The sequence below is a fragment of the Bufo gargarizans genome, chromosome 1 (assembly GCF_014858855.1).
Source record: "Bufo gargarizans isolate SCDJY-AF-19 chromosome 1, ASM1485885v1, whole genome shotgun sequence".
In the NCBI taxonomy this organism is placed as follows: Eukaryota; Metazoa; Chordata; class Amphibia; order Anura; family Bufonidae; genus Bufo; species Bufo gargarizans.
Window position 1 is genome coordinate 256,590,274 of NC_058080.1, and position 144,179 is coordinate 256,734,452.

The 144,179-nt window shown below is 41.5% G+C and overlaps 1 protein-coding gene across 1 annotated transcript; it reads left to right on the forward strand.

Annotated features, from left to right (window-relative positions):
• Positions 1-19,149: 19,149 nt before the first annotated feature.
• On the forward strand, positions 19,150-110,904 carry TET2 (tet methylcytosine dioxygenase 2). Its single transcript, XM_044302514.1, is given in 11 exon segments — positions 19,150-20,002; positions 73,764-74,354; positions 74,356-76,774; positions 77,692-77,782; positions 79,974-80,067; positions 82,560-82,768; positions 82,882-83,032; positions 87,328-87,417; positions 87,562-87,699; positions 104,262-104,616; positions 107,533-110,904. Coding segments are annotated over 10 exon segments (5,451 nt in total). The 5' UTR covers positions 19,150-20,002; positions 73,764-73,808; the 3' UTR covers positions 108,891-110,904.
• Positions 110,905-144,179: the final 33,275 nt, after the last annotated feature.

Here is a 144,179-nt window from a genome sequence, read left to right on the forward strand (position 1 = left end):
CCCAGCCTGCAGGACATCAGAGAGCCCTGGGGGCCACATTACAGCACCACTACATTTACTTATTATCAAAAAGCATCATACATAACTAAAAAAACAACAACTATTTTTTACTGTCCCTTTTAGCAAAAGCCAGAATATAATAAAAGACAAAAAATAAAAATTTACTTACAAAAGAAGATGTTCAGTCGTCTGCTGTGCCGTCCTCTGCTTGCTTCCGCGGATTCTTTGCCCACTTTTCTGTCTCTCCTCAGTGCGCAGGCGCAGTGTTATGGGGGACCTGTGGATGACACACTGTTATGGGGGACCTGTGGAAGGCACACTGTTATGGGGGATCTGTGGATGACGCACTGTTATGGGGGATCTGTGGATGACACACTGTTATGGAGGATCTGTGGATGACACACTGTTATGGGGGATCTGTGGATGACACACTGTTATGGAGGATCTGTGGATGACACACTGTTATGGGGGATCTGTGGATGACACACTGTTATGGGGGATCTGTGGATGATGCACTGTTATGGGGGATCTGTGGATGACGCACTGTTATGGGGGATCTGTGGATGACGCACTGTTATGGGGGATCTGTGGATGACGCACTGTTATGGGCATAAGTGGATGACACTGTTATGGGGGATCTGTGGATGACGCACTGTTATGGGCATCAGTGGATGACACTGTTATGCGCATCAGTGGATGACGCACTGTTATTAACAGTGCGTCATCCACAGACCCCCCCCCCCCCCCCATAACAGTGTCCTCCACAGATATCCCCTTAATAGACTGTTAGACCTTAATAGACTGGCACTGTTATGGGGGCATCTGTGTGGAATCTGACACAGATGCGGGGGGATTTGTGAATGACACTGTTATGGGGGGCCGGGGGGATCTGTTAATGACACTATTATGGAGGGCCGGGGGGATCTGTTGATGACACATATATATAGCAGCATCTTGTGCGATATATGTGTCATCATCCACAGATATCTCCCCCCACCCCCCATAACAGTGTCCCTGACAGTGACTGACCCCCAATAGGGGATGGAAGCCGGCAACTATTGTACGACCCCACGGTTCCTCATGTAGGTGAGCTTGTAATTAAACTTGTGCCAAGTTGTGCTGCTATCTAATAATCTACCACAGTACCACTGACGTACTGGCACAGTCAGGACTGCCGATAGTATTCACATCAGTTTATCTTTTTCACAGTGCACAAAAGACCTGACCTTCACCATCCATTCACTGGGCACTGGGCGGGCTCCCGCTCTTCAAACATTCATACTAGGCGGCCGGCAGCAGCATAGCGTGACGTCACTCACTCCGTCACGCCGCTCGCGCATGCTCCTCCCACTTAACGTGACGTCGGAGTGAGTGACATCACGCGGCCGGCCGCCGGGAGACGGAGTCACGGAGCACAGGAGCAGTGGATACACTACAGTATTATACTCGTCGTCAGTCGATGTATGTCATATTGAAGCTGTGCGGACAGTGCGGGGCTGGCAGCTGGGGCTCAAGCGGCACTGCGACAGGCAGCAGCGCAGGAGGCGGAGCACAGGGGTGTGATTAGGGTGTGCCCAGGCACACCCGGCACACCCCGTGCGCACGCCTATGGTAAAATGTACGCATTGTACATTGCCATCTGTACAATGTATACAGCTTTTTGTACCCCACCTTTTTACGCATGGTAGGGCTTCAGAACTTGATCGGACAGATCAACCCCTCCCATGTGCCTAGTGTAATCAATGATGCAGTCTGGCTTCTTAACAGGGGTAGTGGTACATCTCACTTGGGCAGGAGAACTGGTGTTGGTGTGAATGGTGGTTAGTACAAAGACATCCCTCTAGTCCTTGTACTTAACCGCCAGCATGTTCTCATGGCAGAGAGCCTTACTGTCGCCTTCTCGGAGTAGTTGCCCTACCAGGGATCTAGGGAGCCCTCTCTAAATTTTTCGCACTGGGCCGCAAGCCACAGTACCTCGGGCTTTTAGGGACATAAATAGGGGGATGCTGGTGTAATAGTTATCTACATAGAGGTGATAAGTTGATAACCATTATCCAGCAGTGGGTGCAGTAAGTCCCACACAATCTTGCCAGTAACTCCTAGGACGGAGGGGCATTCAGGCGGTTGTGTACGGGAATCTCTCCCCTCATAAACCCAGAACCTATAGGCATACCCGGAGGTACTTTCGTACAGCTTGTAGGTGAGGTGCTCCAGGAGGAGGACAGTCAAAATGTGGGTCATTTTTTTTTTGGGGGGGGGTGGGGGGCACTGTGCGTTATCATTATAATGTAGGAATTTCAAAATGGATGATAGCTATGACTGGGCAGTTAATGTACAGGGTTACCGTCTGTTTAGAAAGGATCGTCAAAACCGGAGAGGGGGAGGGGTCTGCCTTTATGTAAAGTCCTGTCTAAAACCCACAGTCCGTGAAGATATAAGTGAGGGACATGAACATGTGGAGTCACTGTGGGTAGAGATACATGGCGCTAAAAACAATAATAAATTACTAATAGGAGTTTATTATAAACCACCTAATATACCAGAGTCAACAGAAAATCTACTACTAAACGAGATAGACGAGGCGGCAAATCATAATGAGGTGGTTATTATGGGGGACTTCAACTACCCAGAAATAGACTGGGAAACTGAAACTTGTATATCTCATAAAGGAAACAGGTTCTTGGCAATAACCAAAGACAATTACCTCTCCCAACTGGTTCAGGACCCAACTAGAGGGACGGCCATACTGGACTTAGTATTAACCAATAGGCCTGACAGAACAACAGATGTGCAGGTTGGGGGACACCTGGGAAATAGTGACCACAAAGTAATAACCTTCCAATTATCATTCAAAAGAGCGTTTCTACAGGGAGGAACAAAAATACCAAACTTCAAAAAAGCTAAATTTAGCCAACTAAGAGAGGCCATAGGCCTAACTAAATGGGATAAAGTCCTCACAAATAAAAATACAGCCACAAAATGGGATATCTTTAAAAGCATCCTAAAATCTCATTGTGAGAGGTACCTACCGTATGGGAATAAAAGGTTAAGGAACAAAAAGAAACCAATGTGGATAAACAGAACTGTAAAGAAAGCAGTAAATGACAAAAAGAAAGCATATAAAACACTAAAACAGGAAGGTAGCACGGAAGCACTGAAAAACTATAAGGAAAAAAATAGAACATGTAAAAAACAAATAAAAGCGGCCAAACTAGAGACCGAGAGATTAATTGCCAAAGAGAGTAAAACTAACCCTAAAATGTTCTTCAATTATATAAATGTTAAAAAGTATAAATCTGAAGGTGTCAGCCCGTTAAAGAGTAATGAGGGGGGAGTCGCAGAGAGCGACGAGGAGAAAGCAAAGCTGTTAAATATTTTTTTCTCCAATGTATTCACTGAGGAAAATAAACTGTCAGATGACATGCCGAATGTTGAAATAAATTCCCCATTAAAAGTGTCCTGTCTGACCCAGGAAGAAGTACAACAGCGACTTAAAAAGATTAAAATAGATAAATCGCCAGGACCGGATGGCATACACCCCCGTATCCTAAGGGAATTAAGTAATGTCATAGCCAGACCCTTATTTCTAATATTTGCAGATTCTATATTGACAGGGAATGTCCCACAGGATTGGCGCATGGCAAATGTGGTGCCAATATTCAAAAAGGGTCCAAAAACAGAGCCTGGAAACTATAGGCCGGTAAGTTTAACATCTGTTGTGAGTAAACTGTTTGAAGGTTTTCTGAGAGATGCTATGTTAGAGCATCTTAACGGAACTAAGCAAATAACGCCATATCAGCATGGCTTCGTGAGAGATCGATCATGTCAAACAAATTTAATCAGTTTCTATGAGGAGGTAAGTTCTAGACTTGACAGCGGCGAATCAATGGATGTCGTGTATCTGGACTTCTCCAAAGCATTTGACACTGTACCACATAAAAGGTTAGTATATAAAATGAGAATGCTCGGACTGGGAGAAAACGTCTGTAAGTGGGTAAGTAACTGGCTCAATGATAGAAAACAGAGGGTGGTTATTAATGGTAAATACTCAGATTGGGTCACTGTCACTAGTGGAGTACCTCAGGGGTCAGTATTGGGCCCTATTCTCTTCAATATATTTATTAATGATCTTGTAGAAGGCTTGCATAGTAAAATATCAATTTTCGCAGATGACACTAAACTGTGTGAAAGTAATTAACACTGATGAGGACAGTATACTACTACAGAGGGATCTGGATAGATTGGAGGCTTGGGCAGATAAGTGGCAGATGAGGTTTAACACTGACAAATGTAAAGTTATGCACATGGGAAGGAATAATGCAAGTCACCCGTACTTATTAAATGGTAAAACACTCGGTAACACTGACATGGAAAAAGATCTAGGAATTTTAATAAACAGCAAACTAAGCTGCAAAAAACAGTGTCAGGCAGCTGCTGCCAAGGCCAATAAGATAATGGGTTGCATCAAAAGGGGCATAGATGCCCGTGATGAGAACATAGTCCTACCACTTTACAAATCATTAGTCAGACCACACATGGAGTACTGTGTACAGTTCTGGACCCCAGTGAACAAAGCAGACATAGCAGAGCTGGAGAGGGTCCAGAGGAGGGCAACTAAAGTAATAACTGGAATGGGGCAACTACAGTACCCTGAAAGATTATCAAAATTAGGGTTATTCACTTTAGAAAAAGGACGACTGAGAGGAGATGTAATTAATATGTATAAATATATCAGGGGTCAGTACAGAGATCTATCCCATCATCTATTCATTCCCAGGACGGTGACTGTGACGAGGGGACATCCTCTGCGTCTGGAGGAAAGAAGGTTTGTACACAAACATAGAAGAGGATTCTTTACGGTAAGAGCAGTGAGACTATGGAACTCTCTGCCTGAGGAGGTGGTGATGGTGAGTACAATAAAGGAATTTAAGAGGGGCCTGGATGTATTTCTGGAGCGTAATAATATTACAGGCTATAGCTACTAGAGAGAGATCGTTGATCAAGGGATTTATTCTGATTGCCTGATTGGAGTCGGGAAGGAATTTTTATTCCCCTAAAGTGAGGAAAATTGGCTTCTACCTCACAGGGTTTTTTTGCCTTCCTCTGGATCAACTTGCAGGATGACAGGCCGAACTGGATGGACAAATGTCTTTTTTCGGCCTTATGTACTATGTTACTATGTATGTTACTATGATTAAAATCTTGTACGGGACATGGCCATATTGTAAATTGGAGTGTGGTACAAGACATCTAAACTCCAATATTGTCTCATTTTGTTGTTTTTTTACCAGGCCCATATGGAGCAACAGCCCACAAAACTTCATAATGTCTGCTGCATTTACAGGGGTCCAACCTAGGGGTCTAGCATATGAGGATGTCGGGTTTTGAGCATTAAACTGCTCGGCATACAAATTTGTTTGGGTCACAATCAAATTTATGAGATCGTCAGAGAAATAAATTTTGAAAAAATCTATTTCTGTGAAGCCCGTGTAGTCAATCTGAACAGAGTTTCCCACAAACTCTGGAATTCGGGGCTTATAATCATCAGGCGGTGTGGTCCATAGGGGATCACTTGGGGGGGGCTACTTCCTCTCTCCTGGGGCATCTCCTTGAGGGTCCCTCATCACCGGATGATGATGATGAAGGAGTAGAGGAGTAGAGGAATGTGGCATCCTCTTCTCCCTCGCTTGCAGACTCTGTTTCAGAGGCAAGGATGGCGTATGCCTCTTCAGTGGAGTACATTCTCTGGGATGAATGGGACATTTTTATTGGTGAATGTAAAGTGAAAAGTGTCAGGGGGGTGTATGTAGTGATTTAACACTTGAGGGGGCTTGTAATGAATTAAAAAAAAAATATATGATAAAGAAAAAAAGAGAAAGAAAGAAAAGCGAAAAAGATAAGTAAAGAAATAAGATAAAAATTTTGAAAAAAGCCTAAAAATAAATTTAAAAAAGGCACTAAACCTGAGTTCAAAAATCTAAACTAGTACTAACTAAAATTGATATATATATATATATATATATATATATATATATACAGACCAAAAGTTTGGACACACCTTCTCATTCAAAGAGCTTTCTTTATTTTCATGACTATAAAAATTGTAGATTTACACTGAAGGCATCAAAACTATGAATTAACACATGTGGAATTATATACATAACAACAAAGTAGGAAACAACTGAAAATATGTCATATTCTAGGTTCTTCAAAGTAGCCACCTTTTGCTTTGCACACTCTTGGCATTCTGTTGATGAACTTCAAGAGGTAGTCACCTGAAATGGTTTTCACTTCACAGGTGTGCCCTGTCAGGTTTAATAAGTGGGATTTCATGCCTTATAAATGGGGTTGGGACCATCAGTTGCGTTGTAGAGAAATCAGGTGGATACACAGCTGATAGTCCTACTGAATAGACTGTTAGAATTAGTGTTATGGCAAGAAAAAAGCAGCTAAGTAAAGAAAAACGAGTGGCCATCATTACTTTAAGAAATGAAGGTCAGTCAGTCCGAAAAATTGGGAAAACTTTGAAAGTGTCCCCAAGTGCAGTCACAAAAACCATCAAGTGCTACAAAGAAACTGGCTCACATGCGGACCGCCCCAGGAAAGGAAGACCAAGAGTCACCTCTGTTGCGGAGGATAAGTTCCTCTGAGTCACCAGCCTCAGAAATTGCAGGTTAACAGCAGCTCAGATTAGAGACCAGGTCAATGCCACACAGAGTTCTAGCAGCAGACACATCTCTAGAACAACTGTTAAGAGGAGACTGTGTGAATCAGGCCTTCATGGTAGAATATCTTCTAGGAAACCACTGCTAAGGACAGGCAACAAGCAGAAGAGACTTGTTTGGGCTAAAGAACACAAGGAATGGACATTAGACCAGTGGAAATCTGTGCTTTGGTCTGATGAGTCCAAATTTGAGATCTTTGGTTCCAACCACCGTGTCTTTGTGCGACGCAGAAAAGGTGAACGGATGGACTATACATGCCTGGTTCCCACCGTGAAGCATGGAGGAGGAGGTGTGATGGTGTGGGGGTGCTTTGCTGGTGACACTGTTGGGGATTTATTCAAAATTGAAGGCATACTGAACCAGCATGGCTACCAAAGCATCTTGTAGCGGCATGCTATTCCATCCGGTTTGCGTTTAGTTGGACCATCTTTTTTTTTCAACAGGACAATGACCCTAAACACACCTCCAGGCTGTGTAAGGGCTATTTGACCTTGAAGGAGAGTGATGGGGTGCTGCGCCAGATGACCTGGCCTCCACAGTCACCGGACCTGAACCCAATCGAGATGGTTTGGGGTGAGCTGGACCGCAGAGTGAAGGCAAAAGGGCCAACAAGTGCTAAGCATCTCTGGGAACTCCTTTAAGACTGTTGGAAGACCATTTCAGGTGACTACCTCTTGAAGCTCATCAAGAGAATGCCAAGAGTGTGCAAAGCAGTAATCAAAGCAAAAGGTGGCTACTTTGAAGAACCTAGAATATGACATATTTTCAGTTGTTTCACACTTTTTTGTTATGTATATAATTCCACATGTGTTAATTCATAGTTTTGATGCCTTCAGTGTGAATCTACAATTTTCATAGTCATGAAAATAAAGAAAACTCTTTGAATGAGAAGGTGTGTCCAAACTTTTGGTCTGTACTGTACATAACAAAAAAGTGTGAAACAACTGAAAATATGTCATATTCTAGGTTCTTCAAAGTAGCCACCTTTTGCTTTGATTACTGCTTTGCACACTCTTGGCATTCTCTTGATGAGCTTCAAGAGGTAGTCACCTGAAATGGTCTTCCAACAGTCTTAAAGGAGTTCCCAGAGATGCTTAGCACTTGTTGGCCCTTTTGCCTTCACTCTGCGGTCCAGCTCACCCCAAACCATCTCGATTGGGTTCAGGTCCGGTGACTGTGGAGGCCAGGTCATCTGGCGCAGCACCCCATCACTCTCCTTCATAGTCAAATAGCCCTTACACAGCCTGGAGGTGTGTTTGGGGTCATTGTCCTGTTAAAAAATAAACGATGGTCCAACTAAACGCAAACCGGATGGAATAGCATGCCGCTGCAAGATGCTGTGGTAGCCATGCTGGTTCAGTATGCCTTTAATTTTGAATAAATCCCCAACAGTGTCACCAGCAAAGCACCCCCACACCATCACACCTCCTCCTCCATGTTTCACCATGGGAACCAGGCATGTAGAGTCCATCAGTTCACCTTTTCTGCGTCGCACAAAGACACGGTGGTTGGAACCAAAGATCTCAAATTTGGACTCATCAGACCAAAGCACAGATTTCCACTGGTCTAATGTCCATTCCTTGTGTTCTTTAGCCCAAACAAGTCTCTTCTGCTTGTTGCCTGTCCTTAGCAGTGGTTTCCTAGCAGATATTCTACCATGAAGGCCTGATTCACACAGTCTTCTCTTAACAATTGTTCTAGAGATGTGTCTGCTGCTAGAACTCTGTGTGGCATTGACCTGGTCTCTAATCTGAGCTGCTGTTAACCTGCGATTTCTGAGGCTGGTGACTCGGATGAACTTATCCTCTGCAGCAGAGGTGACTCTTCGTCTTCCTTTCGTGGGGTGGTCCACATGTGAGCCAGTTTCTTTGTAGCGCTTGATGGTTTTTGTGACTGCACTTGGGGACACGTTCAAAGTTTTCCCAATTTTTCAGACTGACTGACCTTCATTTCTTAAAGTAATGATGGCCACTAGTTTTTCTTTACTTAGCTGCTTTTTTCTTGCCATATTCAGTAGGACTATCAGCTGTGTATCCACCTGACTTCTCCACAACGCAACTGATGGTCCCAACCCCATTTATAAGGCAAGAAATCCCACTTATTAAACCTGACAGGGCACACCTGTGAAGTGAAAACCATTTCAGGTGACTACCTCTTGAAGCTCATCAAGAGAATGCGCAAAGCAGTAATCAAAGCAAAAGGTGGCTACTTTGAAGAACCTAGAATATGACATATTTTCAGTTGTTTCACACTTTTTTGTTATGTATATAATTCCACATGTGTTAATTCATAGTTTTGATGCCTTCAGTGTGAATCTACAATTTTCATAGTCATGAAAATAAAGAAAACTCTTTGAATGACAAGGTGTGTCCAAACTTTTGGTCTGTACTGTATATAATTCCACATGTGTTAATTCATAGTTTTGATGCCTTTAGTGTGAATCTACAATTTTCATAGTCATGAAAATCAAGAAAACTTTTTGAATGAGAAGGTGTGTCCAAACTTTTGGTCTGTACTGTATATATATATATATATATATATATATATATATATATATATAAATAATAAAATTCCGCAGCACTCCTTGAAAGATGAAACAATTTGCTATTTATTCACACATGTCATATAGTAACGTTTTGGTTCTCTCTCAGAACCTTTTTCAAGCCACTTGGCTTGAAAAAGGTTCTGAGAGAGAACTGAAACGTTGCTATATGACATGTGTGAATAAATAGCACAGTTTTTCATCTTTCAAGGAGTGCTGCGGAATTTTATTATTTGTTCATCATCCTGAATCGAGGGATTACCGCAGGCACCCATCTTTCAACCTTTAAAGGAGTGCTGCCTGGCTTTTTATGGATATATATATATATATATATATATATATATACTGTATAACTAGCTAGCACTAACTGATTTCTTTTTTTACAAAACAAAAAGGCACTAAACCTGAGCCGACGCAGTCAGTAATGGACAGTACAGGACGTCACGTGTATGGGTTCAAAAATAAAAAATACTACTAACTAAAATTGACATATATAGATATATATAGCTAGCTGGCACAAAAAAAAAAAGAGACAGAGAGGGGGGTACAGGGACAGGGAATGGGGATCTGAAACAGCTGCAGATGAGCCAAAGATCACTACAGCTGTTCCAGATGTTCTTCTTTTTCTTCTTCTTCTGAAAAGCACTGAATGGAAAGCACTGATTTATGTGGTAGTACCACAAGTTCCAGCCAACAACGAGCAGCACAGAGGGGCACAGGTCCTCTCTGCAAGTAGTCACCAAGCTAGAATGGCTGCCTGCATTGAGAAACCAATGTTTTTTTCTGCTGCATAGCGCTGCCATTGGCTGGAGCGTTGTTCCAGCCAATTGCAGTGCTGGGAGGGGACATCAGTGCCTGATGTCCCCTCCCTGACCTCAGAGGTGACATGGGCTGATGTAATCAGCCCCTAATCACCTCCGTCCCAGCCACCAGCAGCACCACAGATTCGCTAATAAGTAGTATAGCGCTGCCATAGGCTGGAGCGTTGCTCCAGCCAATCGCAGCGCTAGGAAGGGACACCTGTGTCTCCCACCTGTGTCTCCCACCATACATTGCCGGTGCTGCGATGGGCCGGTCTTCACTAGACAGCCAATCGCAGCGATCAGGGCTGCAGGGGGGCGGAACAACTCTGGTTCTCCTTCATCTAACATGGCTGACTGCCGATTAGTGCAGCCAGCTCACTCCAGTCACCGCGCGATGCGCACCGCGCAATGCTACGTCATGAAGTCACCGACTTTCATGACGTAGTAGTACATCATGTGTCGGGAAGGGGTTAAAGCTGTTTTCTGAGTCTTTTATACTGATGACCTGTCCTCTGGATAAGTCACCAGTATAAGATCAGTGGGGGTCCGATACCCTAAACCCCAGACGATCAACTGTTTGAGAAGGCAGCAGCACTCCCAGTAGAGCCACTACCTTCTCCTAGCTCACCAAGCACAGTGCAGTACATTGTACAGCGGCTGTGAATTGTATCTTCACATAGCTTAGGCTGAACTACGAGAAGGGTGTGGCACTACTAGGAGTACCAGTGCCATCTCAAACAGCTGATCCCGACCCCACAGATCAGATAATGATGGCCTACCCAGAGGATAGGTCATCAGTATGAAAGTTTTGGAAAACCGCTTTAAAAGTAACAATCAATGCCAAGATGAACATGTCTTTGCTCCTCAGTAACTCATTGCTTATGTATTTTACTTGTGTGTAAAAATGTATAAAAAAATTTGATTGAAAGTCCAAAGGCTGAGTTTAAACATTTATGTGGTTTTCCAGGATTTTTATATTTATATCCACATCGGATGCTATTTCTGATGCTTGAAGCTACACAGTAAAAGCTGATTGGCAGGGGTGTGGGGGTGTTGGCGACCCATCCAAATGATCGAAAAATCTTGGAAAACCGCTTTAAGATTCTATAAAGATTTAGTTTCTTATTGTTATGTCAAGTTAATGGAGCGGAGCTACATTATCAGACACAGCCCAGGGACAGGAGTGATACTTTTTTTAAAAGAAAACGCAAACCCTTTTTGTAATCTGAGATAACCTGCTTTACACTATCGTTATTAGTTCTGGCAGAGAACAGCCTGCCGGAGCTCTCTGGATCCGGTATTGCTGGATATTACAGCAATGCCCACTAGCCCCATTGACCTTAATGAGAACCGGCTGAGATCTGGCTAATATGCCCAGCAGTAATAACTGGCAATGCCGGACCCAGAGAGCTTTGGCAGGCTGTTCTCTGCTGGAACTAATAACGTTAGTATGAATGAAGCCTAAGATGTCCATAGCCATAAGATCACTGTTAGAAATTTCTAAAATGTACAAATTTTCCTGATTGTCAGACATCAAAGGGGTTCTCCAACTTATATATTTTTTTTTTAAAGTCCTCCAAATAAGCGATTTTGATAAAATAATAAAACAATGCATACTTACCTATTGCATCCCCGCCACTTCCAGCATCACTCTGATTGCTCTTGTCAAATATACTCCATGTGACCACAGCAGCTAATTACTGGATTCAGCGGTCATGTGTGTATTCTGGGGAGGACAGTAATTGGCTGCAGTGGTGTTCGGTGTATACAAGCACATTATTACTGCAGCTAAGAAGATGACTTCATGGCTGCGGTGAGGATTGGAGTGGCGACACTCGAATGAGAGGGTGATGAAATAGGTGAGTATGCATTCTTTTACTATTTTATCACAATTGCTGCATTTTTTGACACAGACAGCCCACTTAATTTGTCATACTATTAACTGTCAGCAGTAAATTTGATTATCTGACAGGCATGATTCTTTGGGCAGTAGTCATCCATAATCTGATGTTTAGCCAACTTGATGCGAGTTGCATTCTTACATCTGATGGTCTTAGTGTATGGTTATATATGATCAGCCAAAAATACATGTGATGGATGGTTTCCATCTTTGAACCATGTCTATTGAATGCTTTAGATTCCTGGAAATGGCATGTACTCAGATAAAATAAAAATTGAAATCTAATTGACTGCTATGGAAAAATCTTTCCTGCACACATTTTTAAACAGCTGTAGGTAAAGCTAACTAAAGGCATTCAATATACAGTATGTTAACTCAGAAAACTATCCCCACAATTCCTTAACTAGTCTGTCCGCTTAAATCCAAACAAGCATTTTGTTTGAATAGCAGTGATTGTAAGCAGTGCCAGACTACTCTTATCACCGTAAGGCCTCATGCACACCGCCGTTGTTTTGGCGGCTCGGATGCAGACCCATTCACTTCAATGGGGCCACAAAAGATGCGGACAGCCCACCGTGCGCTGTCCGCATCCGTTGCTCCGTTCCGTGACCCCGCAATTTTTTTTTTTTTAACATGTCCTATTCTTGTCCACGCTTTGCGGACAAGACTAGGCATTTATATTGAAGGCTGTCTGTGCCGTTCCGCAAATTGCTAGATGTTTTAGTTTTGTACAGTTGGGCAATTTTGTTCGCGAAATAATACTCACTCCTGATATTGTAATTTCTATTGTCTACTCTGACCAGGTGGAACAGATCAGTGGTGCACAATCCTCAGTCCCTGACGCCCTGCCATCTGGGATGCCATTGATATCACCTCAACTCTTGTAAGCCCTGGCGGGCAGGTCCTCTCTGTGCCAGTTTGTAACTTGTCTTGTTCATGCTTAGTGGAACTGTCTGTATTAGGTATATATTGCCCCTTTTCCTATATACAGTCGTGGCCAAAAGTTTTGAAAATGACACAAATATTAGTTTTCACAAAGTTTGCTGCTAAACTGCTTTTAGGTCTTTGTTTCAGTTGTTTCTGTGACGTAGTGAAATATAATTACACGCACTTCAAACGTTTCAAAGGCTTTTATCGACAATTACATGACATTTATGCAGTGTTGGCCCTTCTTTTTCAGGACCTCTGCAATTCGACTGGGCAGGCTCTCAATCAACTTCTGGGCCAATTCCTGACTGATAGCAACAACCCATTCTTTCATAATCACTTCTTGGAGTTTGTCAGAATTAGTGGATTTTTGTTCGTCCACCCGCCTCTTGAGGATTGACCACAAGTTCTCAATGAGATTAAGATCTGGGGAGTTTCCAGGCCATGGACCCAAAATGTCAACGTTTTGGTCCCTAAGCCACTTAGTTATAACTCTTGCCTTATGGCACGGTGCTCCATCGTGCTGGAAAATGCATTGTTCTTCACCAAACAGTTTTTGGATTGTTGGAAGAAGTTGCTGTTGGAGGGTGTTTTGGTACCATTCTTTATTCATGGCTGTGTTTTTGGGCAGAATTGTGAGTGAGCCCACTCCCTTGGATGAGAAGCAACCCCACACATGCTTTACTGTTGGCATGACACAGGACTGATGGTAGCGCTCACCTTTTCTTCTCTGGACAAGCCTTTTTCCTGATGCCCCAAACAATCGGAAAGAGGCTTCATCGGAGAATATGACTTTGCCCCAGTCCTCAGCAGTCCATTCACCATACTTTCTGCAGAAGATCAATCTGTCCCTGATGTTTTTTTTGGAGAGAAGTGGCTTCTTTGCTGCCCTTCTTGACACCAGGCCATCTTCCAAAAGTCTTCGCCTCACTGTGCGTACAGATGCGCTCACACCTGCCTGCTGCCATTCCTGAGCAAGCGCTGCACTGGTGGCACTCCGATCCCGCAGCTGAATCCTCTTTAGGAGACGATCCTGGCGCTTGCTGGACTTTCTTGGACGCCCTGAAACCTTCTTAACAAGAATTGAACCTCTTTCCTTGAAGTTCTTGATGATCCTATAAATTGTTGATTGAAGTGCAATCTTAGTAGCCACAATATCCTTGCCTGTGAAGCCATTTTTATGGAACGCGTTTCTTTGCAGGTCACCATGGTTAACAATGGAAGAACAATGATTTCAAGCATCACCCTCCTTTTAACAGGTCAAGTCTGCCATTTTAAACCAATTAGCCTGACATAATGATCTCCAGCCTTGTGCTCGTCAACATTCTCACCTGAGTTAACAAGATGATTACTGAAATGATTTCAGCAGGTCCTTTAATGACAGCAATGAAATGCAGTGGGAAGTTTTTTTGGGAATTAAGTTAATTTTCATGGCAAAGAAGGACTATGCAATTCATCTGATCACTCTTCATAACATTCTGGAGTATATGCAAATTACTATTATAAAAACGTAAGCAGCAACTTTTCCAATTTCCAATATTTATGTAATTCTCTAAACTTTTGGCCACAACTGTACATCATAGAATAACTAGCACTTTAATAATAAATAATAATAATAACACCTCAATGGTCCTAGAAAAAGTTAATGATACTGTTCTGGCAGGACATCCAGTTATCAGTAATACTGGGCATTTGATGTCCCGTGCCTACTGGTGGCCCTCTTACATGCTCAGCTTCTCCTGTTCTATAACACACAGATTGCACTGCATTTTGTGGTGACAGGTCCTCCTTAAATCCTACACCGTGACAGTTTTTTTGGCAGCTATTGCACATGCTATCTGGTCCCTGTCTCTCTCTTTATAGTGAGTATTCCTGGGTTTCTGACCTAGCTTGTTCACTTGACTTTTCTTTGTCTTCTCCTTGCCTGTGTCACGGTCCCTCCCATGACAGAGGTAAGAAGATCTGAGAGACTGGCGGCACGTGAGGGTATCTGACAGTCTCTCGGTTTTCTCCTTGCAGTGTTGTTGTTTGGTAATGACCACACCTCTTGTCAGGTGCAGCTTGTGGTCATTACTGAGGCTGAGGCTCTGACTCACACTGCTTACCATGCGGTTGATATTTCCTGCTGGAGTTGGTTGATCTGGTGTTTTGTTCCTTTGGATCTCCTGCTCCTCCATTCTTCTTTAAGCTAAGTGCATTTTGTTTTGCATTTTGTTTTTCGCTTGTTTTTGTTGTTTTCTAGGCCTCAGGGAGACGCTGGTTCTTTTAATTTGGGAAGGAACCAGTAGTCTCATTCGCTGCCACCACTCCTAGGGATTTCCAGGGTCTCCAGGGCTAAGGTTCTGGGGTATGAGTATTTACACTTTCAGGGTCTATTCATATTGGCAGGAGTCAGGGAGAGGTCTAGGGATTCCTAGGCGGCCACCATAACTCTCCCTTAGCTTTGAGGCCTAGACTCCGGTCTATTTCCTTCTATGTGTTCTCTGGTGTTTTCCCCTCCCTATTACCTGTGACAGCCTGCCACTGTGTTTGACTTTGGACTGTTTAGTGACCATTCTCCTGCCTTTGCATTTCAATACATTTTATCTCTCTTGGTTTAGCCTTTGCTTTTTTCTGACATTGCTATTGGATACTGTTTTGGCTTTGACATTTGGCCAGTGTCTTTCTGCCCCTCGCTAGTACTATTTGACTTGTCTGCTCCAACTGCCAGCAGCTACAGTACCTGGTGAGTGCAAGATAGATATCTTCCCACTCACAGGAATCTCTCAGGATTATCTAGTTAGGCTATTGATTGTGATTGTTCTAATTGAGGTAGTTATTCTGCTGTAGGTAGGGCCTTGTGTTTCAGTGCATGTTCTCCACCTCTTGTTGAACTGGGGAGCTAACTCCAAATCTGGCAGTAGGTGTGCAGTTTGCTAGACAGGTTATTTGTGTCCCTTCAGGTTTTTTTTTCCTGAGGTAAGTCTTAAAACAGTCCCAAATACCTTCCCAGTGGCTTTTTCTACACAAACTCATACATTTAATGAAAATGGACTGAGTGGAGGTGGCCTAACATAAATAAAAGAAAGTGTAAGACTTCTTTAGACTATTGGGTTGCTAAATAACCCTTCTTCCAAGATATGTTTAAGAAAAAAATATGATGTGGTTCCAGATTACCACTTGGTTTTAGAAACAACCAAAGGATAGACATCAAGCGATGAGGGCAAATACTGTAGGAAAACAAGCTGTTCCCAGTTAAAAGCCACATCTGAAAATAAACCCAAAAATAAAGCAAAGATGAGCATTAGGGAGTTCACTTAGTTATTTAATTGTTCTTACACAATTCAAGTGGTATAATTAACAATGGCTTATAGTCAACATTTCATAATGAACATGAACATTCATAAACATTGATGTATCTCAGTCTAATGTGAAAATATTGCCAAAAGTTAATCAAAAGAAGTAGGAAATATTGTGATATGTAAGTGGCCTTAAGAGTTATCACCCCCACTAGATTAGTGTCATTAGGTCTCTTGTAGGTATACAATTAGGAGGAAAGAGTATTGGTTCCTGCAATTAGTGCAACGTGTATGTCACTGCTGTATACAACAGCATATTTATGGGGGCAAATTATTTACAGAAAGAGAATTTATTTAGGTGTGTCACATAGCTTGATTTTCCCCTTTGATCAAATGATTGGGAAGGTCGTAATTAGATCTTGTGAGCACCCAAAACAAATTTCCAACATGTTGTAAATCTCAGGATGAAGCCAGTAATTCCTTCAGTTCAACAGGGGCCCTAGTTATGGTTAGTTGGCATCAGTGAGACAAAGTTAACTAGTAAGACTAATAATCGTAGACCCAATACCAAACAAGCTCCTTTATGCCCAAAATTCAGGGGAGGTAATAGCTAAAGGTGTAGGGCACATAGATGACCTAATATCAAGAGTTTTTTTTTTTCTTTAATTATATAAAACATGGGATCACAGATGCCAAACAAAAGCATAAATGAAATAAACACACAAACACAAGATAGATCGGATAAATAAAGGATGCAGCATTTATTATGGGTTACCAATAAATAAACATTTACAAAATCTAATAAATAATTAAAAACTTTGCGAGAATAAAACTACGGCCTTAGTTTTACCTAAGTCAAGCCTACTAATACCATACAATTAAAGGGATTATCTGATAAGTAGTATTGATGACCTACTCTGTGAGTACTGCAGCCTTTTCCTAGGCCATGTGATGCCACCATACATCGGTCACTTGGCGTATACCAAGCACAGCTGCTATACTATGTACAGTGCTGTGCTTGGAAAGCTGCCAGGAGCCGGCTTCTCTCTTCAGAGCTCCGGTGAGCATGCCGGCTTCCTGAAACAGTTAATCGGCGGGGTGCTGGGACTCTGATAATGATGACCTATCCTAAACATAGGTCATTATATTTACCAGGTTAATCCCTTTAATAATCTTTGACACAGTCCTCCCACCTTAAAGGGGTTGGCCAGTTTCCTATATTGATGACCTATTACACCTGCTCGCTTCTTCGATGTTGATGGTGAGCAGGTAAAACCTGAAGAAAAGGCAATGCTCATATGAGCGCTGAATTCTCTTCAAACAACTGAGGATAGGGCATGCTGGGAGTCGGACCCCTGCCGAACTGAAATTGATGACCTATCCTGAGGATAGATGATCAATATAGGAAACTGGCCAACCCCTTTACGTGGATGACCATCCCACTAGTAATACCGTGACAATATGGGAAGGAGAGGGCTGCTCCAGATCTTCTTTCAACTGGACCCAGGCTGCACTGAAGAATGGACCTAAACAGAGGACTCTTCCTGCCTAAATGCTGTCCACCAGAGGAATGCTGCTTGCCGGTCCAGACCACTTCACCAACCTCAGAATTAACTTACAGATAAAACCATTAAACCACAAAAAAATGGGAAAGGGAATAAACCAACATAGGAATTGTGATCCCATGTGGCGATTATGTCTGATGACCCTGCTGGTCATACATTTTTCTGAGCAGTGTCACCTGAAAAGTTCTGCTACCGCAACCACATTTGTTTTTATTTATTGACTGACAAAGCACTTTAGGGTGCTTTCACACATAGGCCCAGATTTACTAATCTTGTAGATTATGTAAATTTAGACTAGCTTTATAGACCTGCACCAGATTTATCACAGTAGCTCAGGCTGGATAATAAAACTTGTGCAGTCATAGACACTTTTCTCTGATATACTAACTACTGGTTGCCCTATGTTAAGATAGATATTTACCCAGAATTTTACCAAACTTTTGGTACAAAATGGTGCATCTAAGGCCCACTTCCTACTAAGCCCTATTCTTTTTGGAGCATGTTGGAAAAAAGCGTAGAAATCCTAGATGCTCCAAATTGTACCACCTTTTTTAGACAGATTTTGATGCAGATACCCTCGGGTCATAGATTTATAATAGTATTTTCCTTCACTTTTGCGGTAACAAGTCAACTTCAGATGCTAGCTAAAGGTCTATGGGAAATATGAAGCACAGGACACACAAGCCTTTTTAAAAATTGCCAATTTTGTTAATTAGGTGACATTTCTTGCTTCTTTAAAAAAAAAACACAGCAAGCTTAAGCTTGTGTGTGTAAGAGCCTTAATGCTTCAAACATAAATGTATTGTAATGTTAAATGATCAAACCAGCCACGTGTAGACTGGAGGTTAGTCCACTGCACCCATACCTGCTTTTCTATAGACAGGTTTCTACTCTGCCCTTAGATCAGCAAGGTACTATCTAAAACAGTGGCACTATGAGAACTACTTATTAACACTTTCAGTGCCTCCATTTGCTTACTTCCTCTTGTTGTTTGGTCAATAAGCAGGGGGCAAGGCAGCCTAGGGTGTTAAGGGTTTAGAAGATAAGTGAGCAGGATCAAATTTCAGTAAGTGCTAGTACTGCACACTAGCAACCATCATGCTCTGTGGGAATCTTGTGTACTGAACCATGGTTTTGGACCCTATAAGAATAGAACACCATACAACACAACCACCAAGTGACCTCTGTCTACTTTATGGATTTGATTGAAACGTCTCTTTAACAGTTCTTTGTGTGGGATAGTATTTGTTCTTTCTCATTTTTTATTAGAATATGCATATCAGAGGGTAGAAAATGAATACGAGATTACCATGGAAAAAGCTAGCTGGCCCATTCACTGCATAATAATAGAAAGTGTGTCATCACACAATAACGGAAAACAAAGTTTGTCACCCGCATGCGTCAGCTGTTGTGTCATCGAGATGGCCGCCTAGTAAGACTTAGGGACCATGTGTCAAGCACTTTGCAGCTCACATGGTCAGTGTCAACAAGAGATTGGCCTGGACTACTCAGAAAACAACCAGTTCTGATGGACTTTTACAGCGTTTACGTCTTCCAGCTAAGAAGCCAACAAGAAAATGAATGCAGATACTAAAAGATGGACTTTGGTAATGTCTGCAGAGTGACGGCTGGAAGGAAATGTCGAAATGTGTGTGTAAGAGGAGCCGAAAGGGGGAAGATGCAAAGGAGGAACTAGAGCAAGGGCACTGTACTGTAATGTGATATTCAGAAAGTCAGCTATCTAATCTTGCCTGCAAATTCCTTCCCCCTCTCTGCATGACAGAAGGCAGTTTACTGTGCTGTAGCTGGAGGCAGTGTCTGTGAAGTTGGAGAGCAAGCAAGGAGTCAGCCAGAATACCAGCGTGATCCACTCCACAGCTTCAGTGCAACCCAAGCTTCTGCTTACTATTGTACAGCCAAAAAAAAAAAAAAAAAGTGAGGCTTTATGTGGGAAGCCCTGAGTAGGGAACTGATTTACATTACCCAAGCTAGCAGTCAGGCAGAGCTCCTTGTCAGCAGACACTACTTTGGGGTTGGTTCACATGCCAGTCACGTCCACCCTTTGGAACAGTGAACAGCAACACCGGGGCTTCATCAAGTGATGAGAGCAGACGTCAAACTGCCCTATGAATATTGATGTGGAGGCTAGTCTGCTTTCGTAGAGGAGCAGAAGGAAGCAAGATGGCTGCCCTTTAGGATTTGTTAGAAAGGAGACCAGACTGTGTTTGCTGGATTTCTGCAAGGCAGAGGGACATTTAAGAGGTCAGAGTGCTATGTTTATGCCCATACGTCCTTCCCTATCTCTCTTTTCCCTGTTTCTTTCTTACACTCTTGGAGACACATCTGTTTGTTCAGTGTGTGCAAGAATAAAGAGGAGAAATACTGAGCCTTCTCCAACATGGCTGACAAGTGTAGTTTTTAAATAATAAAGAGCCTTTTCTTTTCATGCTTTTTTCTGTCTTTCCAGAATGCTTTCTGCAATTTGCTTTGTGCTTGTTTTAGCTTGATATTTATAACATGTAGGCTTTTGGTGTGTTTTCTCAATATTTCCTGTTCTGTGTATGAAAAAGTAAGGTCTCAACAGCATGAAACTCTCCTTTCATTCACCTCTCATTTACAAGTCCAGGTTTTGTGTGATGTCTTAAGAGCTTGTCTTTTGTTTTATTCATTTGGGCAGAATTTTTTTTATTGTTTTGCTTTTTGCATGTAAGTTTTTTTCCCTTTTTTATGCTGTGCAGCTAAACTCAATGCCCATACATTTTATATGGTTAGCCTACATGCCATGTGACTAGATATGAGCATACTTTAGAGAGAGACATCTTGCCCTGTTTTTCTTTCTGTTGCCTGGCATGTGTCTTTCAGCATACCTTGGACATTTTTTTTTAAGGCTGCATTCTGTCTTTGTGCTGCTGGTGAATCAGCTTTCCTTTACATAGCCGGTGAATGACAAGCAGACACAAAGGCAGGCGCAGTCAAAAGGACATAGACATAAGAGCTATCAACATAGATTTTTTTTTTGGTCATTTTTGTTAATTGTAAGGTTATTAATCTTATGGATCCCTGTTAGAAAATTGAGCTTGTGTTTTTGTTTCTCCTTTTGTGATATGTAGATATGACAATCGTTAAGAATAATAATGTTTTGTGCTGTTGTGTTTTTAATAGATTTTTATTATACAGTAGTAATTGATCTTTTGGCACCTTTAATGGCAGTATAGGTCAGATAAGCATGTGATAACAGTACATGATCACTTTGGCATGTGTGAAAATTTACGCCTGATAATTACTGTGTTACAGTCCATCACAGATACTTCTATCTGTGTGAAAGGCTGTGTAATTTCAGATTCTTAATGGCCATGCAAATGGATGAAGCTAACTATACATGAAGGTGGCCTCTGCCATTTTAAATGGATAACTAAAGACACAGGGAACCTCCATCTCAGAACCGGTGAACAGTTCATTGTGTGACACATAAGGAAATTCTTCAATGCTGTTGGTTTCGTCACACTTTGGCTGAACCATATAAAAAGTGAGGTACGGCATAGCCGAGCTTCATTCAGAAAACTGCATCCCCAGCTCATCTCCTAACATTAGCTTTTTTCTCCATTCCCTGGGATTAAAAGATCTGTTTCCTGTTGCTAGCTAATGGAGGTTCTTCCATTTGCATCTTAAAGGCTGTCTGCAGTGCTGCATAGTGGGGAGGAACTATGCAGATTCAATTGTATATTTACATGTGTATTGCAACATAGGACTTTCATTTGGTACCAGCAAAGATTGAGATAAAAGGGGGCAATTACAAACCTTTGCTGGTCAGTTGAATAGAATAAGGAAGCCATGTGGGAACTAGTAATGTGTTGGGAAAGTTAATCCTTAATGGACAAGACAAAAGTCATAGAAAGGTGTGTTTACAGCCAGGCATCACTAATGTGTCTGCAGAAGGGTAGGTAACAACTGGTTTGCCCCTACTTTTGAAATGGTGATCTGTTCTAACTTATGTAGAAAACATCTTATCATTTTAACTTGCATTGGAAAAAAACTGAATATAAAATACTTCTTGTTCTACCTTTTTTTCCCCTATTGATGTAAGGTACAAAGTTGTGACCAGGCTAAATTTAGTTTTTTTTATCCCAAAAGTTCTTATGAGTTGAGTCCTATCATTTAAATCCATTGAGTATCTGATTGGAAAGTTTTCACTTTTTTTTTATGAGGTATTGTATTGGCATTGTTTCTATGACGCTTGGCACTTGGCCAGGGCACTGAAATAGTCTTGATGTGGTGCGCATGGTCTTGGACTCTGGCATGTCAACATTGTTTAAAGAGCAGGCAACATGCGCCAGCTCAGAGCTTGTTACGACGGATGTAGTTTGGATGGCTGTGTGTCAGATTAGGGCTCAGTTGACCTGTATTGTTAACTTATGACAAGTGTATTGCTGTACAATATGACCTAATATCTATCCCAAACCTGGAGATTGCAAATTTATAATTTTATGAAATCAAATATTGTGTTTGACCTCTCTAACCAGATGGGAAAGCCTTTTGATGCTTGTTTATGTTATTCATTACATAAAAAACACAAAATCCATTCCCTAAATTTGAGTTAAAATTCTTATTCTTTGAAGTGTAATTATTAGAGTTAACTGTACCCTCAGCTGATTTGAGAAAAGCCACTCAAGAGTGGACAAAGCCCTGTGTTCATGGAGGAGAACTGCCAAGGATACAGGAATGTCAGTGGTTATCTTTGGTCATAATTCTGCAAAACATTGTTTAGTCAGATTTCCAGTATTCCTACGTCTCATTTTGGTGTATAATCACATGGAGGGCAAATAATCAGAATACAGTGTCTACTAACCACTGCTTGCCAGAAATGCACCTTGTAGGCCGTAAAAATGCATACGTTTAGATAGACTAGCAAAAGACGTCTTACGCTAATATAAACAATCTACTAAATACGAATTTGATGGATGTACTAATAATTGCCAACATTGTGGTTGGTAGAATGGTGTGGCACTCTCGTTCTAGTTGTGTGGGTGATGGGGTTGTGGGTTCCTAGCCCTCAATAGTATCAATATAGAAACTTCAGCACTCCAGTGAATATGGTGGTATTAGGATGTTTTTTTTATTTTTCTTATGAAGGGCAACTTAAAGTGAAAGTGTGACATTTCGGTCAATTCTGACCTATTTCAAACATAAATTGCCAGTGGAGAATTAGGAGAAAACATAGAAGATGTGTTGAGCTGGTAGACATGTGTATCCACACCATGCTTCCTTCCCGACAATTGTCTGCTCCGTCGAGCATTGTAAAGGGGCCTAACAGAGAATATGGCAAAGATAGTGTGAACATAACTGTGGAATTGGTTGTCATCATTAATATGTATGTTCATTAATGTGTATATTTATTGAAATGCGAATATGAGGTGTTTTGCACTGTGGTCTTGCCATGATTTAAGATATTTGTAGGACAAAATGGAAAAAAATTAACATTTAGACTGGCAATGGCATATTCCGCTCTTCCTATGGAAGTAAACTTGCATGGTCATTCAATCTGATCATGGATGTTTATGGTGGAGTTACAGGAAATCTACTGAATACAAATTGGATGGAATGTACTAATAATTGGCAACATTGTGGTTGGCCATGAAAAAAATTGAAAAGTTAATTTTGTTGGGTGGTTGAAGTCTCAGGGTCAGACCTCACGATCAAATAATGATTGGTCTCCCAAATCTTCTTCAACAGCCAATGTCAGGTTAGATAACGATCGGGCACATTGGTTTTCAATGTTCAATCTTTTTGTTCTTGGGCATAAGGGCTTGTTCACATGGGAGAGGGGAGAAAACTACTTCCAGGCTCCTTTGGCAGTCGCTTAGGCCCAGTTCACACATCAGTTTTTTGATTAGTTATTTCAATCAATCAGTTATTGTGAGCCAAAACCAGGTGCGGGTCAAAAACAAAGAACAAGTGCAGATCTTTTGGCTCACAAAAACTGATGGAAATAACTGATCAAATAAGTGACATGTGAACTGGGCCTAAGCCACTGCCAAAGGAGTCTGGAAGTAGTTTTCTCCCCTCTCTCATTCATAACATATGCATGCTGGGAAGAGCATGCATCTGCTATATCTTCTATGTCATCTTGTTATTTGCAGCATAGACCGTTGCCAGATTTGAGTCTAAACATACTATATATAAAACAATATGGTCCACTGTAAAAAAAATACATTAGCACAGCTGGATAGAGACTTATATATGGGCGCCATACGGTCAATGTGTTGTGTTAGAAGCAAGATCTGGAATTCCACATGTGGCTCTAAATGGAGCATAATGTTGCTAGACTGGTATTACGTAACAGTGTGATTCTTAAAGCGAGTTATGTAACATCATTATTTTACTCAGTGCGTGACTTTCATTACAATGTGTAACAAAGTAATTAGACAAAAATTCATATTTTTACACTAAAAAGCCAGCAGTAAACAAAATTCCACTTGTGTCAGTCTTCTTTCAAAATGGCCATTACTTCAATATATATATATATATAAACGCATATAAATATACTCTAAATGTAAAGGGCCGTACTACTGTATCGCTTATGAAAAGCATCATCTCAAGAGGCAGTTTGGTTGGTCCCAATTGAAATATTCTGTAAATTAGGAACTAAGCATACACAGCTCTGCATAAAGCCCTTTAGCCTCTAGTTTAGATAGATGCTGTCCTTCTACCTTATAGCTTGGCTATGGTGTGGTGGCGACATTGAAATCTCGGTGTTGAGTGACTTTATAGTTTCTGTACTAGACTGCCCAAGTATCCAATCAGCTTTAGGCCAACTTTTCTCATACCAGTGGTACCGCAACACAGAGCAATGTCCCAACTGTAACGCATACCAAAGATTAATGACATAATAACACGTTAGTTTGTAACTAGAAATAAGACACACCTGATATCATATAAGAGAAGGTTTGACAATACCAGCAACTATCCAATTAGATTAACATAAGCTATACTCCGGCTGGCTACTATGAGGCTAAGACATCTGAGTTTCAAAGTACAGGACCATTGGATGTTTTTTTTAGGGAAAGTACTGAGAAAAACTCTACTCTTAGACTGAATGCACACGGCCGTGTTCCGCGGCCGAGAGCGGTCCGTGGTATGCCGGGCTGGATTCCTGTTCAGAGCAGGAGCGCACGGCATCATTGGTTGCTATGACGCCATTCGCTTCATGCCGCCGCTGCTGTACTGTAATACACTATACCAGTGTATTACTGTACAGCAGCGGCGGCATGAAGCACACTGCGTCAAAGCAACCAATGACGCCGTGCGCTCCTGCTCTGAACAGGAATCTAGCCCGACATACCACAGACCGCTCTCGGCCGCGGAACACGGCCGTGTGCATTTGGCCTTAAAGAGGACCTTTCACTTGTATAAACTATGTGAACTGAGTATGCTGCAATATAGAGCGGTGCCCGGGGATCTCACTGCACTTACTATTATCCCGGGTGCCGCTCCGTTCTCCCGTTATAGGCTCCGGTACCTTTGCTCCTTAAGTTATAGTAGGCGGGTCTTCCCTTGTCCTGTGGGCATCTTCTTCTCCTAGGCTGCAGCGCTGGCCAATCGCAGTGCACAGCTCACAGCCTGGGAGAAAAAAACCTCCCAGGCTGTGAGCTGTGCGCTGCGATTGGCCAGCGCTGCAGCCTAGGAGAAGGAGATGCCCACAGGACAAGGGAAGACCCGCCTACTATAACTTAAGGAGCAACGGTACCGGAGCCTATAACGGGAGAACGGAGCGGCGCCCGGGGATAATAGTAAGTGCAGTGAGATCCCCGGGCGCCGCTCTATATGGCAGCATACTCAGTTCACATAGTTTATACAAGTGAAAGGTCCTCTTTAAGGGTATGTAACTCTAAGTTAAAAATATTTCCATCAAATAGGCTTTAGTACACCCTTCTCGTTATTCTCCTTTAAAGGGGTTTCTGGGATTACTATGGTTTTTAACATATATTCTCATGCAACTACTCACCTCATGTAGTATGCTTTTTCTTTTTTAATTTCGACTCTCCTGACCCATTTAACCGTGTAAACAAATTACTCTGGTCGGTTTCCATGCTGTATGTAGCACTTCCTGTTACTATATCCAACCAAACCCATGATGCACTTCTCCTTCCTCTGCCACAGCTCCAACACCCACCCTAACAACACCCAGCTAGTTTATAGCTCCTCCCACCCAGTTACATACACACCCATGGACATAAAATCACAGGAAATAAGAAAGGAGGGAGGATAGGAGCAATAAAGGTAAAGAAATACATTACAAAATTAGAGCTACCTTTATAAATGATTATTTTAAAGGATGTTGATCCCTTTAAAGATTCTATTATATATGAAGTTTGCCAACTGCAGAATATAAGTGTAAAATAATGCATATGATCAATTGGTTAATTTCATAGAAATATGAAAAAGATCTACATTGCCTGATGTATCCGATTGGCGTTTTCTGTACTGCAAAGCAAACAAATAACCACAGGCCTTGTGCGTAAGATCTATCTTGAGCTACCCACAAAACATTGCCTGTGGTCTCCTGAAACAGCTATATGTCATTGACACCATTTCTTACCTTGTTATGCCACTGTACGGAGGAAGGAAGAGTTAATGTGATGTGTTACCGGGAGACACGTGGGTGATACGCGCACATGTCTGCACTGTTTACAAAAAGACGACCCAGAATTCCCAGGGACATTTACGCAACAGTTTCTAGGTGGAAGGATTCAAAAACATTGTGCTGCTTGTATGTGCTCGCAGAAAACCTGGTTTCTGTGACGAACGTACTTCCCTAGTTAAGTTGACCCAGCGCAATTTTAGCTTTATTCTGTCTCCGCACAATCATGTGAATTATATCAAGCACAGTGACTTAGAGAGGTCATCTGCGGTGAGCCAAAAATAGACTCTAACCAGTCTGACAAACACAGGTCTGGTGGTTATTGCGCTACGCATTGGCGATAGAGAAACTTTTCTACTTGGAGCCTATAAATAATTTTGGCTGTGCTGTAAGGGAATTGGAAGGCATAGAAACCTTTTCAGCCTGTAAACAAAACACTCACCATTAAACCGTTGTTATGAAGGGATTGTTTGCCTTGTCTCAAGCCCTGTTATAGCAATATGTTCCTGGTGTTCTTGCCATACAGACTTTTAGATGCCTGAGAGTTTTTCTTTTCGACAACCAAATTAGAAGCAAGGATCGGAGACAAAACAGTAGAAAAATGCACCGAGGGAGTGCATGGTATTATATCACTGTAGATCCGTTTCTGCATTTCCACTCATAAACCTAGTTATCCCTGTACTTGTAGCATTTACATACTTTTGCATCAAAAGAGTTAAATATTTATCACTTTGAGTTGTATGATAGTTTATTAGTGATTATTGGTAACTTTTTAATGCTGGAATTTGTACGTCTCCGTAAAGGAGCTTCCCTGCTGTGTCCTGGTATGCCATCTCCTATACTGCTGACACAGGCTACCATCAACTTACATAGCCTCCGCTCTTTGCTCCGAAGAAATCATCCAACATATAAAAACGAAACCTATATTCATACTATGCAGATGAAAAAGTTATAAACAAGTTGGGAGTTACGGCATGATATAATATCTGTTAGCGGAGTCATCACAAAATTAAGAATATGCATAATACATGCATGACACCATCAGCGGTATTTCGGATCGTGCAGTAATAAATGAGTCTAGACGCTGCTCAGATGATCTTACCGTTCTGCTGAGTCATAAAAAGATTGACTGATACAGCTGAGTTTTCAGCAAGGTCAATGAAACAAAAGAGGACAGCACTTAGCTGACAAGGTGGCTCCTTAATGTTAACAGACCTGCTGCCCCCTCTTACGGCTTCCGTTTAGGAAAAGACAAGGAGGGAGTGAGTTAAAGATTTCTGGCGTTGTTGCATTAATATTGGTGCCAGAGGTGACTCCACGAATAGGAGATTCCAGGTCACTGTGACGCCTTCTCACGTGGTGTTCCGCGCACATGGCTACAATGTTTACTAACATGATTCCATAAATACTAGGGGGAAATTGAAGGGTGTATCAGTCCTATTAAGTGTCACACTTGCCGAAAAAGTCTAGACAAGATCGAGACAGAAAACAGAATCGGACATCCTTCACAATCTCTTGTTGTCAAAAAACGGGCAGCTTATAACATTGTGACCCGGCAAGATTTTTAGATGACAATATCTGCTGCATGCGTTTCCAATTGCCGAAATGCAATTTAAAGGGACGTCAGAAGACTAAACCTAATTTGCACAATTATGAATATTAGGAAATCTTAACAAACAAATCTGACCTGCTGAGAACAATCCCGCTAGAGAGATGAATCACTGCATTGTCGGCTTGTTGGCAGAGGTTAACTACATAAATATTGCTGCGTTATATTTTTGGATCCAGATATATAAGAACCAGTCACTCCTTATCTATATGCAGCATTTTTTTTCTTCGTGTTTTTTTTTTTTTTTTTTTTAAAGATACAAGGAGGCAAATTAACTGTTCTGTCTGGAAACACTGGTCTTAGAATTTGCAAGATGTTAAAAAAAAATTGTGCATGTCTCAAGAGGGTCAAGCTGGGACACTTGGAAATAAAGCATAAGGAGTAACATCATACAATGAGCCCTTTCTGTGTGCCTAGAAACAGATTGCTTATATTACCTGCTCCAGAACTAGTTACAGAGTGTGTGGGAACACACAGAGATGCCTGATTTTGTAGTGAGGTTACTCTACCTCCAACCCATGAAACATTACAGATCTATACTGTTAAGGTCCATAAACCACTTTTGCTAACTGACCTTTGGGCCACTTTATAATACACTTACTAAAATTCATATACGGATTCAAAACATGATTGCAGAGTCATGTCATGAAGTGCTCATCAACATGTTCAAAAGAAGCAGAAAATGCATATAAAGTGTTGTATACATCGTATGTTGTGAAAGAGTGTAGGCACCTTGGCTTGGAGTCTGTACTGTATTGTAGGCACCTTGGCTTGGAGTCTGTATGACCAAGAGTGCTTGTGTGCAGGAAAGATCTAGTTTATATGTAATAGCTACTTAAGCCATCATAGAGTAAACCAGTATATCATAAAAAGTCCAATTCCCTAAATGCAGCTGGAAACTCTTCATATTTCATTTTGGTATATATGTGCAATTACTGCTGTAGTCTAGTAGATATTTTAGCAAAAAAAAAAAGTCCTTTCATTTTCATACTTTGTATTGTTTTTGGTGGACCACACAATGAAATTATTGAGGCAGTTTTTCTTATGCTCTCATATGACCCACTACATGTTTTACTAAACAATCATCAAGTTGTGCTATGTGAACCTAATGTCTTATTTACAAATGGTTGCACTGAACTTTATATAAAAAAAGAAAAAAAAGGAAAAAAAGAAAAAAAACAATGTATGAAGAAAACGTAAAGGTTATACTGGAAACCATTTACGTGTAATTGTAATAAAATGTGTCAACACTGTTGGTCCAATATTTTAGCGTGTCAGATCCAAATCGATATAAAAATCTGATAACCCAATTAAATCAATTTTATATTCAGTTGTCCCGTTATTTTCGAATAGCAATGTTAATTCCTATTGCAGAAAAGCAATACAAAGGGCATTAATAGTAAAATAATTTCTACAAGATGTCTCAATGGTCAGTAAACAACTTGACAAATTCTACTGATTTTAAGAGAACCTGCCAGCAGTGTAATGTCTGTGAGTACATCCCAGTTCTACTCCAATGTCTTCCCCTGAAGTAAACAGGGATCAAACAGGGTTTGGATTTAGCTTTTTCTAGAAAATGTGTAAGAGCTGAATGGGCATGTTCACAGAGTTGGGCAAGCTGTTGGCCAAATGATCATCTGGACCAGAGCCATCTAATGTCTATGGCCATTGTCAACATGTAAGCTCATATTTTATAGATTGTGGAAAGGACAGTATTAACCTGGTTCCATTGGCTTGGATTGTGGTCATACACATTAGTCAAAAAAGTTAATAAGCAATTGTTTTAACCGATCAGTAACAGACCACAATTGGCTAAAATGAAGACGTGTTTAATATTTTTGTCCTATAGTTGGGCAAAAGATCCCTTGTTCAAATTAAGATTGTTCGTGGACGCAAAGATCCACCTTTGAGAGAAGGTTCCCAGAAATATATTTTTGCTGCTTTCATTGAACATGTATGGCCAGTTTGAACAACTCTAATGACCAATATAAACTAAAATGTGTATGGCCTTGCCTGCAGAACAAACGTTCTCCAGATGTTTATTCAACTGTTGTTCAACCATCAACTAACTTCTATGTAATGTGTATGGCCACCTTTAGTTGAGAATGTATCCCTCATATTGTTAGCAGCCATAAAGTCTGGTACTTTTATTTTATGCATGCCATATTGCATTACCTCAAAGACTGACTCAGAAATGTTAAGGTGAATATGCTTACAGTATCAAGAAATCCTCAACTAAAGAGAGTATCCCTATTCCTTTGATATCCTTGCTTGCCCTGTCTCTGTGGTTGAAGTAACTTGTGATTAAGGAAAGGTATCAGCCCGCCTTACTTAGGAAAATAATACAGGCTTTCATCTTGGGATTTTTCTGCCAAAAAGGCCTGCGTGCATCTAAACTTTAGAGTTGAAAACATCTGGGAGTCTTTTCAGACATGCAAAACTATCAAGTAGTATTACAGCTTAGAACTAGTAAATGTTTTTTTATAGCATTTCTTCAGTGTGATCATTAGAAAATATTTTTGCATTAAGTTCGTGGGCATGACATATATGTCCCCCACTTTTAGTCCCCCATTGAAGTTATTTACAGTATACCTTAAATATTAAATTACAGTTTGATGAAAGCCTTTTCCTGTCAATTTTATACAAATAGTGATTGATGAATGGCCATAGATGAATGGTCATCAGCTAATACTATATCAGCTGATAGTTTTCTACTTTCTCACATCTATGTATAAGTTAGGGAACAACTAACTGGCTGGATGTGGCACTTTTTAATTTTATGATTTTTTCCTAATATTAGGAAAAGGCAGGCAATGTGATAAAATAACAAAAGTACCAATCATCACCTCTTAGATGCCCCACCTCTTAGATGTCACTAGCGTCAGTAGTGTATTTTACATGTAATTTGTAATTCCTTGTCAAACTTCATTTTATATTGTTGCAAACATAAAGCAGAACATAAAACATTGATATTTGCAATGTTCATGTCTTTAAAAAATACAATTGCACTGTATATTATAAATCTACACCTATAATCTTTAATACTAGTACTAGAATGACTTTTATATAAAAATGGATTATTCTAATAAGTTTGTTAGAAACTAATGATACATGTGCATACATTCAGGTAACACCCCATTTTCAAACATTCAGGTGACACCCCCTAACTTCCCCTTTTCCTTCCCCTCCTCTTACCAGCTTGCACCATAATAAACCTTAATGTTGGGTTCCGGCCATATATCACTTGATATTTGTGTAGGTGTAATTCCAAAAATGGGTTCCTGTATTTAAAAAAATAAGACTTGTTTTCCACTGCCTCACCCATATTTCCCAATCTGTGTAAGTATCTAAGCACCATGTGTCACTACATATACTGGAGATGTCATAAGTACATTTGTTTTGCTTCCTTCATTCATTTTGGTCACAATGAGTAAAATTCCCTCCGTGGGCTATGGCATAAAAGGTCACTGACTTGATTAATACAGTAGTTTTTGATAGTCATGGTATTTTTATATTTGTACTATATCTTTGTACTAATCGTTATACAGTAATTTAAGGAGACATATAATCGCTGTATTCAGTCTCCTGAGGACAAGGTGACCTACCTATTACCTGCGGTGCTGTCAGCACATGCAAATAGTAGCTCCAAAGAACAATTGTGTACACGTACTGTCAAGGGTTGGTCACCTGAACAGGGAAAATCCTGCTTAGCAAGTTAAACCTGAGACACACCTTAGCTTGCCTTGCCCTTTTAAAGTTTTGATATGGTTCCTACAGAGTCTGAACACTTGTTTTACCTTATGTCAAAGTATTTTGGATTACTAAATCATTTACTTAGAATATAATTTTAAGCTCGCATTGGCTTTGCGCTTTGAAGATGTTTTTTTTTTTACTAGTAAGGATTTCAGAATAAGAAATCCTTAGTGCGAAGAGGTGCACCGTATTTATGCCACAACAGAAGCTGTTATGTAGGTACATTTTGGTTATTTTGGTTTCTGTAGCTTATTAAAAGTGGTGACACCAAAAATGTAACACAAACAAATCTAAGAATGTTGTCCTTCAGCACTTCAAACAAAGAAAATTGTGTGGCGTCCACCGTACTGATTTCAAGTCCATGCTCCATGTGAAACATGTCATGTCTGAGACTAATGCAGAGCCACTATTATATCAATCAGGGGGTGGCCACAGCCAGTCACAGGGTACAAAACCCATAGAGGAGTACACTAGATGTTAGCTTCTTGGACTTCTGTGAGTATGACATAGGGAGAGGGATATGTACTGTATATTCTGTAGTTAAGGATATCAATGGAATTAGGTATTAATCTGATGAGCAATATTGAGTATCATTACATCTATTGATTCAGGTAAACATTTGCTATTCATCTCTATATTGTAGTTGGTAAATCTATGTTGGGTCAAGTGTATGGGTGACCAAAATGACCATACATAAAAAATACCATACAATAAAAATATTGCATTCTAAGGGCATCATTAAACATTTGTCAATATTGGCAATCATAGTGCTCACTAAGTTCTGACTTCAATGACTAACCTACAAAGCCTATAAACCAACTAAAGCCAAACAAACCCCAGATGTTAAAAACTGTTGTATACCAAGTAAATGCGCTTCTACTGTACATATGTTGAGGATCAATAGTAATCATCATTCAGCTCCAAATATCACAGATTATTGCTACATGTAAATGAATCCAACATGTCGGTGATGATCGGGAACGAACATTCCTGAGAATGTTCATTCCTCATCACTGCCTGCTCCCATGTAAAAGGGACCTCAGTTAAAACATGTGATATACTGTAGACTTCTATGGCCCTCTCAAAATCTACAGTAACTAATGGATGTGCAAGATATAAATCATTAGCACAATCACAAGGTAAAAAAAACATCCAAGTGGGCTTCAAAAGGTTTCAAATACAAGCAAAAAGGTATAATGAGCAAGGGAGATGATATATTACTGTGTGGACTAGAAGACTGCGCAAGCCCTCGACGTACATTTCCCCTATGGCATTTTCAAGAGGAATATGGTTTTACAAGGTCATACTTTTCTAGTGTTGTCTTCATGGATGTTCAATTGTGTCTTTTCACTAAGTTGATATACTGTATGTGTGGACATGTCCATATGTACCTGTAGGTCCAAAATGCATAGGCACCATTAATGCAAAACCTACGGAATGCCTGTTCGGAATTCTAGTTTACAGGAAACACGAGTCTGCACATGGACTTTTAATATGATAATTTCTGAGTGTTTATCTATCTCTGATAAAGATCAGCCAACCAGAGACTTTACATACACATCAGAGGAACCTTGGGTGAACTGGCCATCTTAGCCAACCATCTAATGTCTATGGGGGTGTCCCAGCTCACCCCCAACAGCAGATGTTGGGGGAAGGACGGATAGTTGAGTTGAATTTCACACGACAGTGGCTTATTCCTCTCTCCTTTTAGCTGAGTATACATATGCATGGGAGGGCATGGGAGGAATAGCTTGATTGGCTGACAGCTATTTAAGGCTACTTTCACACTTGCGTTTTGGCTTTCCGTTTGTTAGATCCATCATGGGCTCATCATGCAGCGTTTTGCTGTCCGCTTGACGAAACTGAGCGCAACGGATCAGTCAATGGGGACTGATCCGTTTTCTCTGACACAATCTGGCACAATAGAAAACGGATCCGTCTCCCATTGACAATCAATGAAGTTCATGATGGATCCGTCTTGGCTGTGTTACAGATAATACAAACTGATCCATTCATGACGGATGCATGCAGTTGTATTATTGTAACAGATCCATTTTTACAGATCTATGACGGATCTGCCCAAAACGCGAGTGTGAAAGTAGCCTAAGGTATACGGCCACCTTACCACACATTGTGATGTAAAGTTCATTGCACAGGTGACTGAACGTGTTAAGTATGACACATTATCCTGTGGGAAACATGCTTCCTGAGACACAGCTATTTTAGTACTTGTCACTTTAATGACTTTAAATTGATAGCGGTGTATGTATACCCTTTGACCCACATTCTGATAAGTCATTAGTTCATTCATTTATCACAGTACCGCTACTGTAAAGTCTGTCCCGACGTGAACTCGCGATAGCTACAGCATTATCCAGCTGCCTGGAAATATTTTCCGCATCTAGGATGATGTCCGTCTGTTTCATTGTCAGACATATTTAATCTGTAGGACTGCATTGCCCTGAGAAGTGCTATAGTTTTTATCGCAAATAATGCTACTTAGTGTTTCTCCACCCAAGCATACATGTAAAACTGGCCATACATACAGTTCTTATTTTCATGTAGTAATACCGTAGTAAGGTTTGCTTCCTCCAATAATAATGTTATAGTGAAGCTGGTCAACAGGCAGCCTTGAATGTACTGGGAAGCATTCCACACTCTTCTGTGTTATGTTTGCACAGGAGAGGGAACTTATACAGGCTCATAGAGCACACCCTCTTGGCATGACTTTTTTCCTTTTTTGGGTTAGTCAGGCTAAATTAGCTAGTCCCTAGACCTTGATAATCCCAGTTATGCATGACATTGACTATCTGGCGGTTTTCCCTTTAATGAGTGACTCAGACACATTTTGCCTCTCCTGGCTTTGAGCCCAAGTTCTGTATTAATGATTCAATTTTTTAGCTAGAATGTTTTGCCAGACTTGTGATACTGTGCCCATTTGGCTTGAAGACCATGTAAACAGGATCCCAAATGTACCTGCATAAACCCTCTGCATGGCAGCAGATGTGGTGCTACTGCCTGAAGTATAGTATGTATTTTAAAATGAAATATGGATTCAGATTTTTTACTTGATGCATCTGATGAATTGCTGAGCTGACATAAGCCACTGTGAGTCTTCATTCCAATTAGTTTTTATATTATTTTGCCAATAATGAAATGTGAGATAAAGGGGAGTGGGCCTGTTTATGATAGCAAGAGAAAGGTCAAACGAAGGACCTTTTATGTCTAAAGGTCAAAATGTGACATGCTGGAGGGACCACTTGGTTGCTGTACATATGTCACGGTACCTTCTGTGACAGAGGTTAGAAGATCAGAGAGACTGACTGCACGTGAGGTTAACTGACAGTCTCTTGATTCTCAGTGTTGTTGTTCGGTAATGCCACACCTTTTGTCAGGTGCAGCCAGTGGTCATTACTGCATTCTCTACTTAGTTTGGACTCTTCATACCATGTGGTTGATATTCTCTGCTTGGATTTGGAAGAGCTAGTGTGTGGACCTTACCTGTGTTCCTGCTCATCCATTTTCTATAAGATAAGTTGTACTGCTCTTTGTATTTGGTTGTTCCACTGTTTTTATTCTTACTAGGCCTCAGGGAGACGCTGGTTCGTTCACCTGGGAAGGAACCAGTAGTCTCATTCCCTGCCACTACCTAGGGCATTTCAGGGATCCTAGGGTCTAGGTTCCGGCGTATGTATTTTCCCACCTTCAGGGTCTATACCAGGCATCCTCAAACTGCGGCCCTCCAGCTGTGGTAAAACTCCCACAATGCCCTGCTGTAGGCTGATACCTGTAGGCTGTTCGGGCATGCTGGGAGTTGTAGTTTTGCAACAGCTGGAGGGCCGCAGTTTGAGGATGCCTGGTCTATACACACTGACAGGAGTCAGGGCCAGGTTTAGGGGCTTCCTAGAAGGGGACCTTTTTCCTCTACCCAGCCTGGAGGCCTAGTTCTGTGTCCATCCCCTCCCCTGTATTCGTGACATTATCAACCGCCCAAAATACGCCATTTTGTTCAGATCAGTGCAGCTATGGATCCTAAGTCTGCCATGATCAGACAGCTGCAGGGTCTGTCTTTGGAGGTAGCTGACTTCCGCGCGACTGTCTTGCAGATTCAGAGACCACAGGAGGCTGGTTCCAGTGGTGGGTACCAGGCCTGCCCTGAACCTAAGGTTGCCCTCCTGGACAGATCTCCTGGGGTAGCGACAATTTCTTTCGGTTCAGGGAGTCATGTAAATTGTACTTTAAGCTGCATCCGTACTCTTCTGGGGATGAGAGTCAAAGTGTGGTTATGCTCATTTCATTGCTTAAAGGTGACGCCCAGTCTTGGGCTTTTTCTCTGCCAATCGGATCACAGTCCCTCCAGTCGGTAGATACATTTTTTAGAGTCTTGGGTCTTATTTATGATTACTCGGATTGGATCTCTCAGGCCGAGACCAAATGACATGGTTTACGGCAGTCAAAGCGCTCCACGGAGACCTATTGCTCTGAATTTATGAGATAGTAGTGGAATGATCCTGCTCTCCGTAACCAATTCTGTCAGGGGCTATCTGAGAGGCTGAAGGACGCGTTGGCCTTTCATTAAAATCCTGAGTCATTGGAGGCAGCTATGTCCCTTACTGTACATCTCGATAGACACCTGAGAGAGAGATCTAGGGTTCCTCACCCTGAGGACGTATTGTTGAATAATGTGGCGGCTTCCCTTGACAATTATGGTGGAGAGACACCTGTGGTTACGCCTTGTGACGAGCCTATGCAGTTAGGAGGAGCTAATCCTGGAACTGCCGACAAGAGCTTTGGTCATATTAAGGAAGTCTGTTTTTGTTGTGGAAAGAAGGGACATTTTGTGAATATATGTCCGTACGTTCAGCATCAAGGTGAAAACAAAAAGTTTAATTACCAACTTACTATTGGTGGTGTGGGTGGGGAGCCAGAAAACTTACTTTTTTCTTTTACTGGTAGTACCCGATTTCTCCTGTCGGCTGAGGTGGCGCTAGCTTACAAAACTGTGGGAATTGAGGTGTTTATTGACAGTGGGGCAGGGGTTAACCTAGTTTGTTCGTATGCATGGTTTGACAACAAATGCATTAGACAAAACTATTTCAGTGTTTGCTATTGATTCCACTCCACTCCAAATTGTGCAGGACATCCCTTTAAAGGTGGGTGATTTTCATCAAGAATCCATCTTGTGTTTTGTGCTGGAGGCTCTGCCTGCTCTGGTGGTGCTAGGTTTACCATGGTTAAGTAAACATAATCCTACCATCGATTGGCAAGCGAGACAGATTCTTGATTAGAGTGATTATTGCATAGATAACTGTCTTAGCGCATCGCTTTCTGTTGTAACAACTAAAGCTGTACTTTCCTTTATTTTCTGATTTTGCTAATGTATTTTCTGAAAGTGGAGACCAGGAGTTACCCCTACATCGAGAGTATGATTGCCCTATCAACCTTATTCCCGGAGCTAAATTGCCCAAATCTCAGTTGTATAATCTTTCTGAACCAGAAAGAGCAGCCATGCGAGAGTATATCACCGAGAGTTTGGCTAAGGGACATATTAAACCGTCCAAATCCCCAGTTGATGCAGGATTTTTCTCTGTTAAGAAAAACGAAGGAGCTCTTAGGCCATGTTTGGATTTCCGTGAGCAATCGCATTACTGTCCGTGATCCCTATCCCCTTCATTTGATCCCAGATTTGTTAAATCAGATTGTCGGTGCTAAGGTGTTCTCTAAGTTGGATTTGAGGGGAGTATATGATCTGGTAAGGGTCAAGTAGGGGGACGAATGGAAGACATACCATGCGGTTGATATTCTCTGCTTGGATTTAGAAGAGTTGGTGTGTGGACCTTACCTGTGTTCCTGCTCATCCATTTTCTATAAGATAAGTTGTACTGCTCTTGTATTTGGTTGTTCCCCTGTTCTTGTTGTTACTAGGCCTCAGGGAGACGCTGGTTCGTTCACCTGGGAAGGAACCAGTAGTCTCATTCCCTGCCACTACTTAGGGCATTTAAGGGCTCCTAGGGTCTAGGTTCCGGCTATAATAGCAATATAGCAAAATAAGTACAAATGGCTCAGGCATTTATAGATTAAACATACAGAACAGAATATTTATAATCTGCTTGTTTTGTACTGTTTCCGGCTGTATAAAAAATTGCAATCTAATGTGAAATAAATGCACACAGATTCTACAGGTCTTTGGTTTTGCTTATATCCTTTCTCTAGTGTTTACTTATGTGTTTCTGTTTAGCCCCAATACACATTTAAGTATTGTTGCCGAACTTGCCAATTGACAATCTAAGGAGGTCATTTATCAATCTGAAATAAGCCTTAATTAGTTGTATTTCAGATGCAGATTGTGGCACAACGGTTAGTTGCACAGCAATCTGCGACTTCTCCCCGTTCACGCCAGGTCTAAAATTGTGGGTGTGGGTGAGAAAGGGAATGGGGCAGGCAGTCCCGTCTCATTTACCATTTACTACGCCTGTTTTAGGAATAGAAAAAGGTCTAAATGTAAAACAGTTAGTAAGCTGTCTTACATTAAGAAGTGGCGGGGGATCTGTTGAAGTTAGGCCGCCGCCTCTTCATAACTTCAGTGGAACTACCGCCAGCTTAGGTGTTTATGAAGACTGGCGTCTAAAACGCTGGTCTTAATAAATGTGTGCGTAATTGTCCATTTACATGACCATATTAGTTTTGCAGTCCACAAATTGCGGATCTTCAAAACACGTATACTAGTCTTGTGCGTCTGCATTTTCCTCCCTATTTTAGAAATGCCTATTCTTGTCCATTTTGGGGACATGTTCTAACTTTGTCGTGGGGCTACAGAATCGAAATACAGATGGATGTTGCAAGGAGGCACCATACGGTGGTATACAAAGTACTTACAGTTTGGTAATAGAGACCCATGGAGAATCCACATACCATCTTACAGGCTCCGTGCACGCAGCTTTGCCATTTACATGTTGCCATAAGACCCTACTAGGCAGAACCTAGGTAGATATTCAGGCCAATTATCAGGGACAAACCTTTATAGGAATGCTCATTTCCAATAATTGGCCATATAATCGCACAGTCCATCAGTCGATGAATAAGCACATGCTCATTTGCTGGCTGATTGGCTTCTTTCATCAGGAGGAAAGATGCCCGATTATCATCAGCACATGTCCCTGTGTAATCAGTGATGTGCCACCAATAATCAGTATAACTGAATGTGGGAGCAATCATTCATCACACATTCACTATTTATCGGCCTGTGTAATAGGCCCCTGCAAACGAGCGCTGATGGACGTGTTTATCATCCATCGCCGCCGTCCTGCCTCAAAATCGTGTAGTGTAATAGGGTTCTTACACACTGTAAAGGCCGCTTTACACAGGACAAGAATCGGCCATATAATCGATAACAAGCGTTCATAGAAACGCTAGTTAACAATTATCTGGACACCTAAATTGTCGTTTGCCCTTGCTGCCAGCAAACAATGATTCTGTATGAGGACGAGTGATGGCATTAGCAATCACTACTCCCCATACTGTGGAGGAGATCACTGCATGTAAATGCAGTGATCTCCTTCATTGATGAGCAGGCACTTAGCGGGTATGAACGCTTCCTTCCTTAATTGTCCTGTGTAAAGAACAATCCACCATATTCTCATGTTTGTTTTCATGACGTTTTTTTCTCTGAAGCTTGATGTCATCTTCTGTTATGAAGCTAGTCAACAAGTAAGAAGTTTATCAGCTTAAGGACCCATTCACACAACTGTAAGGGCTCCATGCCCATATTGAGGACCGCAAACGGTGGGTCTGCTATATACGGGCACTGGCCGTGTGCACCACATTGACTTGGATGGGTCAGCGATCCGCAAAATATGGCGAAAGATAGGACATGTCCTATCTTTTGCGGAGCGGAAGGCATAGATCGGAAGCCGACAGAAACACTCAAAAGCACTTCCGTGGGATTTCAGGCCTGTGCTTCCGTACTGCAAAAGATTGGACATGCCCTATCTTTTGCTGTATTTTGCAGATAATAGACCCATCCAAGTAAATGGGTTGGCACCGCAATATGGGATTCACGTGGCTGGTGCCAATGCATTGCAAAGCCCTTACGGTCATGGGAATGAGTACTTAAAGATGTTCAACTAGAACTATTCTGGGGTTGCACAAACATTTTCAATGTAGACTTGCCCCTTTCAGGTGTCAACCAGTGGAAAACCAGGGCTGCGTGGCAGCCTCTGCTGATGTCGGAGGTTCCCGAACGTTAGTGCGCGCAATGAATTTATTGTCCTCTGGCTCTTCCTACTGATCCCTTGAGTTTATTAAAGACTACTTTGGCTTGGCTTTCTGGATTTGATATTGTGACTATGTTTTTGGCTTCTGACGTTTTGGTATTGTATTGATCTCCCAGATCTGCTTTTGTTGCGTGTTTGGTTTTCTCATTTGCTCTTGGCATAGCATGTACTGCATTGTCCGACTGGCATTTTATCCTTTTTCAGTACAATGCTACTAAGTGATGGCCTATTCCTCATGATGATGAGCCAATCACTAGTTGGTCCAACACCCTGGACTCCCACCGATTAGCTTTTCGAGTGAAGCTTCCTTGCTAGAAATTGGCACTATGGTGCCAGTGCTGCTCCTATTGTAGTAGCAAGTTCTATCCACTACAAGGTTGACAATGCAGCCACGCACAGACAGATGGTTAGCAGGACTGAGGATAGTAAAGGTGGGACAATCCCTTTAAATACATGAAATATATATATATATATATATATATGCACTTTGTATTAACCAGGTGTTAACAACACCCTAATGTTTCTTGTGTGGATCATAGCAGGTGGTATATTCTCAAACCTCTTTATTGCAATTATTTATTTCATGCATTTATAAAGTGCTGCTATATTCCATAGCGCTTTACAGACATTAGCATCAAGCTGTCTCCAATGGGTCTCACAATCAAAGTTCCCTATCAATATGTCTTTGGAGTGTGGGAAGAAACCAAAGTACCTGGAGGAAACCCACGCAAACACAGGGAGAACATACAAACTCCATGCAGATGTTGCCCTTGGTCGGAATCGAACACAGGACCCTAGCGCTGCAAGCAACCAGTGCTAATCACTGAGCCACCGTGCTGCCCATTATATGGGCTATCACATGCCAAAGCCCTACATATAACAGTTTCATCCTATCTGGTCCTTTTTAGGCACTCTATTATAGTTTTTTTATGCACATTATTATTACACATGAAATGATGTACCATTGCAGAGGAGTAGCTTGGATTTCCTGGGCCTGTACAAAAGCTATTCCTTGCCTGTCCAACTAGTAGCCAAATAATTTCCATCTCACGTTATGTAATCTTGCCGTGCTGCACACAGTCTATATATACTTCAATATATACTGTCATATAAAATATATTCCTGTTTTTAGTGATGGCAGCACCTTCTTATAATCCTACAATCTTATGTGAACTACAGACTAATATGTTGAAGTCTAGTAGTGATTAGCGTCTCTGTAATATACAGAGATACACCGCTGCTTTCTTCCACTTAGTTCTGCTTTCTGAAGAAAAAAAAATTCTGCAAAACACACATTGTGTTGTTACTAAATATTGTCAAGCCTTCCCTATGTTGTGAACTGGATATATCCGTGTGTACTGCAAACAATTAGAAAAACTAGAATATGTTGGCTGGTGTCAAGACTATATATACAGTGGATATAAAAAGCCTACACACCCAAAATGCCAGGTTGTTGTTATGTAAAAAAAATAATAATGCTGCCTCCACCATGCTCCACTGAGGGTATGGTCTTCTTTTGGTGATGTGCACATACCTTTTGGAATTATGGCCAAAAAGTTAATCAGACTAGAACACGTTTTTCCACATGCTTTTGGCAGACTTAGGTTTTGACAAAACATATCCAGGCTTAGATGTTTTTCTTTGTAATAAGGCTTCCATCTTTCCACCCTCCAGCCCGAGCCAATTTTCTTCTTGTTATTTCATACATTTTTGAGGGGCATCTAGTTCTTAGTAATGTCAGTGTTGTGCCTCTGGTGGTGGCTTTTTTACCCAAGGTCAAAGGCATAGGGCATATTGAAATCCAACAACCTGATCCTTCTCTCCCAGAACTTCTGCCATCAGTAACAGTCAGGTTGCCTGGTCCAGACAAAATGTTCATGGCCAGTATAAATTGGCCATGGATATATGATACCACCAGTAACAGCTGAGTGGTATGTCATTTCTTTGAAAGGAGGGAAAGCTTTAGCAATGCTTATCTGAGGGCATTTTAGTTTGCGGTATGTAATACACATTCTAAAGTTTATGTACATACAAGCGTATTGTCCTGACAATCTATAGAGTTCATATTATCCTATGATTTTCTGGTCTTGCTGAATAAAAAAATATGTAAAGCTGATATATGTTCCACCAATTATTGTCCTCTACGTTAGATACCTCTTTCAGTAGACATGTTTAGTCAAGCTATTGAAAGGTGTTTTTTATGAGCAGGTTAGAGAAGATTTTTCAACCTATAACAATCCCTCAGAGGCCAGCTGATCACAGGAAGTCCCATTGCTGGGATCCTGAGCAATCAGTTGTAATCATGGGGGACTCTCGGCAGCACCGTGACACTGAAATTAATGGTTATCTGTTCATTTCAGTGGATGACGGGGATGCTCCGCTGCTGAATGCCATGACAGAAGCAGCTCTCTACTGTAGCTAACAGAGCGACATCTTGAGCAGGGGATCCCCCTCTGTTAGCGTAACCCCTTAATGACAAGGCCTGTTTGGGCCTTAATGACAAGCTAAATGTTTGCATTTTTGCCGCACTCAATTTCTGGAGCTGTAACTATTTAATATTTGCAATGGCGTGACTATATAAGGCTTTGTGTATGTGGGATAGATTGAGTTTTCAGCACTGTTTGGGGGTAATTTATATAAGTTTTGAGGGATGAATATAGAAAAAAAACATTTTGAGTTTATTTTTTATTTTATTTTTTTATTTCACACCAAGTAACCTGATAAACTAATTCCTTAGGTTATTATGATCCTATGGATTCCTAATAAGTGTAGATTTTTTTGTTTTAATGTAATTTATGCACATGAAAATATTTCTTATGCTAATGTGATTTTTTTGACATTTAGTTTTATTTTTATATCCAAAGTTTTAGCGTCCGTCTGTTTTATGCTTTGCGTCACTATGACACAAGATGTTGTTAGGGTAACATTTGGTGTGTCCTAATGGCAGGCTCAGTGCACAGACACCCCTGGGATCTTGATCCCCCGGGCTGACTCCTGAGAGGTCCCCCTGTTCCTAATCATATCACTTAGAATACCGGTGACCCGACTGCACTGCACCGATTAAATGGGTAAGCAGCCAGGATCAGAGGTTACTCTGATCCCATTTGTTACAGAACAACTGCCAAAAGAAGGTGTATTGAAGTTGTTAACATGTCCTACTAAAGGGAACCTGTCAACGGGATTTTGTGTATAGAGCTGAGGACATGGGTTGCTAGATGGTCGCTAGCACATCCCCAATACCCAGTCCCCATAGCTCTGTGTGCTTTTATTGTGTAAAAAATGTTTTGATACATATGCTAATTAACCTGAGATGAGTCCAGTGTGAAGGAGCCCAGCACTGCCCCGCATCCTCAGAATCTCCTCCTTGCTCACCGACGTCAGAAAGCTAGAGCGCTGTAATCTTGCGATGCGCGAGCTAGCGCATGCGCAGTTCGTTCCCTGAGGCTGATGCCAGCACAGGGAAGGAACACTATGACGAGACTGCGCATGCGCTAGCTCGAGCATCGCGACATTACGTCGCTCTAGCTTTCTGACGTCAGGGAGCAAGGAGGAGATTCTGAGGATGCTCCTTCACGCTGGACTCATCTCAGGGACAGGACTCATCTCAGGTTAATTTGCATATGTATTAAATCAGTTTTTTTAAACAAAATAAAAGCACATAGAGCTATGGGGACTGGGTATTGCGGACGTGCTAACGGCGATCTAGCAACCCATGTCTTCAGCTCTATACACAAAATCCCGGTGACAGGTTCCCTTTAAATCATTAGCTTAGCGATGTGGTCGCCAGTAGGTCACATAATGTACATATTAATAAATGGAACTAAACATTAATGCAGTATTTTAGCCCCCAAATATTATGCAGTACTGTATAGAGGTATTCTTATCTCTATATGAGGGCAACATAAACTGCTGGCACCCGCATCTATCTCTGGAATAAGAGCGCACCGTGCATGTGCGGCCTCCCTCCATTCATTTCTATGGAAATTCCGAAAATAGCTAAGTGCTATAGCTATAGTCCCATAGAAGTTAATGGAGTGGTGGCGGAGCTTGCACTCTCCATTCATTTTTATAGGACTTCCGAAAATAGCCGAATGGGCTCTTTCGGTTATTTTCGGAACTCCCAAAGAAGTGAATAGAAGGTATGCTGCGCGTGCACGGTACACACTCTTGTTCACTTTGGGGAGCTCTGTTCTAGAGATAGGTGTGGGTCTCACCTCTGGGACCTGCACCTATGTGACATTGGTGGCATATCCTAGCAATATGTTACCAATAGTTCTCTAACCTAGCACAAATAACTTACCTACTTTCACTATGACAGACATATTCATATAGTTTTGATGTCGGTTCTAGAAGTATTATAAACCTTCTACATTTAATTCTATGTAGCACATGTAATGTATGATATAACATATCATGTTTTTTGCATTGTTTGACTTTTTTGGTATTTTATTTTTTTACATTTTCATTATTTTTGCAGTGACAGGGAGGAACTGCTAACGTGTCTTTTGTCTGAATGTAACCCACAAAAGGTATTTCCAGTCTTTTAAAAGCCTTGCATTGTACTGGTGTTTCTGCTGGTGCAAAGGTTGGAAGAAAGGATCACATCAGTTGTCTTGTTTCTGCAATGCGAGGAGGGAGGAGGGGAGCCTGAAAGAAATATGGGTGTTACACAAGTGACATCAGCAGCCAGTAGGCAGCCGGGTGTGATGAAGCTGTGGACTGGCTGACTGGAAGCGGAGCCTGCAGCTCTGAGGGAGTCTGTGCAGCTGAATAGTTACCTTTGAGGCAGTGTATTCAGAGCAGTAGCTACTCACTTAGATGTCACGTTAGGAGTATACAGGTCCAGAGGTTTGTCTAGGGTTTTTTATGAAGAACATGTTGGGGGGACATCACTGTTCTCCAGCAGACTAGTAGCCACTAAATCACTCATGAAGGATGGCAGACTGGCAAATGAGTTATGGCTTGCTAGCATATTAAACAGGGTGTGAAGAGACAAAGGAGGCGAGTAGGAGGGCTGAATGGTTCTCATCTTCTGTCAACCTCTGTGTTTGTTTAAGGCTACTGGGTCACACTGAGTAGAAACAAAGCACCAGGAATGTAATGTGTATAGAATGAGAAGGATTCTACTCATCTTGGGCTACTTTCACACTCCCGGATCCGTCCGTTCAGATAATACGACCTTCTGCATCCGTTCAGATCCATTTGTATTATCTATAACATAGCCAAGACGGATCCGTCTTGAACACCATTGAAAGTCAAAGGGGGACGGATCCGTTTTCTATTGCGCCATAGAAAACGGATCCGTCCCCATTGACTTACATTGCTTGCCAGGACGGATCTGTTTGGCTCAGTTTCGTCAGACGGACACCAAAACGCTACAAGCAGCGTTTTGGTGTCCGTCTCCAAAGCGGAATGGAGACGGAACTGATGCAAACTGATGCATTCCGAGCGGATCCTTTTCCATTCAGAATGCATTAGAATGCAAACTGATCCGTTTTGGACCGCTTGTGAGAGCCCTGAACGGATCTCACAAACAGAAAGCCAAAACGCGAGTGTAAAAGTAGACTAAGCTAGCATACAATTAATAGCGTTCAACCTTAGAGGCACAGTGCTGGTACTAAGCCAAGTGATATTATTCCACTGCCTATGTCTTTAATTAAATGGGTACTCTGGTAGTTTGAAGATATCCCTTATCCATCGGATAGAGCAGTGGTGGCAAACCTATGGCACGGGTGCCGGAGGCGGCACTCAGAGCCCTCTCTGTGGGCACCCTGGAAAAAGTCTGTGGTGTACGAATATGCCTTAGACTTTTCCTGCCATCCACCAACACAGAGTGCTGTATTAAACAGCACAGGCAGTGCATTGAATGTAGGCCGGCCATTATAGCTAAATGACAAAGTACATGGAAGATATACTATATCGGACTGTAGTATTCAGGTTACATTGCCGTCTTGGCACTTTGCGATAAATAAGTTGGTTTTGTGTTGCAGTTTGGGCGCTCGGTCTCTAAAAGGTTCTCCATCACTGGGATAGAGGATAACTATTAGATTAGTGGGGGTCCTAACCGCTGGGACCCTACGGGTCACAAGAATGGAAATAGCCAAATGCTGCACTCAGCTATGGCTGGCGGTTCCATAGAAATGAATTGAGCGGCAGTGCTCATGCTTCTCTGTTCACTTTAGGAAGCCCTGCGGGGTACGAAGCCCCCATTCTCGTGATCGGTGGGGTCCCAGGACACCTACCAATCTAATAGTCACCCCCTATCTTGTGGATAGGGGATAACGTGAAATGACCAGAATACCAGTTTAAAATGGAGAGCCAGAATGCATTTTAAATACACACACATCCTGTAGGGGCACTAATAAGACTGGGCTTTCATACATTACAATGTCTTCTGATGAATGTGTATGAGTTGAAAAAGGGAGCTCCTACACAACAGGTTTATAATTCTTCTGGATTCCTTTATAACATTGATTTGAACCTATCTGGGCCTGACAAGAACAATATGGAACATATCAGGTTAAAGGGGTTTTCCAAGCGTTTTCTACTCATGACTAGAGATGAGCGAACTTCTGTTTTAAGTTCGGCGTCTAAAGTTCGGGGGCGGGTTAGCGGAGAATCCCGATCTGGAACCGGATATGGATTCCGACTTCCGTTGTGGTCCGTGGTAGCGGAATCAATAATCGGCCATTATTGATTCCGCTACCACGGACCACAACGGAAGTCGGAATCCATATCCGGTTCCAGATCGGGATTCTCCGCTAACCCGCCCCCGAACTTTAGACGCCGAACTTAAAACAGAAGTTCGCTCATCTCTACTCATGACCTATCCTCAGGTACTGAAAGGTCATCAGTATCTGATCAGGACCCCCGCCGATCAGCTGTTTGAGAAGGCACTTTTGCTCACAGTAGTATCACGTGCTTCTCCGGCTTTTCCTAGGCTCTTTAACACCACATTCATTGGTCACATGGCCTAGGTGCCGCTCAGCTCCCTTTCAGTGACTTGGGCTGGGCTGCGATATCAAGCACAGAAGCTATACAATGTACAGTGGTAACCTGAAAGAAGGCCACAGCGGTACTGGGATCAAACAGCTGATCAGTGGGGGTTCTCGGAGTCAGACCCCCACCAATCATATACCGACAACCTATCCAGAGGATAGAAAGAGTAGGTAGCCAGCATCTTTACCTTGCATCGTTCATTCAATACCCATCAATACATCAGAAGACAACTCTTCGTCTTATTACAAGCCTTTCTCAAGCCCTGAGTCTGTCCACTTTAAGGCTACTTTCACACTAGCCGCCTGGACCTCCGGCAGGCTTCTCCGTTGGGTGAACGGCCTGTCAGATCCGTTCTGCCGCTAGTGACCGTGTGCCCCCTGACTGCCGCTCCGTCCCCTTTGACTATAATGGGGGCGGTGCGGAGTTCCGGCGCAGGCATGGAATAAAACTACGACATGTCCGACATTTATTCCGGCAGCCCCTCGCCGTGCGGCAGTCCGGGGGCACACGGTCACTAGCAGCAGCACGGATCCGACAGGCTGTTTACCAGATGGAACAGCCTGCCGGGGTCCGTGCCGCTAGTGTGAAAGTAGCCTAAGCCGTGCATCGTGAAATAAGTGTTATCTGTCCAGAGGCTAGGTCATCAGTCAGATAGATTGAGTATGTAGCCAGCATCTTCACCTTGCATTGTTCATTCAATGCCCATCAATACATCTGAAGACAACTCTTCGGCTTATTACAAGCATTTCTCAAGGCACAAGCCTGTCTGCTGTAAGCTGTGCATCGTGGAATAAGTATTGGGCAATGGTGTTGTCTTCAAGTGTTAGGCTACTTTCACACTCGCGTTTTGGTTTCCGTTTGTGAGATCCGTTCAGGGATCTCACAAGTGGTCCAAAATGTATTAGTTTTGCCCTTAATGCATTCTGAAAGGATCCGCTCAGAATGCATCAGTTTGGCTCCGTTCCGCCTCCATTCCGCTTTGGAGACGGACACCAAAACACTGCTTGTAGTGTTTTGGTGTCCGTCTGACGAAACTGAGCCAAACGGATCCGTCCTGACACACAATGTAAGTCCATAGGGATGGATCCATTTTCACTGACACAATAGAAAACGGATCCGTTTCCCATTGACTTTTAATAGTGTTCATGACGGATCCGTCTTGGCTATGTTAAAGATAATACAAACGGGTCAGTTCTGAACGGATGTATGTGGTTGTATTATCTGAACAGATGCGTTTGTGCAGATCCATGATGGATCCGCACCAAACGCAAGTGTGAAAGTAGCCTTATCTGTCCAGAGGATAGGTCATCAGTAAAAAAAAACTTGGAAAAGCCCTTTAAGACCTCATGCAGACAAGTGGTGTGGCAACTTTACAGTCGTGTGTAGGCATTATAGGTACCTCCTACAGGTACCTTACTGTACCTCAATCCACCTCCTTTTTCCAAAAAATGTTTGCCATGTTCAAACAGAAGCCATATTGGAGAGTTCTTCTCCCATACACAGACACATGGTCAAGTGCTGTATTACGAAAGCCCTGAGGTCTTGTATTGCAGATGTGCCACTAGCATAAAATACCATCTAGAACTAATTTAGAAACTAGGAGGTCACAGGCTGCAGTATCACAGTGTGCAATAATTCTCTCTTTCTCTGTATCACTCCCAACAAACGTATAGAAACTGCCTTGAATTCTAAGAATTTTTTACATTGCAATATCATATGACCAAAAAAAAAAAAACACAGTGAGTGTTAACACAAGTTAGCCGGTGTCCAACTGTAATGGTAACAAGATAAAAATACAGACTCATTGTACAGTCTATCACTTTATATTCTGCAGTTTGGTCTGCAGAAAAGCTTTGCCCGCCTGCTTAGGACCTTGGTGTATATATGTTTATGGTCACAGTTGTAATAGGATTCCTCGGTTTGTTTACAGTGAGCAAAGGAAGCGGGATAGTATACAAACATGCCTTCCTTTTAACCTTCTGGCTGCTGGATTCTCTTCTAGCATACCATGTCAAGACAAAAGAGATATTCGGCAGAGGGAAACAGATATAGGAAGTGATCCCTAATTAGAATAAATAGAAGTTACTGAACAGGAAAAACTTTGGACATCCTGATGTGTAAAATCATTCAAATCATACTAAAATATCAGAGGCAATTAAAGAGGTTGTCTAAGATATTCATATTGATGACCTATCCTCAGGATACCCCATCAATTTTAGGGTTGGTAGGGATCCAACTCCTGGCCCCCACCACCAATAATCTGTTTGAAGAGGCTCCGTCTCTCCGTTGAGCGCTGAAGCCTTTTCCTAGGCCAGTGACGTCATGTTCACCAGTCACATGGCCTATGTCAGGCATGTCCAAACTGCGGCCCTTCAGCTGTTGCAAAACTACAACTCCCAGCATGCTCTAATAGCTGTAAGCTATCCAGGCATGCTGGGAGTTGTAGTTTTGGAACAGCTGGAGGGCCGCAGTTTGGACATGCCTGGCCTATGTGCAGCTCAGTCTCATTCAAGTGAATAGGACTGAGCTGTTATACAATGCACAGCTGCTATCCAATGGAATGCGCTGTGGTTGGTAAGCTGCGGAGAGGCCATGGTGCTCACCAGAGCACTGCCGCCTCCTCAAACAACTGATCGGCAGGGGTGCCAGGAGCTAGCCACCCGCTGATCTAATATTGATGACCTATCCTAAGGTCCTAAGGATAGGTCATGAATATTAAACACCTGGACAACTTCTTTAATGCCGGTTGGCCCAATGTATGAGCTTGTATCTGTTATCGATCCTCTCAGAAATAAAATGATCAGAATATTGTCTATTGGTGGACAGTCCTGAATTCCTCAATCTACAGTGAGAGCCCCAGGTCCCTTTCTGGTGTGCCTCTTTTAGTATCTGATGTCACACAGCAGATCTCCTTGTGTGCCATGCCATTCTGAACTACTAAGGATTTTCACAGGAAATATTGACGGCAGGAAATTCATCAAATATCCAAGCAATTTCTTCTCTCTTTTCTTCTGGTTGATTCAAAGCTTACTACAATGATTTTCGTTAAAATAGCCTGGCCAATCAGTTTACCCAAAAGCTAGTATTTCTTGTAGCTATATTGTATGGCTGTAAAGTCTTTACATTCTATGCGCCTGCTAAGCATTCAGATCTGTTCACATTTATATTGCCTTTTATAGACATGATGCTTCTCACTTCTATATATGTTTGTTGCTGTCAGTTCTAAACTATTTCTAAGAAACATGAATTTGGAAAAGAGAAATTAAAAAGATCAATAGTAAAGGCCTGTATATGGTGGCCATTTATATTTACAAGTCTCTTGTTTCTGACCGATCATAACAATAACTAGCCAGATTGCATAAAGACTAGTGTTGATCGAGCACCAAAGTGCTCAGGCCGGAAGTCAATGGGAGAACCCGAGCATTAAGCCAGGCACAGTGTTTGGCCGAATACTGTGTATGCTTGAGCACAATTGAGCACAATGAAAATCAATTGGAGACCTGTGCATTAAACCAGGCACCCCCTGCTCTGAAGAGGAGAGGGTGTCTGGTTTACAGAAAAAGGTTAGAAATTGATGGAAACACCACTAAAAAAGGTTTGGAAACAGCATAGAGAGGACATCTGGATGCATCTTGGACTGCTATTACCTATGCCATACAATAGACAACCACAGAAAGGCTATATGCCAAAAGCCGGGTATGTGCAAGCCAACAATCTATCCATGAGACAGATACAGTTAGCATACCTTACAATGGCAGCCTTGTGCGCTATGAGACATTCAAAACCAGCTCTCATCTGACTGAGAGCCAGTAAGCCTCAAAGTTGCTTCATATTTGTTGGATGGCTTGGGTGGACCTGCGCACCTAGATCATTATCATTAGGGTAACAAAAGGTTTTCTGATTGTCCTAACAAAATATTTAATAACCTTTCTATACAGTTTTGTCATGTAATGATCTAGGTGCGCAGGTCCACCCAAGCCATCCAACAGTTATGAAGCAGCTTTGAGGCTTACTGGCTCTCAGTCAGATGAGAGCTGGTTTGGAATGTCTCATAGTGCACAAGGCTGCCATTGTAAGGTATGCTGACTGTATCTGTCTCATGGATAGATTGTTGGCTTACACATACCTGGCTTTTGGTACATAGCCTTTGTGTGGTTGTCTATTGTATGTCAAAGGTAATGGGAGTCCAAGATGCATCCAGACATCCTTGCTGTTTAAAACCATTTCGGTGGTGTTTCCATCAATTTCTAATATTTTTTTTGTGAACCAGACACCCTCTCTTCTTCAGAGCAGGGGTGCCTGGTATAATGCACAGGTCTCCCATTGATTTTCATTGTGTTCAATTGTGCTCAAGCATACACAGTATTCGGCCAAACACTGCAATGTGCCGAGCTTAGCGATGCTTGAGCCGAACTGCTGTTCGGCTGAGCATGCTCGCTCAACACTAATAAAAACCAATGATAAAAATATTGGCCAGCATTTTATAAACCACTGATTAATAGTCTGCTGTTTGAAGAGTTCCTCCATGTAAAATTGCCTTAAGCCCCTAGAAAAGGTGAGAAGGTGACCTGATTGGGATAGCTTGTACTATGCCATATGTGACCTTAATTGTCCAAATGGCTGCACAGCTAAGGGTACTTTCACACTTGCGTTGCTGGATTCCGGCAGGTTCCGTCGCCAGAACTGCCTGCCAGATCTGGCAATCTGTATGCAAACGGAAACTATTTGTAGACAGATCCGGATGCAGATGCGTCTCACAAATGCATTGCAATACCGGTCTCTCCAGTGTTTAAAGGTCTGCGCAAGACCGGAACGGTCAATGCAGCAATTTTAATGCACTAATACATTCCTATGGAAAAAAATGCCGGATTTTTGGCCGGAGAGAAAAATGCAGCATGCTGCGTTTTTTTCTCTGTCCAAATACCGTGAAAAGACTGAACTGAAGACATCCTGATGCATCGTGAATGGATTGCTTTGGATTTGGATTGAATGGATTGTAAGGGTACTCTTGGAAATGACCTTTAGGCCTCCTGCACACGAACCTATGCGCCCCGTGGCCATGCCTGTGGCCCACAACTGTGGGGCAGCCGCAGCGGTTGCGGACCCATTCACTTCATTGAGTCCACGATCCGCCCGTTCCGCAAAAAGATAGGACATGTTCTATCTTTTTGCGGAACGGAAGTACGGGACGAAACCCCACGGAAGCACTCCGTAGTGCTTCCGTAGGGTTCCGTTCCGCACTATTCCTCATCTCCAGATTTGCGGACCCATTCAAGCGAATGGGTCCACATCCGTGATGCGGAATGCACACGGAATGGTGCTCGTGTATTGCGGATCTGCAAATGCAGTCCGCAATACGGCAACGGGACACCTACGGTCATGTGCAGGAGGCCTTAGGGTCCTTTTACATGTGCCAAGGATCATGAATATTATGGGGGATGAACTTCCAAACGAATGCTTGTTCCTGAAAATTGCACTGTGTAAATGTGGCGTCGATCACCCAACAAACAAGCAGATGCCCATTAGGTGGTTGCATCATTCATGCAGCACCTAAAATTGTCGTTTGTGATTAGCACATCATGTTGTCTAAATAGGGATCTGCTGACAGCAATGAACTTGCATAGGGAGGAATGATCACAGTAACGACCGTTCATCCCCATATAGACAATTCTGATTAATACAGTTGTACTGTAGCACAAATGGAGATTTTCCAATATTATGGGAGAATTCTTTGTACAGTAATGACATGATCCTTTTCTGGAGGAAATGGCAAGCATAAGAAAAATACTGAGTGTTGTATGATATATGCTATATATATGCTATTGTATTGTTTCATTAATGTTGGGCCACAGTTTTTATAGAACCTGAAAACAAGTTTAGTTTAGATCTTAATGAAACAAAAGCTATATTTGTCCTTAGTCGGATGTAGATACCGTCTTTGATGGACACTTTTCCTTTAGCTGTTGAACAGCAGTTCAGTGTAAGTCAGGTCAGGTTGTATAAAGTAAGAGAAAGGTGCATATGATAGTTAAAGGAGTTATCCGCTTAAAAAAAAAAACTTGTTTTCATACCCTATTAAAGAGTTAATAGAGGGGGAACCCTGTTCAGGATTTTCATTGCATGTCCAGAGGAGAACGTTAGGTACAAAGAGCATCTCTTACTCTAGAGGACCAGTCCTCTCCTGCCTTACACAGAAAACTCAATGATAGAAACGGGCACTAGGTCATGCTTAATTTCAACTGTGGTGGTACTGCAGGGAAACTGAGCACTAACTATCCAGGTCAGCAGACCGCTAAGTGATCTGCTTATTTTCAAGGTACCCTTTCAAACCAGTAACGTTACCCGTTATCAACAGCTTCATCTATAAACAACGGTTCCTCGTCCTGGTTTTCCTGCTAATGTATACAAATTCCACAAGGCTTGTGTCTATAAAGAACTAAACATATGATACCGAAGGCAAAAGGCAATTATTGTAATAGATGACAGTGAATATGGGGCTGGATACTTTATTGTTCTAGTTGCTGAGCAGACTAAAGCTTCCCTTGATAAATGCTGAGCAGGCACATTCACACTCCATATCTAGCATCTGTATGGACTGATAGTGTATTGTGCAACAATAGCATAATAACAAGTTCCAACCCCATTGTACACCAACCTCTAATTAACTGGGTGGGCAAAAACTAGTAGGATTCAGGACATTCAACCAAGATCAAATTTCCCACGGCTGCCTATTCCACCACTATCAACTGTCAATGATGAGAGGTGAGGGCTGCTAATGGTTGCAGTTTTATAACAGAGAACCTATGTCCCTTACCTACTTTATGCAGTTATGTATTGCTTATATCAATCCTATTTTACATGAAGAGATTCAATATTTTTATTGCTTTCTATGACGGAGCAATATAAAGACATCTTTAGGGCACGTCCTCGTGGGACAGATACGTTGCAGATTTGCCATCATGGATTTACGTGTGATAAATCAGCAATGTATTGCAATGCCAGCAAAGTAAATGAGATTTTAGCAAATCTTATGCACACGCTGCTCCATTCGTAGCATGTCAATTTACGCGCTGCAAAGCCATACTAAAATCCCCAACAAATCCATGCGGATTTCCATTGCAGATATCCGAAGCATTTATGCAGCAAAATCCACATGCAACTCAGAGTTTGCCAGAGATCCCTGGTGGATTTTTCCTCTTCACATTTAGTCCCATGCGGACATAACATAAATTTAGAAGTAATATTTTGTCTTTAAATGTGTTCTCCGGGCTTTAAATATAGATGACCTATCTTTTAAAGGATCATATTGTATCCTTGAAAGTTTAATCAGAAGTTAGCGCATCCATGCAAGTCTATCAGAAGTTAGCGCATCCATCAAAGTTTGGTAATTATATTTCTTTAGCTGGCATTTTTATGTTTTTGGTAGACAGTTTGACAACAGTGGCAACAGGAAGTGCAACCTATGAGGTGATAAGTACTAGATTAGTCAGGGCCAGACTGCTCCATACAACCCTATCGGAAATACTGAAATCACTCATAATGTCTGATTGGCTGTTTCACATGCTTGCATATTGCTACATATAGCCATGGAGGGATAAGGGGCATTTATTCTAAAGTACATGGGGATTGCATCAGTTGTGCTATAAGTAAAGGGTATATTAGACTGGCACTCATTAGCAATCATCTCACAGTCTAGTACTGCCTCTGACCCTGGGTTCACACCTGAGCGTTCCTCAAACGCGCGTTTTACGTGCGTTTTTGTCGCGCGTTTTTATGCGCGTTTTTTGTAATAGTAAACGCGCGTTTGACGCGCGTTTGTGTCATTGACTGCAGTGTCCTATGGCCACAAACGCGCGTCAAAACGCCCCAAAGAAGCTCAAGTACTTGTTTGAGCGTCGGGCGTTTTACAGCGCGTTCGTACGCGCTGTAAAACGCCCAGGTGTGAACCCTTCCCATAGGGAAGCATTGGTTTTCATGTCTTAAGCGTTTTACAGCGCGTTTGAACGCGCTGTAAAACGCTCAGGTGTGAACCCAGGGTGAATGCCTGACGAAAATTCACTCAACAGGCAGTCCAGATATTTCAGCAGGCTCTGTCTAATAGTGATGTGCCGCCAGCACACTGCTGTCCTGCATGAGGATAAGTGATGGCATAGCTATCGCTCCTCCCCATGTTGCAGAGGACATCGCTGCATGTAATAGAAGCAGTGTCCTCTGCTAGCTATCTGGCGACTGTTCCCTCCCGACAACCACTTGCAGCATTGGGGTGTCTAATATACCCTTAACATAGAGTAAGGTGATGTTCTTGGTGGGAAAACCTTATGGCCCAGATTAACTGTACTAATCCTATAGATGACGTAAGCGTAGGATGTCTAGACCTTCACTAAATTCATCATAGTGGCTCAGGCTGGGTAATAAATGTAGTGCTGGGATAGATACAGTTGAATAAAATCATCTGATAAATGTTTGTTTCGCATATACAGCCATACACATTTTTATCCATATTGCCTGTTACAGTTGTTCAAGCTGGCAATACATGTTCAATGAAACCAGGCGACGGAGGAAAGATCGTTCTTGGACCGTTCTTTCAAAGACAGATCTTTCATTGAACTACAGATCTTTCATTGAACTACAGATCTTTCATTGAACTACAGATCTTTCATTGAACTACAGATCTTTCATTGAACTACAGATCTTTCGTCCAACTTTCAGACAAAAATATTACACGGCCGATTTCTTTTCAGATGATAATGGTCTGACATCAGTTGTCTAAAACGATCGTTCATTGTTCATTTCAATCTAGGAATATTCATTTTGGTAATATCATCCATTTGATAAACTCTAGATTAATGTGTTTGCCCATCTTTACTCTATACCAGAGAATTGTATGCTAGAAATGTGGCACAATTTTGGTGCAAAACACTGAACACTGCACCTTAGGCCATGCCCATTTCCCACCAAGCTCTACCCCTTTCTGATAAACCCCACTCACTTTTTGAGCAAGTCTGAAAAAGTTTAGAAACCCTAATTTCTCTAAATTGGCCCATTTAGCTCTCCTTTCTAGATAAATTTTAGGCACAGACACATTAGTAAATCTAGGTCTTTGTCTAAACTCAGGACTCCTCCACTACTTAGGTAAAGCTAATAGCTAACTCTATTGCAGCTCTTTTCGCTGGAAAAACATTTTGCTACACACAGAAAACAATACACAGCATGATCCATTGATTTCAATGGAAGCATTGCCATGCTTTGAGTTCACTTCATGGGCAGTGCAATTGTTAGGATATGTTCACAACTGTGGTAGAGGTTCCAGGAGAGGCCTCTGTTGCAGATTCTGGGGGGGGGGGGAAATACAGTGGTATATGTTTAGCAAAATGCTGGTAGTCATTCTGGAAACCTAACAGAACGCATTATAGTGAAGATCCGTTAGCAATGGAAGTGTCCGGCATATTCTGGATCCAGTAATTCCGGTATTCTGTTCCTATACCAGAACAGAGTACTGGAATCTGGCTGCAGACGTGATCCTAGGATAAGAAAGACTACTCACTGCTACAAGTTAAAAAGAGTTTAATATTTTGTCTGTGTAGGCTTTTGGTGTAGTTTTCTATTTTACTGTAACACGTGGACCTTGCTTTAAACACAGTTAGAAGTGTTGTCCAAAGATTTAAACATTGTCCATCCACCTGGTAGGGGATAAGTGTCGGAACACGTGAATGGGGGGTTGTGTACCCTACCATATACATGGAGTGATGGTTGAGCATGCACACTTCTGCTCCATTCATCTTTACGTGACTGCAGAAGATTATCGAGCACTGTATTCAGCTTCTCCTCAGCAGTCCCCTAAGATGAATGCAGTGTGTATGCTTGACCATTGCTCTGTTCAAACAGAGGGGTGCAAATTTTAACTATATAGAGATACTGTTGGATATACTACAACTCCTATTGTGTACACAGTAAAGAGAAACTATTGTTAAGTTCAATATGGCTTTGTCTATGACTCTCCTAACATCACACGCCGGGCATTGCATTCTCATCACATGCCCTGTCTAGCACCTACATGGACGATAACACCATGGACACCCTCATCAGGCATGGAGCCCACAGCTACATGGAGTTCTCCAAGGGTGCCCCTCTTTCACTGCATCACCCCAGGGAGCGATGGTCTGAGGAAGTACAGCATGACGCATCATCATCAGGCCACTCCCATCTTCTGCTCTTGCTCCTCAGAGGTTCGATACACAGCCTCCAGGAGCTCAAGAGACTTCAAAGACCTGCATAAAATGCCAGACTTTGATAGATCTACCCCTTATTTCCTATCCTGACATTTCAAATGTCAGTTATGAATAGCAAGAACCACAAATATGATTTTAAGATGTTTTATGGCCTATAATGAATGAACTGTCACGTTTTACAACGCCAGCTTGACTACATAATGTAGTAACTCAAAACTACAATGTAAGTATCTCAGAGAGCCCTTTAGAGGGCACATTTCCAGGGTATATAGTTAGTATGGCTGAAAGAAAGAGACTGCCGTGTTTTCTCTCGGATTTGCCCTTAACAAGACGGCTTCCAATCGGCACACATGAGCCATCTTTGTTAAGGGCAAATCCGAGAGCAAAAACAGCAGCCTCCAGTGTTGAAGAGTAGAAGTGCAACACAATAGTTCAGAGTCAGTAAACAGCAGCCACTAGCGAATAATTAGAAAAATACACCAGGATCCAGACAAAGACAAGTCCATTGAGTTAAACCAAGGGATGGGTGGGGATGTGAATTTTAGAAAAGGGGAGTGAGACCCAAACTTCTATACATTTTCACAAGTGTTAATGTTATTTAATTTTAAGACAACTGCACCATTGAATAATGGTTATGATGGTGCCATGTTACATGATGGTAACAGAAAGATGCAGTACAAGTGTAAAAGATAAAAAAAAAAAAAGAATACAGTAGCGCCTCTGGTGTTTTTCATGTATTGTTGCATTGCAACCTGGAATTAAAACTGATTTTATATTCGAATTTTTATAATAGAGCACACCTATAAAAATTATCTAAATTATTACAATGGAAGAAAAAAAGCTTTGAGTGCATATGTATTCAAACCCTTTGCTATTAAGCCCCTAATAAAGGTGTATGGTTCAACCAAATAACTTCCATAATTATTTTAAAAGGCCCCATGTTTTCAATCAGTGTCACATGATCTGTCACATGATGTGAGTATGATTGCAGCTGTTCTGAAAGGCTCCTGAGTCTGTAAAACTACTAAGCAAGCAAGATGAAGACCAAGAAGCTCTACAAACAGGTCAGAGACAAAGTTGTGGAGAAGTATAGATCAGGGATAGATAATTCCAAACAACCCCAAACTTTAAACATCCCACAAAGCACCATTAAATCCATTATAACAAAATGGCACAAATATGGCACAACTAGAAACCTGGCAAAAGAAGTACACTCACCGAAACACAAAGAACAGGCAAGGGCGGCATAAATCAGAGATTCAACAAAGATCCTAGTGATAACACTGAAGGAGCTCCAAAGATCCATGACGGACCTATCTGTGCATTGGACAACTATATGCCGTACACTCCACAGTATGTGACTTTATAGAAGCTACGTGTGGCATAGACCCAACACTTACCACCACCCTAACAACATCATTGTAACAGAGAGGCATGTTGGTGGCAGGTTCATACTGTGAAAATGCCATTCATAGCCTGGGAGTGAAAAAGTAGTCAGGACTGAAGGAAAGATGGATGACAGTAAATACAGGACAGTTTTTGAGGAAAACCTGTTTCAGTCCAAATGGGGTAAATACTTTTGGCACTGTATAAACCTTCCATAGAGAGGGTGTAGACATTTGCACATTGTTTTGATGTAGATCCCCTTAATGCCACAGTACATATGGAAAGGAACAATAGAAATATGCTCTATTTTAAAAGGAATTGTCTTTGGACCTTTCCATGTTGGATTCTCTGAAAACAAGCAGATTGCAAATGTTTTAATTCCCCACTATACTATCACAAGTATCGTATTGAATCTATTGGAATTCTTGGGCATCTGTGTATTTTAAAGCTGTCGGTATACCTTAGATAGCTGTCAGCTGAAAGCTATTCTTAAAGGTGTTGGCCACATTCTGGCTACTTGTGAACCATGTGTATGCACGATGACTATATGGCACTTAGAAATATAGCCTTTGTTGATATTCAGTGCCATTTACTATGTTTCATACATCATGTTAGGCATATCTTCTGTGCTGTTAGGTATATTAGTGATAGGAAGAAAACAAATTATGGGATAACAAAAATAAAAAATGGGGAAAGTCACAATATTGAAGGGGACAAGGCTATCGCTGATCATTTGAATGGTCACTGTTGTTCAGTATTTTCTGAAGGTGGCTTTCAAAATTATAACTTATGGTCATGACATTACTGTTTGCTGTAAAGGCTCAGTCCCGGTGTTTTTGGAGGTTGATGTTATGGGTAAATTATTATTATTATTTACTATTAAAGCACCATTCATTCCATGGCACTGTACATATGAAAAGGGGTTCACATACATAATACAGGCAACTGCAATAAGCCTGAACAAGACAAGTTACAAACTGGTAAAGAAGTAGAGAGCTCTACCCATGAGGGCTTACAATCTACAAGTTGGCACATTTAAAGTCTAACAAGGCAATGGGTCCAGGTGGCATCCACTCCAGAGTCCTTACAGAACTCTGGTTTGTTGTTGCTGCTCATCTAAAGCTAGTTTCAAGCAAGCATTAAAAAATCCGGCAGGCTGTTCTGGCCAGGAACAACCTGCTGGATCCAGCACTGCCGGATGCTGGCTGAATGCCCGGACGAGATCCAGCCACAACCCGGCAAATATGCCAAAAATCAGCTAGACAAGTACCGCTGCACTGGTTTTTTTCCAGTCGAAACCTGGCATCCTATCCCGGAATAGCCTGCTGGAAGGCTGCACCACGCACCACTAGTGTGAAACTAGCCTTACTGTTAGGTTTAATCAGTCCCTCCTAATAGGGGATGTTTCAGAAGATTCGAAAATGGTCAGCATTGTACCTATCTTCAAGAAGGGTAGCAGAGAAGTACAGACCAGTTAAAGAAGATAGCTAAACACCTAAAAATCCGCAACTTGTTGGATCCAAAACTGCATGTCTTCACCGAAGGCAGATCATGTCAAACTAATTTTATGCACTTCTTTGACTATGTCACAAAAGTGTTGGACGGAGGTGGTGCTTTGGATATTGCCTACTTTGACTTAAGCAAAGCCATTGATTCATTTATAGATAAATTACTGAAGATTGGACTTAATCCCTGGATAGTTCAGGATATTCACAATTTGCTAATGAATAGACACCAGAGTGTTGTTGTTAATGGTTACAAGTTACAAGTGGTGTACATCAAGGGTCTGTCTTGGGTCCTCTTCTATTTTTTATTTTTGTAGAAGATTTGGTAGGCAGGTTTTGCTTATGGCACAAAAGTGTGAAACTGGACTGATATTCCTGGAGGTATTATTAAAGGGGTTATGACGATCTCTTTCTAACAAAGCTACAACCAGTCCTGTACCTCACATGATCCAGAGATCTCCACATTCATTGTTCTGCTTGATCTATATCAAGCCGGCAGCTCAAGGGGAGTGTCTTTTTTGCTGTCTTTTTTGAGGGCGTGTCCATGCTCCGCCTATCACAGCTCAGGAGGCAGTTGAAGGATGACAATTAGCATATGCGGCCATCTCAGTGAGCTGGTCAAAGAAATAAGAAAAAAACAGCAGGTGGAGCTATACAGATACATTTTATTGACTAACTCAGTGGCTATGCAAAATTTTTAATTACATGCAATTATGAAAGTATTCAGACCCAGGTGCTGGTTTCAAAACTGTAGAATATTTTTCATGGGACAACCCTTTTAACATTCAAAACTTTTTAGCTTCTCTGGATAAATGGTTCAAACAATGCAACTGTAGTTCAATATGTGCAGGAAGAGGAGGTAGCGTATTATAAGACTTAACGTTTAATAAATACTCAGATACAAAGTACGGACATAACACAAAATGCCAAAAAGTGTGCACACCACAAACGTGACACAAACAATACAATTACCAAACATAAACAGTCACCATGGGAAACCACATTAGTATGGTTACAACCATGTAAACAAAGTAACACAATACCCCAACACAGGTATAAATTCCACAGAGAAAAATAAACGGGAACAGTCCAGGCGCTAACCCTAGGGGCCGCACGTCCAGGCGCTAACCCTAAACTATTAGAAGCCCTAGACAACAGTACCTGGGGGAACACAAAGAATTGAATCCCTAGGTGACACCAATCAATGAGGACACACTCCCTTCCTATCCATTTCTAGCCCTTAATCCCCTGATGAGTCCGGGGCTTTAATTTGGTGACGAAACGTGTAGGGATCAATCGCACCACAGGGATTCAATTCTTTGTGTACTCCCAGGTAGGGTTGTCTAGGGCTTCTAATATTGTAGGGATAGCTCCTGGACGTGCGGACCATAGCCGGGCCATAGGGCTCTATAGGCCTGGCAGGGATTTCAAGGGACAGTGAGTCTCACCTGGACCCTGCCCCACAAGTAACACTGGCTTCTGGGACTGCGCTGCCACACCCAGATGACCGTCACCCACCGGTAAGACTGTTCCCGTTTATTTTTCTCTGTGGAATTTATACCTGTGTTGGGGTATTGTGTTACTACGTTCACATGGTTGTTACCATACTACTGTGGTTTCCCATGATGTCTGTTTATGTTTGGTAATTGTGTTGTTTGTGTCACGTTTGTGGTGTGCACACTTTTTGGCATTTTGTATTATGTCCGTACTTTTTATCTGAGTATTTATTAAACGTTAAGTCTTAATACGCTACCTCCTCTTCCTGCACATATCCATTAATGTGGTAGCTGGCGAGTCGTATCCATTATCTCTCGCTGGTTGGGCAACTTACATTAATTGTAGTTCAATATGTCCAGGAGTTCGAAACCGTGTCTAGTTCTGCAGACCTTACCTACATAAAAATATAGATAAATTAGAACTGGTGTAAAAGCGGGCTACAAAAATGGTGGGGGATCTGAAGCATAAAACATCATGAGAGACTTTACTTAGGCCTCTTTTACACGGCCGTAGTGCTACCATCGCCATATTGCGGGCTGCATACGGAGGTTCCGCAATACACAGGGTACCGTTTGTCTGCATTCCGCATCACGGATGCGGACCCATTCACTTGAATGGGTCCGTAAATCTGGAGATGCGGTGCAGAACAGAAGCACGGAAAGGAACCCCAAGGAAGCACTACGGAGTGCTTCTTTGAGGTTCCAATCCGTGCTTCCGTTCCGAAAAAAAAAATAGAACTTGTTCTATCTTTTTGCAAAACGGACGGATCACGGACCCATTCAAGGTGAATGTGTCTGGATCTGTCCCAGCCGCCGCACGGACATTGCCTGTGTGTTTCGGTCCACGATGCACGGAACGGAACCAGTGAAAGAGGCCTTAATCTGTATAGCCTTTAGGAAAGGCATAAATAAGGTTCAGGAAGTGTTTTTAATAAAAAAAAAAAAAAACATGAGAGCACAATCTAAAATTAGATTGGGGGAAGATCAGAACCAATGCCAGGAAATATTTATACACCCAAAGAATTGTTCAAGCTTGGAATAAACTATCAGCAGATGTGGTTGGGAAATCTACAGTAAGTAAATGTAAACATGCCTGGGATATACACATGTCTATCCTAAGATAAGTGATAATATAAGGACAGACTAGATCAGGTATTCTCAAACTGCGGCCCTCCAGCTGTTGTAAAACTACAACTCCCACAATGCCCTGCTGTAGGCTAATACCTGTAGGATGTTCGGGCATGCTGGGAGTTGTAGTTTTGCAACAGCTGGAGGGCCGCAGTTTGAGGATGCCTGGACTAGATGAACCATGTAGTCTTTTGCTGCCGTCAATCTACTATGTTTCTGCTGTCCACAAGATGGCTGCTGATGAAAGGTCATGTGACCAGACATATCACTCAGTCTTCTCCATTCAAACACACTACACCTGCACTATACTCACAGCTATGCAAGTGTATAAGGCCGGCAGAGTTTATTTGAATGGAGGAGACATCAAATGGAGGTGATTTGCCTGGTCACATGACTGTCCATCAGCAGTCATTTTATGGACAAGACCTCTGTGTGGACTGCACATAAGACTCTGTAAACTAGGGGGCATACCTTAAGAAATATAGAAAATGGCACAGACTATATTAGTAAGTGCCATATAATCATCTTACAAATACATTGGTTAACACTAACCAGAAAGTTGCCAACTCCTTTAAATACACAAGAACACCTGACTCGACTAAAGTCTGGTTTACACAGCCTGATGGAGCAGGCAGTTGTAGGACAGGAAGTGTTCCTTCCCGACAACTGCCTGCTTATGAGTAGAGGAGAAAGCTGCATTTTCTGACGCCACTCGTCCTCATGCAGAGTCATTGTTTCTGGGCAGGAGGGTACTATTTAGACAGCATGATCTGATCCAACAAACAATGAGTTAGGTGTCCGCATGAACGACTGCTTCATCTGATTGAACGAGCATTTCGCTCATTTATCGCTTGAACGGTGGCACCTTTACACGGGCAGATTATTAGGAACGAGCCTTCGTATGAACTCTTGTCCCCGATAATCTGCCTGACAATTGGGCAGTGCAAAAGAGCCTTAATAAGAGTGCATTTGTTCTTAATGGAGAGAGGAGAATGGGCTAGACTACATTACAAAAGAGGACGGCGCTGCTCAACGGGGCATATCTGAAATCTGCAATGAACGTGGAAAATCCATACATTAGTAACTGGCTTAGGCGCAATTGTAGGTCTACTGTCCATACTCAAACAATGCTATGAGTACCGGACAATAAACTCTTGGATACCCTGGAACTCACAGCATCGTAAATCACTATGAGCAATGAATTGGCTCATGATGAAATGAGCCCCTCTCAGTCTGGGAAATTTGGCTGGCACGGATGAGGTATCATGGCCATGTGAAAACCGCCTTATTCGGAAAAGTTATTTTACAGTTTAATTAATGTTAAAGTTTAATTAATTATGTAATCATTCATTTGATGTTACAGGGGCACATTGGGAAAGATTTATCAAGAATGGAGTTCCCTTACGCCAGTCTTGATCTCCTTGCTCTCTGAGTTAGATGCACCTAATTCAGTAAGAGCCTGAGGCAGATGCTTCTTAATAAATCAGCCGCGTCTCTAGCACTCTGTGCGCTGGAAACTTAAAAGCTGGTGCACACTTGAGATAGAACTTACAACAGTTTCTGCCGTAAATTATAGTAAATCCAACAGGCTGCGCTACAACTTGCCCCCTTTGGAAAAGTGGAGAGAATCTCTAAAAGTCATAAGTTATGGCGTGAGACAAAATTTTCGCCTCTTTTTTTACTCCACAATGGTGGCATACAACCTTTGATAAATTCCCACATTGTTTTTGTAGAAGTCTGCTTCACCCTATCTTTTACATCTTCTTACTGAGAAGCAGGATTTGAATGTTCTTATCACATGCTGAGCTTGTGACCAAATTGAATAAGTAACTATGGTTTCATGTAAAATTGTGAGTTACGAAGCAAACCATGAAATGTGTTCTCACTCCTATTCAGCATTACACAGAGAACCATTTATATGACTCATTCTTCTGTGCCATGTAATACCACAATCATGTTCTTATTTTTAATGCATATTCACCTAATGCATATTCACCTTGACGGCATTTACTACCATTAGTAAATGAGCAATTCTGTATTAATCACAGGATAGATGTATCTTTTTGCTGTTATAATAGAAATATATGGCCCTGTTCACACTCTTTCCTGGGTTCCGTTTTCACAAAAGCATAATAAATATGCTGTAAACGGTCCTTTTTCCAAGTTTACTTTAAGGTTTGACTGGTTTATCTAGGCAACAAATACAATTAAAGGGTTTCGGAATTGCCCAAACTGTTACTATGGGCACTGAAAAATGAGATTCGACATGCAAATAGCTGCTATTGGCAACTTCCCCACCTTTCCCTTGGGCTAGTTTTAATATATTTTAAGGAAAGGAGATACAGTGACTAAAATCAAACAGAATTACATTAAACTATATCAGAAAAGTAAAACGAAAATTGGAGTTGTAGTGCAAAAACAAATTAAAGAGTGGCCAATCTGTGTCTCTACAGTAAAGTTAAAGGGGTTGTTCAATCTTTACTAAGCGCTGGGCCATTCTCAGGATAAGCCATCACCAGATAATTGTCAGAGGTCCGACACCTCACACCCCTGCTAATAAGCTGTTTGGGTGCAGCTCCATCATTGGAAGTTGCTGCCAGAACTATACAGTTACAGAGCTACTTTAATGGGAGAAATGCTGCAGTGACAAGCGCTGTCCACTATGAGGCTGAGGAAGCTATGTAGTTCCGCTGTCGACTTCTGGTGACATAGCTACACCCAAACAGTTGATAGGCAAGGGTGCGGGGTGTCAACAAAGGCAAATCTGGCATTTCTGGGTCACATTAAGGATACTATGTCAATAATCTTAGTAAGTTGAAGGAAAACCCTGGCACTTTACAATGAAATAATAGGATTAGTGCTAACTTACGAGTCATTCATTTTATGGTTTTGTTTGTTGTTTTTTTTTTTTTAACTCATTTTATTGAACAAGTAAAAAACATGTTAAACAATTGGTGTACATACAATGCATTGCATAGTAAAACATTGCACTTCTTGGCATGACAGTTGTTAACCAATATCAGTGGTCCATATAGTTATAATTACAAAACTTATAATTAAAAAAGGCAAAAAGAAGAGAGAACAAAGCTTCATGGGTATACATATTTCTATACATTAGTGCGCAGAAGATATTGCATTGGGTATTGCGTAAATGGAGAGGAACACTGCGATCCCCATACCTTGCCGAACTTGGATCCACATTCCCTATGTTTGTAAATTATGTTTTCATATGGAATTATGGCATTTATCAATGCCTTAGTCAACGTGAAGACAGAACAGCGCCACTTATTAACATGTTTTAGTCAGATATGGCGGCGGTGCTCACAGTGTCAGGTACCGACCTGATGGCCCCCTTGGTAACCAGAAAAGATTTTTAGAAACCGCAGATCTGTAGCTTGAAAAAGACCTTGGTGTCGAAATGTTGCTATTTTTTCGATATCAATAAACACAAGATTGGATTCAAGATTGGGAGTGCTGCGGTTTCTACAAATCTTTTCTATTAATGCCTTCCATTGGTTGATTGACAGGCACCTATCTCCCATCCATCTTAAAGTAATTGCTTTTCGTGCCATAAATAGCGACTCCCGTAAAAATATTCTAATGTGGTGGGAGTATATGATGTAATCTAGTATACCAAAGAGACATGTGTTAGGATGGGCAGTAAGTGGAAGATTAGTCAAATCAGCAAGGAATTGAGTGAGCTCTACCCAGAACGCTCTAATATTAGGACAAGCCTACATCATATGCCAGAAATCCGCACCATCTCTGGCACAATGATGGCACCTGGTGTGAGACAATCTGCCCATCCTATGTAGTCTAACCGGCGATAGGTAACTCTGGTGAATAATACATAGTAGAACAAACCTGTTATTGATCGCTGGGGACACATACAGAGGTGACTCCAACAGTTCAGAGATGTCCTCATCCTACAGATCAGATCTCCAGGTTCAAAAGATAGAGGCCTATTTCCTCTGGGTCAATAACCAGACTGTCTACTTCCCACCTTACAGATTTATGGATCATAAGGGAGACACCTCTGAAATAGAATGTTGTCACGGTGGACAGGATATCAGATACACAAGAAAAATAAACAAACAAGTATCTAGGCAAGAAGCTGGGGATCAGAGTCACCTCCTGACAAATCCCTACCAGCTCTCCCTATACTGCTATGCCCACGTTCAGACCCTTAAGGTGGGAATAACATGTCCTCGTGCCTGGGCTGAGAATACCCTAAAATCCCTAAGATGGTGAAGGGGAATAGAGACAGCCAGCTCCCTCAGAACCTGAAGGGGACAGGTGTCTCTCAAACAGCCTAGACAGCAAACAACAAGAAAACAACAACAAACAACTTATCTTTTCTGAGCAGGAAGAGCCAATCCTTCCTTCCTTACTTCCACAGAGCCAGACAGAAGCTATAACCCGCACGGAACACTGGGAGTGGGTGTAATTTAAACCAACGACCCCACCCAGTGCACCTGAAGGGAGGCGGATCTAGCTTGACTCCAAAACAAAACAAAAGACCAGACATGTGCTGCTAATCTGGCAGACCTCCTCTTGTAGTCTGAGCAGGGCATGACAAATGTATGAAAAGAATGTTGCGCCCATTGGACCCATGGCCTCTGCAGTCTGTTAGTGTGATTGGGGATTAAATGGGTTTCTTGGAGACATAGAATGTGGGCGTTAAATCTCTGAATTGCAGAAAACACCATTGACCTTTTCCTTGGACTCCGCAGGCCTCTAACATTCCAGGATAGCACCCTTAAGAAGGATGGGGCTTAACAGTAGGGGATGGGATAGATGAGATATCCCCGAGAAAGGTATAATGTCTGACAGTGTGACTATACATGTGCCCGAGAGTGCCTAGGTGCAGCAAACACACAGCAAATTTTCTGATCAAATGTACACCTAACAGTGCCTGTAGCACACTCAAAACCCTGAATGGGTGCATAGCAGGTAAAATGTTAACACAGGTAAAAACAGAAAGAAAATAAATATGTAAACAATCATTGGAAACTGTGCAGAACAGATTATGCGGCTATTGTAGCTAATGTAACGGGGAGTGCTGGTGACTAATTTTGTCACTTGCACTAACGCTGCCACGTGGAAGTAATGCAAACATGAACCTCAACTTAACATGGGAATTGATATTGCCATATCGAGAGTGAGTTAGCATAACACTCTATAGCGTCGAGGCCTAGATATCGACAATTAAATGAGTATAAGGAGAAAAGGAGAAATAAAAATAGGAAAGGAGAAGGAAGGGGGGAGGGAAAGGAGAGGGAGAGTAAGGGCAAGAGCATTGCAAATAAAAAATAAGAAGGGCAATATCAGCAGGTCTCACGTATCGATGGGGCAGTATGAAGAAGAGGTCCCAAGACACCAAGGCAGCGGTCCCTGGGGTAATAACTCAGTTCAAGGGTCTGGCAGGTCTTCCCTTGCGGTCAAATCCAGGCACTGGTTTGGCAGAGGTAGTGAAGAATCTTGTTGTCTCGCTATCAACTACCAGCAGTTTGGCAGGGTACGCCACGGAGTATGGCATAGTCGGCTCTCTGAGTCTTCTTTTGACCATTGTGAAAGTTGCTCTCCTCTTCTGATATTCAGCTGAAAAGTCAGGAAACAGCATGATAGTAGTGTTCTCGACCCATATCTCTTGCTTCTGTCGAGCCAGCTGCAGCATATGGTCTCAGTCAATAGAATTAAGGAGAAGGGCAAGCAGGGGCGAGGAGGAGCCCCTGGTGGAGGTGGTTTAGCTAGAACACGGTGTGCCCTCTCAATGCCAAATGCAGAAGAGAATTTCGCTTCTGGAAAGGTGGTAGTCAGTCAATTTAGTCATAAATTTGCACGGGTTGGAGCCTTCGGCTCATTTGGGATGACTACCAAAACCTTAGGCGGTTTTCGTAGTCATCACATTTTTGTTGCTGGAAATCATCCTTCTTTTCAAGGGAGGTAAGGTGTGCAGGGATAGGTGCGGTCCTCCAGTTAGCAGACGCGGGTCTCGGCCTTCCGGACTCTATCCCTCAGTGTTTGCATATCTTGTCTTAGTAGCCCAAAGTCCACTTTAACCTCCTCCAGCTTACCCGATAGCAATGATCTGTAGGCTGAAATGGACTGTAACAGTTGGTCTGTGACCTGTTTCAAGGTAAGCTCAGTGTCTGCCTTTAGGATATCCCGCCACGTCATCCATAGCTTTCGGGTATGAAGGCCTGGAGGGTGATTGCAGGCAAAGATTTTGAGTGTTTCAGCTGCTGTAAGGGGCTTGCTCCGCACCATACTGCGTCCTCAGGGTCTTCCCGACCTTCTGCCTCTGGATTGAGGAATTGTGACGGCTAGTAATATTCAGGATAATGAAAGTTGAGGTGCTGTGGAGCGGAGCTTACTCAGACGTGTCTGCACATTCCTGCGGCCGGCCACGCCCCCCCTTGTTTTTTTTTAACCTCATGTGTGAAAAATTAAATAAAAATTTGAATTACAAATTTTAACCAGTTCAGGTTAAAATATATTTTGTGATCCAGATACTTTTTTTTTTTAGTTGGCAAAAAATACAAATATTTTTGTGATCGATGCAGCTTTCCTTTTTAACCATTTTGTAGATATAAAAATGCTATATAATCATACATAATTTTAATTGTATTCAATTGTGTAATTAGCAAATAAGAGCAGAACATATCATAATAAATTCTAAAATTTTAATAAAAGTCGTGGACGATAGAATGCTCATTGTGAAATATAGTTGACAAGACATTTCTCACCTAATAACTGTGCTTTAGGCATCATCAAAAGAAGAGGTCCCTATATATATATATATATATATATATATATATATATATATATATATGTATGTTTTACTTGAACATTTGTAGTAGTTTGGATGGATTACAAGAGTTCACATGTCCAAAAAGATATAGCAGGAAAGGATATATAAGTTCAAATAACTGCCCGGAAAATATATATTAGGACTCAAGACTCAATAATGTATTGAAACATGATTGGTATTGTTCTTTAATATACTTGTGAAGCAACCTAGGTTCCTTTCGGTGGTCAGCCTCTGGCTGCTTTATCCCTTCCCGATGCCCCCATGTAAATTTATGTCGGCGGTCAGGCTTTTAAAAATGGCGCCTGCTCACGTTTTAAACAGCAGGCACCTGGGACTAATGCATGCAAATGGCCATAACTTTAATTGCATACATTTGAACCCCTCAGATGCTGTGGTCAAATGTGACCAAGACATCTAAAGAGGTTAAAGACTGGCAGCGTGCACTCCTGCTCGTGTACCAGGATGTAGTGTGCAGCAGCCTCTGTACTCAGAAGTGGTATGAGGCTGGCACATGTTAGTTCCTATGGAGAGTCTGCCTTTGTCAGGGCTCCATAGAAACATAGTGTAAATCGAATAAATTGCTGTGACCACCCTTTGCCTTCAGAGCAGCATCAATACTTCTAGGTACGCATGTTCACAGGAACTCAGCAGGGAGGTTGTTCCAAACATCTTGGAGATCTAGCCATAGATCTTCTGTGGATGTAGGCTTGCTCACATCCTTCTGTCTTTTCATCTAATCCCAGATCAGATTGAGATCAGGGCTCTGTGAGGACCATATCACCCCATCCAAGACTCCTTGTTCTTCTTTAATCTGAAGAACGTTCTAAATGACATTGGCTGTATGTTTGGGGTCCTAGTCCTGCTGCAGAATACATTTAAACGATATTTTTGAATGCAGTTATTTTGCAGCATTTTTTTGCCGCTCTTCTCAATGAGTAGACTTTGATGCCCATTTACTGGCTTGTTGTAATAGAAGCTATGGCACTGCACACATGCTGGTTAATACTGGTTGTTAGTGCAGACATGCACTATGGATACTGCCTGGCTCCACATATATCATATACATGTAAAAAGACACACAGTTCAGTTGGCTGTTGCTAATGTCATGACCACTGATCGTACCACACCTTTGTGATTTGAATGTATGCTCCCTGTTGAAATGTGTAAGAGTTTTTGAGTATATTGGGGTCCTTTAGGAGGTCTCAGAGCTATTAAGAGGCTCCTGTGGGTGAGCACTCTTTTCTCTTTGAGACTTTAGGGCCACTACAAAGCTTCTAATAGGAAAGGTAGAATTCCCTCCAGAAAATAATTGACCTTTCAATATCCATATGGGGGATTTTATCTGCCTATATGTCTCAAAACAATTTGGAATTGTCATATAGCAACTATACCAATTGCAGTGAAACTTTATCCTCACCCAAGAAAGTTATAAAATGTAGCCAGGATCCTGCAGTGTTAGATACACCCCTTCATAGTTTTTTCACTGCACAGTATTGCTCCTTGTCACCTGCTGTGCAGCTGAAGTTAATACAAGGCACTAACTAATGTATTGTGCTTGTCCATATTCCTTCATTTGCTGGCTTGATTTATTTTTCCATTGCATTGTACACTGCTCGTGTACAGGGGTTATGACCACCACTGCAGCACAGAGATAAGGTGGCCACTAGAGAGACCAGCGCTTTTTCCTAAGGTGTGCAAGCACGGCCACCGCTGCTGGATTATAGGGTGGTTGTAACCCATTGAAATGACCAGTGTATAATGTGATGAAAAAATGAATCAAGTCAGCAAAAGAGACAATATAGACAATCACAATACATTAGTAAGTGACTTGTATTAACTTTCTCTACATGATAAACGGCATTTGCTGAAGTGAGACAACCCCTTTAAAGTGGTTGTTCAGTCAGCTAAGAAGATACAGCAATACATTTATCCACATTATTCAGGCAACATACTAATCAGAATGTGCCAGCCATTCGGACAAACTACCTGTATTGTAGAAACAAACTAAAAATCTGTCCAACTAGCCAATGAACTCCATCTAGGGGGGAGTGATATATGGAGGAGAGATCACATGATCAGAAAATGAGATGTCTTGCCATAACTATAAGCACCATGCTGTTCCAGACACGTGACTAGGAGGCAAAAGGGGGAAATTGAAAGTGGTCTTTTTTCAGGGTATATTGTAGACAAATGTATTGCACTTTCGTTTAGCCGACCGGACAACCAGTAGATCAACAACATTCTATTACCACAACCATTTTATTTCACAGCCATTTCAGCCAATAACACATTGGCAAGTAAGATTACAGGGAAACATGCAGCTTCAGGCATAAAAACATACTAATATTATAGGAATAATTTAATGATATATTTCAAAATTCAAACTTTAATAATAATAATTATAAACTATTGATAGTAACATGATATATGCATATACTCCAATCAATGCTAAAAGTGTAAAATATCTTAGTATAATTTGTGGGACTAATATCTTTCTCTCTGTGTATATATATATATATATATATATATATATATATATATACACACAGGTCCTTCTAAAAAAATTAGCATATTGTGATAAAGTTCATTATTTTCTGTAATGTACTGATAAACATTAGACTTTCATATATTTTAGATTCATTACACACCAACTGAAGTAGTTCAGGCCTTTTATTGTTTTAATATTGATGATTTTGGCATACAGCTCATGAAAACCCAAATTTCCTATCTCAAAAAATTAGCATATTTCATCCGACCAATAAAAGAAAAGTGTTTTTAATACAAAAAAAGTCAACCTTCAAATAATTATGTTCAGTTATGCACTCAATACTTGGTCGGGAATCATTTTGCAGAAATGACTGCTTCAATGCGGCGTGGCATGGAGGCAATCAGCCTGTGGCACTGCTGAGGTGTTATGGAGGCCCAGGATGCTTCGATAGCGGCCTTAAGCTCATCCAGAGTGTTGGGTCTTGCGTCTCTCAACTTTCTCTTCCCAATATCCCACAGATTCTCTATGGGGTTTAGGTCAGGAGAGTTGGCAGGCCAATTGAGCACAGTAATACCATGGTCAGTAAACCATTTACCAGTGGTTTTGGCACTGTGAGCAGGTGCCAGGTTGTGCTGAAAAATGAAATCTTCATCTCCATAAAGCTTTTCAGCAGATGGAAGCATGAAGTGCTCCAAAATCTCCTGATAGCTAGCTGCATTGACCCTGCCCTTGATAAAACACAGTAGACCAACACCAGCAGCTGACATGGCACCCCAGACCATCACTGACTGTGGGTACTTGACACTGGACTTCAGGCATTTTGGCATTTCCCTCTTCCCAGTCTTCCTCCAGACTCTGGCACCTTGATTTCCGAATGACATGCAACAGTCCAGTGCTGCTTCTCTGTAGCCCAGGTCAGGCGCTTCTGCCGCTGTTTCTGGTTCAAAAGTGGCTTGACCTGGGGAATGCGCCACCTGTAGCCCATTTCCTGCACACGCCTGTACACGGTGGCTCTGGATTTTTCTACTCCAGACTCAGTCCACTGCTTCCGCAGGTCCCCCAAGGTCTGGAATCGGTCCTTCTCCACAATCTTCCTTAGGGTCCGGTCACCTCTTCTCGTTGTGCAGCGTTTTCTGCCACACTTTTTCCTTCCCACAGACTTCCCACTGAGGTGCCTTGATACAGCACTCTGGGAACAGCCTATTCGTTCAGAAATTTCTTTCTGTGTCTTACCCTCTTGCTTGAGGGTGTCAATGATGGCCTTCTGGACAGCAGTCAGGTCGGCAGTCTTACCCATGATTGCGGTTTTGAGTAATGAACCAGGCTGGGAGTTTTTAAAAGCCTCAGAAATCTTTTGCAGGTGTTTAGAGTTAATTAGTTGATTCAGATGATTAGGTTAATAGCTGGTTTAGAGAACCTTTTCATGATATGCTAATTTTTTTTAGATAGGAATTTGGGGTTTTCATGAGCTGTATGCCAAAATCATCAACATTAAAACAATAAAAGGCCTGAACTACTTCAGTTGGTGTGTAATGAATCTAAAATATATGAAAGTCTAATGTTTATCAGTACATTACAGAAAATAATTAACTTTATCACAATATGCTAATTTTTTGAGAAGCACCTGTATATATATAAATTTATACATTTAGTGAATGGTGAAATTTTTAAAAATGTAATTTTTTTCTCTTTTATTCTCTTCTAGACGTGTTTGCAGGGCAGCCTTGTGGATGGCCCCGGAGCAGGCCCGATGGAAGAAGAAAGAAGCCACCATGATGAGGGAAGTACATTGAGTCAATTACTAATAAATCCATCACCTGCTTGCCAAAACAATCCAGCAAAATTACAAAATGGGAGCCTGCCAACTGAAATATCCAAACCCCAAGTCAATGGAGACAGCTGTTTACAGACCAAGAACAGCTATGGTGTCACACACATGAAGGGAAACCAGGACAGCTCTGACCTAGTACATGAAAACAGAGTATATCCGAATTTACATAATGGTGCAATAAAGCGCACGCTTAGTGAACCTTTGCTGGCAGAGTATTTTCAGCAGAAAAAAGTCAAAGGCGTTGGAGAAGTGAATGGAGAAAATGAGGGAGAAATAAATGGACAACACATCCAACCAGAAGTTTCAGAATTTTGTAGCAAAGACAAAGCTGTGAGAACAGAAGAAGATGAAAATGAACATGCTCAGGTTCCCAATGAGCAGAACAAAGACCTTAATTCCCCAAACAATGACAATGCTTTGTATCAGAAAGATGAGACAATTCCATTGTCCAATGGTGCTACTGTTTTATGCCTCTTCCTTGAAGTTGACACATGAGGAATTATTGGAGAAAACATGTTCTCAATATTACCCTGAAAAGGTTTCTCTGGCAGTGCAGAATAACACACCTCACACTGTTGCCATTAACACTCTAAATGATGCTAGCAATGATGTGTCTCCCCAGACAAATCATTCACCACATACCTCAGGGCAGATTACTTCCCAACTATCCTTGAACTTGGTGCTGTCTCAAGGGCCAGGTGCTATGACTGCTGAGGCTCCCAATGGTGACAAGTGCAGTGAGCCAGCCATGAAACCAGGAAGCTTTTCACTTCACATACCAGAACAGAAACCACTTCCACAAGAGGCACCAAATTATAATTCCCAAAATATAAATGAAAGAAATTGTGAAGCACATGATACTGGGCGCCCAGTGTGCTCAGAACAAGTTGCTGTTTCTACAAATCCATCGTACCATGGCATCACTAATCAACCTAATGACAGCTTTTCTGAGGATTTCAATAGAGATCATTTTACCTTAATGCAGTTGAATAAGTTACTGTTTGCCCAAGAAACTGACAGCTACAAAACCTCCCAAAACCTATGTAGTGATAATTTATTACACTCACAAAATAATGAATCATGTCAACCATTTGATCCAAGAATGATCTCTCAGGCAGCTCTTTTGCAGTCTCAGAACAGTAAGACATTACCCACTCTCGGGCTGCCTTCTCTACACTGCTCATCAGGAACAGATCCACCCCAAGAACACAATGGGCAGACAAATTGTACAGTTAACAACTATCCAGAAAAGCTAAAAGAGCAAAATTCACAAAAAGGGAGTGATCAACGCAATGGGATGGAAGGAGATGCTATGGATATGATGGAGCAAAGAAGACCGTTTCTTAAATCAAACTTCAAAGATTTTCGAAGAAATCATTGTCTGAAGGAGGAAAATTCTCAGTCTTCAGAGGATTTACTAAGATTACTTATGTTTTCACAGTCACAAAGTCAAAAGAAGCTTAAGCAATATACAAGAAAACAGGGCAACATGAATCGGGGACAAGCTAGTCAGGACATAGGGGAAGGAGTATCACCACTTCAACCTCATAGGCAGCAGCTAAATTTCCAAAAGCACTTATCCCAAGGAGCAGGCACAGATACACAACTGCAGTCCTATGAACAGAAAAACAGCTCTATGCTTTTCCAGCCCTCTCATTCAGAGCAGCAAACTGAGCAAACATTTGACCATACTTTAAAACGGCACTTAAACCTACAAACATCTGAAGGCGAACAATTTCCACATAACATAATACACCCGTTATACCAACAGGTTTTGCATTCAAAGCAGTCTGAAAGTTCACAGTTTCATCCAAACCCACACTTTCAGAGACAAAATCAAAATTTTAACATGGTCAAAGAGCAGTTACCACACTTTCACTCTCAATCGCTCTACAGCAACACTCCACCCAGGGCAAGTCCACAGAATCACATAAAAATGGAGGAAAGCTCTCAAGCAGCCAATCAGTACCAGAATATGCATCAGTATCATCTCTCCACTCAAGATATCGAGGGGCAACTGAGACATGGTTCAAACAACACAAATTTAAATTTCAATCAAGTTCAGCCTGGCTCAAATAGAAAAGATCAGTATGGATCCAAAAACCTGGAATCTGGTAAAGATCATGTAAAAGTTAAAGCAGAAGCTATTGAGCAATACTACCAAGCTAGCAGATCCCAAGATCAGCATGGTTATCAAGAGCAGAAAATCAACAGCAACCTTCCCATTTTAAACCCTAACCACATGACACAGGGAAGGTCAACCCCACAAAGTCTAGTAAACCAGAATAGATACTTACCACAAAGTAATTCTGCTGCTCAGCATTTGCGAGATCAAACAGGATACCATCCTCAGTTCGCAAATCAGATAAATTGTATTCCAAAGCATGCTGCTCTAAGACATCATTTACTTCAGCGCAGGGAGCAAACCAAACTTGAAATTTCCCCGCCACGTGGATCTGTCAAAGTGGAGAACAGCTCACAGTCTGTCTGCATGCGAACACCCAATGAAAGCAAAACAGGGAAAAAAACAATCAAACCACAGAATCAGCAATTTCAACACCTACAACAAAGGAGTATTCTTGAAACAATGGAACAACAACTGAAACAGTATCCGAGTAAATCATTGTTTCACCATCATGTGTCTACCATTAAATCGTCCAAGAACATGAAGGTGGAGTCCTCAGGCCCCGTTACAATTCTGACTACACACACTAACTCTTCAACACTAGACCATCCACAAGAAAAAACCCCAACGAAAAGAGCAGCAGGATCTGCTCTGAATAATTTTTTAGAATCCCCTACAAATCTCCTAGGAACCCCTATTAAAAATCTATTGGATACGCCTGTGAAAACTCAGTATGATTTTCCATCATGTAGCTGTGTAGGTAAGTGATCAAACACCATTGAAGATGTAATAGATATAATTAAATTTGTGTTGACTAATGATCTTTTTAACTTCATAACGCTAGAATCATGGCCATTAATTGTTTTATCTTGCACCTCATTTTTTTTATGACGTGATTGTGGTGCAGACAAGTACATCTTAATGAGAAAAAATCTGAACCATTCCCTTTACAAGTGAAAAGGTTTCCAAAACTAGGCATGGAAACTTGGGTGAAGTCAAAATTACCCACTGTTCCCATTTTAAATCATCCTATGAACACAGGTTGCTGTTTTATGGCAGTCTGTCTTCTGTTTAAAGAGGACCTGTCACCATTAACAAATTTCTAGCAAAAAATAAATAAATTGTGAACGAAACAGTATGGACTAATAAGAATAGATGCTCCAGAATTCTTATTTGATGGAGAATGTAAGTAGTTACTAAAACAGACATGTCAGAATAGGTGACAGGTCCTCATTAAGCAGAAACGTGTACTTTTGGAAGCCATAGGAATTAGATGTTTCTAGCGCTTCCTGCTTTACTATGGATTACTTTAGTTGAGGAATTTTGATAATAGCAGTATGCATTAGTCTGCTGTTGGAGGCTCTGTCACATTTGGTGGCAAGGATGGCCCAGGATGATGCGCTATTCTGGCCTTCAAAATGATAGAAAGCATAATGCAACTCCTTTATAAGTCAACAAAGGTGCCATTAGGATCCATTACATAATAGATCTAGCACATAGGTGTGGATTACATTATAAATGGAAGCCATAATGCTGAACTGTGCCCATGGAAATTGACAATTTCCATAACATTTTCATGAGCCAGTTTATTTTTAATGTACCTATGAAAAAAAAACAAATGCTTCAAATTTTGCACAAAAAACTTTACCTTTAATTTAAATTTTTTTCTATGAACAGATCAAATCATAGAAAAAGATGAAGGACCATATTACACACATCTTGGTGCTGGACCGAATGTGGCAGCTATTAGAGAGATTTTGGAAGAGAGGTAATTTTTTGAATAATTTTAAGAAACAAACACTATGGGGGGAATTGATCATTTGGGTAATATTTGAAGTCAGTTTACCTTGAGTCTACGTTGGAGTACTATGCCTCAAATTTATCAAATCGCTCAAGTTTGCTAAATTTGTGCATCTTTAAAGTTAACATATTTGTTTAGCAGTTTTTATGCCATCCTCTTACAGGAGTGAGATTGCAACTTTTGTTTTTATAAATCTGGAGTAAAATTAGCATATAACCACCCTCACTTTTCAAAACTGGAGTAAAATGGTGTTAAAAGTGGTTAACCCTTGAGTAAGGTCAAAAATTTAAATCAGATAGATCATATAGTACATAACAATCTCTTTCTAATAAAGCTAGAACTAGCTCTGTACCTCACATGGATCCAGAGATCTCCCCATTCCTTGCTCTAATTTTTCTGCTAGATTTATTTCAAGCTGACAACTCAGAGGACATGCTCTTTCTGCTACAGCTCTTGCCCTATCACAGCTCAGGAGGCAGTTGAAGGATGAAACTAAGCATGCGCGGCCATCTCAGTGAGCAGGGTAGAGAAATAAGAAAAAGACAAACAGCAGGTGGCGCTATTCAGATAGATTTTATTGAATAACTCAGTGGTTTTACAAAATTTTCAATTACATCTGATTACAAAAGTACAATCTGATTGCAAATAAGTACAAAAATTTGACTATTGTAACCCCAAATTCTGGAGTGCAAAGCTTAATAAATTTCCTCCTATACCTTTTGACATTTTTCATTTTATTGCAAAGGAACATAACTTGAGTGGAATGTGTTGTAATACACATATAGGGGACATTAAAGGGATTCTGTCACCAGGTTTCACCCCTGTCAGATAAAAATATGCTTATGTTCAGGGTGTCTTCACGATACCTAATGTGGGCTTATAAATGTCATCTGTAGGCTTATTTAGCTAAAAAACAGCTATTACTAACCTGTCAGTCAAACAAATAAGGTGCCCAAGGGGATGTTAATGGATGCAAGGTGCCGGCCGCACCCGCTGCCGTTCGTGCCCAGCGCCGCCTTTCCAGACTTCTGCGCCGCCTCCTAATCCTCTGTGCCGCCTCTCGCTCTCCCTCCCTCCCTCCCCCTCCTCCTGCTGTAAGATCTCGCGCATACAGGGGTTGAGCGAAGTGCCGGCGCATGCGCACTTCGCTGTATGAAGTCAAATGGAGAAGTCCGCACGGGCGCATCAGGCAGAGCCCTGTGCGCAAGATGTTACAGCAGAAGGAGGGGGGAGGGAGGGAGGGAGAGCGAGAGGCGGCGCAGAGGTCTGGAAAGGCGGCGCTGGGCATGAACGGCGGCGGGTGCGGCCGGCACCTTGCATCCATTGACATCCCCTTGGGCACCTTATTTTTTTGACTGACAGGTTAGTAATAGCTGTTTTTTAGCAAAATGAGCCTACAGATGACATTTATAAGCCCACATTAGGAATCGTGAAGACACCCCGAACATCAGCATATTTTTATCTGACAGGGGTGAAAACTGGTGACAGAATCCCTTTAAGACCAGTGTGAAAGTCCCTCTGTGCTGCTGGAGGAAGTGTCAAAGTTATATAAAGGCTAAGTTTGGCGCTTCCTCCAGCAGGCCATGTGACAGGATTAAATCTACACCTGCTCCCTTGCGTAAATGGCATGGAAAATGATAAATGAGCCGGGCCTGCTGGCCAGCCTCCATCCCCGCCCACACCATGCCCCCCTTTTCTCAGCACTCTGAAAAAGCAGGAAAAAGTCGCAGATTTTATCCCACAGCATTTTTGCAATCCTTTTGCATTTTCTAAGGAGAGCCATGCAGGGCTATGAGAAATGAAGGGGTACAGCCTTTTTCAGAGCTCTTCTAGCTCTTTGGTTTAGTAATCAATAGGGACCGCAACATCCAGATTTTAGCCCATCACTTCTAACATTATAAAATGTCAAATTTTTTCTTTTTTTAAAGATAGGTATCCTTTAACCTTTCTGTCATCCCAAAAGTATGCACAATGAAAACAGCCGATCTTTATAAAGCTATAATATTATCTTAGGAAAACACATGAGATTAGGTGCATTGAGTAGAATATTGATATTATCATTTAGTTTCTCTAGATTCCATTCTATACTATACCATTTTAACACACGCTCCATACAAAATGTGTGAATATTTGCATTAATTGGAGGTTTCATTCTCAGGTTTGGTGAGAAGGGCAAGGCCATTAGGATCGAAAAAGTTATATATACAGGGAAAGAAGGAAAGAGCTCTCAGGGATGTCCAATTGCAAAATGGGTAAGTAATGTGCAGGATGAAGAATAATATACTGAGAGACTCAAATACATAAATAAATACAAAAATACTAGCTCACCATTAGTCAGTGGATATCAATATGGATCTTCTACAAAGGGGGAAAATATTTTTGGATATTACAGATATTGACGATAATAAATATGGATATTATAATATACGTCCTCAGTAACGCAATTGAAAATATATATGTATGAAGAGGAACGTTAAAACAAAATAACAAATCTTTATTATGTGATACTAGCATCACAATAATAAAGAGTTGTTATTTTGTTTTAACGTTCCTTTTCATACATATATATTTTCTATTACAGATATTGCTTGACAGAATAGTGCTGCAATTATAGACGATTGAGACAGGTTTACTAAGGCTAGTTTCACAGTTGTAGGCCAGCAGAGCACGGCCTTATGGAGTTCTCTGGATCTGGTGTTGACAGATGTTACTAGAACGCCCGCCGCCATGGCAAATATGCAGAAATTTGGGATTTGCATGCATTGGTTTTTGTCTGGCCAATTCCCGGAATTCTATGTCTGAGCAGCCTACTAGAAGAAAACTAGAAACTAGATATTCTAAGGTTGCACCTAAATTATCACAGTGGCTGATGCCAGATTATAAATTTGGTGCACTTTTAGACACTGTTATCTAACTTTACACCACCTACTGGTTGGTTACTTTGTGCCAAAATTTTTGTGCATGATGGCGCATCCTAACACATGACCCTTCCCACTAACTTAGCCATATGTCTTGTTGAGCAAGATGCAAAAAGTGTCTAAAACACATATTAAATGTGGTGTAAAACATGTGGCCCTTCATTGGCAGAAATTAAATTCTGGCACATTTAGCTTAGTGAATCTGCTGAGAAGTGGTTAAAGACAGTGTGGCAGATTTACTAAGGCCACATTCACACTTTTTTATGGTCATTTTCATACCCAGAAGGATCCCACTGGAATCAATGGGTCTGATTTTAACGACCGCTTAGTCAGTAGTATACTCGTCTAACGGCCATTAAAAACGAGTCCACTATTGAAAAATGGCATTTCAGGGGTTAAAATAAAAAAATTAAAAATAACACTCACCTCATCCACTTGCATGTGCCAGGACACTCTCTCCTCACAGGAAACAGGAGGACCTGACATTCCCCCCATGGTGAAGTCATCATGCTCGAAGCATCAGGTCCTTCTGTCTTATTATTTATGTTGGGGGCCAATATGATGGACATTATTAATGCTGGGGGCCTTTATAGAAAGCATTATTAATGCTGGGGGTCATTATGTATACTGCAGGGGTTGGGATTTAAATAAAAAAGCCAATGAAAATCATATATCCTAATGTCTAAGATTATATAAAATATAGACACTGAATTTAGACAGGCTCTCTAGACAAGCACTACTTTTATTACAGTGGCTCATGCTGGATGATAAATATGGTGCATGGCTAGACACTAAGGCATTGTTTCCCAGACCACCAGACTAATAAAGTTAAAATAAGTTGGAAATATGACCTCTGAAAGAGAAGTGCAATTTAATAATTTGTAGGCACCAATTTGACAAGATCCCCCCACATGAGTATGGTTAAACATCTTATATACGGCATTTGGCCAACAGCTTTTGTTACCAACCCCCCATACACATGCAAAATTGGAGGTGAAATATCCTGTGTGAACAAATGACCACAAATGTTGGAACTCAGCATGTCAGATCCTTCTTCCCCCTAACATTTACTATTGGGAGAGAGTTTTCACTCTCCCAAGATGGTCAGCCGATCCCCACTGTAATCTGTAGGTTTGGCCAACGTTCATACTTTCCATAAGAGGTCTTACATCTTCCTGCTCTAAGGTATACCATATAATAAAAGGGGACGGTGGTCACTAGAACTGTGAAAATTAAATTAGTGTGTAGATCAATTTGATAGTAGCCAGTAATAGTTCTATTTCTGCTGACCATGCTTCATATGATACCCCTGACTAAGGGTCCATTCAAACGTTCGTGGAATGGGTCTGCATCCATTCCGCAATATCAGGAATGGGTGCGGACCCATTCATTCTCAATGGGGCAGGAATGGATACGGAGAGCACACTATGTGCTCTCTGCATCCGTATTTCCGGAGAGCGTCCAAGATCTTCCGGTCCGCATCTCCGGAAAAAAAATAGAACATGCCCTATTCTTGTCCGCAATTGCGGTTAAGAATAGCTAGTTCCACAAGGGTGCCAGCCGGGTGTATTGCGGATCCGCAATTTGCGGATCTGCAATACACTACGGACGTGTGAATGGACCTTAATATAGTAAAATTGGTCTAATGACTCTTACACATCTAGTTGTACTGCTATATTTATACTCATGTAATAATTGTGCTGCCTTATATATTCAGATGTATTGCTTTGGTAAAATGTAAAAACTAGAAAATGTGCTTCTACAATTCAGGTATTTTATATTATGAATCCCCTTGGATCATACAAAGCTTGCCCATTTGTTGACAGGTCATTCGTCGAAGTGGACTTGAGGAGAAAATGCTGTGTTTGGTGCGAGAACGAGCAGGTCACTCCTGTGAAACTGCTGTAATAGTGATTTTGATCCTGGTTTGGGAAGGCATATCAACAACCTTAGCAGATAAGATGTACACTGAACTCACCGAAACGATTCGGAAGTATGGAACCTTGACAAACAGACGTTGTGCTCTTAATGAAGAGTAAGTGGGATGCCATGATAGAAACAAACAAACCTATTTTCTTGCCTATAGCTACAGTCAATTAATTTAATAATCTTACATGACAACCAATTAAAAGATTTCATATTATTCAGGCGTACCTGTGCATGCCAGGGGCTGGACCCTGATACCTGTGGTGCCTCGTTTTCTTTTGGGTGCTCTTGGAGTATGTACTACAATGGGTGCAAGTTTGCTAGAAGTAAAATACCCAGAAAGTTCAAACTTCTTTGTGATGACCCAAGAGAGGTAAGTGTCTCTTTTTTGCATATTAAACAGACCAAATTTAGAAAAACTTGGTTGTCAATAACCACGAGGGGCTTGTATTTTATTGTCTCTTTTACCTGGGAACAAACCATTTATTCCTAATAGTTGAGCTGAAGTACAGTTGAATTTACATGCATCAGTCATTTCTTCTGTATGGGAATAAATGATAGTCACTGCGATCATTAATCACCATATTAAGTTATTGCTTGTGGGCAGTCCCATCCTTGGCCAATGTAAAGGGACCCTATCATTATGATAGTAAAAGCAGATATGTATCATGTAGTGTTCAAATGGGAAAACAGTTGTCACATTACACAACAATATATTTATAGCTTTTGAAACCTAAGTACTGCAAAAAAAAAAAGCATTGCCAGTATCCACAGGCAGGACAAATTTCTCCATTGAGTTTCAATACCATTATGTTGTTTCCTGTTGTAATGTAATGTATTCTTATTATAATGGAAATAACTACAGTACATGCATGGCATAGAATTCATAGTCTTGTACAATTGTTTCTAGCTTTACCATCAGTGTTTAGGGGGTCTCCACTTTCTGATGAAATTTCAAAAATGGCCTCATCCGATAGATACAGGCATGTAAAAAATTGTAAAAGGAGTCAATATTTATCCCAGAATTCTGGCTAAAGCCCTTCACTCTTCAGACCATGGGCCCCACATGTAAACAATGGACACGGTAGCTGCGGTATCCATGGCTCTCAAGATGGAAGCAGTCATATGCCTTATCCAGTTGACTGCTTCCCAGTTGCATCTTCTTGCGTACCAGTGCCAAAAGCCTTTAGCACATACACAGACTTAGGCAGCATAATCTGTATTTGAGCAGAAGAAGAGGCCATCAGGGAGGTGGTCATATGGGGTGTATGGGATTTAATTTGCATCTAGGGGTAAGAAATGACACTTTTAAAATTTGACATGCAAGTACTCATCACAATATGCAATTTCTGAAATTTCTGCAGAAAGTGGTTAACCCCTTAGGAAGTACAAGTCCCTTTCTCTGACGATTGGCATTACTGTTATATGCCCTGTTATATTAACAAATTCATCCATTACTATATTTTTTATGAATTATTTCATGATTATTCATTACTATTTAGTAATTAAATTTTTTATGATATTAAGTGCTATGTGTTCTTTGTACGTTATATACACTGACCAAAAATATAAACACAACAACTTTCGGTTTTGCTCCCATTTTGCATGAGCTGAACTCAAAGATCTGAAACATTTTCTACATTCACAAAAGACTCATTACTCTCAAATATTGTTCACAAATCTGTCTAAATCTGTGTTAGTGAGCACTTCTCCTTTGCCGAGATAATCCATCCCACCTCACAGATGTGGCATATCAAGGTGCTGATTAGACAGCATAAATATTGCACAGGTGTGCCTTAGACTGCCCACAATAAAAGACCACTGTGAAATGTGAAGTTTGATTACACAGCACAATATCACAATGTTTGAGGGAGCGTGCAATTGGCATGCTAACTGCTGGAATGTCTACCAGAGCTGTTGCCTGTGCAATGAATGTTAATTTCTCTACCATAAGCCGTCTCCAAAGGCGTTTCAGAGAATTTGGCAGCACATCCAATCGGTCTTACAACCACAGACCACGTGTAACCACACCTGCCCAGGACATCCACATCCAGCATATTTAGATCTATGATCGTCTGAGACTAGCCATTTGGACAGCTACAGCAACAATGGGTTTGCATAACCAAAGAATTTCTGCACAAACTGTCAGAAACCGTCTGAAGAGGCTCATCTGCATGCTCGTCGTCCTCATCGGGGTCTGGACCTGACTGCAGTTCGTCGTCGTAACTGACTTGAGTGGGCAAGTGCTCACATTCAATGGCATCTGGCACGTTGTAGAGGCATTCTGTTCACGGATGAGTCCCGGTTTTCACTGTTCAGGGAAGATGGCAGACAGCGTGTGTGGCGTTGTGTGGGTGAGCGGTTTGCTGACGTCAACGTTGTGGATCGAGTTGCCCATGGTGGCGGTGGGGTTCTGGTATGGGCAGGTGTATGTAATCGACAACGAACAGAGGTACATTTTATTTATGGCATTTTGAATGCACAGAGATACCATGACGAGATCCTGAGGCCCATTGTTGTGCCATTCATCCATCACCTTATGTTGCAGCATGATAATGCACGGCCCCATATTGCAAGGATCTGTACACAATTCCTGGAAGCTAAAAACATCCCAGTTCTTGCATGGCCAGAATACTCACCGAACATGTCACCCATTGAGCATGTTTGGGATGCTCTGGATCGGCGTATACGAAAGCGTGTTCCAGTTCCTGCCAATATTCATGGTGTCTAATCAGCAACTTCCTTGATTTGCCACATCTGTGAGGTGGGATGGATTATCTTGGCAAAAGAGAAGTGCTCACTAACACAGATTTAGACAGATCTTTGAGTTCAGCTCATGCAAAGTGTTAATATTTTTGGTCAGTGTACATTTTCTAGGCATTTTTGACTGATATGTCTAAGTAAATTAGGAAACTAATTCCTGGAAATATTTATAGCAGAAGATAGAACCCTACCTTGAAATGTGTAAATGTACCAATAGATGAAAAAAACTGTGAGCACTGTCTATTACAAATGACATTCACACTTACAGTGTATTATGCATTTGCCGGATATTGATCATAGATCTATTTGTGATTATGGGTTGTATGACTTGAATGAGCAACCTAATCTGACAGTATGTCAGGTTAACTGCTAGTGTTCAATGATGCCACCTAAACAGCAGGTAGCATTTCACTCCATTTATGGTCCCTAGGGTGTTTCATTTTGTAATGGAAAAAAATGTAATGTAAAATCTTTGCATACTTTGCTTACGCCCCAAGTCTCAGTATTGTAAAAGATATATATGCCAAATTTGGATAATATTTAGAGGTTGCACACTTTGATCAGTTTTGTAAAAATAGGCAAAAAATTAGATTTTTCAATGTTAATTACTTTTATTGGGAAAACTATAAATCACAAACTTAAAATAATATTAAAACTAGACACGAAGATTAATAGGTAGGCAAAACATGTGTTATATTAATCAGCTTTGAATGATGCAATCCCTTCTTTTGTTAGCTTGGTGACGACTTTTCTGTGATGCTCAACTACCCTCAACAAGAATTGTTTTAGTTGTTCGTCCCTGACCGCTTTGTTAAACTTTTTTTATCAGAGCAATTCCTCTTTCTGCGGTATCATTGACCACCTTAAGAGCTTTCACATGGCTTCTTAGAGAATCACTGCAGTATTCTGTCACATCGTGGATCCAAAACAATTCAAAGAACGTCTTTGTTTTATCAGTAACGAAATGGCTCAGGTCTTTTCCTTCAAAAACTAGGTTTTTACCATCTAATCGTTTAATTTCCTTTTTCTTTGCAGGTTTGGTTTCTATTTTTTAGTCATATTTTCCTTAACAGCCAGAGTAATACGTTCGTCCAAAAAAGCCAATCCTACGTTTGTTTCTGACAGATACCAAAGGTGTCTCTTAGCAACTGTGAGAGCACGTTTTTTTACATCTGCATCTGGGTAAGTGCTCAGAAGCTGTAGCATATCCAAATCATTCTTTGGAGCCCATCGAATTACAAGTACCTCGTGCAAAAAGCGAACATATATGAGGCTGACAAAATGTGCAACCTATTTGATTCCTTTCAATTCTCGTTGAGGAACATTCAACTATTTAGTGAAGAGGCCAATTTTAAGTGCATATATTGCCTTTGCCATCCACCTTGCTTGATGCAGAGCCCCTGGGATCCTGAAACTGAAGCTGTTTTTAGACCAACCTCCTAGGTACAGGAGTGAGAGTAGTAATTAAAGTGATCAATGTGTGCAACCTCTAAATATTATCCAATCTTCTTGAAATTTGGCATATATATCTTTTACATCACTGAGATTCAGTGACAATTAAAGCTGCTAGTTCCCTGCAGCGGGAAACCTACAAAATGGTAGAAGCGTGGTGTCGCTGTGGATTCAGACGCTATCAGAGTGACAGGCTCCAGCAATGGCTTGTTGGTGTTTCCAACCTGCTAACTGGTTTCATCTCAGAGACTTATTGAATGTACGATGAGCTTCTTCATGACTCATCTCCCTATCCACTGTTTCACAGAATACTCCTCTAAGCTGAGGATCGATGAAATATACCTCTTCATTTTTAATTATCAAAATTTTTTCTTAACTGTAAAGTCACGTCTTCCAATAAGTAATTTTGAAAACATTAAGACAGAATTTAATATTTTATGTGATCTAATATAGGAAGAGAAATTGGAAGACAGTCTTCAGAACTTGTCAACCATGATAGCACCAATCTACAAGAAGCTTGCACCAGATGCCTATAATAACCAGGTATGTAATATTCTATTATGGGTGAGTTGACTATTTAAGGATACAAAAGGATATGCACACAGGTCTACACACAACTTATGAGCAATATTAATTGTTCTCTGTTTCAGAAGGATTTCTCACTAATAGATTCTCATTACATTGTAGATAGAGCATGAGCACAGGGCCCCAGATTGCCGACTTGGCAAAAAGGAAGGTCGCCCTTTCTCAGGAGTTACCGCTTGTTTGGACTTTTGCGCTCATTCCCACAGAGATCTGCACAATATGCAAAATGGCAGCACACTGGTAAGTCAGACTGATTGGACAAATAGGGGGAGATTTGATCCCCTGTACGCTGGAAGGAGATGCGGCTAGTTTATTAAGAGGAAGATGCCTATTAATAAACTAGTTGCATCTCTGGCCTTCCGTTCACCAGAAACTAAAAATGTATCTGTAAATATAATGATGCTCAAAAAATATCAACATGTGTAATAGACCTGTGCCAGACTGTGATATATAAATTTAGCAGGGGGCAAATATATTTGTATCTATATACAGTATATACAGTGAGAAACAGAAGTATATCAACACCCTGCGATTGTGCAAGTTCTCCCACTTAGAAATCATAGAGGGGTCTGAAATTCACATTGTAGGTGCATTCCCACTCTGACAGACAGAATAAATAAATAAAAATTCAGGAAATCACATTGTATGATTTTTGAAGAAGTTATTAGTCTTGCACTGCTGAACATAAGTATTTTAACACCTGAGAAACAGCAATAATTCTGGCTCTCAAAGACCTGTTACTGTGCCTTTAAAAATTCCACCTCTACTCCACTTATTAATCTTTTTTTTTTTATCAACTATGTTTTTATTGGCAAAACATTCACATAGCCAATATAAGAAAGTTAGGTACATCAAAATAAGTAAGAGTGTTACAGCTCCATGTTAACAATGTCAGCCGTTATCAAAGACAGACAGATAATGCGACAGTTAAATAGCCGATTTGTGCGGCTCGCACACATAACAAATTAAAATGCAAGCACATAGGAGCAATATCAGAGCAAAAAAGGATAGTGATTGAGGGAAAGAAAAAGAAGAAGTGAAAAGGAAGAGAAAGAAGGAGAGAGAGGGGGGAGGGAGAGAAGGGGGGGGCACATTTCAATTGAGCATGCTGCAGAAATGAACTGCTCTGACTACTGAAGATGTTACTTGTTCAGTGGGCAATAGGAGGAAGACAACCAGGGCCTCCAAATCAAGAGGAATTTGTGGTGGGATCTAGATGATCTACTGCACATCTCTTCAAATCTGCAGATTTGGCCTATTTTCTCCAACTACTGATCCACCGTGAGGGGGGGGGGGATGTACTGTATCTAGCCATCTCAAAGGGACCAGGGACTTGGCCGCCATTAGTAGGTGGGTTGTTAAGTTTGAGGAAGAAGGTCTATAGTTTTCCGTGACACAATCTAGAAGTTTACCCCTTAAATCATTTATCACTCGTTCCACCTCTCCCCAAAAAGGTCTAATTAAGGGCAAGACCACCCATAGGTGGGTGAGCGACCCAATCTGTGTTTTGCATCTCCAGCATAGGTTTGTGAGTGATAGGCCATGTGTGTAAAGGAACTCAGGTGTCTTATACCACCTAGAGACAATTTTGTAGTGGGATTCCTGAAGCAGAACACACCTGGAATAATCATGGGAGTTTTGAAGTATGTGTGATTTTTCAGCATTTGTCTAGGTGATATTCAGTTCTTTTTCCCAAAAAGCTATATACCCCGGTATGCCGGTGTCCAGGATATCTCTACAAGTATACAACAGTTTTGACAGCTTCTTTTCACGGCCTTCCGGGGTTAATATAGAGGACTCGAAGGTCGTCAGTTCCCTAAACGGGCAGAATCTACTTATAAAATCTCTACAGCAGCTATTAAAATGAGCTATGTGCAAGAATGTGAGTGAGAATCTTGGTAAACATTTCTTCAAACTCGCAAAATCTGGAACCGCTCTGTCCGCAAGGAACTCCCTGACCGAAAGATGATCCAGATGGTCCCACATTGGTCTAAAGGATGTTGAGTCTTTCCCTACAACCACAGGTATCAAACTCACAGGAAGCAACGGTGAAGGTGTTGGAGCAAGATGTGGGGCAAGGGTTCCCCAGGTGTGTGAGGCACCTCTAATCAGCAAACCAGCTTCAGATTTAGCATTCCGATTATTGGGTTTAGGGGGAATCCACAAGTTTCTGAGCGAGTCTCCTTTTAGAATGTCTGACACTCCTGCCCTCATGGAACTATAATCAGGAATTGAGGTTAATTTCAACCATTGGCCTAGTTGTATTGCTTTATATAGGGTCTGAACATCGGGTAAACCCAATCCCCCCTTGTTTTTAGTTTTAGTTAACAATGAGTGAGCCAGACGTGGCCTTTTTAATTTCCACAAGTATCTCGAGAAGAGAGACCTCATAGACTTAAAAAAGGATTGGGGTAGTGCAATTGGGAGTATCTGCAATTTATAAGTTATCTTGGGTATTACATACATTTGTATAACATTCTTCCTGCCGATCCACAAAATTAGAGGTAAGTCATACTCTGTCAAGGTTGACTGAACATATTTCAGAAGAGTCTTAAAGTTGGTGTCATATATTTTAGATGCATTAGGTGGAATATGGACCCCTAGATATTTAATAGTGGATGTGGCCCAGGCAAAAGGAGAGGCAGTTTTGAGTAATCGGACGAGCCGCTTGTTAAGTGATATATTTAAAATCTCTGATTTTGAAACGTTAACTTTAAAGTTTGAGTCCTCACTAAACCAGTCAAAGATCTCTACTAGCACAGGTAGCCCCTTCATGGGGTCAGTTAGTAGAAAGAGTAGATCATCAGCAAATGCTAACAACTTAAGCTCACCTTTGAGGGTGGGAATTCCACTAATAAGCATTAGTAGCATGGCTTCCATTGCCAGAATGAACAGCAAAGGGGACAGTGGGCATCCCAGACGCGTGCCATTCGTGATCAAGAAAGGAGAAGATAAGTGCTCATTGACTATTATAGAAGCTGACGGTTGAGAATATAGAGTAAATATCGCTTTCAGGAAGGGGGTTGAAAATCCAAATTTGAGTAGGGTAGATTTCAGAAACAATGTAGTAGTTATTAATAGGGTGGGCACTCTAATATCTGGGTCACAGAGTAGGCAACGCGGCAGTGTTTAATTGACAGTAGTTTATTTAAGTATCACCCAAACAGATCAAATTCTGCTAAAAATAAGCTAAAAATAATGTATCTATAAAATTGATAAAATTTAGTAAAAGTAAATATACTTGATAAAATATATTGTGGTATGTCCACTGGTAATAGTATGATATGGCCTGGATGTACTGACCAAGGATCACATATAATATCCGTAAATTCTAGTTTGTGCAAGCTATATTAGCAAGTATATTTATTCTCTGGAACAACAGTCTCCTTTACCTCCACATAATCAAATAAATGTAAAATAAGTGACCAGTGCATAAAATATAAAGAAAGCAAAATTAAGTGATAAACATACAAATTTTGTATTAAAGTGCATTAAACTAGAAGTGTTCAATTAGTTGCAATATTGTGCAAACGTGCAAAATAACTGTGGAGATTTATCCTCAAGCTCAATCTTTCTAGATGTAACAAAAGAATTGCAGCAAAAAAAGGGGTCCTGAGAAGCGGCTTGTTATTCCAGCATATATACTCTATTATGCAGTATGTCAGTCCGGCGAATCTCTAGTTAATAGCGCTATAGAGCGCAGCAGCGATAGTTGGTACAATGTATCAGTCCGGCCAATCTCTAGTTGGTACAATGTATTAGTCCGGCGAAACTCTAGTTGGTGCCGCTATAAAGCGCAGCAGTAATACTTAGTTGTTTCGGCAGTGGAGCTATTGGGCGATCTTATGTGCACATATAAACATTTATTTTGTTACTCACATGCGGGCTTTCAGCCGTCTTCACCGTGGCGTCCCACGTGGTGGAGGTTCTGGGTAAAGTGTAGCGCTAAACACCAAGTAGCATACGGCCTGGCTATTTTAAATATAGGGTCCTCTGGTATGTTACCGTATTTCTACCAGGTCCTGGTTGTGAGTAACAGTGCTAGTGATGTTCGGTCAGCTCCGCTGCAGGTTCACCTGGATGTCCTTAATTAGGGTACGTGCTCCACCTTTCTTTTAGTGCAGTCACGTACAGAGGTGTCTATTTAGTGTCCATAAAGTTTTTGAAGTCCTGGAAAGCGCTTTCTTCTGTCCAATATCAGGTGGCAAACTGTTGCGGTTTTTTAGTCAGGTCCAATTGGTCCACGCCAGACGCGTTTCGAAGGGTATCCACCTTCTTCCTCAGTGGCTCTGTTGGCTCTGACTAGTTTGCCTTCTTTTTATTCATTGTAGTTGACGAGGAATGCTCTAGAGAAAGCCTGGAGAGGATCAGGAGGATCTGAATGTCTCAAATCCAGGTTAACATTAAGTACGGTATTAATGCGGTTTATATGCGTTTTCATGTAAGATCCTGCGTTTTCTTATCCAATACATGCCAGAGTTCTTCTCAGCCATTAACCATACTTGGTTTTATGCATACTTGATTGCATTGTCCTTTTATATTAATAGAAGTACATAATTTACTGCAGTATAAGTTTATATAAAAGAACTGTAAGATCCTATTGTCACTTGATCTTGATACAATTCTAAACATTATATATTCATACAATATCTTATAAATAATAATAATAGAACAAGGAAATAGATTTAAAATAAAAATAAAAATAAAATATATGAATAAAATTATGTATAACATTTTTTACATTTTTAATAATGCCCTAACTATTGGACAACTGTTTTGGGGTAAATTAAAAGGTTTTTTTCGTATGGTTTAAAATATTTATTTCCATATTCATCATATTCAGCGAGATCCATCTAGAAGGTCACAGCAGAAAACCTTTTTAGCACAGAACATTTTCTTTGGGGGACTCGTTGTGTGACCCCAAAAGTTCTTTAGTCAGAGGAGAGCACTGGAGATGGATGACAATCAGATTGAGTGATGCTAGAGGCCTAGGGTGACTAGATGGTATAGGAATGGAGACCTGCAGCCCAGGAGGGGTCATAGTGCTGATAGACAGCCCGACTAGTACCCCTCGTGGACCGAAGGCGTCCAAACCCTCACAGGAATCCGAATATTTCCAATTCGGCATTGAGCCCAGCCGGAGCCAGGCTGCCGAATTCAAAAATTCTTCTAGATTCAGCCCTAGACATTCGGGCGCCACGGTGAAGACGGCTGAAAGCCCGCATGTGAGTAACAAAATAAATGTTTATATGTGCACATAAGATCGCCCAATAGCTCCACTGCCGAAACAACTAAGTATTACTGCTGCGCTTTATAGCGGCACCAACTAGAGTTTCGCCGGACTAATACATTGTACCAACTAGAGATTGGCCGGACTGATACATTGTACCAACTATCGCTGCTGCGCTCTATAGCGCTATTAACTAGAGATTCGCCGGACTGACATACTGCATTATAGAGTATATATGCTGGAATAACAAGCCGCTTCTCAGGACCCCTTTTTTTGCTGCAATTCTTTTGTTACATCTAGAAAGATTGAGCTTGAGGATAAATCTCCACAGTTATTTTGCACGTTTGCACAATATTGCAACTAATTGAACACTTCTAGTTTAATGCACTTTAATACAAAATTTGTATGTTTATCACTTAATTTAGCTTTCTTTATATTTTATGCACTGGTCACTTATTTTACATTTATTTGATTATGTGGAGGTAAAGGAGACTGTTGTTCCAGAGAATAAATATACTTGCTAATATAGCTTGCACAAACTAGAATTTACGGATATTATATGTGATCCTTGGTCAGTACATCCAGGCCATATCATACTATTACCAGTGGACATACCACAATATATTTTATCAAGTATATTTACTTTTACTAAATTTTATCAATTTTATAGATACATTATTTTTAGCTTATTTTTAGCAGAATTTGATCTGTTTGGGTGATACTTAAATAAACTACTGTCAATTAAACACTGCCGCGTTGCCTACTCTGTGACCCAGATATTAGAGTGCCCACCCTATTAATAACTACTACATTATTTCTGGTGATCGGGGTACGACATCAGGGTGGAGCACCTTGCCAGCTGGAATCAGGGGTGAGCCGACCTGTACTACAATTTTACAATTACTATTAGCGTACCCAATAAGGTCAGAGCTCCCTCTGCCTCTATAATGGATATCTGGACTCACATAGAAAGCAAACGGCAGAAGGTAGAGACATATAGATTTGATGATTCAAGTGCTCATGACTTAAATAACATTGGATACGAAAAGTCATTAGAAGATATCTTTAGAGAACTTGAACCATTGCTGCTTAAACAACTAAGACAACAGTGGGAAATCAAGTCGCTGAAATTATGTATTGAGGAGAAGAGAATTCCTAAGGGATTAATGTTATCCAAAATCCCTGCACAAGATTTGTGCAATGAGGAATTTAAGAAAGAATGGGAAGCACTACTACTCTCCCAATCCATAATGTTAGTGCAACTGATTATTAAAAGGAGATGTAAAATTTTGGAAGAGTTAAACGAGAAAATAAAACAAATTAAAACTGTGGTCGATAAAATACCAGCCAGTGAGGAACTAACTATGTGGCAGGAACGTCTATGTAAAAGTCTTGATAAAATGGAGTCAGAGATAATCAATAGGAAAACTAAGAAATATAGATATAATGCTAGATCAACAGAAGACCATAACTATAGAGCCAACTCGCAGGAAGGAGATCCAGTTATTAGAGCCCTGGACCATCATGACGAAAATGATTACCCTCCTAGATATACTATCCCTGTGAGTAATAGATTTGAGACATTCAACTATAACCATTTTTTAGACAGGACTCCACCCCATCACAAGACAAGAATAAGACAGAGATCACAGACCCCCAACGACAAATATGTCCAACCCCAACAGTCAGGAGCAAACCACAGTATGAGAACCAGACACAGATCACGTTCACTATCCAGAGATCAGATTCACCGACAGGCAATGCCGACACATACATACAATTTGAGGAACAGGCCAGAAGATCAAGAGCCACAACAGAGGACCAGGCCCCCACAGAATTACAGACATCAATATATACCCAAACATTTGAGAGAGGGAACACAAAGGTATCAACGGAACCCAGATCTAAGAGAAAGACACGAAGATCCCAAAGAAAAAAGAGGTTCTTACAACAAACACAGATAGTTGAATCAGAAGCCATAGTAAACCTCAGTTCCGTGGTCTTGACTGATTCCCAGATAAGACTACTCAATAGGGACCTCAAATTTGCACCGACAGCAAAATTAAATAAATTTGACACCTATGCGGGTATAGAAAAATTTGTGAGGAAACTCTGTTTGAAAAAATATTTCCTGAAAAATCCCATCTTAAAAAATACAGCTGAATGTGAAGATATCGAGATCAAACACACATCGCTCAGACCTAAATCAAAAAAGTTCCCAAGACAGGAGATAGGGGTTGAGATCGCCACCTTTAGAAAAAACATAGAGACAGACCTGAGAAAGGTACCCGATAAACAGATGAGGAGGAACAATCTGTCCATACAGGAGATCAAAGCAATTAAGGAATTACAAAAATTAAAAAACCTTACTATTCGTCCCGCCGATAAAGGTGGAGCTATTGTTCTCCTGGAAACGACCAAATATAATATGGAGTGCCTGAGACAACTCGCAGACACTACAACTTATAGGCGGTTGAGAAAAGATCCTACAGAAGATTTCTCAAAGATATTGAACAACTATTGTAATAGAGGACTTGAAGATGGATTACTTTCTAGGCAGGAATTTGACTTTATCTTGGGGACACAACAGAGGCTACCTGTGTTCTATTGCCTGCCTAAGATCCACAAAAGTATGATTGATCCACCAGGTCGCCCTATAATCTCGGGTATAGGGTCTTTGACATCCAATTTGTCCCAATACATAGACCAACTCATTCAACCAATAGTGAAAACCACTCCAGCGTATCTGAAAGATACCACTCAGATTGTCCAGATTCTGGAGAATCTGAAGGTGGAACCACATTGGCTGATAGGGACCTTGGATGTCCAATCCCTCTACACCGTGATCGAGCATGAACAAGGCACCAATAGCATGAGTCTACAATTGAGAAATCATGGTAGCCTCAAAGAGAAGCAGATTGATTTCTTGGTGGAAGGTGTTAGACATATATTAACACACAACTACTTCTTCTTTGAGGGGGAGTATTATCTCCAGATACGGGGCACTGCCATGGGCACCAGATTCGCCCCCAGCTATGCCAACCTTTTCATGGCACAATGGGAGCAGGAGACCATCTTACCCAAGCTGGGGTCGGATCTGGTGCTCTGGCAGCGCTACATCGATGATATCATTTTTATTTGGCAGGGAGATATAGCCGGCCTCCACACCTTCCTAGAAGAAATCAATACAAATATATACAGTCTGAATTTCTCTCACAATATTAATCAAGAATCAATTGAATTCCTTGATTTACGGATCACCACTCAGATGGACCACTATGTGTGTACCACATTTCAGAAGAAGGTGGCTAAGAACAGCTTCATTCTCTTCTCAAGCTGTCACTTACCCTCTTGGCTATTAAATATACCAACTGGCCAATTTCGAAGAATTAAGAGGAATTGTACTAACCAGTCAGAGTTTGAGGAAGAGGCCCTAAATATGAAAGAGAAATTTCTGTCAAAGGATTACCCTGAGACAGTAGTAGAGAATGCTCTAAAAAAGGTCAGATTGATGGATAGGAGAAAATTCTTTGAAACTAATAAAGAGAAGATTGACAAGCCCGAAGAAGATGACAAATTCCGCATTATACTGCCCTATAACTCACAGCACAAGAAGATTGAGCAAAGTATTAAAAATCATTGGCACCTAATACAAAAAGACAAAATTATAGGTCCACTAATCCCACCAATACCGGAGATAGTGTACACGAAGGCCCCTAATCTAGGTCTGAAGGTAGCACCATCAATAAAACAACCAACAAGAGAAACCGGTTCCATTAATAAATGGTTAAATAGAAGTGGGTTCTATAGATGTGGATGCTGTGTGAACTGCAGAAATACATCCTTTGCAAAGAAGACCCAGCGGGTAAAATCAACACAAAATGCCTTTGAAGTTGAGATAAAGACTCTTCTCACATGTAACAGTTCAAACGTCATCTACATCATAGAATGTGCATGTGCGAAACAATATATAGGCAGGACGAAAAGATCTTTAAAAATTAGGATAGCGGAACATATAAACAACATTAAAAAGGGGTATGAAAAACATGTACTATCTAAACATTTTAAAATGGTACACAATCAAGACCCTACAACTCTGACCTTTGCAGCCTTTGAGCAGATAGAACGTAATTGGAGGGGAGGCAACCATATTGCCCGAATGTCTAGGGCTGAATCTAGAAGAATTTTTGAATTCGGCAGCCTGGCTCCGGCTGGACTTAATGCCGAGTTGGAAATATTCGGATTCTTGTGAGAGTTTGGACGCCTTCGGCCCACGAGGGGTACTAGTTGGGCTGTTTATCAGCACTATGAACCCCTCCTGGGCTGCAGGCCTCCATTCCTATACCATCTAGTCACCTTAGGCCTCTGGCACCGTTCAATCTGGTTGTCATCCATCTCCAGTTCCCTCCTCTGTCCAAAGAACTTTTGGGGTCACGCAACGAGTCTCCCCAAAGAAAATGTTTTGTGCTATTGCTTCATAGATGGATCTTGCTGGATATGATGAATATGGAAATAATATTTTAAACCATACGAAAAAAACCTTTAATTTACCCCAAAACAGTTGTCCAATAGTTAGGGCATTATTAAAAATGTAAAAAATTTTATACATAATTTTATTCATATATTTTATTTTATTTTAAATCTATTTCCTTGTTCTATTATTATTATTTATAAGATATGTATGAATATATAATGTTTAGAATTGTATCAAGATCAAGTGACAATAGGATCTTACAGTTCTTTTATATAAACTTATACTGCAGTAAATTATGTACTTCTATTAATATAAAAGGACAATGCAATCAAGTATGCATAAAACCAAGTATGGTTAATGGCTGAGAAGAACTCTGGCATGTATTGGATAAGAAAACGCAGGATCTTACATGAAAACGCATATAAACCGCATTAATACCGTACTTAATGTTAACCTGGATTTGAGACATTCAGATCCTCCTGATCCTCTCCAGGCTTTCTCTAGAGCATTCCTCGTCAACTACAATGAATAAAAAGAAGGCAAACTAGTCAGAGCCAACAGAGCCACTGAGGAAGAAGGTGGATACCCTTCGAAACGCGTCTGGCGTGGACCAATTGGACCTGACTAAAAAACCGCAACAGTTTGCCACCTGATATTGGACAGAAGAAAGCGCTTTCCAGGACTTCAAAAACTTTATGGACACTAAATAGACACCTCTGTACGTGACTGCACTAAAAGAAAGGTGGAGCACGTACCCTAATTAAGGACATCCAGGTGAACCTGCAGCGGAGCTGACCGAACATCACTAGCACTGTTACTCACAACCAGGACCTGGTAGAAATACGGTAACATACCAGAGGACCCTATATTTAAAATAGCCAGGCCGTATGCTACTTGGGGTTTAGCGCTACACTTTACCCAGAACCTCCACCACGTGGGACGCCACGGTGAAGACGGCTGAAAGCCCGCATGTGAGTAACAAAATAAATGTTTATATGTGCACATAAGATCGCCCAATAGCTCCACTGCCGAAACAACTAAGTATTACTGCTGCGCTTTATAGCGGCACCAACTAGAGTTTCGCTGGACTAATACATTGTACCAACTAGAGATTGGCCGGACTGATACATTGTACCAACTATCGCTGCTGCGCTCTATAGCGCTATTAACTAGAGATTCGCCGGACTGACATACTGCATAATAGAGTATATATGCTGGAATAACAAGCCGCTTCTCAGGACCCCTTTTTTTGCTGCAATTCTTTTGTTACATCTAGAAAGATTGAGCTTGAGGATAAATCTCCACAGCTATTTTGCACGTTTGCACAATATTGCAACTAATTGAACACTTCTAGTTTAATGCACTCTAATACAAAATTTGTATGTTTATCACTTAATTTTGCTTTCTTTATATTTTATGCACTGGTCACTTATTTTACATTTATTTGATTATGTGGAGGTAAAGGAGACTGTTGTTCCAGAGAATAAATATACTTGCTAATATAGCTTGCACAAACTAGAATTTACGGATATTATATGTGATCCTTGGTCAGTACATCCAGGCCATATCATACTATTACCAGTGGACATACCACAATATATTTTATCAAGTATATTTACTTTTACTAAATTTTATCAATTTTATAGATACATTATTTTTAGCTTATTTTTAGCAGAATTTGATCTGTTTGGGTGATACTTAAATAAACTACTGTCAATTAAACACTGCCGCGTTGCCTACTCTGTGACCCAGATATTAGAGTGCCCACCCTATTAATAACTACTACATTATTTCTGGTGATCGGGGTACGACATCAGGGTGGAGCACCTTGCCAGCTGGAATCAGGGGTGAGCCGACCTGTACTACAATTTTAGATTTCAGAAACGCCCAACTTACTCCATCAAACGCCTTCTCTGCGTCTACCCCGAGAAGGACCATTGGGATGTGTGAGGAGTGAACGTGTTGTATAGATGTCAGAAGTTTAGCAGTATTAGTCCTTCCCTCTCTGCCTGGGACGAAACCTGATTGTTTCTCCCCTACTCCCCTATGAGATGTGGGAGCAGAACCTTAATCCGGGTAGAAAGGAGTTCAGCCCAAATTTTAATATCTAAGTTGAGAAGGGAAATAGGCCTATTTTTGCCTTCCTTAGCGATAAGCGGAATGTGTGCTTCTTGTGACTGTTTGGGTAGGAATTCTCCTTTCAATAAGGACTCACACAATTTGGTGAGTTGGGGTGTCAGGATTTCACTAAACTTTTTATAATAGAGCAAGGGCAGGCCATCTGGGCCAGGGCTCTTGCCCAGAGGAAAAGAGAAAATGATCGACTGTACCTCCTCCTCAGTCACTGGAGTTAAGAGAATTAACCATTGCCTGATCTAGGCTTGGCATGTTCAAGTCCTTCAGAAAGCCATCAATTATCTCTTGTTTGGAGGTAACAGTGTCTGAAGGTTATTCCTTCTCAATATTATATAGGGCTGAGTAATATTGTCGGAATACCTCCGCTATCTCCAGGGGAGATGAGGTCTTTGTCCCTGAGTGGTCAGTGATTTCATGAATATGCTGTTTCGCTAGTTCCTTTTTTAGTAGGGAGGACATACGTTTCCCACCTTTGTTTCCATGAGCATATAGTTTATACCTATAATGAAGGTATGCCTTAGCTGATTTATTCTGGAGGGAAATTAGTTTTTTTCTTAGAGCTTTAAGTTCAGAGTGTGTGCTTAATAACCTAGTGCGCTTATGTTCCTTTTCTAACCCTGCTATCTGTTCCAATAGGGTGTCAACTTCTTTTTGTCTGTCTCTTTTAAGTTTGGACCCCCAGGAGATAAAAATGCCCCTAATAAAAGCCTTATGAGCCTCCCAAACTACAGGTGTAGAAGGGCCTGAATCTACGTTATGGATGAAGTAACTAGCTAACTGGGATTTGATATCTTCAAAAGCTGTAGTATTCTTTAGTATACACTCTTTAAGCCTCCATCGACATGTTTTGCGCGGGAGACCCGAGATGTTGAGGGACAAGTGTACCGGAGCATCATCTGAGATTGAGATAACTGAGATACCTGTGGTTGTGAGGCACGGTAGTAGAGACTTGTGGACCAGTAGATAATCAAGTCTCTGATGTGAATTGTGCACATGAGAAAGAAGAAGTAGTCACGGGCGGAGGGGTTCCAGGTGCGCCAAGCATCTACAAGAGAAAGTTCAGCCAGTTTAGACCGCAGTTTAGCTAAAGCCAAGGTAGAGATAGAGGATTTATTAGTAGAGGAGTCCAACAAGGGGTTAAGAGATGTGTTTAGATCTCCCCCTAGTATGTTCGGACCTTCCGCAAAAAGCTGTAATGCGTCCAACGCCTTCAGGAGCCAGGGTACTTGGTCCTGATTGGGAGCATATATGTTTGCTAAGGTTAATTTTGTTGTGTAAATCTGGGCCCTTAGGAATAACAGACAACCCTCAGAAGCCAAGTATTGTTTTGTGATCTTCAGCAGAAGAGACTTGTGTATGGCTATGGACACACGTTTGGAGGCGGATGTAGGATGATACGAGTTATACCAACTGCTAAAAAGTTTAGTAGGTAATTTAGGTATTTTGGTCTGCTTAAAGTTTGTCTCCTGTAGGAAGACTGAGACTATAGAGGCCTTCAGTTTCTTTGCAATATCAAGAACATGATACCGTTTGTTAGGGGTATTTAGTCCTCTCACGTTAAAGGACACTATTCCCAGGTCACTCATTGTCAGTCAAGTCCGGGTCCCAGTGAGAGGGCAGATAGCAACGATTTGGGTGTGATAAAAATGTAAGAAGTAGAGATGTGCAGCTAGTCACCACAAATCCCTGAAGTTGAATAGAACTAACAAAGTCTATGAGCTTTATGGAGCGTATAGTTCGTGCCCTCTATGAGATGTGAAATGGATGAGGGAAGAGAGATAAGGAGGTGAATAAAGAGGAAGGACTAAGTACAGGTGAGTATTAAAGAGAGGAGGTAGAGAAGACAGTAGAAGTTCTAGACAGTAGAGTCTATCAGGAACTAGAGGAAGAGATAATAAACAATAATCCTAGTAATTCAATGAAAAGTAGATTGACCTAGGAAGGTCAAGTGAGGGATATGAAAATTATATACGATTGTATATGATAGGGGGTCGGTCAGTTTGAGTGGTGTGCCTTGACCTGTGGCATACACCCACATAGCACTTTAACAGAAAGCAAACGTTTAGAAGTATAGAACAAAGAACCTATAACATAAGGGGGGGTACCCCATTCAGGAATGCTAGTGGTGGGGCAGTTGAGGAATGCCCTTACTCAGCTGGTCAGAACGGTGTGGACCATTCAATCAAATGATAGTCACACCGATGACCAAAATAGGTTTGTCAGGTAGTTAGTTAAGTGCGCCCACCCTTCAAACTGACCCATGTGATCCGAACATTTAAAACATTACTGCACACTTTAGCAGGTCAGAACAAGTCAGAACAAATCAGAACAAAACCCTGCCAGGGTTAGTAAGAGACCATCAGGACACTTAGTTTGAGGTATCTAGGGACAACTAAGAATGAGGATAAAAATGGGAGGGGAGGGGGAAAGAGGGGGGGGGTATGCAGACGGAAGATCTTATTCAAAAGCAATCATGGAATCACATTCAAATGCATGTTATGCAAACAATTGTATAACGCTACCCCCAGGAGTCCAGTCGAGAACTGCATAGATTGGATCATCACATGCCGGTTCCTGGGGTCACCAGTTCTTCGATTGGACGCATAACCGGAGAGTATATTAACATTATGAGCTCCGCAGGAGCACGGGATTGTAAGGGGGGGGGGGGAATGGGGATACATAAAGAGTAGATAATGTATAAGTTACGGAAAGGCATATCAAGCATGATACTGTAGGTGTCCGAGGCGCAAGATCAGATGAAGGATGCCTCTGTGTCCTCATATGGCAGTCCACATGCTGTACACTGGCAGTTCAACTCAGCGATCAGGTGTCAGCTCGAGAGGTTTCAGATATGGAAACCAGCACACGTGGGACGCTGTCAGCAATGTGGTGTAGACGAAGCTCCTCTTGATGATCTGGATCTCTGGGGGTTTGGACGAGTCACAGTGATCCACTCCTCCCGGTTGGGCAAGGGAGGTAAAGCAGCCACGTCCATCTCGAGTGACCAGGAGGGTATGTCCATCGGATCCATCTCTAGCTTCGCCACGCTTCTTCAAGGTCTGAAGGGGTCTTTATTATAATGCGTCTGTTGCCTTTCAACACAGATATCCCAAAGGGAAACAACCATGAGTATTGCAAGTCTCTTGCTCTCAATCGATCTAGCAGGGGTTTTAGCATCCTGCGTTTCCGCAGCATTGATGGTGCTATGTCTTGGTATAGAGTGACTTCAGCATTACCATAGTGTATAGGAGCTTGTTCTCTCGCCGTTTGTAATATCAAGGCTGTGTCTACGTATGGCAATAAGACACATATGACGTCTCTGGGTGCCTCGTTGGGTTTGGGTCTGGGTCGGAGAGACCTATGTATACGCTTAATAACAATTTTGTCTGCACGTTTAGGGCCTAGCAGGTTTGCAAATATTTCCTGGGCGACTTTGGGGAGAGCGTCACTAGCCCAGGACTCTGGTATCCCGTTAAAACTGATGTTTCTCCTGATCCTCGATCAGGGTGAGAGCAGTGTTAACGTGCCCCTCTAAATGCTTAGATCTGGCTGCTAGAGTCTCTGCATGCGAAGTGAGGCTAAGGCCCGTACTTTCCAAGGCCTCTGTTCGGGTGCCGATGGCCTAAAGGTCTGCTTTGATATCTGCAAGATCTTCCCTTACAGGCTTAAGAGCCTGCAGCAGGGTTTCTTTCAGCACATTTGCCGTGAGTGTCTTTTCTCGGCTTGAGTCCTCATCACTGCTCGAGGCTCTCTCCTCTTCCCGCTCTAACTGCGAGCCGAGGTCCTGCGCCATCTTGGAGGGAGATGTGGCGGTCTGTTTATGGCGCTTTTCAAAAAATTCTGCGACACCCGCCTGGTTTACTGTTGGTCTTCCAGGACCTCTGCCTTCTCCCTGTTGATATTGGCCAATTTTGCCAAATTTTCAGACGGAAAAATAGGTATTCCAGGCTATATGAGTGTGTGTGTGGCGGGAGAGCTCTGTCTCACACAGCCATACCAGTCCGCGACCAGGCTCTGCCCCCACTCATTAATCTAACTTAGTAGCACCTATCTGAGCTCTTTAAAGACACCTGTCCACCACACAGTCAGTCAGATGCCAACTTATACCATGGGCAAGACCAAAGAGCTGTCAAAAGACACCAGAGACAAAATTGTGGACCTCCACACGGCTGGAAAGGGCAACAGGGCAATTGCCAAGCAGCTTGGTGAAAATAGATCAACTGTTGGAGCAATTGTTAGAAAATGGAAGAGGCTAAAGATGACTGTCAGTCTCCCTCGAACTGGGGCTCCATGCAAGATCTCACCTCTTGGGGTATCACTGATGATAAGAAAGGTAAGGAATCAGCCCAGAACAACAAGGGAGGAGCTGGTCAATGACATGAAGAGAGCTGGGACCACAGTTTACAAAGGTCACTGTCGGTAGAACACTACGCCGTCATGGTTTCAAATCATGCATTGTACAGAAGGTTCCCCTGCTTAAGTCATCACATGTCCAGGCCCGTCTGAAATTTGCCAATAAACATCTGGATGATCCAGATGAGGCATGGGAGAAAGTCATGTGGTCAGATGAGACCAAAGTAGAACTTTTTGGTCTAAACTTCACTTGTTGTGTTTAGAGGAAAAAGAAGGCTGGGTTGCATCCCAGGAACACCATCCCTACTGTGAAGCATGGGGGGGTAACATCATCCTTTGGGGGTGCTTTTCTGTGAAGGGGACAGGATGACTGCACTGTATTAAGGAGAGAATAAATGGGGCCATTTATTGTGAGATTTCTAAGTGGGAGAACTTGCAAAATCGCAGGGTGTTCAAATATTTCTGTTCCTCACTGTAAGTTATTGACAAGGATTTCTTATTACAACATTTTTTTACATTTTATGAAGAGTCGAATCCTTCTATGTATTTATAAAAATCACTCTGCAAATTATTTCCATGCAATAATCTTATTTTCCCACTGCCCTTCAGGTTTGCACTTTGACCAGAGAAGACAATCGTGAAACTGGGAAAATTCCCCAGGATGAGCAGCTGCACGTTTTACCTCTTTATAAAGTCTCTAATGTGGATGAATTTGGCAGCACAGAGGCGCAGGAAGAGAAGAAAAGAACAGGTGCTATCCAGGTCCTAAATTCTTTTCGCAGGCAAGTGAGAATGCTGGCAGCGCCCGTGAAAACCTGTCGGCAAAAGAAGATGGAAGCCAAGAAGGCAGCAGCTGAAAAACTCTCAAACTCAGAAAATGGCCCAGGCAAAGGAGAAAAAGAGAAATCTTCTCGTTACAAGAATGCACATTCTGAAATAGCTAACCATGAAAAACAGCTTGCAGGTAAGGAAACCACCTATTCCAGAAAATCCAGATGTAGCAAACTTTAATTTAAACTGACAATAAAAGGCTATTAACACCTTCAGGACAATTTTTTTAAGATTGCATTTTACTCAGTTTAAGCGAAAAATCCATTTTCTCAGTTGGTAAAAAAAAAATCTGAATTTTTTGTGATACATGTGGTTAAACAATCAGTCTATGTGAACACTGTCCCTCACGGCTCACTGTACAGACGACTTATCTGAAGCCTTCGGAACTAACAGAACTCAGGAGGAACAGTCTGGAAATAGACTGATTTTTAACCGAATGCATCACAAAATCTGCTGACAATTTTTAATAAAGACCAATTTAATAAATATATTTTTAGCCCAAAATGAATAAAATGTAATCATAAAATAATTTCCCCGTAGGTATCCATAGCCTTTAACCCAAAAGCCATTAAAAAGGACCAGTTGAAATGTACCTAAATCTTTCCTTATACATTATTAAAACTTATTGTAAATGCCATAAAATTATATATTATATATTTCATTTTTAATTTTTTTTCCAGTGAAATAGACACCTAAAGTTTAGGTGCCTATTGTGCTTTAGAATCCATATGCTATGCCAGGCTTCAGCAGAGTGTGCACAGGCAGAGATAGCTATGTAACAAAAATAAAATTTCTTTGTGATCTCAGGAATGTGAAATAAGCAGCAGTCCCAATCTCATCGGAGTAAGTCCCTTCTCTAATAAAATCACCAGAAAGTACATATATATGGGTCCATGCTACAGAGATAGCTATGTGATGGTTGACATCCTTCCTTATACAGTCTACATGCTCAAGCAGGGAAGGCTATTAAACCAAAGTATGCTAATCCAAATTACACTGTGCTTCTTCTCTGTTCTGCCCTCAGGCATGGCAATATAAGAGAACAGATCTGCTTTTAATGAAGCTATATTAGGCGTGTTTATTCCATTCTTCTTGTTACTCATCATAAGAATACAACAAAAATACTTGAAAACCTTTTTCCATAACTGATTCTGAGTGTCCATTTTGTTTTAGCTTTTGGTGCAGTCCTGGTAAGTTCTTTCAGAATTATCAATTTAAGGGCTCATGTACACAACCATGGTTTGGGTCCGCATCCGATCAACATTTTTTCCGGGTTGGATGCGGACCCATTCACTTTAATGAGGCCGCAAAAGATGTGTGCTGTCCACATGCTTCCACTGTGTGCTGTCCACATCCACACGTCCATTCCGTGCTGTCCGCAAAATTATAGAACAGTCCTATTCTTGTCCACATTATAGGACAAGGATAGGCCTGTTCTATTAGGGGTCGGCCATTCTGTTCCGCAAAATGCGGAATGCACATGGCCAGTATCCCTGTTTTGCAGATCTGCAATTTGCGGACTGCAAAACAGCCAATGGTCGTGTGCATGAGCCCTAAAACTGAGCACATTGGGGCAGATTTACTAATCCTATAGATGGCATAATCTTAGGCAGTCTAGACATGCAAGAAATGTATGCTGGATGATAAATTTGGTACTTCGCTCGACACTTTTGTCTAACTATACACCAACCATGAGTTGGCTTAGTTTGAGGCAGACTTTTATGCCAAAATTTTATTGCCATTTTGGTACAGAATGTCATGTCACATAATAGGTCACACTCACTTTCCCAAAAAGAAACACCGTTTTTCCCTTCTTAGGCTAGGAATTTTGATGCACCAAATTGTGCCACATTCTGGCACAATGTAAGCCAAAATCTAGGCATATTCACATTAGTAAATGTGGGCCATTTTCTGAGTGTCTGTAACAAACATAAAAACATAGAAACATAGAATGTATCGGCAGATAAGAACCATTTGGCCCATCTAGTCTGCCCAATATACTGAATACTATGGATAGCCCCTGGCCCTATCTTACATAAGGGATGGCCTTATGCCTATCCCATGCATGCTTAAATTCCTTCACTGTATTTGCAGCTACCACTTCTGCAGGAAGACTATTCCATGCATCCACTACTCTCTCAGTAAAGTAATACTTCCTGATATTACTTTTAAACCTTTGCCCCTCTAATTTAAAACTATGTCCTCTTGTAGCAGTTTTTCTTCTTTTAAATATTCTCTCCCCTTTTACTTTGTTGATTCCCTTTATGTATTTAAAAGTTTCTATCATATCCCCTCTGTCTCGTCTTTCTTCCAAGCTATACATGTTAAGGTCCTTTAATCTTTCCTGGTAAGTTTTATCCTGCAATCCATGTACTACTTTAGTAGCTCTTCTCTGAACTCTCTACAAAGTATCGATATCCTTCTGGAGATATGGTCTCCAGTACTGCGCACAATACTCCAAATGAGGTCTCACTAGTGCTCTGTAGAGCGGCATGAGCACCTCCCTCTTTCTACTGGTAATGCCTCTCCCTATACACCCAAGCATTATGCTAGCATTTCCTGCTGCTCTATGACATTGTTTGCCTACCTTTAAGTCTTCTGAAATAATGACCCTTATATACTGAGGTTAGGACTGTATCACTGATTTTATATTCTGCTCTTGGGATTTTACGCCCCAGGTGCATTATCTTGCATCAACATTAAATTTTAGTTGCCAGATCTTTGACCATTCCGATAGTTTTCCTAAATCCTTTTCCATTTAGTGTATCCCTCCAGGAACATCAACCCTGTTACAAATCTTTGTGTCATCAGAAAAAAGACACACCTTACCATCGACGCCTTCTGCAATTTCGCTGATAAAGATATTAAACAACTGTTACTGAGACTATTAAATATAGCTTTGAACCACACTGGTGATCGGTTCTTTGGTGAAAATATCATTGCATGCTAATACGCAGTTCTTAAAAGTGGTCATACTGAATATGATAATGTTAATTAAAAATCTGTTTATTTTAGCAAATGCATTATTATTATTTTTTCTTAATTGCAGATCTTTTGCGAATTTCAGGACAAACCATGCAACCGGGCTCCATTCCTAATATTGGCCACGCAGACCCCATTAATTCATTTCCTACAGCAGATCAAAACAACCCTTATGCAAGAATCACTAACCTGGCCAACCCTTATCAGAATGCCTCCACCAATTTCCCAAGCTCTAATCACATGGATCTTTTTCATGCTCCTCCAAACTCAGCAGTTTCCTGTGCCTCCACACCAATGAACCCTTACCAAGGATCTTTAAATCAAAGTAGTCCATGTCCTCCGTATCCATGTAATGGAAATATTCCAATGGAAAATTGTCCTCCATATCTAAGTCATTATCCTCCACCTCAACAGCATATGTTTTACAGGTTTAAAAACCAAGATCCAGCGGCTAATTTAAGCATGCCTCCAGTTCAGTCCTTGTACCAGCAGAGGTTTGCAAACAAATATATGAATTATGGAAACCAAAGCACACAAGTTGAAGATTTTAATAGCTGCAATCTGAAACCAAACTCTGACCCCATGGGATCATTTAACCCTTACCCTGTGCATCAAGGAGATAATCACTTGATTGAAGGTGTCTCAAAGCAAAACCCCAACCTTAGTAATGCTGATTACAATTCTCTAAGTAAGAATGGTGATTACCCTCTTCCACACTCCTTCCGGGCTCATGAAACCAATGCATCCATGGGAGGCAGAGCAGGCCCTCTGCACCTTCATGGTAAAAATAGTGACATGCATTCACATGTAATGAATGGGATACCTGAAATGCTTCCAAGTCTTAATGATGACAGAACTGCAATGGGAGGTCTCAGTCGAGTTAATGGTGCTAATGTTCAGGAAAAACTACCACAGGCCTCAGCAACTTTCCAAGAAGACCCACAAGAAGTGTGGTCAGACAGTGAACAAAGCTTTCTAGATCCTGATATAGGAGGTGTGGCAGTGGCCCCAACTCATGGTTCAATTCTCATTGAATGTGCAAAGCGTGAGCTCCACGCAACAACCCCTTTAAAAAATCCAAATAGGAATCACCCTACTAGGATATCATTAGTGTTTTATCAACATAAAAGCATGAATGAGCCAAAGCATGGCTTAGCATTGTGGGAAGCAAAGATGGCAGGCAAAGCCAGGGAAAAAGAAGAGGACTGTGAAAGGTATGGTCCAGATTATGTTGCTCCAAAATCTTACAATAAAAAGGCTAAACGGGAACCTGTTGAACCAACCCATGAGCCTGCTGAACCAACTTATCTACGTTTCATCAAAACGCTCACACAGAGGACAATGTCAATGACCACAGACACACAAGTCACCACATCTCCATACGCCTTAACACGGGTTACAGGTCCTTACAACAGATACATGTAGTCTGTTGGGTTACCTCACATATTTCAGATTGGTGCACCATTTTCTGATAGGCTTGTTCATTCATTCATTGGTTGTGTGGAATGCTGTGTGTGACTGAGAGGGGACAGTATTTAGCTAAACATAAATGTGATCTATGGGAGAGAATACCAGCAAAACCAAGAAAAGTTATCGGCACCATCATATATATCTTCTCTGACTAACAGGTCACAGAGTATGTCAAAGAATACAATCACCCTATGCAAAGGTGTTCAACAGATATCAACAGGTTTACTGGATGAAGAAAAATAGTATTTTTTATCTTTGACCATACAGCATTGTACATCTTTGACCACTTTTATATTAAAAAATGTCAGTAGGAGCCAGAGATAAATTTGCTGTAGTATAACAACATCAGGAATCTTACAAAGACCTTGCGGTGCTGACTTCTTAATGTGCTAAATGATACTGGAATTGCAATTTTTTTTTAACCTACGTTATAATAGCTTAATAGTGACCTCCAGTGTACTGAAGTGATGTAGATACACAGATCATTGTTTTAAAGAAAACACTGAAAAAATTTGGACATTTAGAAAAATTGGTGCTATCATATGGGTCTCTATGAATGCTTAATGCCTTGAAAGATTAATATCATTTAATGAGCATACATAAATTAAACACATTTTAAAAATGAGAGAAAAAGTACACCTTTACATACATTTTATTGGTTTGTTTTATATATATTCTGTCACATACTAATTTACAATTCATAACATTTAATGATCACAAATGAAAGTCTACTATATAACCCACTATATCCTGCATTGCATAAATTATTTGTATATACTATGTTTTTTTTCTTAAATTAATCAGAAGGAAGGTTTATTCCTTAAAGAAGCACTTCTGCAAAAAATATCTGGCTCGTTGGATGGCACATGATGTAAGCTGTAATGAAAGGAAATACTTTTACTGGTGGCTGAACCACTCTGTTCTGGTCCTCTGCTGTATCATGTGATCAAAATTCGGACTCTCCAACTGACACAGTATCTTACGGTCTGGACAGGAAGGCCACTCTGTTCATTCACAGTCTTAAAGGAATGAGTAGAGAAACTGACTTCCTGTCTACACAGTAGACTGTATCAGTTGAAGAGTTGGTCACACGACACAGCAGAGGACCAGAAGGGAGAGGATAACTCACAAATACAGCCACCAGTAAGAGGATTACTTGCACTACAATTTAGATCATGCACCTTTCTAATGGGACAGAGAATAAAACATTTTGTAGGAGTGCTTCTTTAAAGTATTCTTTGGTGCTAACCTAAGCCAAATACACAACAGTACAAAAAAAAATGTATTGTTCTTGTGTTCATATAGGAGTAATATGATTCTTAGCATGAGAAGTTTTAGAGCAGATTGTTCCTAATCTAATGCAAAATATATATATACAACACGACGTCATCCATATTTTTTGCAGATCCACGTTTTGCAGACTGCAAAATACATATGGTCATGTAAATGCACCCTAAAGATTATTCTGATTAATATGTTAATATTATGAATTTATTTATTTAATGATGCACATGCCTAATTTCAGAGTAGCTGTACTTTTAGGGCAGTTTCGTCTTTAGCTAAAGGTAAAAGAAATAATGGAGAAATATACTAAAACTGACATTTTATACACCTGTCTTAGTATACTCTCCTCTGGTACAGGATGCACCAGAAGCTAAAATCTACTCCATGTAAGAGATGGGGTAGATTTCAGGTTTAACTTACACCAGTTTTCCAGCGTAGGTTATATTAAAACCACACCCTCCTGTCCAAGCCCTGCCAACTTTTTAGAAAAGAGTTGAGCGTGGCATAAAGTGGGGAATAGGTGTCAATCTTTGTGCAAAATAGGTCTTGTACAAAAATGTGCAACCATAAAACTGGTGTAAAATCATTAATAAATTCTCCATACAGATTATTTTAATTGGTTTTTTTAATCCTAAGTTAACCACACTATTTACATTACTAGAACTTTGGTTTTAATGTGGTGATATATGTACAGACGTGGACAAAATTGTTGGTACCCTTTGGTCAATGAAAGAAAAAGTCACAATGGTCACAGAAATAACTTTAATCTGACAAAAGTAATAATAAATTAAAATTCTATAAATGTTAACCAATGAAAGTCAGACATTGTTTTTCAACCATGCTTCAACAGAATTATGTAAAAAAATAAACTCATGAAACAGGCATGGACAAAAATGATGGTACCCCTAACTTAATATTTTGTTGCGCAACCTTTTGAGGCAATCACTGCAATCAAACGCTTCCTGTAACTGTCAATGAGACATCTGCACCTCTCAGCAGGTATTTTGGCCCACTCCTCATGAGCAAACTGCTCCAGTTGTGTCCGGTTTGAAGGGTGCCTTTTCCAGACTGCATGTTTCAGCTCCTTCCAAAGATGCTCAATAGGATTGAGGTCAGGGCTCATAGAAGGCCACTTTAGAATAGTCCAATTTTTTCCTCTTAGCCATTCTTGGGTGTTTTTAGCGGTGTGTTTTGGGTCATTGTCCTGTTGCAAGACCCATGACCTGCGACTGAGACCAAGCTTTCTGACACTGGCTAGTACATTTCTCTCTAGAATTCCTTGATAGTCTTGAGATTTCATTGTACCCTGCACAGATTCAAGACACCCTGTGCCAGACGCAGCAAAGCAGCCCCAGAACATAACAGAGCCTCCTCCATGTTTCACAGTAGGGACAGTGTTCTTTTCTTGATATGCTTCATTTTTTCGTCTGTGAACATACAGCTGATGTGCCTTGGCAAAAACTTCGATTTTTGTCTCATCTGTCCACAGGACATTCTCCCAGAAGCTTTGTGGCTTGTCAACATGTAGTTTGGCATATTCCAGTCTTGCTTTTTTATGATTCGTTTTCAACAATGGTGTCCTCCTTGGTCGTCTCCCATGTAGTCCACTTTGGCTCAAACAACGACGGATGGTGCGATCTGACACTGATGTTCCTTGAGCATGAAGTTCACCTTGAATCTCTTTAGAAGTCTTTCTAGGCTCTTTTGTTACCATTCGGATTATCCGTCTCTTAGATTTGTCATCAATTTTCCTCCTGCGGCCACGTCCAGGGAGGTTGGCTACAGTCCCATGGATCTTAAACTTATGAATAATATGTGCAACTGTACTCACAGGAACATCTAGTTGCTTGGAGATGGTCTTTTAGCCTTTACCTTTAACATGCTTGTCTATAATTTTCTTTCTGATCTCTTGAGACAGCTCTTTCCTTTGCTTCCTCTGGTCCATGTCGAGTGTGGTACACACCATATCACCAAACAACACAGTGATTACCTGGAGCCATATATATAGGCCCAATGGCTGATTACAAGGTTGTAGACACCTGTGATGCTAATTAGTGGACACACCTTGAATTAACATGTCCCTTTGGTCACATTATGTTCTGTGTTTTCTAGGGGTACCATCATTTTTGTCCATGCCTGTTTCATGAGTTTATTTTTTTACATAATTCTGTTGAAGCATGGTTGAAAAACAATGTCTGACTTTCATTGGTTAACATTTATAGAATTTTAATTTATTATTACTTTTGTCAGATTAAAGTTATTTCTGTGACCATTGTGACTTTTTCTTTCATTGACCAAAGGGTACCAACAATTTTGTCCACGTCTGTATATTGCACCAGGGCCAGCATGAGATGTTTTGAACCATACCGTTCACATCCATTAAACAGTCTTATTAATGATTCTAGCTACAAGAAGAACCAATGTTCCTTTTCATAAATATCTCTGAGATTTAATTTCTTTGGCTCTAGGTTTGCATTAAAGAAACTTTATGAATCCTTACTCTACATGTCCTTTTGTTTTACTTTTTGCTTAATACATATTTTTGACCCTTTTTTTTTTTTAAGGTAAATTGCATGTTGTCATGTGCTTAATCCAACTCTACTGGTTCTGTCTGTAACCTGGGCTTATCCACCTTGAATTTCCCATAACAACGATTATTGAAAGTGAAACTCCTTACTGCTGCCAGGCTATCTCTAAATTCCCATGACTGTGCTGTACTGAAGTAAAACATAATATGATGTACTGTCATTACTATACAGTAGACATGACCATGAGCATAGCGGACAGATAGGTGGAATCTACCTGAAATAGTGCTTTATCCTATATATAGAGGTATTTATCTATAGTATAGCGCTAAGTTATTTCTACAAAGACATTGCAGTAATTTTTTCAGCTAGTCTGCGATGATATAATGTGAGCTAAATTTACATCTTTACAAATTACTAATTTGTTTAGAGATACACTTTATTATTATTATTTTTCACCACCCCTATAGCGGGGTAAGATTGCGCCTACTTTGCACCTTTTAAAAGTTGCAGTTGATAAATTTGTGTACACCTAATCAACGTAGCTAACCATGCTCATTTTCCATCTACTTTTTAGAAAATGATGAGAGCAGCACAAACTTTTTGTGCAAAAAATCTGTGTGCGCCGCAATTTGCCAATCTTCATATCACTACAAATCAACAGATACATTTCTCCCATAATGTTTGTCTTGAAGGGCTTGTCTTAGTTCTAGTAGCTAAAGTTTAATAGACAAACACAGAGGATAAAATATACCAGTATAACATAATATACAAGTAATTAGATCTCTACAAGCAGCCTGCAGCACTATAAAACATGATCTTAACACACGTACAAACATACAGAAATGAGTGTACCCTGTATTCCCATCTGCAGTCATTTGCATGGCTTTTAATCTCTTGACACAACATAGTGGTGAGCTGTATACATATACTTGCTTTTACTTTTACTTGCACACTTCCAGACAACCACCAAAACCATTATTAAAAATTGTTACACATGTTTTAATTATTATTTTAATTTTGTTGTAAATATCTATATTTATTGTGTTCCAGTGGGACTTACTGACTGTCATCTCTAAACCTATGTATAAAATATTTTACTGTATGAATTCTGTTAGACGCATGTAGAAAACAGGAGCAAAATCAGACATCATGTTTTGAAGAAATCAGAAAAATGAATTAGTACTTCATTTATAATTTGTAATTTCATTCAAAATTGACTTGAATTCAGTGAAGTTGTTTAGATTTTATACTATGGTGGCATGACCACTAGGTATTTATAAGAAATGTGTTTTGTGACAGTACATTAATCCTACTGGAACTGAGCTGGAAGTTTAGAGATGAATGCAGTAGATGCATGTATGAATAATTTTTATCACAATTGGCTTTTATTATAAAATGAATTTTGCAATGTAGACTTTCTTGGGAGAATACATGTCCCCATAAACAATGGTGCATTTTAGGATATTGCAAGGCTTTCAGGATTTAGAATATTTATAGGTAGTTTATATTTTATTTTGTACCAAAGTTTCTTATTGAGAATAATATTTGATTTATGCAATGCTGAATTTTATGTCACAGTTTACATATGAATATCATAAGCTATCACAGTGAATACTGGCTAAGTAGTACATCTGCATCACAGCTACAAAGTTTCAGCACACAGATAACTAGATGTATTCATACGTTTGAACTTATTTAGGGTTGTTTACTAACTGCAAAATATATGGCGGTGCAGACATCAAGTAAGATTACTTAGATGTTTTTAATTTACCACCTTGGACTTACATAGGCCCACTCTTTAAAATCTACGAGGTTAAAAGTAACCTAATATATGATAACCATTTACCATATTTTTCAGACTGTAAGATGGACCAGACTATAAAACACACAGGTTTACACTGGAATACCATAAAATTAGGGAAAAAAAAGATAGACTAGTTTATTAATGAAGGGGCTAACATCAGCTTACCTTATGATCTAGTGTAGGGGTCAATGCCCCCTTCCTTGGTGATCTAGGGTAGTGGAGAGGTCAATGTCACATTCTTCTTCTACAATGGTGGAACAGTTAATCTAGGGTGGCGGAACAGTTAATGTATGATTCCGTGGAGATCTAGAAAAGTTAAGGACCTAATGTGTGCTTCTCCAGTGGTTTAGGGTAATAATGGCATGTTTCCCTAGTTGTCTAGGGCACTGAATAAGTTTCTTCCCTGATGGTTTAGAGTAATTAAAAGGTTAAAGGGATTTTTGGAACTTAAATATTATTGATCTATCCTCAGGATAGGTCATCAATATCAGATTGGTGAAAGTCCAACACCGGCACCCCACCAATCAGCCACTGATGCCAGAATGTATGCGGTGGATGGAAGGCTTCATTGACTGTGTAGCTTCTGACACTCGCCTACTCCAGCTCAGCTCACTTGAATGGAAGTTGAGCTGCAGTATTCCAGCATTGCCACTACACAGTGAGTGGATCCTTATGATTCTGGTTCCAGTGCTGGTGGCTGTTCAAAACAACCGATTGGCAACTTGTCCTAAGGATAGGCCATCAATGTCTAAGTACCATAAAACCCCTTTTAATGCCCACTTCGCTCATGATACTAAGCTGGTGGAGGTATTAATACTTCTTGATGATTGGTTTACTTATTTCATATAGATTTTACTCTCATTGTTACATAAAAGCTTTTATCTCACACCCTAAATTTGATCTTAACAGTCTATGAATTTTTGAAAAAGTATTTGCATTTATATATGGAAAACATTATTTATTTTGCCTGCCACATTTTCTCATCTTTGTAAATTACCTTAACTGTGAAATAAAATAATGGTTTGGAAAGGTTAAAGTTCCTTTATAAGGTGCCATGCACCTTATACTGTCCTTATTTACCAAAGATGAGGTTGGAACCCAACTGCAGGGGAGAAGAAATTCCCCAAGTTCATTTGAATGTTTCTTGTCTCCACTGAGCTGAGTTCTGTTCCTATTTTTGGTAATTACATATGAACAGGAGAAAGGAGCCCCATAACAGTGTATACACGGCCTTTGTAGGATAGCAATCTCCACAGATATGTATGTGTTTCCCTGAACTCCTTACAAATAGAGAAAACATTTGTTAAAAAAATTGAAGTGCTGGATTTATACTTCTGGAGTGTGTAGGCACAGATTTCTGGCTCCTTAGTTTCCTCCTATAAAGTAGGTCATAACTTAAAGGGCATGTCAACACATGGTTAAAACACATTGTTGCATGCTTCCAGACAAACAGCACTACACTTGTCCATGAGTTGTCTCTGAAACTAAAATGAAATGAATAAGACTTAAACGTAATACATGGACATGTGTGGCACTGTTTCTAGAAGAAGGCAGCCTTGTCTTCCTAATTCTAGACAACCATGTTGAAAGGGTTTTCCTCTGGATAGGTCATCAGTAGGGATGAGCGAATACATCTAAAGTCGATTCACTAAAAAGTTTGTTGTAATACTGTTCCTGCTCTGTACAGTATTAGAATGTATTGGCTCTGGTGAGTTATTACTTAGTTTTTACTTTGCAAAGCCATGCGAGACTTCGTGTAAAAACTTCGAGAGTTAATTATTACTTTTAAAAACTTTGGTATCGAACTCGGGTTCGTTTCCTAGTGGTACCTTGGAACGGAATCCAAGTTTGGTGCCAAGGTTTTTTACAGTAATAATTAATTCCTGAAGTTATTACACAATGTCTCGTGTAATTAAACTTCTGCTCCTCTGAGCCAATACATTCTAATACTGTATGGAGCGGGAACTCCATAAAGTATTACAACTACGTTTTTAGTGAATCGACTTAGGATGTACCGTTCAAAGTTAATTCGCTCATCCCTAGTCATCTGCTAATCAGCTGTTTGATAAGGCAATGGCACTCCTATGAGCACTGCTGGCTTCTCGCAGCTTACCAAGCACAGCGATGTACATTGTATAGCGGCTGTGCCTGGTATCGCAACCCAGCCCCATTCAACACACCGTCCCTGGCCTAGGGAAAGCAGAGAGAATGCCATGGCACTACTGCGTGTGCCACTGCCTTCTCAAACAGCTGATCTGTGGGGGTCCTGGGTGTCAGACCCCCACTGATCAGATAAAGTATCGGAAAACCCCTAACCCTAAGTTATTTATGGCTTTAGAATGTTTGTTTTTACAAATTAAAGCAGAACATTGTGGTGCTTTTCTCATAACAGTCAGTGCCTAATTAACATATGCATGATGTACTTGTGAATACACACTCATCGATATGTACATTTTCTCTACAGAAGATGCCCTAACCACAGGGCCTTCTATTGGCATAGGCTTTTGTAGCAATTAGTCAATCAGGCCCTGATCTAAGATCTATATGTGCAGAAAATCACAATGTAGAGAAAATCATAATGAAGAGAAAATCATAATGTACATCAACCTTATGTTTGGGGGACAAAGCTGTTCATACAATTTGTTAGTATTAAATGGCTTTGTACTTGTTGATATTAAGTTATTAAAAATCTTTACAATTCGCACCTTGTATTGCACGGGCAAGTTAGTATTCATATTCTAGATTTTTTTATGCTAATTAATCTTTTTGAAGGGCAACTACAATATACTAACAGGTAATAGGTACTTAAGACTCCGAAAACAATAACCTATAAAGATACACAGAGAATATTTAAATACATTTATAGCTACAAATTGTACTTTTGTTGTCTATAGTCTGTATCCGTGGAGGAATTTTTACAAAAATCAGTCTTGGTGCTCATCTCACAGATTTAAATAAGCTGTGAAACAGCAACAACTCCATGTGCAGAAGTGGAGAAATATTTTCTTGGAAGGTATTAAATGCCATGTCTTGCTTGACTGGCACAAGCATTCTTATCAATCATAATCACTTACCTTGCAGATCACCTACAAGCCTGTTCTCCATTTTTGGGGAAGCAGGTGAGAGCGTTACTCTAAGCTGGGCTACACCTCTAATGTAGCTACACAAAGTAGGCAGCTGTATTGGTATACTCATTTTAGAATGATGAATTTGTAGAAGAACATAAAAAAATAACAAGCTAGACCTGTACAGAAAAAAGGATTATAAAACATATATTTTTTTAGGTTTTTTCTTTCTTTTAGTACTGTATATATTTTTTCCTTTTAGACTAAAGATACATCAAGAACCTTTTAACAATTGAGGCTATTTATGATGGTGCTATTCAACCTGCTACCAATTTTCACAATGTGAGCTAAAGATACATAATGGGTCTGAGAGCATGTCCTACTTGTCATTTACCTCAGCACTAGTTTGGCAGTAGGGCACTGAGCGAAGAGCAGAAGAGTAATGTATGGTATGCCATCATCGTGTCCCAAACACCTAGAGTGAAAATAAATCAAAGAAACTTACATGACAACTCTTCTAAGTACTTGATAACTTAACAAGTATAACTTGAACTACAGTCTTTTTCTTCTAAAAATTCAGGGATATTTCAGCTTGTATTCTTTTCATGCAAATCTATCATGTTTCTGTAATGCTCTACTAGGCTGTATCCTATCATTTTCTGTTTTCAGGTGCAAGGCTGTTCCGATCCCAGTTTTCATTGTATGCGTGTATGTACTGACACATATAACTGAACCCAGTTTTGTAAATGTGCAGGATATCCTTTTTTCCTTCAGGCTGTAAAATCTGTTGAGTTTAGAATGTAATGTTTTAAGTGAAAGTTGAATGCACTGATATTAACTAAAGGGACAAATTGTAAGGCAGGGGTTTGGCAAGTGACAGTCTTATGGGCTCATGCACCAAGTAGCATTACTGGTAAATTCCATAGTTAACTGCCGTTGCCATGGTTTTAGCAAGTGTGCCACAATGTAGCACTTGTAGTCACAGTTTATGAGAAATAAGATGTGCTGAGTCCTTGTATTATGTTAATCTAGAAAAGAGTTATATATACTGTAGCCATACATCTGTTTGGCCTTAAAGGGGTTTTCCACCTTTTAGATATTGATAACCAATCCACTGGATACGGGCAAGTGAATGGGGGCTGAGCTGCAGTATGCCAACATGGACGTTACATAGTGGACGGAGCGATCTTTTTCAGCTCTGTCCACTGTTATGTTTCCGGTGCTAGCGGCTTCCGCAAAAAGGTGTTGGACCCCCACTGATCTGATATTGATGACCTATCTGGAGGCTAGTAGTGTTGAGTGAGAATATTTGAATTTGCGAATATTTAGAATATAGTGCTATATATTAGTATTCGCGAATAGTGTTAAATATTCTAATCACGAATTTATCACGAATATATTACATTGCCGATTTTTCGCAATCAAGTAAACAATGACTGGAGATCACGAATTCTCGAATTTGCAAATTTATGGCAAATATTCGGCCAAAAATTCGCAAAATATCGCGAATTCGAATATTGCCTATGCCGCTCATCACTAGAGGCTAGGACATCAATATGTAAAAGGTTTAAAACCCCTTAAAAAGTGGAACCATGAGGGCTCTAATGCTGCCCTATCTGGTAAGAAGATCAATGTGTCATTTATTATATAAAGTGTATTATACATTTTTGTATACTTAGTTAAATCCTGGCTTCCGCTTCTCAGTACCAGCAAATCTAGATAGCAGTCTTTCCCATTTAACAGTGTCCCCCTTAAGGCTTGAGTCAATCTCTAGTCAAAGGGATGATGACTGCCCTTCAAATTTGCTAGCTCTGAGAAGGGTTCAAAAAGTCTACACTGTACAGCTTGTGATTAATAGGCATATAGATCTTCTTAGCTGCCACATGCAGGGCAGGGGGCAGGGTATGACCCATGTCAAGCCAGCTTTAAGTTGGTACCATTGGCAGCAGAGTTACAGTTACAGCGGAGTCACCGCTTCTCCACCCCTCATCTAGATGAATGGCTTGGAATTAAGACTGGAGGTGCGATTTGCTAGAATGTAATTCAGTGCATGGCACCCTTTAGTGTTGATTCTCATATTCAATGTACATCACTTCAGAACGGTTACCATATGTACATACATCACCAGGCTTCCTTCATCGTTCTTCAGAGTCCAAATCCCTTTCGCAAGTTGTCATACTGTGCAATATACATCTTCAATTTGATTATTAAGTTCCCATTGCAGTGGAGTGGGAATCCTTGTTTTTAACCAGTCACAGACTGTATATATATGTATATTAACTTTTTTTTATGAACATTGTGCCTGTGCACATTATAATACCTTTAATACTTTTTGTAATATTGTGTTCAGTTTAATTTAGATAAGTCAGTTTTGTTGTCATGTAAAATTATGGTGTTTCTGAATGAGGTATAAAACTCTTACTTGTACCTAATCTGTAGTAGGCTATATAGGAAGAGTGTTGTGCCCCATGAACTTGCTTAGGTTATCATTCATGTGACTTTTATTACTGTTTTTTTTTGTAAAAAAATTTAAAATAAAGTTAAAAAGCAGCAACTCACACCATTTGCCAAACTGCTTGCAAAATGAACGATAAAACAAACAAAAAAATACAGAAAAAGCGAGGTTGGCTTAAAAGATCAGCATATTGTGTAAATGAAATCTGTAATTTGGTGTACAGATCGACATGATAGAAAGCAAACATGAAAACGCTAGTATAGGATTTGCAAGGCTGACTATAGCCATACTTGAATATGCTTTGAGTGTTGTCAACTTTACTTGAACGAACCCTTTCATCTTAATAGGTGCACATTAGTGTGGTCACTTCTAAAGCTAATAGTTAATGTGTATAGGAATCCATGCAGTTTGACACTAAAGTAATGATTTCATGTGTGCATTTCTCTGCGTACTTTATAGAGGCTTTTTATCCTTTAAGTTTCTTTTTTTTTTTTTTTTCATAAAATGTTGGTATGTGTATAAAATCTAATGATGGCTATAAATACTGTAAGTATTGTAATGTAATGTAATGAACGCAGGCTATTTGAAAAACTGTTTATTATATCATTCCTGATAATGCTGAGATGTGGGTGTTTTTAATAAATTTATATTTATTTAATGCATTCTGTTTATCGGCTGGTGTATGATTTCAAAGAAAGCACATCAGGCTTTGTATTCATCCTGTGCCTACAATAAACGCATCAAATTTAACTGCTTCTTGACAGATGACCAGAAGAAGACATTTTATATGTGAACCATTCAGCCATTTTGTTCAAATACTACTTCTGCTTTCAACTATATGATGAGGACAACCCTCCGTATCTTCATAATTAGAGATGAGCGAATCAAAGCTGACAAAGTCTAATTCGTTCCAAATTTCAGGAAAATTTTCCTCGCACTTCGTGGTAACGAATCACAATTTTTCCTAACATGGCGGCTGTATTGGCGGCTACACGTGTGGGGACTTGGGGCAAGGAACTCTGGGAAGGCGGCATGACCCATAATGCCATGCATGCAGCCAATCAGCAGCCAGCCAGCCTGGTGATTTCACAGCCCTATGAATACGGCGGCCATCTTAGAGTCTACTATCAGTGGCGACTCTAGGAACAATATATAGGGGGGGGGCACATAAGATACCATAGTCAAAAATGGGGTGCACTAATAATTTTCACCACAATCATACTACTGAAAAAAACTAAATAAGTATATATAAATAATATTACAAAATGTTGTGTTGTGGTATGCAGGGATACCTTTTTATTGTACTAACCTAATACTTAAAAGATAAGCTTTCAAGTGTTTTCCTTTCTTCTTCTGTATTGCCTCAGACCTGAGAAAGAGAGAAACACTCTCAAAAACATTTCTTTATAGTTTAAAGCAGTTTCAGCAAATACCAAGGCTGTGTAAATAATCCCATATGTTAAACATGTCACAAAAGAAGACCAATGAACAGACGTTCACAGGCTTATTCACAAAAGAGTAAAGAGTTTGGAGACGGGAACAATCTAGGACACCATAACTGAATAGGAAAGTAAGCTGAATTGGAGAATTTTTTTCAAATCAGCTATGTTGTCCTATATAGTTTACTTCTCCTGACTTCTCCAAATTCTTCACCCTTTTGTGAAATAACCCTGTGGGTGTTGTTGGTGTGTGCAACTAATACTACTTATTCTGCTTGTAACGCAGAATGGGGCAGTCAGGAGTGTATGTAACGCAGAGTGCGGCGGTCAGGGGTGTGTGTAACTCAGGGTATGCTAGTCAGTGGTGCATGTAACGAAGGGGGCACTGGTCAGGGGTGCATGTAACGCAGGAGGTGCTGGTCAGGGGTGCATGTAACGCAGGAGGCGCTGGTCAGGGGTGCATGTAACGCAGGAGGCGCTGGTCAGGGGTGAATCAAAGATAGAAAAGGTACTACAGTTCTGATGTGCTTTGTCCTCGTGCCTTCTTACTCTACGTGTGGTGGCAGGGGGAGGGGCGGTCAACAATGTTTCCTTATGTTAAATCCCCAAGCCGCATTCTTTTCTGCCTCTCAGGCCCTGCTAGGCTGAAATACACAGGAAGCCAATGGCAGTGCTGCCCTCTCCCTCCCAGCCAATAGCAGCTGAGTTGGGCGGAAGAAGATTCACTCGGCTGCCGACTACCGAGGAGCCCGTAGTGAAGCGAGTGGGCAGCGTGGGAAGTACTTTCAGTTTGGCAAAACTGACAGATCCAGGGCCGTCATGAATATTGATTGAACCCTGGGCAGGAATTTACTTGGGCCCCCTGGATCCCGCCTTCCCACACCCTAGCATGCAATCACGCCCTCCACCACAACACACACACACACAAAAAAATCCACATACCTCGTAGAGTAGTAAACTTTAAAAATTATGAGTGGCCACTAGAGGTGTTCCTTGGCAGTAATGTAAATACTGCCTTTTTTCTGAAAAGGCAGTGTTTACATTAAAAAGCTTGCAGAGACATGCTATAGACACCAGAACTACTACATTTAGCTGTTGTGGTTCTGGTGACTATACTATAGTGTCTCTTAAAATAGAGAATAAAATAAAGAATCAGCACAAAAGTATCAAATAAAATGGCTGTATCGTTATTCTAAAAATTAAAAAAGCACATCATCATCTATTTATCCCCAGGACTGTGACTGTGATGAGGGGACATCCTCTGCGTCTGGAGGAAAGCAGGTTTGTACACAAACATAGAAGAGGATTCTTTACGGTAAGAGCAGTGAGACTATAGAACTCTCTGCCTGAGGAGGTGGTGATGGTGAGTACAATAAAGGAATTCAAGAGGGGCCTGGATGTATTTCTGGAGCGTAATAATATTACAGGATATAGCTACTAGAGAGGGATCGTTGATCCAGGGAGTTATTCCGATTGCCTGATTAGGGGAATAAAAAAATTCCTTCCCGACTCCAAAGTGAGGAAAATTGGCTTCTACCTCACAGTTTTTTTTTTTGCCTTCCTCTGGATCAACTTGCAGGATGACAGGCCGAACTGGATGGACAAATGTCTTTTTTCGGCCTTATGTACTATGTTACTAACTTCTGACACAAATATAGTATTTTGCAGATTACTTTTTTTTTTTACAATGTGCAGATAGTACTGTACTACTAAACCCTTCACCCACCCCTACATACAGGGTAATACAGTGCTACATACCTCTTACATCCAGGGACATCTCTTTGATTTAGATGTTCTCTTTCCTCAGCTTCTCCTTTCAGACCTTCAGAGCAGACTACCATTTTTCAGCCATTTCTCGTCTCTGCAGTTTGACAAACAAAATCTTAGTTTACTACTTTTCCATCATCCTGCCATCTTCTGGATAAAACATCCTACCACCACCAAAACTGTGCCGCTGTGCTCCCCAATACGATACTGCAGAAACAGATAAACCGCCTGAAAATACTAGTGCCACACAGATAATGCCCCCTTCAATAATTATTGGCACACAGTGCCCTAAAATAACTGCGCCCAGCAAATAGTGCCCCTGACACTAATAGTGTAAACATAACATCCCCTAAAAATGGTAAGCTGATACTGTGCCAAGGTGCCCCACAGTAATAGTGCTCCCAAAAGTCCCACCAATAGGAATAATTCTCTGCTAGAGCACACTTGGTAGTAATAGTGCACCTACAAGGCCCCCAACAGGTCCCCACTGTGCCCAAGAAGAATAATGCTCCCATAGTGCCCATACTAGTAATCATGCTCCCCATAGACCCCCAGTAGTCATAAGGCCAATCATAATGCCCCCAGTAGTAATAATTCTCCTTATAATGTGCCAGTGCAAAAAAATACCCTCTTTTAATGCCCCCAGTTGAGCTAATGTCCCCATAGTGCCCCCATAATGTGCCAGTGTAAAATACCACTATATAATGCCCCAAGTAAATGCTCCATAGTACTCCTCTCCCCCTCGTCCTAGTGCCCCCCATAATGCACCAGTAATAAAGTGCCCCAGCAGATGCCCTCAGTGTCCCCAATAATTGTCAAGTATAAAGTACCCCTTCTTAGTGCCCCCCATATATTAGCCTATAGTACTCCTCTCTCCCCTTCCCCATAGTACCCACCATAATGTGCCCTAGTATAAAATGCCCCTTCTTTGTGGCCTCAGTAGAAGCCCCCATAGTGTTCCTCTCCCCCCTCCCCCATATAAAATACCCCTTCTTTGTGGCCTCAGTAGATGCCCCTAAAGTGCCACCCAATAATGTGCCAGTAAGATATGCCCCCATAGATGCCCCCCAATCATGTGCCAGTAATAAGTGCCCCCATAGATGCCCCCAATCATCTGCCAGTAAAAAAGTGCCCCCATAAATGCCCCCAATTATGTGCCAGTAACCAGTGCCCCCATAGATGCCCCCCAATCATGTGCCAGTAACAAGTGCCCCCATAGATGCCCCCCAATCATGTGCCAGTAACAAGTGCCCCCATAGATGCCCCCAAAACATGAGCCAGTAACAAGTGCCCCCATAGATGCCCCCAATCGTGCCAGTAACAAGTGCCCCCATAGATGCCCCCCAATCATGTGCCAGTAACAAGTGCCCCCATAGATGCCCCCAATCATGTGCCAGTAACAAGTGCCCCCATAGATGCCCCCCAATCATGTGCCAGTAGTAGTACCATATAAAAAAAATAAACTCTTATACTTACCTCCATCAGGCTTGCAGTGATGCGATGCAGGCCTCTTCCGGCCTGTGTCCCGCGCTGTATGGCTCAGGCAGCACGATTAAGTCATCGCACCGCCTCCACCAGCCTGCAGCCTATAAGAGGAACGGGGAAGGTAGACACCTCTCCCTCCCCTGACCTGCCGCAGCACTTCCATCTGTATAGCTGTCCTGAGGACGGCGATACAGATGACTATGGAGATGAGCCCTACCGCCGCTCCCCACGTCACCAGTGGGCAGCAGGGCTCAAGAGGCAGCTGCGTTGGGCCCCCCAGGAGCAACTGGGTCTGGCTAAGGTGCCCCTTTTGCCCCGTGTTAAAGAGGGCCTTGGACAGATCGCCGCTGTACGAGCAGCGGCGGCTAGCGTTTTAAAGGGGAATCAGTGGGGGGGCACGCCCCCCTGAAGCAACGTCTATGTCGGCCATTCACTATCTTACTTTGTTCAGGGACAGACTTGTATGCAGGTGCTAGGAGGAGTGAAAGAAAAAAATAGAAAAAAAAAAGGAAAGAAGCGATTTACTGGTGCAGGGAAAGGATAGTGAGAGGAATCATTTCACAGGCAGGGAGAGATGTGTGCAGATGCTAGGGAGAGTTATAGGAAAATCCTTATTGTGAAAAAAAGTGATTTACAAGTTCAGGGAAACATTACTTATGGATCCAGATAGTCTCATAATACAACTCTGTCATTTCAGCAATTAGTTATTGGGGTGCAAGTGCTATGTTGAAAAGCCTTTAGTGGCTTTTATCTGTGGAAAAAGATAAAAATATACGCAGGTCACTTTTGCTGTTAACTGCGCTGATATCATTTAGTAGCCTATTTCAATACAATATGAGAAATATTTACGCAGGTCACTTTTGTTGTTATTTGCACTAAAAGCGTTTATTGCCATATTTCTAGAGAAAAAGAGAAAAAAAGACTTAGTTCATATTTGCTGTTATTTGCGCTAAAAGCGTATCTTGTCATATTTCACTACAATATGAGAAAAATAGACGCAGTTCACATTTGGTGTTATTTGCGCTAAAAGAGTTTCTTGTCATACATCACTGCAATACGAGAAAAATAAACGCAGTTCACATTTGCTGTTATTTGCGCTAAAAGCGTTTATTGCCATATTTATAGAAAAAAAGAGAAAAATAGACTAGGTTCATATTTGCTATTATATGCGCTAAAAGCGTTTCTTGTCATATTTCACTACAATACGAGAAAAATAGACGCAGTTCACATTTGGGTTATTTTCTCTAAAAGTGTTTATTGCCATATTTATAGAGAAAAAGAGAAAAATAGACTAAGTTCATATTTGCTGTTATTCACTCTAAAAGCGTTTCTGGTCATATTTCACTCCAATACGAGATAAATAAACGCAGTTCACATTTGGTGTTATTTGCGCTAAAAACATTTATTGCTATATTTATAAAGAAAAATATACTAAGTTCATATTTGCTGTTATTTGCGCTAAAAGCGTTTCTTCTCATATTTAGCTACAATACTAGAAAAATATAGGGGCAGTTCACATTTGGCTTTATTTGCGCTAAATACATTTCTTGTCATATTTCACTCCAATACGAGAAAAATAGACGCAGTTCGCATTTGGTGTTTTTTGCGCTAAAACCGTTTATTGCCATATTTCTAGAGAAAATAGACTTAGTTCATATTTGGTGTTATTTGCACTAAAAGAGTTTCTTGTCATATTTCACTCCAATACGAGGGGAAAAAAACGCAGTTAACATTTGGTGTTATTTGCGCTAAAAGCGTTTATTGCCATATTTCTAGAGAAAAAGAAAAAAAATAGACTAAGTTCATATTTGGTGTTATTTGCGCTAAAAGCGTTTGTCATATTTCAGTACAATAAGAGAAAAATAGACGCAGTTCACATTTGGTGTTATTTGCGCTAAAAGCGTTTATTGCCATATTTCTGGAGAAAAAGAGAAAATAGACGCAGTTCACATTTGGTGTTATTTGCGCTAAAAGCATTTTTTTTGCCATATTTCTAGAGAAAAATAGACTTAATTCATATCTGGTGTTTTTTGCCCTAAAAGCGTTTCTTGTAATATTTCACTACAATATGAGAAAAATAAACGCAGTTCACATTTGGTGTTATTTGCGCTAAAAGTGTTTATTGCCATATTTCAGTAGAAAAAGAGACAACTATACGCATTTCACTTTTTCTGGTATTTACTCTGAAATCATTTAGTGGCCTATTTTAGTCCAATACGAGAAATATATATGCTGGTCACGTTTGCTTGTATTTTTTCAGAAATACTTTAGTGGCCTATTTCAATACAATACGAGAAATATATACTCAGTTTACGTTTGCTGTTACTTGCACAGAAATAATTTAGTGGCCTTTTTTAGTACTAAAAGAAAAATATATTTTTTAGTTTGTTTTAATTTACGTTTCATTTGTTTAGTTTAGCTACAAGTATGTCAGGCAGAGAAGTGTCAGGCCATGCACAGATGAGTGGCAGAGGCATGAATGTTTCTGGCGCAAGCAGAGGTCGCAGTAAGGGGTCGTGGCAGTAGTAGTCATCTACCGGTCGTCTCTTGACCAGCAACCCAGCGGTTCTTGATTGGTTAACTCGGTCATCCGCATCATCCCAAGTGACATCAGACACCCCCAGCCAACAGTCGGTGGGTTCGTCAGACACAACCCTTAGTTGGCATGGCCCGGGAGCTGGCCCTGTGACCTGCTTCTGTCCTTTTCTGTTCCCTCACCGCGAGAAGTAGTATATGCTGTAGGCTCTGCTCCACTTTTCAGCGAGACCAGGTACTAGAGGACAGTCAGCAGCTACTGCCCAGCCAAGTTCTGGAGGAGACATCTGCCGCTTCCTTAGCTAGTCAGGCAAGTAGTGATGAGGAGAGTGGCACGAGAGCTTGTGCTGCGAGTGGACAGGCCCCTGACCCAGAGGCTGTTGATGAGGACATAAGTGATGTGCAGACACTAATAGATGATGATGAAGCCGATTGCACTTGGGAGCCGGGTGCAGAAGGGGCTTTATCATGATCAGGTGAAGAGGGTGGCAGCTTGCCCGTGAGGCAGCGGTGGAGCCAGCAAGGTGGTAGCATGTCTGGGAGTCAGCAGGGTGGCAGCAGTGGGAGGTGCGAAGCCTACCTGCCCAGGAAGTAGTGGTGCAGGGGTTCACGGAGGCAGCGGCGGTAGCAATCAGTCAGTGCGATTGTTGGGGGGAAAATCACCTACTCGGCGGAGTGTCCGTTTTTTTTCAAAGAGCAAGAGGAGGTGAACATGGCCATATGTCGCATCTGTGGGCAGAAGATGAGGCGTGGCCAGGGTGCTAATGTTGGCACTACAGCCCTGCATCAACATATGCAGCGTCGCCATACATTGGACTGGGAGAACCGTGGCTCCAATGTGGTGGTCCAGCCTGCCGCAGCAACCGCTACATCACCCAGTGACACGCACTCAGTTTCAGCCAGTCAAGGCTCCGCTACCTCAGCCGAAGGGAGCTATCTGTCAATCCCATCTTCTGCTGGTCCAGATGCTCCTGCACCTACTCCTCGTCAGTCATTCCGTCAGCAATCGGTCACCGAAGAGATTGCCAAGAGACAACAGTATGAGTGCACACATCCAATGGCGCAGAAGCTGAATGTGCTCCTGTCCTAGTTGCTGGTGCTTCAATCCCTCCCTTTTCAAGTGGTGGACTCTGCACCTTTCAGAGAACTGATGGCTTGTGCCGAGCCAAGGTGGAGAGTCCCAAGCCGTCATTTCTTTGCGAAAAAAGGCAGTACCATCCGTGCACACACATGTAGAACAGAAGGTGGGCCAATCTTTGAGCCGGTCGGTGTCTGCCAAAGTGCACGGCAGCGCTGACGTGTGGAGCTGTAACTACGGTCAGGGACAATACATGTCCTTTACGGCCCACTGGATGAATGTGGTTCCTGCACAGCCACACCAGCAACGTGGACAGGTGACGCTGCTTCCACGTTGTCACACCGTTAGTCCTGCGACAATGTCTGCCTCCTAATCCTCCACCATGTCCTCAGCCTCCACTGCAGGGACAGGTCACAGTGCCCCTCCAGCATACCACATGTGCAGGGCTTGGTGGTGTCACGCTGTTCTGCACCTGGCTTGCCTTCGTGAACGGAGTCACACAAGGGAGCAACTGCTCCGTGTGATGCATCAAGAAATCGAATCCTGGCTTTCTTCCAGACAACTCAAAATCTGAACTATGGCGACTGACAACGGGAAGAATATTGTGTCTGCGCTGCGTCAAGGAAGGCTGAGCCATGCACCCCGCATGGCACACGTGTTCAATCTGGTTGTCCAGCAGTTCCTGAAGTCGTCCACGCATCTGCAAGACATCCTAAAAATGGCCAGGAAACTTTGCATGCACTTCAGTCACTCGTATACCGCAAAGCACACCCTCCTTGAGTTGCAGCGGCAGAACAGCATCCCCCAACATAGGCTGCTCTGCGACGTATCCACCCTTTTGAATTCCACCCTCCATATGTTGGACCAACTATACGAACAGAGATCAATGGGCCATCAACGATTTCTTGATGATGCAAGTGGATAGGAGTACTCCCCTGTGTAACTTGTATGTCAGCCAGTGGCAGCTCATACGTGACACCTGCTGTTTGCTCAGGCCCTTTGAGGACTTCACGTTATTTGTAAGTCGCCAGGACTACGGGATGAACACCGTCATTTCACTGCTTCATGTCCTGGAACAAATGGTGGTAACAATGGCTGGTCAGGGGACAGGAAACGTGGTGCCTTGATCTCACGGCCACATGAGCCCTGTAGGGGCTGAACTGGAAGAGGAGGAGGAGGAGGACATTGAAGCACAGGCAATGTGTAGCCAAATGGGTGGTTTTTCTACTCAGCTGACAGGACAGGAGGAGCAGGAGCAGGAGCAGCCAGAGGAGCTACAGGACGATGAGGAACACAAGACAGAGGACCCGGACACATTGTGGCAGTATCTAGTGGAGATGGAGACAGGGAGTCCCTCCAAGTCACTTGGACAAATGGCCCGCTGTATGCTCACTTGCATGCATAGTGACAGCCGAATTGTCACCATTCGGCAGAGGGATGACTTCTGGCTCTCCATCTTGTTAGACCCTCACTACCATTCCAGAATGGGGACCTTTTTTACACCCACCGAGTGGGAAGACAAACTAAACTACTACAGAGACATCCTATGTAGTCAGTTAGCCGCTGCCTACCGGCCCCATCGTCCATCCTCTCGCAGGTCTGACCATGTGGGCCCTCTGCGCTCACGTTCCACTGCCATGGCTGCTGGGGAGGGGTGAGGTGACAGGAGCAGTACCAGCTCCATCAGCAGCAGCCTGAGTCTAGAGTTGCTGATGAGTAGCTTTATTCACCCGCATAGTGAAGAAACTACTCACCAGCAGCAGCTAGACCTGGATCTGAACCAGCAGGTGGTGGCATACTTGGACAGCACCCTGCCACCCCACATTGAAGATCCGCTGGACTACTGGGTAACCAAACTGGATTTGTGGCCGCAACTAGCAGAGTTTGCCCTGGAAAAGCTGTCCTGCCGGTCAGTAGTGTGGCATCAGAGCAGGTATTTAGTGTGGCGGGGGCCACAGTTACCCCAAGGAGAACTTTCCTGTCCACCCAAAATGTGGAGAGACTGACCTTTGTCAAGATGAATCAGGCGTGGATCAGCCAGGATTTTCAACCACCAATTCCTGATGCATCAGACTAGATCATCCATGGTGCCACACCAACACTTTGATACAAGAGACCATTTTATTCTGACTACCTGCCTCAGCTACTACTTTGATGCTGCAACCCACCTGATGCCACACATCTGATGCCAAGAGCTCCTTAATTCACCCACCTATGTCAGCGGGTACTGGTATTGCCACCCACCACCTCATTATGTTACCGGGTCACTTTCAGGTCTCCTGATGCTGCTGCTGCCGCTGCCATCTCCACACTATGTCACCTTGCCACTCTATGGTATCCTCCTGCTGCTGCCATCTCCACACTATGTCACATTACCTCTCTGTGGGATCCTGCTGCTTCCATCACCACACTATGTCACCTTGCAACTATGTGGGATCCTGCTGCTGCCATCTCCACACAATATCACCTTTCCACTCTGTGGTCTCCTCATACTGTTGCCATCTACAGACTCTGTCATTGTGCCACTCGGTGGCCTCCTCATGCTGCTTCCACCTCAATAGCCTGTCATTGGGCCACTTTGTGGTCTCCTTATGCTGCTTCCATCTTACCACTATGTCATAGGTCCACTCTGTGGACTTCTCATGCTGTTCCCACCCTCCCCACTTCATGACTGGTCCAATATTTTGGCTTTCGGCCTGGCCTGGCTGACATCATCATTTATTTGACCTTTCTTCTGATCTGTCAGAAGAAAGGAAAAATGAGACGCATAACGGATCCTGTCCGTGTAGCAGCTGTAAGGCCTGTATGGTCCTATCAGAATTGGCGTATGATTTGGTAGCCAAAAGCAGGAGTGGGTACAAAACACAGAAGACATGCAAATATTCCATTCACGAGATATCTCTGTTTTATATCCACTCCTGTTTTTTGGGGGGCATTAGCAATACTGATGGATTATTGAGCAAATGCTGACTGAGTAAACATGATATAGCAATAAGACAGCACTACTCACTGTTAGTCCAGTATTTCTAGTTTGTGGTGGTGCCTGCAGCATTGGATCCTGGTCCAGAGGTTCCCGTAGTTGTCAGCAATAGATAGTGAAGCCACGGCACTCCAATGGATACATTTTCAATTTCTTTATTACACCTTAACCAGTAGCAAAGTTTCGACCAGACGGTCTTTATCAAGCTTACATTATAACAATGACACCGTGAACATTTAAATACCACCCCAAGGCCTCGCATTGGTTACAGCTTGGCCCATCCCATTAACCCCCCCTAGAAATCTCAATCCATGTTTTTTACATCCCCATTTACATTCCCATCATATATGGGCATTCAAGCCCTTGCATACCATGTCCCCATGCTGTAGGAGTCTCCGCCAGACTTACATCTCCAGGGTATATCTACATACTTGCACGCTGGTACTTTTGTCCCTGGCGCCCCTCTATTCCATGTCGTCACTTCCGCCCTTCGGTCTGTACTTCCGCTAGGTCCAATCCTGGTCACATGACGTTATACGTCACATGTTAACTCCTGACTGTCAATTGCTGGGTTACATGACGCTAGAGGGTGGCGATCAAATTTACATTTAGTTCCAGGACGATCTCTTAATGAGATCTCTTAGTGGCATAATGCGGACGGCCCGGTGCATACCCAAAAGGGACATTTATTAATTTAGTATTATATACGGCAGGCTACTTTCCGGGTTCACTGGTGGCATCATTAAGGATCCATTCTATTCGAGTTTATTTTCATATTTATATTCTTGTTGATATTTATAGAGTGAATTGCATGGTGCTAGTTACATGGCTGCTTAGCTGGTCCTCCACTATTCATCCAGCGGCTGGTATATAGGCCCAATACTCCGGGGGGGGGGTCAGCCCCCAGCCTCCAGGGTCATCCAGTCCTTAGTTACCATTCATTCTTAGGGGATTTAAGAGAATGGGGGGCTACAATCCATTTACTGAATAAGCCCTTCCCTTTCCCTTTGTCCCTCTTAGTTATTTGTGGATAGACCTGCTATTTCACTATCCAGCTTAATCACCATATCACTCCTTTCAAGTATATTTTATCCTTAGGGCCCTTTCACACTTGCGTTGTCCGGATCCGGCGTGTACTCCACTTGCCGGAGGTACACGCCGGATCCGGAAAAACGCAAGTGTACTGAAAGCATTTGAAGACGGATCCGTCTTCAAAATGCTTTCAGTGTTACTATGGCAGCCAGGACGCTATTAAAGTCCTGGTTGCCATAGTAGGAGCGGGGAGCGGGGGAGCGGCATATTTACAGTCCGTGCGGCTCCCGGGGCGCTCCAGAGTGACGTCAGAGCGCCCCATGCGCATGGATGACATGCCATGCGATCACGTCATCCATGCGCCTGGGGCGCCCTGACGGCACTCTGGGGCGCCCCGGAAGCCGCACGGACGGTAAGTATGCTGCTCCCCCGCTCCCCGCTACACTTTACCATGGCTGCCAGGACTTTAGCGTCCTGGCAGCCATGGTAACCATTGAGAAAAAGCTAAACGTCGGATCCGGTAATGCGCCGAAACGACGTTTAGCTTAAGGCCGGATCCGGATCAATGCCTTTCAAGGGGTATTAATTCCGGATCCGGCCTTGCGGCAAGTGTTCAGGATTTTTGGCCGGAGCAAAAAGTACAGCATGCTGCGGTATTTTCTCCGGCCAAAAAACGCTGCGTTCCAGAACGGAAGACATCCTGATGCATCCTGAACGGATTTCTCTCCATTCAGAATGCATGGGGATAATCCTGATCAGGATTCTTCCGGCATAGAGCCCCGACGATGGAACTCTATGCCGGATCCGGACAACGCAAGTGTGAAAGGGGCCTTAGATGCCAACAGTGAATCAACATTTGTAGACCCCTCCTTTATTTCCAGCTATTATATCCATCCTTTTGGTACATACCGGGGTAGCCGCATATCCCCTTCCAGAGACTCCTATGATCAGTTCTCTCACTCCACTAGTTCACCACAGGTCTCTAATTTGGAGTCTTATTTTATAGTCCAGGTGCAGTTCTCCCACAGCATGTACACAGCTGCATATAAAAATTAGAAAATAAAGATTAAAAAATGAGGATACATAAAAGATGAGAGTACATCAGATATAAGGGTACATAAACAAGGGGGTTAGGTTTTCTATAAATAAAATAAAGCACATACGGCTATTAGCCTGGTGCTTGAGTTGCATTAACACACATCCTGATTTAAATCTGGGTTCAGAAGAGAGAGCCCACCTTAAATTCCCTATTAAGGCCTTTTGGCTCCATGGTTTCTAGTTCATAAATCCATCTCAGTTCTTTCCTTTTTAACAGTTTTTCCCTGTCTCCACCCCTCCTCAACGCACTATCATAGATAGTCACTAGGAGACCTGGTCATGTGATCAGAAATACCGTGGCATGGCATTAGGATTGGACATGGCGGAAGTACAGACCGAAGGGCGGAAGTGACAACATGGCGCATGCGCAAACCGAATAGAGGGGCGCCAGTGACGAAAGTACCAGCGTGCAAGTATGTAGATATACCCTGGAGATGTAAGTCCGGCGGAGACTCCTACAGCATGGGGACATGGTATGCAAGGGCTTGAATGCCCATATATGATGGGAATGTAAATGGGGATGTAAAAAACATGGATTGAGATTTCTAGGAGGTACGCAGGGGGTTAATGGGATGGGCCAAGCTGTAACCAATGCGAGGCCTTGGGGTGGTATTTAAATGTTCATTGTGTCATTGTTATAATGTGAGCTTGATAAAGATCGTCTGGTCGAAACGTTGCTACTGGTTAAGGTGTAATAAAGATATTGAAAATGCATCCATTGGAGTGCTGTGGCTTCGCTATCTATTGCTGACTGAGTGAAGGCGTATGCACCACAGACACTATCAGTTTTTTGTGGGTTATTGTTCTGACAGATCAGAGGAAGGGCAAATTAATCAGTGACGTCAACATAAACGTACTGCTCTCCACTCTGTCGGGGGGCTGTACTTGTATAAGCGTTTAATAGAAAAAGTTCTGTAGACATCTATGTGGAATCAGCTGACGACGGTGTAAAAGGATTGTGCTTCTTCTTTAACCACTTCAGCCCCGCTAGCTGAAACCCCCTTCATGACCAGAGCACTTTTTACACTTCGGCACTACACTACTTTCACCGTTTATCGCTCGGTCATGCAACTTACCATACAAATGAATTTTACCTCCTTTTCTTCTCACTAATAGAGCTTTCATTTGGTGGTATTTTATTGCTGCTGACATTTTTACTTTTTTTGTTATTAATCGAAATGTAACGATTTTTTTGCAAAAAAAATGACATTTTTCACTTTCAGCTGTAAAATTTTGCAAAAAAAAACGACATCCATATATAAATTTTTCGCTAAATTTATAGTTCTACATGTCTTTGATAAAAAAAAAAAATGTTTGGGCAAAAAAAAAAAATGGTTTGGGTAAAAGTTATAGCGTTTACAAACTATGGTACAAAAATGTGAATTTCTGCTTTTTAAAGCAGCTCTGACTTTCTGAGCACCTGTCATGTTTCCTGAGGTTCTACAATGCCCAAACAGTAGAAAAACCCCACAAATGACCCCATTTCGGAAAGTAGACACCCTAAGGTATTCGCTGATGGGCATAGTGAGTTCATAGAACTTTTTATTTTTTGTCACAAGTTAGCGGAAAATGATGATGATTTTTTATTTTTATATTATTCTTACAAAGTCTCATATTCCACTAACTTGCGACAAAAAATAAAAAATTCTAGGAACTCGCCATGCCCCTCACGGAATACCTTGGGGTGTCTTCTCTCCAAAATGGGGTCACTTGTGGGGTAGTTATACTGCCCTGGCAATTTAGGGGCCCAAATGTGTGAGAAGAACTTTGCAATCAAAATGTGTAAAAAATTACCGGTGAAATCCGAAAGGTGCACTTTGGAATATGTGCCCCTTTGCCCACCTTGGCTGCAAAAAAGTGTCACACATCTGGTATCGCCGTACTCAGGAGAAGTTGGGGAATGTGTTTTGGGGTGTCATTTTACATATACCCATGCTGGGTGAGAGAAATATCTTGGCAAAAGACAACTTTTCCAATTTTTTTATACAAAGTTGGCATTTGACCAAGATATTTTTCTCACCCAGCATGGGTATATGTAAAATGACACCCCAAAACACATTCCCCAACTTCTCCTGAGTATGGCGATACCAGATGTGTGACACTTTTTTGCAGCCAAGGTGGGCAAAGGGGCACATATTCCAAAGTGCACCTTTCGGATTTCGCAGGCCATTTTTTACACATTTTGATTGCAAGGTACTTCTCACACATTTGGGCCCCTAAATTGCCAGAGCAGTATAACTACGCCACAAGTGACCCCATTTTGGAAAGAAGACACCCCGAGGTATTCCGTGAGGGGCACGGCGAGTTCCTAGAATTTTTTATTTTTTGTCGCAAGTTAGTGGAATATGAGACTTTGTAAGGAAAAAAGAAAAAAAAAGAAAAATCATCATTTTCCGCTAACTTGTGACAAAAAATAAAAAATTCTAGGAACTCGCCGTGCCCCTCACGGAATACCTCGGGGTGTCTTCTTTCCAAAATGGGGTCACTTGTGGCGTAGTTATACTGCTCTGGCAATTTAGGGGCCCAAATGTGTGAGAAGTACCTTGCAATCAAAATCTGTAAAAAATGGCCTGTGAAATCCGAAAGGTGCTCTTTGGAATAAGTGCCCCTTTGCAGGGCCGGCCTTTGGGGTGTGCGGGCTGTGCGGCCGCACAGGGCGCCATAGCAACAGGGGCGCTGGGTGGCCGACAGCTCGCAATGTATATGCGGCAGGCGAGGCTGCACTTGTGTTCTACCTCGGGGCGCCCCCTCCATCTCCCCCTCCCCTGTCTGACCTGATTCCTCCTCCCCTGTGTCTGACCTGCCTGCTGCCCCCGCCGCTGCCAATAAGAAGAGAGACGGGAGGAGGAGGGGAGGGGCTGTGGCCACTGTGCCACCAACGTTTCTTATAAAGTTATACAAATACAGGAGGCGGGTGCCGGAATCAAATAGCCGGCACCCGACCTCTGTGACAGGGAGCTGCGATCAGCGGCAGTTGAGTTAACCCTTCAGGTGCGGTACCTGAGGGGTTAACTGCCGCTGATCGCAGCTCCCTGTCACAGAGGTCCGGCGCCGGCTATTTGATTCCGGCACCCGCCTCCTGTATTTGTATAACTTTATAAGAAACGTTGGTGGCATAGTGCATCCATCCGATCACTGCGCCTCCACACTGGCCCATAGTTTTTCCCTACCCTAACCGCCGGCGAGGCTCCCGGCGCATGTGCACTCTGCTGTGAAATTTCCCTAACCTGTCGTTGTGCGCCCGCACGGCGCTGCACACCTCCTCACGTCATGTCCGGTGCGACCGGAAGTGACGAAGGTAGGGAAATCTCACGAAGTAGGGAAGTATAACATTACACCGGCCTTTGGGGTGTGCGGGCTGGTAACTACTTGGTTGGATAGTCAGCCAGCCTATGCCATGATGCCAGCAACAAGCAGTGTTTTTTTTATTTTTTTTTGGGGGGGGGGGGGCGCCACAAGGTTAGCTCGCACAGGGCGCCTGAACACCTAAGGCCGGCCCTGCCCCTTTGCCCACTTTGGCTGCAAAAAAGTGTCACACATCTGGTATCGCCGTACTCAGGAGAAGTTGGGCAATGTGTTTTGGGGTGTGTCATTTTACATATAACCATGCTGGGTGAGAGAAATATCTTGGCAAAAGACAACTTTTCCCATTTTTTTATACAAAGTTGGCATTTGACCAAGATATTTTTCTCACCCAGCATGGGTATATGTAAAATGACACCCCAAAACACATTGCCCAACTTCTCCTGAGTACGGCGATACCAGATGTGTGACACTTTTTTGCAGCCTAGATGCGCAAAGGTGCCCAAATTCCTTTTAGGAGGGCATTTTTTGACATTTGGATCCCAGACTTCTTCTCACACTTTCGGGCCCCTAAAAAGCCAGGGCAGTATAAATACCCCACATGTGACCCCACTTTGGAAAGAAGACACCCCGAGGTATTCAATGAGGGGCCTGGCGAATTCATAGAAATTTTTTTTTTTTGCATAAGTTAGCGGATATTGATTTTTTTTGTTTTTTTCTCACAAAGTCTCACTTTCCGCTAACTTAGGACAAAAATTTCAATCTTTCATGGACTCAATATGCCCCTCACGGAATACCTTGGGGTGTCTTCTTTCTGAAATGGGGTCACATGTGGGGTATTTATACTGCCCTGTCTTTTTAGGGGCCCTAAAGCGTGAGAAGAAGTCTGGAATATAAATGTCTAAAAATGTTTACGCATTTGGATTCCGTGAGGGGTATGGCGAGTTCATGTGAGATTTTATTTTTTGACACAAGTTAGTGGAATATGAGACTTTGTAAGAAAAAACAAAAACAAAAAAACAAAAAATTTCCGCTAACTTGGGCCAAAAAAATGTCTGAATGGAGCCTTACAGGGGGGGGGGGGGGTGATCAATGACAGGGGGGTGATCAATGACAGGGGGGTGATCAATGACAGGGGGGTAATCACCCATATAGACTCCCGGATCACCCCCCCTGTAAGGCTCCATTCAGACGTCCGTATGATTTTTACGGATCCATGGATAGGATCCGCAAAACACATGCGGACGTCTGAATGGAGCCTTACAGGGGAGTTATCAATGACAGGGGGTGATCAGGGTGATCACCCCCCTGTCACTGATCACCCCCCCTGTAAGGCTCCATTCAGACGTCCGTATGATTTTTACGGATCCATGGATACATGGATCGGATCCGCAAAACACATGCGGACGTCTGAATGGAGCCTTACAGGGGGGTGATCAATGACAGGCGGGTGATCAATGACAGGGGGTGATCAGGGAGTGTATATGGGTGATCACCCGCCTCTCATTGATCACCCCCCTGTAAGGCTCCATTCAGACGTCCGCATGTGTTTTGCGGATCCGATCCATGTATCCATGGATCCGTAAAAAAAAATCATGCGGACGTCTGAATGGAGCCTTACAGGGGGGGTGATCAATGACAGGGGGTGATCAGGGAGTGTATATGGGTGATCACCCGCCTGTTATTGATCACCCCCCTGTAAGGCTCCATTCAGACGTCCGCATGATTTTTTTTCACAGGAAATTCCGGCCCTCGCGAGATGACGCGTATATGCGTCGTTGAGCGCAGGGCTGCCGCCTCCGGACCGCACATCTGCGTTAGGCGGTCCGGAGGCGGTTAAACTAACATCGACCTGTAAGCTGAGTTAATATTTGAGTTATTTGGTCGGTTGTGGCCCCGTGACTGCCCGAATAAAGTGAAGAGTGCAGTGATTCTAATAGCAATGCCTGTCATCTGCATGTCATACTGATTGACAGTATTATTCACCGCCCCAGCACACTTCCTGCTCCCTGTGTTACTGCAAGGCACAGTGTTCTACACCGATATAAAGGCTCTATGCAGCCCGGAAATAGCCGTTTTTTATAGCGATTCGCCGCAAATATATTCGGATCGAAGCAAATTCTTTCGGAAAATTCGGCGAACCAAATTGAATTTTTGAGAAATTCGCTCATCTCTATTTATAATGTTTCTAAAACCTATTCACATTCGCGTGTTGTAGTAATCTGGACAGGTGAAATGCTGTGCACTGTACAGGTGTACAGTAAATTTCCCCCCTAAGAACCATATTGTGGAATGGAGGGGTAAGTACATTCACACTTTTTTTTTATGGCCGTCACAACCGTTTTCAGAACCATTGCAGTCTTTGGGTCTATTCGCAAGCCCGTTTTAGTTCTCCCTACTTTGCTCATGACCTGATACAACATCATCATCATCATCATCATCATCATCATCATCATACAGAATGATGGTACCATAAAATCCTGGCAGACTGCCTTGTAATGTTGTAAGGATGACATGAGCACACCAAGAAGACTGGAGCAACACAGGGAGCACTGGAAGATCAGAAGGGTACACAGTATAGAGATATTATTCCCTTGTATCTCACATGGTCTGCAAAAAATGTCAAAAGTTGATTCTATGACAACACAGTCAGCAAGAAATATCATGTACCACTTTCCAGGCAAGTCAATGGGACAGATTTACCAATCCTTTAGATGGTGTTAACTTAGGCTGTCTAGACATGCACTAAATGAATCACAGTAGCTCTGGCTGGATGATAAATCTAGTGCATAGATGGACACTTTTGTATAAATTGATACAGACTATTATGTTCTGACATAATTTTACTCCAAATTGTGGCGCAATTTTGGCACAAAATGGTGCCTCTTAAAGGGAACCTGTCATAAACTTTATGCTACCCATACTAACGGCATCATAAAGTAGAGACAGGTGAGTTGATTTCAGCAGTCCATCATTTAAAAGTTAAAAGTAAGTGGTTGCCGAGAACAAACATCACAACCATTGCAGACTGGGCCTAAAAAAGAGTCACGGCCACCTAGGGGAAGAGTCATGGTTATTCATATATTCCTGCTCTCCTGCCCACCTGCTGATGACTGACAGGCTTCTACCTACCGGTAGTTTTCTCCTTTCCTCTCTAGGAGAGAGCTGCCAATCGTCAGCGGATGGGCGGGAGAGCAGGAGATCATAAATAACCATGACTCTTCTCAGGTAGATTTGACTCTTTTCAAGGCCTGGGCTGCAATGATTATGATGCTGGTTCTCTGTAACCACTTACTTTTAGCTCATGAGTGACACACCTCTGAAATCAGCATTTCTGTCACTATTTTATGCTGCCCTCAGTGAGGTCAGCATAAAGTTAATGACAGGTTCCCTTTACGTCACACCCCCTTTTTGAGCTAAGCAGAGATAATTTGGCTAAACAGAGATGCGCCAAATTGCACCACATTATGGCAAAATTTAGACCAAATTGTAGGTGCACTCACTCACATTAGTAGATGGGGTCTATTACACAATAAGAAATGTCTGAGGGATAAGGTTCAATATATACAGGCATCATGACATAAACACGGTTGTTTCCTATGGGGTTACTCCAGTTACAAACGAGTTACGTCATTTTATTAAACATAATATCCACAAAGGTCTTTTCTGGACTTTTGTGGGAAAATATTTTTGGGGTAATTTATCAAACTGGTGTAAAGTAGGACTGTCTTAGTTACCCATAGCAACCAGTTTCCACCTTTCATTTTCTAAAGGAGCTGTCAAAAACAAAAGGTGGAATCTGGTTGGTTGCTATGGCAACTAAGCCAGTTCTACTTTACACCAGTTAGAAAAATGAACCACTTTTTTTTTTAAAGATAAGGGAATATCAATGAATAGTCTTTGTTCTGTCATCACATTGTGTGCATTATTCCCTGTGCTGTAGAATCACTGCATTAATCATCCCTGTACCACAGCATCACCTGGAATGTCCCCTGATATGGCCCCAGTGTTGTGACATCACTGTGCACCTAAGCTATTAGCCGTGACATCACTATGTCACTATTATGCTTTTTCTGTGACATCACTTTGCATTGTTCCCACGCTGTGAAATTACTGTAACCTTTTCCTATGACTTCACAGTATTCATTATCCATGTGTACTATGATGTCACTGCGATATATAGCGATAAACTGTGACATCACTGTTTATTTTCTGTTACGTGACATCAGTGTGTGCAGTATTCCTGTACTGTGTAATCATTGTGTGCAATGATCCTTTCCTATGACATCACCTGCAAATTATCTGTACCAGGGCCCCACTTACCAAGTGCCACTTAAAATAATGGTGGATCTGTGCAGCTTCAGGCATCAGGTCATCTGCTATATCTCTATCCCCTATAGCTACAACGGCCAAAGAAATGTGTAAGGCTTTAATCACATCAGTGATATTACTTCCGTTTAATTATTTAACAAATCGGCAGAGTATTTTGCCTTCTCTCTTTGGTTCATTCATTTTTTTAAGTGATAAACTATTGACACTTCTACTTTTTAAAGCATTCTTTGCATTTTCTCCAAACCTGCTCTAAAACTTTTCCACAGTACTGTATATGGAAAAATGGTGTTTTTTTATCTTAGCGAGAAAAGGCTCCCTTGGGCCTTAAGAATGCAACAGTTTTTTGCATTCTGAAAGCTGTCAATGTGACCCAATAAAGGCTTGTTTTTTGAGGTACTAATGTATGGCCCTTTTCACACGGGCGAGTTTTCAGTGCGGGTTCAATGTGTGATGAGAACGCATAGCACCCACACTGAATCCTGACCCATTCATTTCAATGGGTCTGTGTACATGAGCCTTTTTTTTCACGCATCAGTTCTGCGTTGCATGAAAAACGCAGCATGTTCTATATTCTGCGTTTTCAGCCCTGGACCCATAGAAGTGAATGGGGCTTCAGTGAAAAACGCATTGCATCCGGAAGAAAGTGCGTATGCAATGCGTTTTTTCAATGATGGTTGCTAGGAGTTTGTAAACGTTCCGGTTTTTATCACGCGCGTGAAAAACGCATCAAAACGCATTGCACCCGCACGGAAAAAACTGAACAACTGAACGCAATCGCAGACAAAACTGACTGAACTTGCTTGCAAAATGGTGCGAGTTTCACTGAACGCACCCTGAACGCATCCGGACCTAATCTGTCACGCTCGTGTAAAAAGGGCCTATAACTTTAAGAAAAAAAAAAAGTTGAAGGGTGGAAAAAAATCTATTCCACTATTGTTTTTTCAGTTTCCTGCTTCAATTTTCATATACATTTTTTTTTTAATAAATAAATCTTTATAACATTTTTCCAAATTTTACATTATTATTCAACAATCATCTTATTCATATATTACATGTATCCCCCCGGCTATTGGTTGCTGAGAGAAAAAAATAAAAAATAATAATAATAATAGTAATAGTAATTTTTTAGAAATTTTCCCCCTCTCGCTCTCCCATCCCCCCAACAATGGCCCAAGCTTCCCCCACTAGACTCCGTTTTTATTTAGCCATTTCCGCCATAACCTGCCAAATCTAAATTTTTTCTTAATCCAGACCAAATAAAATTGCTCTCTGACAAGCGACAACCTAGTGAGATTCTCCCATTCTTTAACTGTAGGAACAGTGACCCCCCCCCCCCTTCCCCCAATGTCCCACTATGTACTTCCTAGCTTGAAACAATAATTGAATTGCTAACTCTCTATGTTGTGGGGCCTGCACTCCGTCCATCACCCCTAAAATACATTCCTCAAAGTGTCTAGGCACTATAAACTGGTGGTATTCCTCTATTTTATCAATAATTTTTACCCAATATTCGTGAATTTTTACACATGTCCATAATATATCTATATCGTCCACTCCTATCGCTCCACATTTCTGACAGCTGAACATTTTGGTCTTATAGTACTTCATTAACTTCTTGGGAGAGTAGTAAAGACGATGCAATATATTAAATTGGGTTATTCTATAAGAAAAATTCCTTGAGACCCTATTCTTCGCCTGTATCGCCGACTCCCAAAATTCTTCCCGTACGGGATTCAAGGCCCCCTGCCATTTATATGTCAAATTATCGACTGCTCTTCTATTATTTTTTCGATGTGACAAACATTGGTATATTCTTGAGACCAGTTTCTTGCCAAGTGTTGACTTAGTTATATTTTCCAGAAGCTGCGGTAAATTGGTTATTTGTATACCTTTCCCTATCATCTTATACAGTGCATGTTTTAATTGGAAGTAAAAAAAAACTCAACTCTGTATTTTTCCATTGGCGTTTCCTTTTTAACTCTTCATAGGGAATGATATCCCCCTCTTCCCATACCTGGCCTAAAGTATATATTCCACAATTCCACCAGACCTTCTGTGTAATTGACTTTAGTTCTGTGAGGCTGGTATTGTCCCACAGTATGGTATCAGCATGAAATCCAGTTTGGGACCATAGTTCTTTTACCGTCTTCCAATTTTTAGCCATCAACACAATTAAAGATGTGTATTTACATCCCTGTTGGGACAGGATGCCTGTCTCCATAATTTGAAAGATGTTACACTTTTTAAGTCTTTTATTTATCCCTGCTATCATTTTCTTATAACTTTGCGTGTTACTCCATGTTATCATGTTTTTTATAATCCCTGAAATAAAATAAAGTTCCAAATCTGGTACAGACAGTCCACCCTACTTCTCATGGGTGCACAGTATCTGCGCCTTTATTATCTGCTTTTTCCCTCTCCATATTAAGTCCATTAATAAACTGGCTATTATTTTAAAGTATCTTTTAGGAATTATCACTGGTGTATTCCACAAAATGTAGTTCAGAGCAGGTAGTAAACACATCTTTACCAAAGAGATACGTCCTGCCATAGACAGGTATAGTCTTTTCCATACCTCTATTTTTTTTCCTAAATTCCTGAATTTTCGGAATCACATTCAGTCAAACATAGTCATTGGGGTCTGGGGTGATCTGAATTCCCAGGTATTTGACAGGTTCATTCTTCTTAATTTCCAGCATCCCCGGACTGAAATTGTTCAGAGGATCAATCGGGATGCAAGCTGATTTAGCCCAATTTATACTAAGTCCAGCATATTTACCATATTGTTTAAATACTTGAAAGATCCTAGTAAGTGATCCATGTGAACCCACAAATAGCATGATGTCGTCCGCGTATAGAGCAATTTTTTCCTCATATGTGCCATATCTAAACCCCACGATTCGCGGGTCTTGCCTGATCATGTCCGCAAGTGGCTCAATAGCTATAGCAAATAGCAGAGGAGAGAGAGGACATCCCTGTCTAACTCCCCTGCCAATTGGTATGCTACCCGAGTATTCTCTATTTACTATCACTCTTGCGGAGATTTCAGTGTACAATAG